Source organism: Mya arenaria, chromosome 14 (genome assembly GCF_026914265.1).
Source record: "Mya arenaria isolate MELC-2E11 chromosome 14, ASM2691426v1".
NCBI classification, from domain to species: Eukaryota; Metazoa; Mollusca; class Bivalvia; order Myida; family Myidae; genus Mya; species Mya arenaria.
This window is the reverse complement of record NC_069135.1, coordinates 8,966,125-9,087,933: the sequence shown is the minus strand read 5'-3', so window position 1 is coordinate 9,087,933 and position 121,809 is coordinate 8,966,125. Positions and strand designations below refer to the sequence as shown.

Here is a 121,809-nt window from a genome sequence, read left to right as displayed (position 1 = left end):
GTTAATACGCCATAGTATTAGAAAATCAAATTACGATCAATATGATATACAGGACATAATATTTTGTCAGGTAATATTGCTCCACAGGAATCGTTCTGATGGGATTTAAAATTGAAAAATGTACGTGATTTTAAAGTCACTATTTAATCAGTCAAGCGTTTTAATTTCAATGCCCGTAAAATTTTCATTCTGAGACATTCGTATGATAGCAAACAAAACGTGCATGTCGTCATTCAAATGAACCAATATATAACGCATTTTTTCTAAGTATATAATATTGGCATCGGAGTTAGTATCAATTGTATAAATTGAGTGCTAATTGCATGTGTATGCTGTTATTAATATGATAATGTTCTGTGAATACCCCGGAGATTTAAGTTCCAGGAGATGCTCTGGTTTTATTCATGGCCTTTTTTATGTCACAAAAATCTGCAATTTCTCATAACTCCACGAACCATAACTACAATCGTTGTGTACCTTTGTCGTGAGCGCAGGTACTGTATTTAAGAGTCAGTTGTGTATGACTAAGTTACTGAGTAACATTAAGCATTATCGAAAGCGGCATCATTGTAATTATGTATATCAGACATTGTATCGATAATATTCCATGACTGATAAATGTAAAATTGTTGCCAAAAGACACAAACAATTGATAATGAGATTTCTGCAGTGAATTAAAGAGAACGACTTGTTAATAATTTATTTGCGTAAGTCTTCCTTTATTCGTATTGTTGTATTTCTGGCGGACATATGTACGCCCACAGGGGCAGGTTGCGTTGTTTTGACACACCACGCCCCCGTCCGTTTTTTTATCATTTTTTTTATGAAATTTTAGTAAGAATAAGATGTGGTAACTGTAACTTGTGAAAATTGGCAAAAAAAAATTATTTTTTTTATTTTTATTTTTTATTTTATTATCTTTGTAAAGGGTGACGACTTGACCCTGAATTTCCATGTATTTGCCGACATGACCCTGTTTAAGAGGCCATAACTTTATCAAATCTTAACCAAACTCTACATTTTTGGATATTCCTTGTAGAGTTAGTGTCAATCTTTAAGAAAATGTACAGTTTTAACGAAAACAAATGCAATTTCAAACCCGAGTTTCCTAAAACATGTTACTCGACGAACCAACTACCCGCAAATTTCACCGAAATTTTCCAGACTAAAATGCATTATCCCGGTATTGCATCATAAATTTAACACGTGTGCTTAAGAGAAACAATATATCTATCACGATACAGGTGAAATGGAAGTCAAATATCGTCCCATAGAGCCGTGCATGCTAAAAAACAATGTTCATACTTTGTTTACAATAATTATACATGCCAGCTAGTATGTGTATACACGAACAAATTTACCCACGCAACGCAACTATATCGTAGATGCAAGCAGGGCACCAACGCATGCACCGTGAATAATTTCCGGTTGCGCAATGTCCATGTCAGCATATGCGTAAAGAAATAAACAAAGATTGTAAATCGTGTGCACGGCTCTGTTGGACGATATTTGACTTCCAAAAACGGACGGGGGCGTGGTGTGTCAAAACAACGCAACCTGCCCCTGTGTGTACGCCGAACGGAAGGTATTGGTGAAAATAAAGAGGTCGTTTATAAAATACTTGTAACGTGCGATTCAGGTTTTAGACAATGTATTTTACACCATGAAAGTATAGCACATTCTTTACCGGTCCCATTTCTATGGTTGCAGGACAGGGGAATAAGACAATTTGTTTTGAGCTGAAGTGAATTTTGTTATTGTTGTGTTCATGGCTCTTATCGTGGAGAGAAATAGGTAGAATCGGTTAACGTCTCCGATAGCTGTACTTCAAGTTGCTGCAATCGTGACTGTGTTGGATTAAGATGATTTGAGAAGTTGGCTCTCAAAGCAGCCTATCAGTTTTTCAGGGATATTGTACGCTTGATTATTTCTTTTCTGCAATTCGATATTTCTAATGGATTGTACAATACCTTTTTATTTTAACGGCTAATACATCATTGCTGAAACACATTCAGATAAATGACATCGAAACGGTGTGGACAATGTAACCTTAAACTGGAGTGGTTATTTTAATATGTAAGTCATAGAGTTGTTAACGGCCGGTGGAGGACGGATGTTAGGATGCAGGCTCTCTGTATGTGGACGGCCGTCGTGTGCGTGCTGATGGAGCTCATTGACTACTTCCGGTCGTGTTTCAGGCGGACAGAAGACACGATGCCATCAGGCGAAGAAGCAGACCGGAAAAGGCGGAGACATGACTGTAGCTACTTCAAGTAAGCGTTGTTTTCTATTTCTAATTTGCTATTAAAAGTGGAAACGTTTTGTTTTTTACTTCTTCGCAAAAGGTCTGACATTAAGTGAATTTGACAACGTCTGTATATCACGGTTTAAAATTTGGAAAAACAACCAAGCTCAAATGGTGTCATCCTTTGAAAACGTTAAACACGATGAAATATCTTATTTCCGTTTTCCAGGAATAATAAGTGTTAAACCCGTGTTTTGAAGGCAGATGTAGAACTTGCATTAGTAAAAGAGCATATAAGCGAGCGTTAATGCGTTGTCGTTCAACGATTTACATACTGGTTACCATTTGAAAACCGTTAAACTGTCTTTGCGCATATATGTTTAAGTGACACACTTATTCAAATTCACTCTTATAACAAATATGAATTTTGACTACTTACTAAATAATTGATTTAAATAATAAAATATTAATTACTGATAAAAGGATTGTAATCGTGCATTTAAAAGCAGAACGCTTGTCCGGTTAGCGCAGTGGTTAGCGCACTCGCTTATCACCTAGGCGACCCGGGTTCGATTCCCGGCTTGGGCGCATGTGAGTTTGGTTTGTGGTCACCAAGCCGGACAAGTGGGTTTTCTCCGGGTTCTCCGGTTTCCCCCACAACACAAGACCACACTCTCGCGTAAAATCGTGCCAACGAGAGTGATTAATATAATGTTGTAATAACTTGTTTCACAATCGTTGTAAAATAAATATGTTTAAACTTAAAAAGCAGAACGCGCAAATATATTGAATGATTGGTAAATGCTTAAAGATTCACTGTGGTATACTATGATCTCATAAGGTAGAAATACTGTGTTTTAGGCTCATTTGTTTCAAATTAAACTTGGTATCCTTCAGAACCATTGTTTTCTACATTTATTAATCCTTTTTGGAATATTAAAAGAGTATTATTTATTGTGGTAAATCTTATCTTTAAGAAACTTCCTCAATTAAAAGCCCAACTTTATTACGTTTCCAAATTTAGCTATCATTTAGTTGTTTGGTTTAATTTTTTTGGCAAATTTTGCAACATGCCAGGGTTCATCAAACACATGATTTTGCATTGTGACAAACAAAGGTGCTAATAGGTCCAAGGCTGGCTTAAATGCTAATAATTCCCCATGATTAACTGAGTCAAATAGACGAGCGTCATTAACTGTCGTAGATGCCCATGTTTTTAATCTGTTGTTGTTGAAACATTACAAACAACGACAAAAACCCTTTAGATATTGCTATGTTACCTCGTTTAAATTAAAAAAAACCTCAACGTTCATACCAAAACATGACTTGTACACAACAGTATCATTTGGTTATCAAAACAGACATAATTACTCTACAATTTAGCTTTCATTAGCGACATTGTGACTCATGTCTGGTAAAAACTAATAAACTGTGAACATGTTTCCATTGATAATTCCAGGATAATAAATGTATACTAGACTCCATAATTTATAATGATTTATAAATGCACTTCATACACTTCCTTATTAATTTTGGCGTCCGAAAGGAAAAATCGGTAAAAACGATAACCTTTTACGAGTATGTTATATAAATGAATATAAATAGAAGATAAAGTATGCTATACTATACGCCCGGCTTCAGCGTCGGCGTCTGCATCGGTGTCTGCATCGGCGTCCGGCTAAAAATGTAGGGCAGTTTGGCATTTGCACTTATAACTCCAATGCCCTTTATTCCATTCAATTCAGGATCATGACACCAGGAGGTTACATAACTCCGTTTTATCCTTAGTACAAATTATGGCACCAAATTAACTGATGGACTTAGGTTAAAGTTTTAGAGCAATTTGTGTCGAGTTAAAGTTTGAGGGCAAAAAGGGAATTTTCGTTGATAACTTATAAACCCTTCATTCAATTGACTTAATACTTCACACAATTGTTGACGACCATTTTTTCAATAAGGTTACATTAGGTTACATTACACCATTTCATTTTAAATACAAGTTATTGATTGACTTAGGAACTTAGGTTAAAGTAATAGAGCACATTGAGTCCGGTTATAATTTAGGACAAGGTAGGATTTTCACTTATTACTTCGATATCCGTCATTCAATGGACAATACTTCACACAGTTGTTTACAGCCAACACAGTTTTAGACCTCTATGGTCAAAGTCGAGGTCAATGTAACAAAAATAGAATGAATTCAAACAGTTGAAACTGAATCTCACAACGGATGCTGAAAATTATTTTGTCAATCATTAAAACCCTTTGATTCGTCGTATTGGTGCGTTTCATGTTTACTCCTTTTTTATTACTTTTCAAAGGAACGTAGTGCACCGTTATTGTTTTAATTTCTAAGACAAATTTGTGTATAATCGACAACTATGACAACTCTTGTCATGTTTACAAGTAACATAGTAAAAAGCCGTTCAGTTTATGAGAAATGTAAGTTTGTACTAACTTTGCTCTCAATATAAGCATGTTTGTTTACTATAAAAACAAAATTTGACAGACTCTATTCCCATGTGATTGACGCTTACTGTTACCATGTTTCCTTGCAGGAGCTACGCAGACGTTGGCGTGCACGAGAAAATGTTAAGCGACACAGTGCGGACAAACGCCTACAGGTATGTACGTGGGCGATCAGTCCTGAGTGCTTGGATTATTATAGGCAGATCCTTAATGTTATTATTATTATCATTATTAATCTATTATTATTATTATTATTATTATTATTATTATTATTATTATTATTATTATTATTATTATTATTATTATTATATCAATGTATGATACTGTCAAATCGAAAGTTAAACACAATAATTTACCAGGAGAAGGGTTTGACTGTATGTTAGGTGTACGGCAAGGCGAGAGTTTGTCACCCTTCCTATTTTCTATGTTTTTAAATGATTTAGAAGATGTGTTTATACACAAAGGCCTAGATGGCATAGATGTTGATATGTTTAAAATATTTCTTATTGTTTATGCTTCAACTAAGAATGAGATTTATACTTAGGTATTATAGACAACACCCTAGTATGTATAATTAATTGCGTTGATCAATACAGAAAATGAAACTATTTTAAAACAATCTGAGTATGTTTATATACAAGGCTTTCGAACTTAGAATGTATGAATATTCACACATGTTTTGTACTTGTCACTATTTTTGTATGATATTCGGTCTACGATCTTCTGGTAAATAAATGATCTGTTATTATGTATTTTCCTTGGATGATCTAGGGTGATTGCAAGACTGATCTTTTTGGTTTGTGGCAACTAGAATGCATGGGATTTCCTGCTTAAAAAATAGCTGCTGTAACGTCAGACGAGATTTATTCAATCTTATTCAAGAAAACACGGGTGTATATCAGTTTGTTTTATCATCGGTAATCCGTTAAAACTATCATTTAAGTTATCAAGGTCATATCAAGTTCCAAAGTCTGTACACCGTCAATATGATCATGGTTGGGATGTTGCTGGGCAATCTGTCCACCGTCAACAGAAGCATTGTTGAGATGTTGCTGGTCAGTCTGTCCGCCGCCCACATGATAATTGTTGAGATGTTGCTGGTCAGTCTGTCCGCCGTCACAATGATCATTGTTGTGATGTTGCTAGTGCGCCTTACTCTAATACGAACAAGGACATGTAATTCCATTGGGATATAACCACTCTCTGTTCGTCTTTTTAGAGTACAATATTTATATTATATAACCTTAAAGCAAACTGAGCATGAGATTCCATTCTGCATGATTATGTATTCACGCGGGATAAAGAATACCAATGCGATTATGTAGTGTTCATAAAAAATCAACCGTGCACTTCCCCTTTATCAGATGTCTGATTCTACAGTTTTCTTTTTCTTTGAATACCGTCGGTTTAAAACATGTGATTCAAATATGGAAATCAGCAGGTGTTCTGTATGTATAAACACGAAAAACACTCACTTGTCAGAATCCATTTACTGTTTTCTGATACAGTAGAAATAATTTTAAGTCATACATTACGAAGAAAACCCGATTGTTTCACATTAGATCGCAATAGCAACAAATTCACCCAAACCTCTCGTGGTATATTACTGTCGGTGCTCACTCAGTGAAATATACTGCGATCTTTTGCTGAAACAAACAATTATCCTCGCTTAATTGTCGTGCTTGTTGTTAATTTTAGTCGCTCCAATTACGAGGATCAAGTTTATGTAGTCAATACGTCTCGTGTATGTGAATGGTTTTATATCGAGGAGTAGGAGTCTATGCTGTTTCAGAGATTTGTTTTGTTTGGTACATAGTCCTTGTAATTGATTTTGATGTACGTACGTTTAAACTTCAAAATTTAAGTTTTTATATTCGTTTTTCATGTATTTATGTTAAAATGAGTTGATCTTTCTTAATGAGTTTTCAGTCTGTAAAATTTACGGAACAATTTGACGTTATTGTTAGTGAGTGGATGGTAGGTGACCCCTTGCAATTATATATCCATGCAGTTATGACAATCGTGCGGTTTATTCAATAAAAAACAGTGTCCGGTGATAATATTTTTTGTATAAGTTATAGTATCTGTACAAGTAAATGTACTCGTTCCACTTTGTGTTACATTATTTTCTTCCGTATTTCAGGGTTACTGCCTGTTCTATGAGTCTATGCTGCCGTCCGTCATCCACTGCAAAGACCGGTGGCTCAAACAGGTACATCAATACCCGTATCACTTTTTCTGACTGTAGTATGATTGGTGCAGCATACTGCAGAGCCACTCTCAATGTCGTCTTCATTATGGCTGTTACCAGATACCCGTAGACTATAATCTACCATTTTATCTAATGAAACGGCTCATTGGCCTATATCAAGTTCTACGCTTATTGGTTAACAATTTCAATTTTCAGTGTGCTTTTCAAAGTCCACCTTCTACATTTTAAAATGAACTTTGTATGTCCGTTATAGTTTCTGCTTTTCCTAACACATTTACTTATCGTTGTGTGTATCGCTCGTTATCATTCTTTAAGGAAATATTTATTTTAGCATTCATTTAAACCCTGGATATATCAAAATAGTCCATTGCTGACCAACAACTACTGGCCCTTATAGCACATAGGTGCTTTTTCTTCCAGGATGTTTTGAGGTTCCCGTCAACCGCTACACTGTACATTCCCCCATTCTACGTAGTCGAGTATGATAACAGGTACCTTTATATGGTCTGTCGGAATAAACTTTGATTATGTGATCGTCAATACCACACATCACGGTGACTGTTTGCTATGCACCTGAGTGGGCAAATATATAAATATTTACGTTTCTCTTGTGTATAAAAACTGCCGGTAATTTCAGGTGCCGTACATTATGATCGACACATGCAATGAAACAAAAGTCTACAATTGAGGACAACTCGTATTGCATTGTGTAATAGTAACCGTGATGTTATATTAACGAACATTCAAGTAGTTAAAATATTTGTATTCGTTGTTGATCATTAACGTATGGTTTTTGTCAGAGCAGGTGCACGTGAATACCATACCAACGAAAGCTATACGAGCGCATGCGCAGAAAATCTGTCACCTCGACCTGCTCACAGTACAGGCATCAGATCTTGAAAATGTCCAGGTGCGTTTTTGGTCATTACAGAAACAGAGAAGATCAATTAATTAATTAAATAATTCGAATTATTCAGTTTTCGTTTGCGTGCTGTGCATAATCTTAAATAGTTCTTGCATTATAAATTTCATCACGCAAATATCAGAAAACGAACACATGTAGAATCTTGAGCTGATATGATTAATTTTCACATGACTTCATTAATTACGAATTTCTGCGGAATCATGTGTGTTAACAGATTATACAATTATGAAATAACTACATGTCAGGGAGAATTCCGGTTCCAGTGTTTCGGGCAGACGCAAGTTCACGGGTTCTACACTCTGCACGTGGTTTGACGTCGGCTTTCCAGAAGGCGTCAGTTTGACAACATCGCCTTACGCAGAGTGTGTTATTCTGTGTACTTTATATTCTGCATCTAAGTCTCAAAATGATTTGTTTATGATTGCAATTCATTAAAAATCATGTGCTTAGAACATATAACTTTGGATGCCGTCTGCTTTCTCATTGAATATGTGTTTTAGTCATGGCTTAATCTCACACGGACTATTGTCTAGCAATTAAGGTATTGGTCTCGCTGTGTTATAACAACGAGAGTAATGCCCAACATATTTTGCATCAAACTTCCATTACCATTTAATTTCTTGTTAATCTTGCCAGGGAGACGCACTGGTCACAGACAGGCCTTTTACGTGGAGGAGCCTTTTCCGGTTGACCAGGAAACGTGTATTTCCGGTTCCATCGACATCCGGCCACACAGGGAAGCCGCAAGGTTAATTGCGAGCATGTTATAATCGTTTCGCAACGTGCTGTACATCAATGACTTTGTTTAAATAAAATTAGAGAAAACTAAAGAAAACGCCTACATTAGTTTACCAGTCTGTTTACGTCGTCCATTTTTCTGTACAACGTAATTTATTTATTTTTATTTTCCTTTAACCGAAATCTTTATTCAAGGTAAATGCATTCATTGTGTTTCTGCGACAATGCACATTTGCAGCACCTGTATCTTATTTTTAAGTTAGTGTTTCTTTTCATGAACGAACATTCAAATGTATTAAGTTGGAAATGTTTCATTTTCCTAAATCGAAATCTGCATTCAAAGCGGACAATGCATGAATTGGGTTTCTGTGACATTTGCAGCACCTGAAAATTGTTTTAAACGTAGACATGAACAAACTGCGGAATATGAAGGTGAAAATGCGCTATCTTAAATTTAACTTGTTTCAGGTTCCTAGATATCAGTATCACGCACCAAGTGAACAACGGACCAAAACACACGAGGACGCATCTCATGAACGACTGCTTTGTCTGATGACTACAAGACATTTGAGAAGAGCATTTTATATCTAATGAGGGACAGTAAAGCCTCCAAGACAGAAGCTGTTATATGCAAACACCTCAGCTCCTTTCAAGAAACTATGCATTAGCCTTCTATTTATTTTGCACACGGTTGCCCACGATTGAGCAAATATGACCTTTCATATCTAGATTGTTGTACGGGGACTTGTGAGCTCATTTATATTCTTTACCAAGAGCCGCGCTACAAGTGTTTGTAGAATAGAAGTGACGGTCTCTTATCAGTACACTATAGTTTCTCCATCAAGGTGTCCTAAGTGAATACCAATAGTCAAGTACTTCATAAAGTGGACAATATTCTAGGTCAAGACCTCTAGTCTCACTGACTTGATTTTGTGCCTTGAACATTGTGATATGATATGCACTAAAACGTCATATAAAAGCCATATGAAATATGTGTTTGTATGTACAGCATAGGGAAAGTACATGTACACTGTAGAGAGTATTGTTGATCATTTAGCGTGCAAATGTACTGGAACAAGTACTTTATTGGTCACGTGTCAACTAGTTCTTATATCATGTCATGACTTGCTTTGTTTGTAAGAATAATCATATACATGACAGGGATACGTTTTTGTTTTATTTACTGTCGAATAAGATGTGACAGGATCTAAATGTCTTTTGACAGCGATACTCCTTCCTTTCTGATGCAAACGTGCATTTACTTGTATGTCGTTATTTTATAAAATATCAAGTTAATATTTATATGCACACATAAAACTCGTTCTCTGTATTCTTTTCCGTAAATAATGGGTAAGAAATTAAAGCCAATTGAATTAATTGCAGTAAGAATAAATACATGTTCCTGGCCAGGCTGATATGTACTCGTATCTTAAGTTATCTGCTTCCAGGTAATCTCGCTCTGTCTTATAATTGTGTGGTTTAGTCCTAACTAAATATGATACCAAACAACACTCACTTTGGATAATGCAATTCCTCTGAATTAACGAGCACGATTTGTTTATAATAGTCTTCTTTCAATGTTTTAAAACGCACGGAATTGACGATGGCATTCAAATTTATTCAACAAAACGTACTTGTAATATAAACACATGACGCTGACATTATATAGAAGTTTATGGTTTGTTTCAGTGTAAGATCGTATTATATTTCGGCGATTGACCACCACCGACTGGTGCTCACGAGGTGATTTGGAATTGAGAGTGGTAAATATCGTGTGTTTTTTTTCACTGATAAATCACTAAAAAACATATTATAAAATTCAAAAAAATCATAGTATAAACATCTTTTTTCAGCAATTACTTTGTGGAAAAGGCTTTTTAAAGAAATAAATAAACAGAAAATGCATCTCTTCGGAAATTCATTAGGCTAAATAATTATATCGTAACAAACTCCAAACACCAAAGAAAAGAGAACCCAGCAACAAACTTAATACAACAACAATTTCTTCACTTGTCCCGTATGTTTTAATGTCATCATTGTTTATTACACATGGAAAAGTGAACATACTATATGAACAAATCGAACAACACTTTTAGAATCATTCCAATAAATAATTGTATATTAATAAGCCCGACTTTGCTAAAGTCTAATTTCTGTTCATATTGTTCGAATGTTTGAATACAGCATCATTTTAGGAAGGCAAATGTTCGTAAAAGAATTGCCAAGCATTAACTACTGCATCGCATATTTGATGAATGTTTGTAATAGCATACAACACGTGCACACCCGCTCGTCTTTAATAAATAAAGTAAGATTTGTAAATATTAAAAAAATGATAGCATTGTTTGACTGCGAACTAAATATTTATACATAAATACTGTATATTTAAGGAATGCCCGCAATTCATTACTTATATTTACACCAATAGTTCATTATTTCATTCAAGAATTGTTAAAAAAACTTAATTTCATTAAAAAAAAAAATTCTCAGTAACCCATTCCTACCCATTCTGTAAATAGACATTCGGAGCTCCTCGGCCATTTTTTCAAAAACAACCTCGGATGTATGCCGGTACATCTGTTGAAGTAGTCCGTATTTTTTTTAATAAAAGCATTAATTAAATGTAGTGTTTAAGAGTTGTATTCATTGCTCTCAGTTTAAATTGATTGCCAGTGAAGTGTATTATTGCAAACATAATTACGATTCCCAAGAGTTAAGTCATAAATTTTAACTACTAAATAAGATTACTACGCGATCTATTTGCAGCGGACTTGAACTTACTTTTTAAGTATGTAAACCGTCCATATACATCCGAGGTTGTTTTTGAAAAAATGGCCGAGGAGTTCCGAATGGTAAATAGAAAGACCCGACTCTAACCGGAAGCATTTTTTTCAAATGACGTCACAATATCGCTGGAAAAGATCAACCACTTGAAATCACTTTTAAACGTAAAATTCAAACAGTTATGGCAACTACACATTTAAAATTTAAAAAACTAACACCTTCTAAAATGTTGATTTATATTTTACGGGACCTTCTGACACAATACAAACAATAACAAGATAAATATTTTTCATGTATATTGTTATGCAATGAATTGCGATCCGAACATATCCGAAGATGTTGTGTTCATCGATTGATGGACGCAATTGCCGAAATGAGGTTCATTTAAGTAATGGAAGTTGAGGTGTAAATATGATAAAATATGCCATAAATTGAGGAGTTATTTCAGCCGCATTGATCTTTGCTTTTCTTTTACTGTTATCACATATCACATAATCTTAAATCTTGAATAATTTTACTCTTTTATCATATTGTCAGATTGTGTAGGACTTGTTTTGATAAAACCTTGCACGTCTTAGGTTGGCTATTGAATCCAGCGATCAGAATTATTTAGTTAATTATTGCTATTCAATATTTTAAACGCTTTGCAATACTTTTTCAATTACACCAGAGCAATTGATCATCGCTGAATCATATTTAAATTAGATACATGAAACTGACAATTAATTGGAAAATCAAAGAATTAATGTGGATATATTTGCCTTGGTGGTGTTTATGAAACGATATAATTGTTTTACTGGCAAATACAAACACTAACAAAACATTTGTTGTTGAAGATCTCACAATCATAACTTGTACGGCAGCATACATCTGTCAGTTAGTTTTTCAGGCCCGGTATGTATTTATTCTTGGAATTGGTATCAAGTGGGTGCTAATCGCATTTTTTGCGGTGAATTCAAAATAGAAAAATGAAATAAAATTTCTTCCGGAAGGAAGGTCTTGTTTTTATTAATGCTTAATTCTATGTCTAAAATTGCGATCTCTCATAACTCCACAAACCAGGATCACAATTAAAATTTCGTTAGGACAGGCACTGTATTTGGAAATTAGTTGTTGTCTACGACTGAGAAACTTACTGAAGGCAGCGTCATCGTTATAATGTATATCAGATATTGAATCAACTCCATTTAATGGGTTTTTAATTCTGCAATAAAGGTACAACTGTTGCCAAAGCCCACGCACACAAGATAATGAGATTCCTGTGAATTAACGAGCACTACCTGTTAATGATTTATTTTCGTAAGTCGTCATTTATTCGTATTGTTGCAAATGTTCATGTAATATGTCTTGTGTATATCGCGTTATTTAGCAGTTCCTCCAACCCTTGCTTTGTCTCATTTAGATTGTATTATAGTTGATGTCGAAAGATGACAATATTGGATAACTATGCGTCAAACGTAATGTATTGGATATAAGGATATCGTTCGTGAAATACTTTTGTTAACCGGGGGAGTTTCAGAGTTTCATGATAGGCGAATCGTCATATAAACTTTCTACTTTTGGCCAAAATACAAAAGTATAATGATAAAGCAATTGCGTCATTTCAAAAACATATATTTACAAAAGCAATATCCAACTAATAAATAAGAAAATATCACCCCTATTTTTACGTCCAATAGAAGCATCTATACTTCCGGCTTATCTGGTATCAATTTCATAGCACTATATACGTTTTTATCTAAGTTTGTGAAATAAATCACTCTTAACTGACATCAAATATTTAGATTTAGCCACATTTGGCCAATACTATTTAATACAATATTTATTTCTGTTCTGAACATTCGATTTCTGTTGTTAAATAACATGCAAGTACGGCACATACTAAACCGTTGCGATATCTATGGTTGCTTGACATGGGAATTTGTTTTGAGCTGAAATGAATTTTGTTATTGTTGTGTTAATGGCTTTTATCGTGAATTGAACGTCTCCGATAGTCAATGAGATGGATAAAGAGTATTTGATCAGGTTTTAGAGGATATTTCAGGCTTGGTTGATTTTTTTCTGCAATTCGATATTTCTAATGGATTTTACAATGCCTTTTTATTTCAATGGCGAATGGATCATTGATATAGTACATTCAAACCATAGATATGTGAATGACATTCAAACGTTCTTGACAATGAAACGTTACACTAGAGTGATTTTTGTTATCTAAAGATCGTAGAATTGCTAACGGCCGGATTTAAGGATGCACGCAATTTGACCCTGCATGAAAGGATGCTAGCTTAATTGAACATTAAAAAAGAAATTAGAGTTTTAGAATTATGTGTGTAATGTCCCTTAATTAACTGAGACAATTTGACGAGCACCATTAACGGCGTTATATGCTTTTGTTTTAAACTGTTGCTGTTGAAACATTACTTACGACTACAAAAAGCTTTTAAATATTGCTATATTACCTCTCGATACGTCAAAAATCTCATACCAAAACCTGGTGTGTAAACATCAATTCCATCGTTTGCTCGTAAAATGACAGACATAATAACGCAGCAAATTAGCTTTCATTAGCGACATTGTTACTCCTGTCTGGTAAAAACTAATAACGCGTGGAAAACATGGTTCCATTGATAACTGCAGGATAATGAACGGATACCAGACTCCATGGAATGATTTATACAGTTAACAAACTCTTCCTTACATTATTCACTTCGGCGTCCGAACGGAAAATACAGTAAAAACGATGATCGTCTTAGGAGTGTTTAAATGAAAATGGCCTAGCCCCAGCGTTTAATTCCATGTTTAAAGTTACACGCAAGTCACGAAGTTCTAAGTCGTTAATAGAAAAGTCAGCATCCGCAATATCAGTATGTACAAAGTTAGCTCTCCATATAAGCATGCTTGTTTCTTATAAGGAACAGTTATCTGACAGACTCCTTCTCCATGTGATGAAGGCTGACATATGCCATGGTTTCTTGCAGGAGCTACGCGGACATTACCGTGCACGAGGAAATTTTAAGCAACACGGTGCGGACAAACGCCTACATGTATGCTGTATGCATTTTGGACAGTTGTCCTGACTTCTTCTATTATTTCAGGCAGATCCGAGTTGCGCCACGAATAATTCTTAATTAAATATCATTTGCTATACATGTATTTCCTTGGATTATCTAGGGTAATTTCAACACCTATTTGTTTGCTATTTGTAAGGGTCCTTAGAATAATTGAGATTTCCTATTTAATTAATAACTGTTATAAAGTCAAACGAATTGAATCAATCTTATTCAAGAAAAAATACCGGGTATATGTCAGTTCGTATTATAGTCGTTAATTCGTAAAAATCTATATCATTTAAATAACACACTCCGTCGCTCTCAACATTAGTATCATTGTAGTATATCGGATTGAATTTACTTTATTTAGAACAATTATCGGTTTTTCTTTGGGGTACAACCATCATCTTTTCGGGTTTTCCAGGGTATGCTGTATCTATACATTATATTATCTTTAAGGAAACTGTGAATGAGATTCAATTCTACATAAAAATGTATTCACGCGCTATATGGTATAACAATAATTCAAAACAATATAAGACTGGAAATTTAATTACCAATACGCGTATGTAATTTTAATCCGATATATCAGCCTCTGCATTTCATCAGAGTGCTTTTAAATAGAGCCGACACCTTCTGAAAGCCAGATTTCAATCGCAATTTCAAAACCGACGGTATTTAAAGACTAAGCCTGAAAACTTTGTAGAATCAGAAAACCAATATATACTTGTCAGAACCCATTTGCTGTAATAACCTGCTTCTTATGAACTTTGCTAATTGAAACGAACAGCCAAGTATTGTTGCGGCTGGAATGGAACATCGAATAGACATCAATTATAAACTAATGTTTTTTTCTTATGTGTGTAGGGAACCAGTTAAAAGTGACGAGGAAGACGACCACATGTCTGTACGGTTCAAACGAATCGTATATAACACGTGTCTCAATTGTTGAATTAGTTTCGTTTCAGTTTAAGCAATTATTCAACGTTCACGTTACCCTATGGACGAACACTATCGTGTCCAATGCTCCTCGCTGTCAAGGTTTTGATCAGATGAAGTGTCAGCCGTCAAAATCCACCCTATAAATGACAGTGACAGTCATCTCAATTCCATAGAACATTGCATTGCCATCATCTAGAACTTCGGATACGTATTTCAAACATTTAAGTGTTTGGGTGTTCTAACACATTATCAGTTCTTAAATATGTATGGGCAGTATTTATTAACTTGCAGTAAAATTTGATGTCGCTCTGTATATGTTAAAACTGTTCATGCTCATTCTAACTCGTTGCAAGGAGTGGTGGGTACAGTTTCCAGAGCCTTTTACATTTCATATTTGTGCTGAAGTTTTATCTCTTGTTTCTACTTTAGCCTAGCATTTTTTTGTGACCGTTCGTGAAGTTTGTTTGCCGATTAAGCGTAATGGTTCATTTGTGGACAATTTGAATGAAATATGGATCTGTTATATTCACCATTGAAAATAAATTGCTTACGTAACTATGTTTTGCTGTACAATTTATACGTGTATTTCTTGAATTGCATTAACCGTTTTTACTGACCACATTCCTTTATGTATTTTACATGCTTAACTTTTACATTATTAACTTATTGCGTGTTGATATCATGTGCAATAGATGCGCTGTCAATAACAAGCCCGACTAAAGTATCCCGTCTGTCGCATGCCTGTGCATGTGTTCATGATGTATTATCATCCTTAATGAAATTTTTTATTTATGTTTGGCACTTAAAAAATGAAATAGAAAACATAAACAGCATTAACCAAATGATAAAATCTTCCCAAACAATAAGAATGTTTATGTTTTATAATGCATTCCTTAACTAAAAAATATTCTGAGCGGCTGTCTCTGGTAGGTTAGGCTTAGTATTTCTGGTTTATATTCGTAAGCTGCTATAAAATTATCTTTAAACATTGAAACCACCATGTGTCGATTCCGAATACGCTTTACTACGAATAGTTGCACTCACAATGGACTTACCTTGATTGTGTTTGTGCACCGGGAATAGATATCCACTATGTGTTTATAGTGGCTGTCAGCGAGAATGGAGCGCGTAGTTTTCCAGACTTCCAGAAACACCACTGCCTCCGCTAGCTATATCAATTTAAATCTTTAATAACATTACTTAGCATTCATAAAAATCCTACAGCCGTCTCAGATACGGCGTGGCAGCGGATTTTGGAGCTGGCATCGGTATCTTATTAGTCTTTTGTGTACAGGCCGGCGCCAAGAAAGTAATGCCACGGATATCACATCTTTCTTCTGCATACAGGAACCCAACATATTCATGTTTTTGGTTGACCCCCAAAATGGCCAAATTGTTCAATGTAATGACATGCGGATATGCGATAATGAATGAAGGACTTCCAATATATAATTTATTATAAGAAACCTTGAAACCTGATTCATGGAATAACTATTATCCTGATAAACTGTTTTATCTGTAAAGTACCGTTATCAACAACCAATTTGAATGAACCGTTCTTTTAAAGGTTTCTATGTGCACTTTCATCTTACCAAACTGTAAATACCACGACACGTTCCGCGACATTAAAAAAAAAACATGAAGGCATTTGAGAATCAAAAAAAGCAGTTTAATCTAATTGCTGTTGTTTTGTTCGACAAATATCGCACCTCTTTCAACTTGGCGAAACATCCGCAAATAATGATCGTATTTCCTGAAATGTTAGCAAAAACATTCATCGTGTTTTGTGGCATTCGCAGTCTCAGTTCTTCCATTCTACACATATTTTTCTTGATTACATCGGATGTTTTTACGTTGATTTCATTATGCTAAGAAGGGCTAGGGTCCACCCAACTAGGACATAAGTTAGTCAGAATCAATACTTAAATGACCATAGTAATTTCGCTGGAATATTTAATATGTTTTATTAAAACTTCACTACCTTGAGGTCAAAGTGACTTCCGTTCGAAGAACCGTTCCCGGAAACAGTCATTAAAACACACAATACGTTTTATTTATGGCAAACCTTATGTAATTTAATTTCATTACTATTTTCGGATCAAATCTTTAAAGATTAAAGTACGCCGATATTGCCTTTACGTCGACCATTTTTATTTTTGTTCAGATGTCGTCAGAGCGGTACTCGTTTTTGTCGGCTATTTTGAGAAAGTCCGTAATCGCCGTCACGAACCATGATGATATCCCATGTGCAAATTATAATCATTTATAGCGTGAACAAATTTCTACAGTAAATTATCACTCTAACATATGAATATTATCAAACTATTTGATAAGGCAATTTCATGAAGCTTTGTCATTTATTATACAAAACATGATAGGTTTACTGATTCAAAATGAATATTAGTTTGAATCTGTTCACTGTTATATTTTTATTTGATCTCATCTAAGGTTTGCACAATATTTGCGTTGGTTTTCTGAAGAAAGAAACAAAAATCACTTGAAGGCATATACATGCTATACGAGAAAAAATAGTTTGTTTCAGACGGCAATAAATTCACCCCAGCCTCTCGTGAAATATAACTTGTTTTGCTTTCTCGGTGAAACCACACACTGAAACAAGCAGCTGTGCTCGTGTACTATCATCGTGGTCGTCGATATCACAAGGAAGAGGTCGTTTATTCTAAATAAGAATACTCTCAGTCGTCTCTTTTTATGATTTATCAAAGAGCTTAGTCAACGTTTTCATTTTAAGTAGTCAATACGTTTGGTGTATGTGAACGATGCATGCTGTTTTTCTGGGATTTTTTTGTCAAAATCATATCATAGCTAAACGTTGTAATTGATTTTGAAGTACGTACGTTGATAGTCAGAATTAAAGTTAAGGAACACAACATGATATTTCTTAATGAAAATATAAGTTGATTTTTCTTAATTTGTTTTCAGTTCGTTGAAATTCCGGAAAAGCTTAACGTTATCGTCAATAAGTGGATGGTAAGTGTTCCCTATGCATTTTAAGTAGCGATATATATATAGTTATGATAATCGAGAGGTCTACGCAATGAAAGATAATGTCTAGTTGTAAATTTTGATTTAGGTTCAACATATGCACAATTAAATATAATCAGTCTACTTTCTGTAACACTATTGTTCTTTATATTTCTCGGTAACTGTCTGTTATACGAGTGTATACTGCAGTCCGCCATCCATTGCAAGGTCCGGTGGCTCAAACAAGTATGTCCAATACCACGCTAGGTATCGTCTTCATTATGGCTCGTGCCACAGACAAGTTATGTTCACTGTTGACCACACAACCGTAGAATATGACTCATATTTTCAAAAGGAAACGACTCATCGGCCTGTTTTAAGTACCACGCTGAATGGTCAGCGTTCAGTGGGCTTTTCATACTCCATCTACTCTGTGTAAGCGTTACCATAGTTAGGAATGTACTTTACATGTCCGTTAAAGTTCCTGCCCCTCAAAGCACATTTACTTATCGTATTGTGTATTGTTTTGCATGCATTGTTTCTAAATATATATATTTGTGCGTTCGTTTAAACCCTTGACATTAAGATACAAAACTGTTAACTACTGACCAATCATCCCTTGACCCAATTTCTCGAAACATCGCAATTGCGTTATACATGTAACATGAATAAGCTAAACACTTTATTTTTGTTTTGCGTTATTTGTGTAATATTTACGTTTTTAAGAGATATTGGACTATATAAAACAAATCATCTTGATGAGAATCGCTATAAACTCTTTTTATTTAGTAGAATCAAGATTAAGTAAGAAATGTGGCAGCATCCTTACATAACTATGCTTTCAGAGCTTTGATTTTTAAAAATATTGCTAACTCATGTTATCTTTAAAACCTTTTTTGGCTGACTCGGAGTGTTTTGGCATGTGACTTCATTTTCTTCGAATATTTTACATTTTCAAATCATTTGGAAGGAAAGATTCGCTTTTATTTTTATTAATGTTTTCTTGATTTGTTCCCAATTTTAGTACAAAGATGCTTTTTATTATGAAACTCTATGATAACACAGTTTTAAACGTTTTAATTTATAAGGCAGGCTGTGTGTTATGCTCATAGTTTCAAACAATGACTGCATCGTATCTTTGAAAAGTTTTTTTGAATTAGGTGCTCTGAATTGTATTCATCCGTCTACAGATAGAGTTGGGATCTCTTATCATAGAAGTACTTGGGGTTTACCTATTAGTTTTTTATTATTTGTTTTATTATTAAGTTTCCTCAAGTTAATGCATACTTAGATAAGATTTACATTTTGCGTTTTTTTCTTTATTTAGGATTGTTGGGATAAGAGTGAGGTTTGTGCACTTAAACTGGTTTTAACCCCCAGTAAATTTACATTTTACTGACCGTTCCAAGGTACCTAACAATCCATGATAAACATACCTAGTTTGTTTTTACATATAGTTTTTATGCAATGTGCTGTTTGTGGAGTTTTGTGCTGTTTTTCCATGTTTCTTGTTTGTGATTTTTTGTGTTTTTTTTTGTTCTATGTCTGTGGCGTTTACCAAGTGCCATTAAACCGGGTTTATATTTAATCTTTTTGCTACTGAGCTTGTTTCTGTAGTTTTTCGCATAAATATAAATGAAAAAGCCAATTGAGCTTGTCATGCAAAAATTCTTTAGTTTATTGGAGAAGTTGTGTATGATAAACTTCAGAAATACAAAGATTTACATTGCACAATTTCTGTTATTTGTTTCAATATGTGGTATTGGAAATATTCCTCATATCGTACACTCTTCGCAATGAAAACGACTTCCATTCCTGCTATATGTGACTTATTTCCTCCAGGATGGTCTGATGTTCCCGTCAAACGCTACTCCCTGTACCCTGCCCCCTTCTACGACGCCGAGTCTGATTACTGGTACATCTATATTTCTATGAACCATTCATTGCTAAGCATCTGAGTGGGCAAATGTTAACGTTGTGTAGAAAAACTGTCAATCATGCCTGGATATTAAAACATAACTGATTTAAAAGCTCGCGTCCAAACCTTACTACCACAAACACGTGAGAGTAAAACAAGAACATAGAACAATGATTTGTTTTTGTTTTGGAAGCTGGAGATATGGTCTGAGATTCGTTCCGCGTACAAGTTGTCGATGGTGATAATGAAATCCTACGCCAAAGCATTGCAAGAATGAATAGCGACATTTATGGCACCTACAATGTTGCCGAACATTTTGATGACCCATGCAATGAGACAATAGTTTTAGCTTTAATGTCGTTGAGGAAGACATGATCACTCTTTCACCTCATTCCTTTCTTCAACTGGAGTTATCTTGTGTTTACGATTTGTAATGGATTGAGGACACCTATACTATAATGTATACTATCAACTTTTGATGTAACATGATCACACATTAATTTTTTTAACGTATTGGTCTTCGTTGGTAATTATTAATGTAATGTGATTGTCAGAGAAAGTGCATGTACATGCATAGAACCGGAAGCTTTACAAGCGCATGCGCAGAAAGTATGTCACCTCGACCTGCTCAATACAGGCATCTGATTTGGAAAATGTCCATGTGTGGTATGGTCATTACAGAAATAGAGAAGATCCATTAATTAATAAATTAATTAAATGATTAATAAAATGATTTGAACTATCAAATTCCATGTGCGGTCTGCTTTTCATCCCAAGGGGTTGTCGTAATTTGAATTTCATCACGCAAATGTCAGAAAGCGTACACATGCAGAAAATAAAGTTAATTGTATTAATTAAATAATTTCCTTAATTATTAAATTCTGCCAAATGATGCGTCTAAATAGCTTGAAATATTATGAACAACCAACACGTCAGGAAAAGTGCCGGTTCCAGTGTTTATGGGTCATTACATTATTCTGTCATGCCTGAAGAATGCATCTACAACGTGCCACAGTATATGTGTTTGTATAAGACAGACGATGGTCTCACCAAGTATACATTAGTTTCTCCATCGGTGTTTCCTTAAGTATCTAAGAATTGTAAGTATGCCATAAAGTAAACGATATGCTTTGTCTCAACTCCTTGTGTCACCGACTTGACTTTGTGCCTTAAACATTGTGATATGATTTACCATTTCATTACATTTTCATATAACACACATTTTAAATCAATATTCAATTTGATTATATCAGCTGATGTTTCAAAATCAATAGAGAACCTTCACTTGGGTAGTGTTTGATATTAATTTATTCTCAAATGTTACCACAAATCAAAGTAAATATGCAGTTTACCTGTCTGGACGTTTTAATGCAACCGTTTATGAATTCTAAAATGCACGTAAAACATCATATAGACACCTGTACAAACAATGTTAGTTTTTAACTACAGCATAGGGTTGGTGCATGTACAACGTTGGGATGTTTGTAGATCATTTAGAGACCAATAGGGAGGAATCACGAATATCAATATCTTCCTTAACCTGTCTTTTTAAAATGTAACGTGCGTATATTTAATGTAACAGACAGTGCATATTGGCGCAGGCCTGAACGGTATTTCAGTACTTGATGGTTATGAATTCTTCATAGAACTGCTCTGAAATTCAGAACCTTTTCCTTTAGACACACTCGAACGCTTTTGTTTGATTTCCATATTTTATGATTAATCGAAAACACATCACTTATTCTTTCACATGCAAACCTCAGTGTAAATCTGCTAGACTTGTAACAATCGTGATGCGAGATATGACATTTAATTTGTCTAATGACAAATATACCCATTCGTTCCTCATGCAAACGTGCATTTACTTGTTTGTCGTTAGTTTATAAACTTTCAAATTAAAATATACGCACGCATGGAGGTCGTTCTCTGTATTCCATTCTGTAAGTAATGGGCTAATATTTTAAGCCAATTAAATTAATTGCAGTAAGAATAAATGGATGTTCCTGGTCGGGCTGATCTGCTGCCAGGTAATCTCGATTTGTTTTATAATTGTGTAGTTTTGTCTTGAACAAAATATGCTGACAAGCAACACTCACATGGGATAGTGTATTTTTTTCTGAATTAACGAGCACGATATGTTTATAAAGGTTTTATAACGCACGTAATTGACGATGAAGTTCTAAATAACTTAGTAAATACACACATCCCAGTTCGGAAAAAGCAGGGCGTGCTCAACAACATAAGCGATATTGAACATGACGCTGACAATGTAAAATTCATCATCGTGTCATTGTTTAAGCATCATTTTCAGAAATACCTTTGTGAAAAAAAGGTATACAAAGGAAAAAACACGGGTGCACGTTAATTAAATTACAGTACACTCAATTTTTAATGCAAATGTCTTCTTTAGAATGATATATATAACGTGTGATCCACTTAACACAAGTTTGCTGTAAGAACGTGGAGCACGAGTTAGCATGCATTATATGTTCATATGGCCACAAGGGTAACAGTAAATATATGTACAACACTGAGGAGGAGAAATTTTGTAAGTGTCAGTTGACCTTTACGTGAAGGAAAATATCGCAAGCGACTTTCAAGTCCTTAAGTAACATTAACTTAGTTATATATCGCGGCCTTTCTACTATCCTTCAGCAATACAGTATACATGAGTTAAAATATCTGGTGTTGCTTTGATCATGTCCGGCATTGCGCGATGTCATTATTTGGTTATTGCTATTGAGACATTGATGTGGACACAGTGTCCCCGGGTTCAACCCTTAACAAATGCTACCGTTTCTGTTGACAATTCAAATCATACAATGAAAGCTGCAGGAACAAGCCTAGTGAAATATTTAAATATAAACCCTGTTTTAGCGGCGATTGATAATGGTCCAAACGTGTCTTGACGACAATGAACAAAAGACACAAACCACAAACATGCATAAAAAATAACCTTTCCCAAATCATATCAAAACAAGGATAGTGGATTTAGCCTAATTCTGTCATCAGTGACTTAAGACGTTTCGAGAAATTGGGGTTGTACGCATATGGTCAATAAGATATTTCATTGAGATACTGTGTCACTTTGTTCTGACCTCATTGATTGCAACATGATTTAAAAGTGTCCGTTCCGACTATGTAGTATATAGCTATGTTTATTCGAAGCTCCAATCTACCCGTAACGTTAATTGGTTGTCCATTTCAATTAGCACAGTAATGAGAGACAGAGAAGCAATTACCATCCAGCAAATGGGTTCTGACAAAGTGAGTATTTGTGTGTTTATATATAAAGAACACCTGCTGAAATCCAGATTTCAATCGCAATTATTTTTTAAACCGACGGTAAAGAAAAGATAAAGAATGTATAGAACCAGACATCTAATAACGGGGAAATGCTCGGCTGATATGTTTGAGTAACACTATATACGCGCCTTGATAAGTGAAATTCCATATTTTTTTATGATTGTTTTTTATTCTATATCCCGCGTGAATACATTATTTGGCAAAATTGAATCTCATTAACTTTAATGTAATACAAAATAATTTACTCTGAAGAAAAACGAAAAAAGGGTCGTAATATCCCGAAGGATTAACCGGCTCTGCGTATTAAAGTAAGGCGAACTAGCAACATCAAAACGATGATCATGTTGACGGCGAAAAAAACTAACCAGCAACATCGCACCGTTGATTATGGTTGCGGCGGAAAACTGACCAGCACCATCTCAACGATGCCAATGCTGACGGCGGACAGACTCACCAGCAACATCGCAACGTTGATCATGTGGGCAGCGAACAGACTGATGTAGCAATTTTAAGACAAAAATGCTGATGGCGGCAGACAGACTGACCGGCAACATAACGACGATGACCATGTTCACAGTAGATAGAATGGCCAGCAACATCCCAAACATGATGCTGTTGACGATGTACATACTTTGGAACTTGATGTGAACTTGATGACTAAAATTAAATGTCTTAACGAATTACCGATTATATAGGAAACTGACATATACCTGTGTTTTCTTAAGAATAAGATTGATAAATTCGTCTGACGTAACAGCAGTTATTAATTAGACAGGAAATCTCAACCATTCTAGTGGCCACAGACCAGCCAAATTAGTTTAGTCAATCACCCTAGATCAGGAAAATACACAAATAGCAACTAATATTAACTGTAAGTATAAATAACTCAATATATCGTCGCCCAACTCGGATCTGCATATAATAATCCAAGCACTCAAGACTGACAAGCCACGTTTCTACCGGCATTTTTCCGCACTGTGTCGTTTAATCTCGTGCACGCCAATGTCCGCGTAGCTCCTGCAAGAAAACGTGGTAACAGTAAGCGTCCATCACACGGGAATAGAGCCTGTCAAATAATGTTTTTTTATGGTAAACAAATATGCCAATATGAACATCAAATTTCGTACATACTGACATTTTGGATGAACTATTGTCCACATCACCACCTATGAACGAGTTGAACATTTTTACTTGCGTGTAGCTGTATGTCCGAAATTATGTCCTTATTCTCATTTAAACATACTCGTTAAAATATGATGCTTTTTACTGTTTTTTTCTCTTTTGGACCCCAAAATTATTAATGTGCGGAAATGTATTTTACTGTATAAATCATCCCATGGTGTGTGGCATCCATGTATTGCTCTGAAGTTATCACTTTGTTTTAACCCGACATGAGTACCAATGTCGGTAATAAAAGCTAATTTGCTGCGTCATTATGTCTGTCAGTTTACGAGCAATCGATGGAATTGCTGTGTACAAGCCAGGTTTTAGTATGGACGTTGAGTTCTTTTGACGGTACACGAGGTAATATAGCAATATCTAAAAAAGTTTCGTTGTTGTTTCAAATGTTTCAACAACGACAGTTTAAAAACAAGAACATCTAAAGCGGTTGATGACGCCGGTCGTATTGTCTCAGTTAATTAAAGGACATTACACACATATTTTTAAAACTCGTATTTCTTTTTAATGTTCAATTAAGCTAGCATCCTTACATGCACGGTCAAATTGCTTGCATCCTAACATCCGGCCGTTAGCAATTTTACTAACACTACTCCAGTGTAACGTTACATTGTCTAGAACGTTAAAACGTCATTTATAAGTCTATGATTGGAATGCACTACACCAATGATACATTCGTCATTGAAATAAAAAGTATTGTAGAATCCATTAGAAATATCGAACTGCAGACAAAAAATCAAGCCTGAAATATCCCCTAAAAACTGCTCAAATAATCTTTATCCATCTCAGTAACTTAAAGAACAACTGTCGGAGACGTTCAATTCACCTCACGATAAGAGCCATTAACACAACAATAACAAAATCCACTTCAGCTCAAAACAAATTCTTATGTCCAGCAACCATAGATATCGCACCGGTTTAGAATGTGCCGTACTTGCATGTTATTTAACAACAGATATCGAATGTTCAGACTAGAAATAAATATTGTATTCAATATAACTGGCCAAATATGGCTAAATTTAAATATATTATGTCAGTAAAGAGGGATTTATTTTACGAACTTTGCTTAACATGTATATAGTGATATAAAATCGATACCTCATAAGCCGGAAGTACAGCTGCTTCTATCGGACGTAATACCAGTCGTTATATTTCTTACATTTTAATAGGATATTGCTTTTGTAAATATATGTTTTTGAAATTACGTAATTGGTAAATCGTTATACCGTTGTGTCTTGGCAATAAGTAAAAAGTTTGTATGACGATTCGCCAATCACGAAACTCTGGAAACCCTCTTGTAAAATACATTGTCTTAACCCTAAAAAACACATTTTTTATAAACGATATCTCTGTTTTTACCAATATATTACGTACGATTCATAGTTATCAAATATCGCTATATTTAAACATTAGCCGATTATATAATTTATATAAGAGAAAGCAATGCGGTGGAGGCCCATATCAACAACGCGATATATGCAAGGCAAATTTATGAACATTTGTCTTTCAGAAATGCACCAATACGAACAAATGAAGACTTACCAAATCAATTATAAATAAGTCGTGCTCCTTATTTCACAGGAACCTCATTATCTCGTGTGCGAGTTTTGGCAACAATTTTACACTTATCTCAGAATTGAGAAGCCATTAATGTGACACTCTTATTCTAAATTATTACATGCACATGTATAACAAACATATAGTTTGAGTAAAAAACCTTTAACTACCTACCAAAGAATACATTTATGTTGAATAATAATAACTGATAACAACATTGTAACCGTATGTTAAAAAGCTGAATACGCAAACATATCAAATGATTGGTGAGTGCTAAAACATTTACTGCGATCTACTATCGGCTCATAAGGTATTTAGACTCGGTATCCTTCTTAGAATCCATTGATTTCGACATTTATTCATCCTTTTGGTATATTAAAACAATTGAATTAATGGTGGTAAAACTTATTTGGGAGTAAGAGTGCATCTTTAAATTAGGTCGAAACATTATCTGATGTACAAAATAACGATGACGCTGCATTATAAGGCTTGTCATCACTCAGTTACTCAGACAATGACAACAACTTATTTTGAAAAGCAGCGCCTGCCCTCACGAAATAACAATTATAATCCTGGTATGTGAAGTTATGAGAAATTGCAGGCTTTTTTGACATAAAATAAGCATTAATAAAACAAAAGTGTCTTTCTGGAAGTAATTCTATGGCGTTTTTCTTTTGCAAATTCACAGCATAAACATGCGATTAGCACCCAATTGATACAAATTCCCAGAATGAAAACCTTCCGGGCCTAGATAAACTGTCTTATGTATGCTGCCTTACATGTTATGATTGTGAGATTTTTTTCAACTTCGGTATTCGTTACTGTATGCATTTGCCAGTATGATAACGCTATCGTTACGAAAACCCCATCAAAGCAAATATACCTACAATTTTCATATGAGCCTACGATTGAATGTAATTTTAATGTATATAAATTAATATGTTTCATCGATGATCCACTACTGAAATATAGAAAAAAATACTGTAAAACCTTGAAATATTGAATTGCAAAAACAACAACATTCTGATAAATAGCTTTACTGATCGCATGATTCAGTAGCTTGCAAGGTTTTATCAAAACAAGTCCTTCCCTATCCGGCTACCCGGCATAAGAGCGATATTCAATCACAGTAAAACAATAACAAACATCACTGCTACTGAACAATGTGTCTAACTACGTCACCCGTGATCATATACATGGAACAAGGCCAGAGTCTACGGTTCAGATTTTAAGGTTTAACAGTCCAAACCTGAGAAATTGCATTATCCAATTGAGTGTTGTTTGGTATTATATCTTGTTAGGACTAAACCACACAATTATAAGACACAGCCAGATTACCTGGACGCAGATAACTTAATATAAGAGTATATATCAACCTGGCCTGGAACATTTATTTAACGCTTATTCTTACTGCAATTACTGCAATTAATTCAATTGGCTTTAATTCTTTAGGGAAAGGAAAACAGAGAATTAATTTTATACGTGCATATATATTTCAATTTCATATTTTATGAAATAATGACATACAAGTAAATGCACTTTTGCATCAGAAAGGAAGGAGTATCGTTGTCAAAAGACAATTAGGTCCTATCACAGTTCACATCTTATTCGACAGTTAATAAAACAAAATGTGTCCCTGTCATGTTTATGCTTATTTTTACAAACAAAGCAAGTCATGACATAATATAAGAACTAGTTGACATGTGGCCAATAAAGTACTTGTACAGGTATATTTGCACGCCAAACAATGAAGTTGACGTCTTTTCAGCTTATTATAAAACATGGAAATAAAACAAAAACGTCCAGAAAATGTCAAATAAATGTCGAATAAAAACGATTTAGATCATTATTATTCTGAATTTCTTGAGAAAAAAGTCAAAGCCAACAAGTTCTCAAATGCTATACACATGTAATCAGATGCTGTCATATATAAGAACCTATACAAATATCAACTGTAACAAATGCCGTTTAAATATGAAAACTATTAGGTAAAGCAAATGTTGGTATTCGTGATTCCCTATACTTATTCGGCACTAAGTGATCTACAATGCTTATCATAATGTACATGTACTTTCCCTATGCTTTCGTTAAAGACAAACACATATTTTACATGGCTTTTTATATGACGTTTTATGGCATTTTACAACAAATACACGAGGTTTTTAACTGTTAAAACGTTCAGATATTTAAATTCCATATTTATCAGGATACGGGTTAATATCTGTGAATGAATTGATCCCCAAAATCTATCCAAATAAAGGTAAATGTCTTTTAAACATCAAAAGGACATCAACTATCAACAGTTCATGACATAATTTAACTCACTATTGATTAAATTTCCTTTAAGACGTAAATGTAATGGTAAGTCATATCACAATGTTCAAGGCACAAAATCAAGTCGGTGATACTAGATGTCGTGACCTAGAATATTGTCCACTTTATGAAACACTTGACCATTGGTATTCACTTAGGAAACCTTTATGGAGACAAAAGTGTCATTTCTATGCTAACACTTGTAGCGCGGCTCTTGGTAAAGAATTTAATTTTGCTCACCAGTACCCATACAACAATGTAGATATGAAAGGTCATATTTGCTCAATGGTGGGCAAACGTGTGCAAAATATGTAGCTTTTTAATGCATAGTTCCTTGAACGGAACTGAGGTGTTTGCATAGAACAGTCTTGAAGGCTTTACTGTCCTTCATCAGAGATATAATGCTCTTTTTAAATGTCTTGTAATCATCAGACAAAGCAGTCGTTCATGAGATGCTTCCTCGTGTGTTTTGGTCCGTTGTTCACTTGATGCGTGATACTGATATCTAGGAACCTGAAACAAGTTAAATTTAAGTTATCGCATTTTCAACTTGATACACTGCAGTTTGTTCAAGTATACGCTTAAAACAATGTTCAGGCAGAAACACAATTTATGCATTGTCTTCGTTGAATGCAGATTTCAACTTGGGACAATGAAACATTTCCAACTTAATACACTTGAATATTTGTCAGTCATGAAGAAAATGGTAAAAACATAAGATACATGTGCTGCAAATGAGAATAGTCGCAGAAACACAATAAATGCATTTAAGTTGAATAAAAAAATATTTAAAGAAAATGAAAAATATTCATAACATATCATTGAAAAATTGACGACGTAAACAGACTGGTATAATAATGAAAGCGTCTTTAGACTGTTTTATCATATAAAAGCCGTGGATATACAACACTTTGCGAAACGATTATGAATTGTTCTCAATTAACCTTGAGGCTTCCCTGTGTGGCCGGATGTGGATGGAACCGGAAATGCACACTTCCTGGTCAACCGGAAAAGGCTCATCAACGTAAAAGGCTGTCTGAGACCAGTGCGTCTCCCTGGGAAGATTAACCAGAAATATAATGTTAATGAAAGTTTGTTGCAGAATATGATGGACATTAACGGCTTTTTATCTCACCAGCAAACACATGACGTTGGATCAACGTCGGATACGATTGGATTTAGGTCACGACGTCGGCGACTTAAATACAACGTTGTATCAACGTCAAAACCACGATGTCCGACGTCGCAATTAGACATCGAACCGACGTTGTGATTTGGTTATTGTTTGTAATAAGTTGTATATTTTAAGTTAATACATGATATACACATGATATAACAAGAAATTGCTCGAAAAATCGTGATACTGCTGCAAATAAATACTAAAATTCGATCATGTTATTATTCAAGTTGCTTCCCTTGTCTGTGCCCTTGGTTTCTGTAATTGGATTTTCCGCATGGTGTCGCATGATTATAGACTTTTTTCTTTCTGTTTTTTGTTGTTGTTAAAATTCATCTTGTTAAACAAAAATTAGCAGAAATAATGATATCGATAGCTTCTTATCATGTCATTGAGATAATTCCAGAAAAAGGCATGTTTAATTCCTTATCTTAAAATAGACGCGCGCAATTTTGAACCCATTCCGATCCGCCATATTGCTCATGAGGTGTACGAATATTGACGAGAGTGAAAGAGTAAATTACTCCTCTAGAGACTCGACGGTTCATATTTTAAATAATACAACAAGGTAAGTTGATATAATGCATGTTTAACGGTTTATAGCAATAATTTTCTGGTGTTTTACAAGGTTGTTTCAATGAAATTTTAGCATACATGTAATTCAACCCGATTCGTCCTCAATTGACATCGCGCCGATTCTACTTTTTGTATGAGAAAACAATGTTATTTGTTATCTTGAATAATATCTGTAAATACATGTGCTAGTATTTTCTGTGTAATTTTGAACTTTGATCTGATCCGAAAGGCCCATGTTATTTACTATTGTTTTTGTAAAACATAATGTTATCCTGCCAACTTATATATATTGTTATCAAATTCATATTATTATGTACCCCTTTTTGACAGGTTTATGACGAATGATGTTATGCCTAGCTTTACCGTGAAGGGGAAAAGGAGAAAATGACTTTCCAAAAGCAGTTTTTCAAGGTGTTCAAGGTAATACTTGCCAAGTCAAATCTGCTTCTTGACAGTAATCATTTAATAATTTTATTATTAATGCGAGTACCAGGTATAGTCTTGTGCATTCACCTCTTATAAAAATAGCACTAGTGCCCGTTCAAGAAAACAAAGCAATTATTCACTGGAAATGATTTCATACGCGATAGCTTTGATCACAGATTCTAGTAACTGAAATAAGTATAACAATTAAAAGATAATGAAAAAATACAGAAAATATTGTGCCAAAACTGTAGAAATTTTGTTGTGTGGAATTTGATATCAAAACTTTATTTTCAGCAGTTTCAAGTCAATATAATTTAATTTGACAATATTTTTATGTATTTCAGCAAGTGTCACTGTGATTACTGCTACTGAACATGAAGTTGATGGGGCAATTGGATCCTGTCTGAAGTACGCTCCAGACAGACAAGGAGGTGGAGGACGACGACCAACTGTTTACACAAGTTAATTAACATACATCTCTAAACTTATGAATTTACCATGTATCATTTAATTTAATGTGCCTTAATCATTTAATACTTTTATTGTCTGTACAGATTTGTTGTGAAAATAAAACCTGTACATTGTCTAAGTTGTTTGTTAATGAATGTATGTGTATGCTACGGTATTTCCTAATTACCTGTTACCTGTGTGGTATGCATGTTTATACTATGGATTTTGGTTCCAACGTCGTAACTCCGACGTTGCTTCAACGTCGTGATTTCGACGTCTAAAAAATTTTCAACCAATATACAACGTTTATCCAACGTCAGTTTCTGACGTTGATACAACGTCTTTGCAACGTCAATTGTTTGCTGGGTCGTTGTTATAACACAGCGAGACCAATTACTTTAATTGCTAGATAATAGTCTGAGTAAGATAAAGCCATGACTTAAACACATATCCATGAGATAGTAGACTGCATTGAAAGTTAAATGTTTTAAGCACTTGCTCTTAAATGAACTGCACTCATAATTTTAAGATTTTTTATTTTAAGATTTAGATGCAGAATGAAATGTACTCAATCTAACCCACTCTGCGTAAGGCGATGTTGTCAAAGTGACACCTTCTGGAAAGCCGACGTCAAACCACGTGCAGAACCCGTGCACTTGCGTCCGCCCGAAACATTCGAACCGGAACTCTCCCTGGCATGAAGGTATTTCATTATTGTATAATCTGTTTACACACAATAATCAGCAGAAATTCGTCATTAATAAAATAATGTAATAAATGAAATAAACTCAACTTTCTACCTGTGATCGCTTTCTGATATTTGCGTGATAAAGTTCATATTGCGAGAATTATTAAAGATTTAACGCAGCACGCAATCGGAAATTGAAATTTGTATATGAAAAACTACAAAAACAAGCCCAGTAGCCGAAAGTTTAAACATAAACCCTATTTAATGGCACTGGGTAAACGCCAAATATATAGAGCACAAAAACAAATAATCACAAACCAGAAACCTGGAACAGGAGCACACAACTTCACAAACAACACAATTCATACGTACTGTATAAAAAAGACCTAGGTTTATTTATAAAAAGTTCAAATTATTCAAATAATTAATGACAATAGACACACCTTGACATTTTCCAGATCCGATGCCTGTACTTTGAGAAGGTCAAGATGACATACTTTCTGCGCATGCGCTTGTATAGCTTCCGGTGGTATGGTATTCACGTGCACCTGCTCTGACAAACACCATACGTTAATGATTACCAAGGAATACGAATACATTAAATACTTTAATGTCTGCTTATATAACATCAAGGTTAATATAACAAAATCCAACACGAGTTGTTTACAATTTACTATATTGCGTAAACACAATATTACTCAATGAAAAAATGAGGTGTCAGTTTAATCATGTAAACCAAACCGCAATAGTCTCAATTATGGACTTTTGTTTCATTGCATGGGTCTATCATAATGTACGGCAACTTTGTAAGCGCCGTTTATAGCGTTATTCTTACTTGCAATGCTTTGTTTGGCGTAGGATTTCATACTCTCCATCGACAACTTGTACACGGAACGAATCTCGGACCAAAACTCCAGCCTGCAAGCAAAATCATGTAATCTTGTTTAATTCTTACGTTCATATGGAAGTATTTATAAACGTTAAGACGTAAGCTTTTAAATCAGTAATGATGTTAACATTGGGGTTTTTCTTCAAAATGTACGGTAATTATACACAAGAGAACCGTAAATATAAATATATTTGCATTACAAACATTTGCTTTGATGCGTGGACTTTACAATCACGTAATGTTGTTGTTGTATTTCAAACAGACCATATAAAGGTACCTGTTGTCATACTCGGCGTCGTAGAAGGGGGCAATGTACAGTGTAGCGGTTGACGGGAACATCAAACCACCCTAGAAGAAATAAGTCACACAAAGCAGGAATAAGAAACGCTTTCATTGCGAAGAGCCTTAGATATGAGCCACAGTTTAAAACACGACATATTTCAACATGAGAAACATGGCAATGAAAATCTTTGTATTCCTTAATTTAATCACAAACAGTCTCAAATGAATGGAACTCGAAACCTGGCTCAAATTGCTAGAAGCATAACAAGTTGAAGCAGCTTTTTCATTCGGCCAATTTTCTAACTAAATCTTGATGCTTCTGAACACAACATAGTTTATCGCGATTTTCGTCAAGATAAAAACAATCTACATCTCTTATTGAACTAAATTCGAAACCTGGCCCAAATTTCAAGAAGCACCTATTGCATCATAGGTTGAAGAAGCTTTTTGTGTATCTAATTTTCTAACTTTATCTTGATTCTACTAAACAAAACATAGTTTACGTTGATTTTCATCAGAATAAAGAATCCTAAATCTCTGATGTATGGTAATATTCACAAATTAAGTCAACAAACAAAATTAGTGAGGTTAGCTTTATCCTGTTATAAGGGAATTTAGATACATCGAAAAATTGGGGCCAGTGATTGTTGGTAAACAAAGACCTATTTTGATATGAAGGGCTGAAATGAATGCTAAAATAAATATCTCTTGAAAGAATAAAAAACAAACGATATACAATACTATCAGTAAATGTGAAAAAAGGTCAAAAACAATAATGGAAATACAACGGCGGAATGTAGTTGACGGACTTTGAAAAGCCCACTGAACATTGAATTCCTTAACGATTAAGCGTAGCACTTAATACAGGCCGATAAGCCGTTTCATTAGCTGAAAATATAAATTATAGTCTAAGGGTATCTGGTACTACCCATAATGAAGATGACAACGAGATAATAATGTAAAAAAATTTGTAGAAAGAAACTATTCTGCAGCATTCATGATCCAGTCAGAAATACGGGTATGGATGTACCTGTTTGAGCCACCGGTCCCTGCAGTGGATGACGGACGGCAGCATAGACTCATAGAACAGGCAGTAACCCTAAAATACGGAATATAATAATGTAACAAAAATTGGATTCAGTACATTTACTTGTACAGATACTATATCTTAAACAGAAGAAATATTTCAAAATAACACAGAGGAAAAATGGAACACCGGGCACTGTTAGTCATTGAGTAGCACGCTCGATTGCTATAACTACATGGATATATAATTGCAAGGGGTAACCTACCATCCACTCACTGACAATAACGTCAAGCTGTTCCGGAAATTTCACAGACTGAAAAACATTAAGAAAGATCAACTTATAAATACATCAAAAACAAATATATTGTTTAGAATCAAACTTAATTTCCAAATTTTAAACCTACACTCTTCAGTTGCAAGGACTAGCTATGATATGGTTCTGAACAAAAGATTCCACAAAAAAAGCATGCCATTAGACTCCTACTCCTGAATATAGAACCGTTCACATGCACGAAACCTATTGACTTCTTAAAATTAAAAACGTTATGTTAGCTCTATGATAAAAACGACGACTTCAAACAGTAGTTATTTAAAACGACCCACATCCTCGTACATAGAACGACGTAATAAACATATAGCTAGCACGGAAATTAAAAGAGGATAATTGTTTGTTTCAGCAAAAGATTGCAGTATATTTCACCGAGTGAGCACCAACAGTTATATTTCACATGAGGTCTTGTTGAATTTATTGTTTCTCTTCCTAATATATGCCTAAAATTAATTTGTATTTATCAGAAAATTGTGCGAAAGATACCTGATTTCAAAAAGTACCTCGTTAATAGTTTTCCAATCATATACATTATCGTGACAGCAAACTTTTCAGAATCCCTGAATATGAAAACTTGATATAAAATCACAGATGCCTTGATGAAATAATGACGAAACGAGTTTTACTGCCTTGGATTCGACAATGACGTTATTTAGGCACAGGCTTTACCTCAACGGCGTTGTGAATGACGTCAATGCGCTCCGCCATCTTGTTCTCGTTCACAACCGCCTCCGTTTGTCCCGCTATATCGCTTGCCTCAATCGCATATACTGAAAACACAGATCAATAATATTTAAGGAAAAACGATCAATTTTTACGGCGAACATTTTTATTTTCCGAGATGAAAAATGTGCGATATTTATCAAATAAATTAACAGAGATGAACTTTATTTCAAGGCCCTAAAACACCAAGACGTTGTTATGTTGTAAATCGTGTATTAATCTCATATGGACGGGTTGTGGTAGATAACATTTGGTCGATTATGCAATGACTTCGAATTAATTTGGCAAACAACGGCCGATAAGCCAAAAACCATTTAATTCCACAACCAGAATTTCATGTCAACGTGCACGCATGGAACAAAGAATGAACTGTGTAATTAAACTGGTAGGCGCACCAAAACACATCGAACGTCGGACAAGAAACACTTTCATATGTGTGGATAGATGGCAAACCTTCAAAGGGATTGTTATGAAGTTCATGACGGTAAGATGAAAGTGCACCTAGAAACGTTTAAAAGAACGATTCATTCAAATCGGTATTCAATCACGGTACTTTACTGATAAAACAGTTTATTAGAACGACCAAATAAGGACAATCATTGGTTTGTTCCAAGACACAGGTTTCCAGGTTTCTCTTGAAAGACCTTCATTTATTATCACATATGTCTTTTTATGGAATACCATTTGCCATAAAACTGGTCAACCAAAAACATGAATATGTTATGTTCCAGGATGCAGAAAACAGATGTGGTACCGGTGTCATTACCTTTCTTGGCTCCGGCCTGTACGCAAAATACTGAGAGGATACCGGTGCCAGCTCCAACATCCGCAACCACGCTGCCCCTGAGTCGTTCGTAGTTCTTAAAAATCGCATATCTGTAAAGCAGATTTTCCCAGTCAAAGGCTATAGGAAAATTGTTATTATGAATACAAAATAATGTTGTTTAAGATTTGAATTAATCTAGCTTTTGGAGGCAGTGGTGTTTCTTGAGGTTTGGAAAACCTCGTGCTTCATTCTCGCTGACAGCCACTGTAAACACATAGCGGTTATCAATTACCTGGCCACAAACACAATCAAGGTACGTCCAAGGAATCGTTTTATATAGTAAAATTTAACACATGGTTGTTCATTGTTTAAACATATTTTTTAAAGAAGCTGATGTATGTAAACCATAACAGGCCAGAGGCAACTGCCCTATACCTTCTAACATTCAGATACTTTCCGTTTCTTCTAAATCCTTAGGCGATTTTAGAAACAGCTTCAAAGGAAATATTGTGATACACATCATTTACTAGAACGTTTAGACAACTCTCGATTTGCTACTTCATTAAGATACAAGTACAAGTTACAACTAATCATTACTTGATCGAACAGCCATTAATTACCCTGGAATAGCAGATGCTCGTTGGTTGACTTGTTATACACAAAAGAGAAGATGGCATAACTAACGCCTTAACAAACGGCACAGGGGACATGAACATTGGGCTCAAAACTGGAACTATCTAGCTAATAACGCGGTCATATTATATCTAAATTTAACATGTGATCCGCGTAACACAAGATTGTGTTGGAACGTGGAAAACGAGTTAGCATACAATATATGATCACATGGTCACTATGGATACTACAAGGATATGTAGAACATCGCAAACAAATTTCAAGTCCTTAAGTAACATCCACTTAATAATATATCGCAGACTCTCTACTATCCTTCAGCCATACGGTATACATGAGTTGAAATATCTTGTGTTGCTTTGATAATGTCCAGCATTGCGCGATGTCATCATTTGGTTATTGCCATTGAGACAGTGTCACCGGGCACTCACACCTCTGTTTCTTTTGACCATTCAAATATTACAATGGAAACAAAGACAGTAGTCTAATATTCAAATAATCAAACATCTTTAGTGGCATAAAGTGAGGGTCAGAACGAGTCTGGACGGCTGTAAACGAAAGGCACAAACGTAAGAACACCACGATCGAACCGCACACGCATTTAAATAACCTAACACAAATTATGCCATACAACAATAGTGGTCTAAGCTTAGTTCCTTTATAAGAGACTTAAGATGTTTCGATAAATTGGTCAATGAGAAGTTCCATTGCAATATTGTCGCATTTTATGCACACTCACTGATTGCCACATTATTTGAAAGTGTTTATGCGATGTACCTATCCAGCCGTTATGTTAATTGGCTGTCCCTTACATTTAGCACAGTTAATGAAGGATGGTGAAGCAGTATAAAACAGACAATGGATTCTGACAAGTGAGTATTTTTCGAGTTTATAATTAAAGAAAACCTGCTGAAATCCATATATAAATCGCATTTTTCAAAACCGACGGTATTCAAAAACAAATAAAACTCTGTAGAACCAGACATCTCATAAAGAGGAAATGCGTGGCTGTTTTTTATAAACACTTCATACGCGACTTGATATGTAAAAATCTAATCTTATTTTTCTTTCTGAGTGATTGTTTTGTATTCTATATCCGGCGTGAATACATTATCATGCAGAATTGAATCTCATTTTCAATTTGTTTTAAGGAAATACACTATAAAAATATATAGCTTACTCTGAAAAAAAAAGAACAGAGGGTGGTTATATCCCAATGGAATACATGGCCTTGTTTGTATAAGAGTAAGACGCACTAGCAACATCACAACGATGATCATGTGCGCGGCGGAAATACTGACCAGCAACATCTTAACGATGAGCATGTTGACGGCGGACAGACTGACCTGCATATTTTCAAAAAGGATAATGTGGGCGGCGGACAGACTGACCAGCAACATCTCAACGATGACCATGATGTGTTGACGGTGGACAAACTGACTAGCAAATTCCCAACCATAAAGATGTTGAGTTTGTACATACTTTGGAACCTGATATGAACTTGTAAACTTAACGAACTACCGATGATAATACAAACTGATATACACACGTATTTTCTTGAATAAGATTGATAACTTTCGTCTGACGTTACAGCAGTTATTAATTAAACAGGAAATGTCAAGCATTCTAGTGCCACCTATCACACAAAACTTGCAATCACCCTAGATCATCCAAGGAAAATACATGAATAGGAAATGATATCTACTTTAATTATAAATAAGTCAATGAATCGTCGCGCAATTCGGATCTGCCTATAATAATCCAAGCATTCAGGACTGATGGCCCACGTTCATACCTGTAGGCGTTTGTCCGCACCGTGTCGCTTAACATTTCCTCGTGCACGCCAATGTCCGCGTAGCTCCTGAAAGAAAACATAGCAACAGTAAGCATCTATCACACGGGAATAGAGTCTATTGAATAATGTTTTTTTGGAAACAAACATGCTTATATTGAGAGCCAATTTCGTACATAATGGCATTTCAGACTACCTGAACGACTTTGAACTTTGTTACTTGCGTGTAACAGTTAACATGACCAGAGTCCTACCTTGTCCTTAATTATAACCGAACATAATGTGCCCTAAACTTTTGACATTCTTAAGTCTATTAGGGGCCGTAATTTGTATTTAAAATGAAATGGTGTAATGTAACCTAATTTAAACATATTGGTAAAATGGTCGTCAACAATTGTGTTAAGTATTAATACTGATGTGCAAAAACTACAGACGCAAGCTTTAAGTCAATTGAAAAAAAAAGGTTTAGAAGATATAAGTAAAAATTTGACCACAAACTTTAACCTTACATAAATTGCCCTTATACTTTAACCTAAGTCCCTCAGGCAATACGGTGCAGTACTTTGTACTTTGGTGATACGGAGTAGTGCTACCTCCTTGTGTGATGATTTTGGACAACTGAGTGATATATTAAGTAAATTGAATGAAGGGTATTGGAGTTTTAAGTGAAATTAACAACTTGCCATAAAACCTCGACTGGACGCCGATGCAGACGCCGACGCAGATGCCGACGCCGAAGCCGGGGCGTATAGTATAGCCTACTTATTCTTCGATTTATTGTCATAAAAATATTATCGTTTCTACCGTATTTTCCTATCGGTCATCAAAAATAATAATTTAAGGAAGTGTATTTAACTGATTAAATCATCCTTCGGAGTCTAGTATATATTTATTATCAATGGAAACATTTTCACGGTTTATTAGTTGTTTTTACAAGACATGAGGCCCAATGTCACTAATGAAAGCTAGTTTGCAGCGTAATTATGTTTGTCTTTTTATAACCAAATGTTGTATACAACCCAAGTTTTGGTATGAACGTTCAGTTCTTTTGACGGGACATGCGTTAACAAAGCAATATCTAAGATGGGTTTGTTGCTGTTTGTAATGTTCCAACAACAACAGGTTAAAAACCAGGGAATCTAAAGCGGATGACGACGCTCGTCTATTTGACTCAGTTAATCAAGGGGCATTATTAGCAGTTAAGCCAGCCTTGGACCTAAATGTACTTTTGTTTATCACAATGCAAGAGATGGGTTTGATGCGTCCTAACATCTTTTAAAACTCTTATTTCTTCTTTAATGTTTGAATTTTCAATATTTAGCGAGTATAATTATACCTTTCATGGAAGGTCAGTTATTAAGAAAGATATTACATTTTCTTTCAACCAGAAATTGATTTTAAGTCACTATTATTTTAAACAAGACTCTTATTAATATCATCAAGAAGGCAGATGATAAAACTGTCTGAAACATTGGAACAATAACCATATGCATACTGTCAACATACTTTTCCGTTTGAATGCAAACAGATTTTCGACAAGTCTAAACGCATTGATATGATAAAGCATGTTGCAAAAAATTTGCACCAAACAACTACATGATAAATTAATTTTGAAACGTTTAAAATTTGGCTTTGTATTGATTAAGGTTCTTAACATATATGCTCCAAGTCTCTCAAAAACGGTTTTCAAATGATAACCAAAATGTAAATCGTTTCACGGCCACGCATTAACGCTCGCTTTCATGCATTATTACTTATACAAGTAATGCATCGACCTTCAAAACACGGTTTCAACACTTATTAATCCTTAAAATGGGATATAAGATATTTCATACGGTTAACTTTTTCATAGGAAGATGCCATTTAAGATTTTTTTTCAAATTTTATACCATGATATACAGGCGTTGTCAAATTCACTTTATGTCAAAACTTTTGCGAAGTAGTCAAATACTGGTCGCATCCAATTTGAATAACAATGTAAGAAATAGCAAAAAACGCTTACTTGAAGTAGCTGCAGTCATGTCTCTGCCTTTTCCGGTCAGCTTCTTCGCCTGGTGGCTTCTCGTCTTCTGTCCGCCTGAAACACGACCGGAAGTAGTGAATGAGCTCCATCAGCACACACACAACGGCCGTCCACACCCAGAGAGCCTGCATACTAACATCCGGCCTCCACCGGCTTTTAGATATTCTACGACAGATAACAATCACCACTCAAGTGTGACGTTACATTGTCCACACCATTTCGATGTCATTTATCTGTTTATGATTTTAATGTGTTTCATCAATGATCTAATCGCCGTTAAAATAAATAGGCATTGTACAATCCATTAGAAATATCGAATTGCAGAAAAAAAATCCAAGCTTACAAAATCCCCTGGAAAACTGATAGACTACTTTGATAGCCAACTATTCAAATAATCTAAATCCAACTCAGTCACGGATGTAGCAACTTGAGGCACAACTATCGGAGACGTTAACCGATTCTACCTATTTCGCTTCTCGATAAGAGCCATTAACACAACAATAACAAAATTCACTTCAGCTAAAAACAAATTGTCTTATTCCCATGTCATGCAACCATAGAATTGGAACCGGTAAAGAATGTTTATACTTTCATGTTGTAAAATACATTGTCTAAACCCTAAATCGCTCGTTACAAGTATTTTATGAACGATCTCATTATTTTCACCAATACCTTCCTTTCGGCGTACAGTTATCCAATACCGTCATCTTTTAACATCAACATAAAATAAACACAATGTATTTTCGACAAAGAAATGTGCTAGAGGCACTTATCTATTACGCGATATATGCAAGGCATGTTTAATGAAAAAATATCCTCCAGACATGCAACAATACGAATAAAAAGAGGATTCACGCAAATAAATTATTAACAAGTCGTTCTCGTTAATTCACTGCAGAGATCTCATTATCAATTGTATGTGTGTTTTGGCAACAATATTACATTAACCAATCATGGAATGTAGGCGATACAATGGTATACATAATTACAATGATGTCATTTTCGATAATGCTTAATGTAACTCAGTAACTCAGTTATAGACAACTGACTCCAAAATACAGTACCTGCGCTCACGACAAAGGCACACAACGATTGTTATTATGGTTTGTGGAGTCATGAGAAGTTGCAGATTTTCGTGACTTAAAAAGGGCATGAAGAAAACAAGAGCGGCCTCATGTAAGTAAAATTCCCGGAGTATTTACAGAACATTTTTATATTCAATATTCACAGCATACACCTGCAATAAGCACTAAATTGATTCAATTGATACTAACTGCGATGCCAATAATATATACTTAGAAAAATATGCGTTAAATATTGGTTCATTTTAATGACGAAATGCCCGTGTTGTTTGGTATCTTAAGAACGACTCAGAATGAATATGTTATGGGCCTTAAAATTAAAACACCAGACTAATTTTATAATGACTTTAAAATCACGTACATTGTTCAAGTTTAAAATCCCACCAGAACGATTCCTGTGAAGACATATAACCTGAAAAAAGATTATGTCCTACATATAGTATTGCTCCTTATTTGATTTTCTGACACTACGACGTATTTATGCTGCGCCATTTATCTATAAATACATTTATACAATTCGTATTCTGCTTATGATTTACAAATTTCAGTTAGTAAGTGACTTAAGTAGTAGCATGAATTTTGTCTAGTTTACCAGTTATAATACTACTTACTTAGTGGAATTAGCACTTCCCTTTGAAATCATTGATTGTCCCATAATTTCAAAGTGTCCATACTGACTATGTGAAGCTATGTTTATTCGACGTTCCAATACAGCCGTAACGTTAATTGGCTGTTCATTTCAATTTCAATCCACACAGTTAAAGAGAGATAGCAAAGCAGCATATATCTGCAAAAGGTTTCTGCTAAATGAGTATTTACTTTGAGAAGTTTTTTGCATTAGGTACTCTGAATTGTATTCCTCCGTCTACAGATAGAGTTGAGATCTCTAAGCATTGAAGTATTTGGGGTTAACCTATTAGCTTATTATTATTTGTTTTATTATTAAGTTTCCTCAAGTTAATGCATAATTTGATAAGATTTACCTTTTACGTTTTTTTTTTCTTTATTCAGGATTGTTGGGATAAGAGTGAGGTTTGTGCGCGTAAACTGGTTTAAACCCCAAGTAATTTTGCAATTTACAGAGCGTTCTAAGGCGGTACCTAACAATCCTTGATAAACATACCTAGTTTTTATATAGTATACATGTTTATTAACTGTGCTGTTTGTGGAGTTTTGTGCTGTTGTCCATGTTTATTGTTTGTGATTTTTGTTTTTTGTGTATGATGTCTTTGGCGTTTGTCCTGTGTCATTAAACAGGGTTTATGTTTAAACTTTTCGCTACTGAGCTTGTTTCTGTAGTTTTTCACATAAGTATTTGTGTCAAAATAAAGTACAACTGCAGAATTTCAGATTTCAATCTCAATTTTTAAAACCGACAGTATTCGGCGTTATAGAAAACTCCAAAGAATCGGACATTTGATCGAGGGCAAATGAAGCAACTGCCATATTTGATTAACATTACACACGCGTCTTGATATGTAAAATTCCAGTTGTTGTTTTTTGCGGAATAATTCTTTGTTTTCTATACCCCGCGTGTTTTTTCACCATTGAATCTCATTCTTAGTAACGTAGCTTTAGGGTTATACAACATAAAGATATAGCTTACTCCGGAAAAACCCGAATAAAGGGTTGTAATGTCAAAACGGAAAACCCGGCCTTAGTTCGCATTAAAGTAAGTCAAAGCAGCAACATCACGATGATGATGATGTTGACGGCGGTCAAGCTGTTGAACTAAAATGATATAATAACATAACATACTGACATATATTAAATAAGATTGATACAATGCGTCCCACTAAATAGCAGCTAAAATCTAGTATCTATTATCTGTTTCATGCATTCTAGTACCCAGACCCCACATACCAGTTTTGTCATCACCTTTATCATTTAAGGTAAGACTACAATTTAGATGTATTGCAAAATATATTTTAATTGAGCTATAAATAACTCAATGAATCGTCGAGCAACTCGAATCCGCCTAAGATAATACAAGCATTCATAAATTATGGCCCACGTGCATACATGTAGGTGTTTGTCCGAGCCATGTTGCCTAACATTTCTTCGAGTACGCCAATGTCCACATATCCCCTGCAAGGAAACATGACAACTGTCAGCGGTAATAGAGTCTGTCTAATAATGTTTCTTTATAGAAACCAAACATGCCAATGCGGAGATCCAATTTTGTACATACTGACATTTCGGATGAACTATTGTCCACATCACGTTTTATGAACGACTTTGTTACTTGCGGGTAAGTATCAGCCCGAGTTCATGCAATTGTCATTTTACATACTCGTTAAAATATGATCCTATTTTCCAAAATTCATAATAAAAGGTAATGCTTTTTACTGTATGAATCATCCTATGGAGGCTGGTATCTGTTTATCTTCCTGCAATTATCAATGGAACCATGTTTACCACTGTTTATTAGTTTTAACCGGATCTGAGTAACAATGTGGGTAATGAAAGTTTATTTGTGGCGTAATTATGTATGTTTATTTCACAAGCAATTGATGGAATTGTTGTGTACAGCCAAGGTTTTGGTATAAACGTTGAGCTCTTTAGACGGTACACTAGGCCACATAGCAACGCATTAAAGGTTTTGGTTGTTGTGTGTTATGTTTTTAGCAACATTAGTTATAAAAAAGGACCTAAAGCGGTTGATCTAGCTCGCCCAACTTTATCAGTAACAAGGGGCATAATAAGCATTCGACCAAGCCTGGGTCAGACTTTCGAAACTGTGAACATTGTTTGTTTGTTTAATCGCTACACAAAAGTGAAAACAAAGGAATAATAAAAATAGAAATATTTTGAATTATTGGCTTTAACCGCGAGCTTTTTATTGATAAAGGTCCTAGCATAACAATGCATTTAAGGTCGCTGACCGGAACCATTATAAACGCAAGTAATTCATTAACTTCAAAAACACGTGTTTAACATAACTTATTTCATTAAATGGGACATAAGCTATTTATGTCTGCTTCTTCCCATGGTGGTATCTCGTCGTCTGTCCACCCACCTGTAACACGACCGAATGAGTGGACGAGCTCCATCAGCACGCACACGACGGCCGTCCACACCCAAAGAGCCTGCATCCAAAAAAACCCGGTCTCCATTGGCCAAAAGCAAATATACGATCTACAGTCAACAATAAAAAACATCATAGTGTAATATTATATTATCAAGAACGAGAGCTACTCCGTTTGAATGTCATTTACCTGCTAAATATTTCAATATGTTTAAACAATGATCCGTTCGCCGTAAAAATAAATATTTTGTAAAATATAAATATCATTTTGTAGAAGAAAATCAACCAAGCTTACGAGATCCCCTTTAAAGTGACTTTTAATGGCCAAAGTCAAAAATCTTTGTTTTCACCAATATATACCATTCGACGCATAGTTACCAATACATCTTTCGACATCAACCAAAAATACAATTTATATCAAACAATGTAATGTGAAAGAGTAACTTAACCATTACGCGATGAATGCAAAGCATATTTTATAAATATTTGCCTTCCAGAAATGCAACTATATGAATAATCGAGAACTTAAGCAAATCAATTATTAACAAGTCGTGCTCGTTCATTTACAAGAACCCCATTTTCTCTTGTGTACATGTGTTTTGGCAACAGCAGAATTGGGGAAGTAATGGAATGTTGTCGATACAATATCTGATATACAAACTAACAATGATGCCGTCTTCGATAATACTTTATACAACTCAGATACTCAGTCATGATATTGAATTGATAATTCACAACATAAAAATGCAATTAGCACCCAATTGATATCAATTCTCAGAATTGATAAATGCCCGGCCTAAAACAATACTGACTGAATTACACTGCCATTTATATAATGATTGATGGGTTTTTCTACACTTTTGTGCATTACTATTGTTAGAATATGCTATAAATGTCTAAAAACAATATCTTACAATAAATATTTGCATGACTACCTCAGGCAAATATATCCACCTATTGTCCATTGAGCTACCTTATTACCTTACCAGTGTCACGTTACGTTGTCTACGACGAGAGCGCATCACATTGAAGGCCATTTACCTGTATATATGATTTACATTTGTTTCATCGATGCTCCATTGCACTGAATAAATCAATAAAGGGTATTTCAAAACGTTAGCAATATTTTATTGCAAAACAATCAAACCATTCTGACAATTAGTTATGCTGATGCCAACGTTTGGGTTGCAGCGACAAAGATCACAAGCTACCGGAGACTTGTAAGATTTTATCAAAACAAAACATGTTTTCCCTATCTCGCTACACGGCATTTGGGCAATATTTGAGATAAAAGTCAAACGATAACAAAGATTACTGTAGCTGAAACAATTCGTCTAATTACGTCACTCTTGATCACATTCATGGAATAAGGCCAGAGTAAACGGGTTAGATTTTAAGGTTAAACAGTACTTACCCTTAAAATCTCTGTCAATTTACAGTTTTAACCGTAGCACCCTCAGCCATTTCTTTATATAATTTAGGTCGTAGTCAAAAAATGCCATCATATTTTAATATTTACAATATAGTTTTTATTCATTGTGAACAAGCTAGAGTGCACGTGTTGGCATGCTGTAAGGATCATTCAATATGCGATACGATAGTAAATGCTTTGCAATTCCAGCTAGAAACATTTGCTGTTTTCAAGAATTCAAACAATATATGTTGTTCGATTTAATCAGTGCTCATCTAATGTGTTCAATAGTCCTCGAAGATTAACTGATGTGGAAATTATTTCAGGTAGTTCAATTTTCAAATACTTATATTAAAATAATTTTTGTTGACTGGTATTTAAGTTTGTTGTTATTTAAAGATTGTTGTTGGCTTTTCTTTCCTTCTAGCGTTTGTAGATCGTTACAAGTGAGTTTGAATGCATTTTCGACGAGGGGCACTCTGTTTGTATAGCCTTTTTCGCAAAGTAAATGCTGAAAATGCTGTTTGAACTATCAATATATGTATTTTATAATATGCTTTCCGGTGATTGAAATAGACTTATCAGTGAAGTAAAAATGATATTTAACTGTAAAACATTTTGATATTTGTCACTGTTTTTAGCCCACTCTCAATTCCAAATCAAACGCAAGCGCACACAGGGCTTGGTCACAATTTCAACGATGTCATTTCCGAAAAGACATTACGTTTGCATACAATTTGGCGCGCTTTTCTGAAAAAAAAAAACCAGCAATTAAATGTCATTTTATATCCTTAACGCCATATAATATTAAGGCTGTTTTGTTTCAATATAAGATCGCAATATGTTTTAACCAAAGGTATAAAGTTCGCGAGTGGCTACTATCCGATGCCGCTCACTCGGCAAAATATATCACGATCCTATACTTTAACAATTATCCTCCATAAATTGTCAGCTTTATGTTTATATCACAATTGTCGATGAGCAAGCTTTTCTAAGTAAATATTAATTTCATCGTCAATTACATGCGTTATACATTGCGTTATAAAACCTTAAAAGAGGACATACGCAAAACATTAAAAACAAGTCGTGCTCGATAGACCGAATGAATCACTTTATCCCATGTTGGTGTGGTTTGGCAGAATATTTGGTTCAGGACAAAACCACACCATAATAGCACAGAGAAAGATTACCTGGAGGCAGTAAACCTAATATCCGGTATCAGCCTGGTCAAGAAGAACCGTTATTTTTTACTACAATTAATTCAATTGTTTGTAATTCATTGGCCCATTCCTGATTGGGAGGAATACAGAGAATTACTTTCATGCGTGCATATATTTTAATTTGACATTTTGTTAAGTTACGACATAAAAGTTAATGCACGTTTTCATAAGAAAGGGGGAATATCGCTGTCGAAGGACAATAAGATCCTATAACTCGTCTTATTCATAGTTAAAACTTTACGTTTTCTGTCATGTATGCGCTTCTTCTTAAAAATAGCACAAATATTGACATGATATATGAACTAGTTGACCTCAAGTCTTACCAATAAAGAACTTGTATAAGTACATTTGCACGCCAAGCAATGTAGTGGACGTATTTTCAGTTCATATTTAAACATGAAAATATTGATAAAAAAGCGTCTGAAAAGTGTCGATGAAAAAAGATTTTATATTGTCAGAATAATTCGGATTTTCTGAGCGGCTCTAAAATAAGTCATACCTACCAGGTACTGACAAACTGTTCAGGTCCAATTTACGAACCTGTACCAATATCCACTGTCTGTTATATTAAACAAATGCCGGCTACATTGCAAGAAAATTAGGTAAAGGAAGATTATGTGATTCGCGTTTCCTTATAATTAATCGGCTCTAAATGATCTACAATCCCCCCTGCACTGTATATTTACTTACCATATTATGTCGTTACAGACCAACACATTTTGTGCATGGTTTTTATATGACGTTTAAGAATAATTTACAATTCATACACGGTTGACTTAAACATTTAGATATGTTAGCTGCATATTTACCAGAATTTGTGTTAACATCTATGAATGAATCAAAAATGATCACAGTGAAGGTCGATTTTCATTCTTAGTTTTGATATCAAATATCCACTATTCATGACATAAGTGAACTAAATATTGTATAACATTGCGCTTAATACGTAAATGTAATGTAATGGCAAGTCATATCACAATGTTCAAGGTCAAAAGTCAAGTCGTTGAAACTAGACGTCCTGATCAAGAATAGTGTCCACTTAATGGAATACTTTACCATTCGTATTCACTCAGGAAACCATGATGGAGATACTAAGACGTACTGATAAACTGACCGACATTTCTATTTTACAAACACTTGTGGCGCGGCTCTTGGTGAGGAATGTCAATGGGCACGTCAGTCTCCGACCAACAATGTAGATATGAAGGTTAACTTGCTCAATCGTGAGCAAAATCTAAAACAAGTCATACTAAAGTTAACATCTTTCCACCTTGATATACTGTAGTTTGTTGATGTCTACGCTTCAAACGAAATTGAAGGTGATGCAAACAACAGTCGCATTGTCTTTGCTGACTGCAGATGTGGATTTTAGGACAATGAAACAACTTTTACTGAGCTTAGTTAACGTTTAAACATTTTCAACCTAATACATTTGGAAATTTCGTTCATGTAAGTAAGTTGCTGCGAATGTGCATAAACGAAGAAACGCAATGAATGCATTCTCCTAGAATAAAGAATTTGATTTAAGGAAAGTGAAAACAACAAAATAATGTTTTACTGAAAAACGGACGACATGAAAGGACTGATACAATAATGTAAACGTATGCTTTAGACTGATTTTATATTATCAAATCCGTTGATATACAACGCTTTGAAACGATTACAAAATTATCTTATTTAACATTGATGCTTCCCTGTGTGGCCGGATGTTGATGGAACAGGAAATACACGTGTCCTGGTCATCCGAAAAAGGCTGCTCTACGTAAAAGGCAGTCTGTGACCACTGCGTCTCCCTGGCAAAGGTCAGAAGAACTACAGTGTCAATAGCGTTTGTTGCAAAATATGATGGACATTAACGATGATTAATCGCTTCTTATAACACAGCGATACTAACAGCGTGAATTGTTAAACACTCGTCTGTGCGAGAGAAAGCCATGACCGAAACACATATTCAATGAGATAGCCGACTGCAGTCAAAGTAATTTGTTTCTAGTTGTTTGTCTTTAATGAATGGCAATCATCACGGAAATGCAGTCAAGCATAAGAAGTTTATTTTTTTCTTAGTATTGCCAGACAAGGCTTTTACGTTATTTAAACAATAACAGATAAAATGGCTGCCGAATAGGTAATATGGACGTGATCAATCCTTTTTAAGGGATTTGAAATAAATATTGAACCGAATAATCAAGGAAATTAAGGGGAATTAGTTTTACCGTTGGTGAAAGTATTTTTTTTAAAGTGGGATACAGAACTCTTAAACTCTACTGAAGGTAATGAAGTTTTGAAAATATATTATTTTAGAAAAACAATAAGAGAATAGATTCTTATGAAACTATGAATAGGCATGATCGACCCTTTGATTTCTTAAATAGTAAAATCAACATCAAAATTATCCGATATTATCAAGAGTTATATTTGTAGAAAGGAAGAATTTGTACGTCTGAATGCCAAACACACGATGAGAGGTATGTTGTTGTTGTTAATTTCCTATTACTCGTTATCTTAATTAAATGCTTATAGCATTTCCAATAAATTTAATGTTGCACAAGTTTTTACTTTTCAGATTCCCTGCTTGAAGCAATTCCGTAGACGTCACGAAAGAGAAAACTTGATATAAAATCACAGATGCCTTGATAAAATAGTGAGAAAACGAGTTTTACTTTCATCGATTCGACAATGACGTTATTGAATTACCTCCACAGCGTTGTGAATGACGTCAATGCGCTCCGCCATCTTGTTCTCGTTCACAACAGCCTCCGTTTGTCCCGTCATATCGCTTGCCTCAATCGCATATACTGGAAACACAGATCAATAATACTTCAGGAAATACCATCATGTTTTTCCAAGATGCCAAACGTGCGATATTTGTCAAACAAAATTACAGCGATTAAATGAATTTCAAGGCCCCTAAATCATCATAACGTTTATATGTTGTATGTCATGTATTAAACTCATATGAACGGGTTGTGGCAGATACCATTTGGTCACTTATGCAATGACTTCAAATGAAATTCGCAACCAGGGGTCCAAAGGCCAGACACCATTTAATTGCAAGACAGCAATTTGATGTGAACGTGCACGCACGGAACAGTGAGAAAACTGTGATTAAAATGGTAACACCACCATAAAACATCGGATATAGAACATGAACAACTTTTATTGTGGGTATATGGCAAGGTTTTAATGGGATTGTAATCTTTTTAATGACTGTTAAATAAAAGCGCCCCTAGAAACGTTTTAAAGAACGCTTTATTCAAATCGGTATTCAATCACGGTTCTTTACTGATAAAACAGTTTATTAGAACGACCAAATAAGGATTATCATTGGTTTGTTCCATTAATCACGTTTCCAGGTTTCTTTTCATGAATGATACATTGGAATTGCTTCATTCATTATCACATATCCGCACGTCATTACATGGAACATTTTTGACCATGTTTGCGGTCAACCAAAAACATGAATATATAGTGCTCCTGTATGCAGAAGATCGAGTGATATCCGTGTCATTACCTAATCTTGGCTCTGGCATGAACGCAAAATACTAATAGGATACCGGTACCAGCTCCAACATCCGCTTCTACGCTGCCCCTGAATGTAAAGTAACGTTGTTTAAGATTTGAAATCATCTAGCTATCGGAGGCAGTGGTGTTTCTTGAAGTCTGGAAAACCTCGTGCACCATTCTCGCTGACAGCCACTTTAAACAAATAGTGGATATTGCTTCCCTGTGCACAAACACAATCAAGGTACGTCCCCAATGAGTGTAGCGGTTCGTAAAAAAGCGCAGTCGGAATCATTTTCATAAAATAATCAACACATGGTTGCTTCAATGTTTAAAAATATATTTATATAGAAGCTGATGTATGTAAACCCGAATCATAAAGCCTAACAGACCAGAGGCACAAGTTGTACCAGTTGTTTAAAGTAATTTAAATATCTGAACAAAAATATGTCCAATGGTTTACAGTTTTATATTCTTTTAATGTCTACATAACGTCAATTGGCATGAAACGTTGAACGCTGATTTAATCCAAATCTAAGACAGCATGATTTCTGAAAGGCAAATGTTCATCATATAATTGCCAAGCACTTACTTCTATCGAGTATCTGTTGTTAGTTCTAAAAAACATAGCAACACGGGTACACCCACTTATTTCTAATGAATGCAATTTATTTAATATTTACTGCATCTTATGACAGCGAACTAACTATTTATATAAAAATCGGAAAAGGGTGTTCCGGTTGAAACTGCAAAACGCACAGAGATTTTAAGGGTAAGGACAGTTTAACCTTAAAATCTGAACCGTAGACTATGTTCTTATTCCATGTATATGGTCAAGAGTGACGTAATTAGACGCATTGTTTCAGTAGCAGTGATCTTTGTTAGTGTTGCACTGTTTTCGAATATCGCTTTTATGCCTTGTAGCCAGATGGGGTAGGACTTGTTTTGATAAAACCTAGTATGTCCCGCTAGCTAGTGATCTATGTCGCTGTAAATGACAATCAATCGGAGGCGCTTGTCCTTGACGATGAAACGTGACGTGTAACTTTGTAACTTTGGTGTAAAAACACTCACAGTCATCACTTGAAAGACACCATAATATTAGTTAGATATTTTATTTAGGCTAATACGAATTTATTCTGAGAATTTGTATCAATTGGGTTTTACTTGCATTAAGCTGTGAATACTCAAAGGCATAGGAAAATACCCCAGATGGCATTCTTGTTTTTATTAATGCCTATTGTTATGTCACAGTGGGTCTGCAACTTCTCAAAACTCCACAAACCAGTATTACAGTTACTTTTTCGTAAGAACAGGTTGGCTTTTAGTAACTGAATATTTTAAGCATTATCGAACACGGCTCCATAGTTGTTATTTACATCAGACATGATATCAACTCTATTCCATGACTTTCAAGTTCGCGGTTAATGTACCAGTTGGTGCCAATGCCTACGCAAACGAGATAATGGGAATCCTGTGGAATTTACGAGCACGACTTGTTAATTTATTTGCGTAAGTCCTTGTTTATTCGTATTGTTAATTCCTGCACATATCGCTTAAAACTGCGTCTACCACATTTATATGTCTAATCTATATTGAATATATTTTCGGTTGTTCTTGAAAGATGACGGTATTGGATAGCTAGGTCTTGCTGAAAATAAAGATTTTATAAAATGCTTTTAACGAGACATCGAGCGATGTAGGGTTAAGATAATGTACTTGACAACATGTAAGTGCACTGTTTGAACTTGCATTAATAAAAGCGGTGTAAAGGTTAAGCCTCGGTCTGTTGACTTCATTTTGCGATTGCTGAGACCGTTCCAATCATAGATGATGTAAAAATTCGCTGCTTAAATCTATGTTAATACTTGTAACAAACGGATACTGTTTAATATGCTAAAGCAGGTCTTTCTAGAGACGGTGAAATACTGTGACCGGGACAGGCTTATAAACCATTTTGCAACTGATCGGTAACCATTCCCCGATGAAGCTTATCACTGATCAATTACAGAGGTAACCAAAAGGTTGCAAAAGAAACAACGCTTTTGACTTGATGAACCTATTGCTGCATATTGGTAACAAATCTTAATAGTCAACCACTTGGATACCTTTAGGAGATCATTTGAACCCCTAGCGACAAAATCGATCGCGGTCAGTCTTTTGGACGTGTTGGAAGGACTGATTGCAACCGATTGCACTTCAAAAGTGTTCATCTATCGGTTACGTCCATTCTCCATTTCAAGTTTGAGGACCATACGCCAACCATTGTCTAGTCAAGACCCGGACAAACTTTTCGCATTCAAGTCTTTGTGACCTTTGACCTGATTATCTCAAAACCATTCGGGATCATCAACTGTACACTCCCGGCCCAATAGTCAAGTTTGAGGACCATAGGTCCAGGCATTGTCGAATTATCACTTGAGACAAGCTTTGGCCCTTCAAACCCACTTTTTAAAACACAGCTTATACTTTGTCGAAGTCTCAACCAGGCTGGCTTAAATGTATGTATTTTGTTTAATCGACATACTTTGACGAACGATATTAACAACTCTAGTTGCTCGTGACGTTTAAATATCGCTTTTGAATCATTGAATCAAAGCGCGAAGCGCTGAAAGACTATCTGCGGGCAAATATGTGAGAGTTGCAAATTTTATTTGAACTATGGGAATGGGTGAAGGGCACATATATAAAAGTGAAAATGTGCCGAGGGCCAAGAGCACTTGTGCCCACACTAGGCGAGGAAACAAACATATCTGTATGTACAATATGGCGTCTTGTGTCATTTTGTTTATGTAAATGTCACTTCAATCGTCGTAATACCCCTTCCGCATGTATTTAATGTTACAATGCACGCCCTTTCAATCGTTTCTCAAGGTTTTTCGTTGCTTTGATTAAATATCATACGATTGGAAAATACAATAAATCGTATATATCATTTCTTTTTCATACATGTTTTGTTTAAGGAAAATTATTTTTTTACAAACAACTTCAGCAATAATTCCATTCAAAATGAACATCGTATCACTTCAGTCGACGTATCCCCATGTATTTAAAGTTACAATGCATGCCCCTTTCAATCGCTTCTAAAGGGTTTTAGGTGCTTTGTTTAGATATCATACGTAAGGCAAGTTTTATGAACATACACGTTTTAATTGTTTAAGGAAAATATTTTTATTATTACGAGCAACGAGAAACAATTCCTATCAAAATGCAGAGCTTACCGGATGGGTCGTTTTCCCGCGGTGAGGACAAACATGTGGTCAGATAATGTATGTAGAAACTATTTTTAGAAAATCTGTCAGTTTATGATGTTGAAACTATTTATATATCGGAAATTGTCTGATTTAAGAATGGGAATATGATTGTGCTTTTTCAAGTTTTATTGATAAATAAATGTTATTTATGTGTTACGTAAATATCTGTGTAGAAATAATACTAGTGCTGTTATGAAGGCTTCGCACACTTAAGATGTTTTACAGGTTAAATCCGAACTACTTTACTTCATCAAACGTATGAATGACTCAATGTCGTATCAGGGCATGTGTGTTAGAATAAATTGAAAGCCTTATGTCCAAAACAATAGCAAGAATACACCGGAACGAAGCTACAACGCAAAAAAATGACAACATCTTAATAGAAAAGTTTACGCCTAAACATCATAGAATGAATAGTATTTTGTAATTGTATAGCAGGCAAATCATAGTATTTGAAGCATTAGCAACGCGAAACCTGAGATACAACTATTTTGACTTTCAGACAAACAGTTTTGTTTCTTATCTCATGAAACGGTAATATCAAAAATACACCATTACAAATAAGCGTGCTTCAGGGTCACACCAGGTTATAATAACAAACCATGCAGGCGATGGGACACTTGCGGTCGGTAATAGATCTTGGGCTAAACTCAGAGTGGATATCAGTATGTTAACTGCCTACCAGAGCCTCCATTATTTTGACCCATTTATCTTGTAAAAATAACGATCTAAAAATAGTTATTTTCTGCTAAAAATAAAACGCCGGGATACAGAAATACAGCGCGGAAATAGCCGAACAAGCAAAAACTCATACTCGGAACGCAATACAACTAATCTATTTTTATGATTTTGTCGTCATTCTGCTAAACATAGAGCGCATTGAGACAAAAAAATGGGTTAAAACGATATGAATAGAAGTAGTTCTTTGGAATTTGCGGTCTTAAGACTACCTGCGCGCATGCGCAGATAGTCTAAAAACCTTATGGCAAGTATTGCAATGATACCTGGCGTATGGGCAAAAGGGCTTAACGGGTATACCAAAACCAGGATTATAAATAACAATTCCATCAATTGCTTGATTTTAACAAACATGTCTGACATGATTAAGCCGTAGGCTTTCATTAGCGACAATTTTACTCTTGTCTTTAGTTATAAGTAATAAACCGTGAAAAGCATGGTTTCAGAGATAACTTCAGGGTAGTATATATGCATTCTTCCTTTATCAGGTTTCTGATTCGACAGAATGTCTTTTCCTTAACATACCGTCGGTTTTGAAAATTGCGATCGAAACTAGGATTTCAACAGGTGTGCTCTGTTTATAAACACAAAAATACCCACTTTGTCAGAACCCATTTGCTTGAAGATAATTGGTTTGCTGTTTTTATCACTGTGCTACTTGTAAGCCAAAGACAATTCTGTATTTAATTGCAACAACATCGACAAAACAAAACTACATAGTCGGTACGGACACATTCAAATCCGTAGTACTAAAATTAATGAAGTTAAGATAAATAAATAATAACACAACGAAAATAATAATACAAATTGCTAAGATTACTGGAGTCTTCACGAAACTGTTCGACACCTCCCTAATTTAAATTAATTGTAGTCAATAAATGTTCTAGTTACTCCGGCTTTGGTTAGCCGTGTTACTCATGTTCCAATGAACGCGTGTTTTATTGTTCGTTCATAGGTGGTTATCCAATCATTTATTCATTAGCTATTTTAATGCCCGTGTGGTCTGTATGTGGTGTATATACATTTTTGTCCCTCAATCAGTATCGTTAGCTTGTGCATCTGAATGGGCTTGTCCTTGTAGTTTTGATTGGTTTATTTCAATAGTTAACTAAAAAAGGGGAATTCCCTAACAAACTATTAATCAAAGGTCAATGTCCCCCAAACAAGAACTAATATGGAGAGGATCCAAGCAACACATTGTCCAAACTTGTGTGACTAACGTTTCATGAGTATAATTATATGTGTCCTTTTAACCGGCTGGACGGTTTTATTTTTTGGACCCGAGTTTTTAAGTCACGCCTGATTGTTATTGCTACTTAAACGGCTCAACAACAAAGCCATGTGCATTTTTGTGTCAACCAGTTTAACCAATGAGCGTGTGGTATTTAAAGTAGCACACCAATATTTGTCTACACATACATGTAAAACAGTGTAATGCAATATCTTTATTGAAGCTGCTTCTTAACTCCTAGCGATTTATATGTGTCATTTGTAAATTGCTTGACTCGGAATCTCAATTATAGACATATATTGGGTGACCGCTTCTTAACCCGTTTGTTTGAAGATTATGTTTTACGAACATCACAAGTTTTTAATAAGGTTATTTTAAACACTAAAACAATATCTGTTACAATTGATTTTAGATGAATCCAACTGCGTTATTATATGCACAGATGCACTCATAAGGAATTAACCTTAAGTGTGTCTTTGTGCAGGGGCGGTGAAATCCGCTCTGTGTTTTAGCAAAGTGGATGTCAGCGAGAATGGAGCTCAAGATTTTCCAGATTTCCAAGAATTCCCTTTCCCCCGAAAGCTAGATCACTCATGTGGAATGAATAAGTGACAACAACATAATTTTGCGTCAATAAAAGTAACATTTTTATGTTACCATAACTAGCTGAAATGACTGAAGCAATCTACTCTACAGATATACGACTTTACAGAACTACGAACGACTCAGGAGCAGCGTGGTAACGGATATTTGAGCTGGCACCGGTATGCTATCAGTATTTTTACGTACATGCCGGCGCCAGGAAAGGTAATGACACCGAAAACGCATCTGCCTTCTGTATACTGGATCTTAATGTGTTCTAATGGTGTGTGATCATGAATAAGGTGTGATTTAAAGCGTTTCATGTTTCAGTTTCATCTAACTGTTGTTGATCCTCACTGTCATATAGCATATTACAATGCCCACAAAACACGCGTCCCATTGAAGGATTGACATATATCCATAATGAATGTGTTTTATGACAAATAGATGTTTTATTGTGCGCTCTGTTCCCTGCATGTTCACATCATATTGTTGTCTTGGAATTAAATGGTGTCTGGTTCATGGATGTAATTTGAAGTCATTGCATAAGCTACCGAATGGTATCTACCACGACCTGTTCATTGATTTTATGATATACAAAAATAACTACTATGGTGAATCTAACTCAATTTTAATGATCTAGAGGTACAGTTTCTAGGATGGCAAACATCGCGCGTTTCCATCTCGGAGACGCAAAGATATATCGTATTCAATGAAGTGTTATTCATTTGTCCCTCCTATCAGTTTTATGTGTTCTAAATGTATTGAGTATGTGATTGAGGCAAGAGTTATGGCAGGACAGACGGTGTACAATAGTTCGCTTTGTTTTATAGGCTGGAGTTCTGGTCTGAGGTTCTTTCTGTGTACAAGTTGTCGTTTGACGAGAGGCTGGAATTCTGGTCTATTGTTCGTTCTGTGTACAAATTGTCGTTTGTATGAGAGGCTGGAATTCTGGCCTATTGTTCTTTCCGTGTAGAAGTTGTCGTTTGTATGAAAGGCTAGAATTCTGGCCTATTGTTCTTTCCGTGTAGAAGTTGTCGTTTGTACGAGAGGCTAGAATTCTGGCCTATTGTTCTTTCCGTGTAGAAGTTGTCGTTTGTATGAGAGGCTGGAATTCTGGTCTATTGTTCTTTCCGTGTAGAAGTTGTCGTTTGTATGAAAGGCTAGAATTCTGGCCTATTGTTCTTTCCGTGTAGAAGTTGTCGTTTGTACGAGAGGCTGGAATTCTGGTCTATTGTTCGTTCTGTGTACAAATTGTCGTTTGTATGAGAGGCTGGAATTCTGGCCTATTGTTCTTTCCGTGTAGAAGTTGTCGTTTGTATGAAAGGCTAGAATTCTGGCCTATTGTTCTTTCCGTGTAGAAGTTGTCGTTTGTACGAGAGGCTGGAATTCTGGCCTATTGTTATTTCCGTGTAGAAGTTGTCGTTTGTATGAGAGGCTGGAATTCTGGCCTATTGTTCTTTCCGTGTAGAAGTTGTCGTTTGTACGAGAGGCTGGAATTCTGGCCTATTGTTCGTTCCGTGTACAAGTTGTCGATTTGTTTTACAGACTGGAGTTATGTTATGAGATTCGTTCCGTGTACTAGATTTCGATTTGTTTCACAGTCTGGAGTACTGCTTTGAGGTTCTTTCCGTTTGAAAATTGTAGATAAGTTTTGGTCTGAAATTTGTTCCGTGTACAAGCTGTCGAGTAGTGTAATATACAAGCTTGAGTACTGTTGTAAGGTTCTCTTCTTGTTTTACATACAAGCTAGAGTTTTGGTCTAAGGTTCATTCCGTGCAAAATTGTCGATTTGTTTTACATAAAAGCTGGAGTTCTGGTCTGTGATTAATTCCATGTCGATTGGTTTAACAGGCCGGAGTTCTGGTTTGAGCTTCTTTTCGTGTACTAGTTGCCGATTTGTTTAATATACAAGCTGGAGTTCTGGTCTAAGGTTCTTTTTGTGTACAAGTTGTCGATTCGTTTAATAGGCTGAAGTTTTGGTCTGAAATTCATTCCGTGTAAAAATAGTTTTTCAGGCTGGAGTTCCTCTCTGAGATTTGTTCCATGTACAAGTTGTTGTATAAACAGTTTTCATTATTTCCATATCGCCAGTATGCAGCTGGTAGCACGGTAGACCCGCTTCCTTAACCTCTGATTTCCATCAATGTGTTGAGCCCCGTACCTGCTTTCTCAGACCACTCATGATGTCTGCGGCAAAGATGCCGCTGTCCTCTCTTGTGTGATTGTGTTCACCAGCGATTTTGGTACAATTTGTATTGGGACTTTTTAATTTGAAATACCCGTAGACACGGCCCTTGTTTCATTTGATTTTATTAAAGGATATCTTTTATATTGAGATAATACCGGAGTTGCTTTGGTATGACCTTGAAAGTCTCCGGATTCTCCTTGTCGCTGCAACCCTGGCGTTGGCTATCCAAATCCAAGATCTGTATGTGAAGGCGATGCTATTATCAGTGTCGGTCGATTTATTTTGCAATTTGATATTTTAAATGGTCTTTACAACATAGTTGCTTAATTGATCATCAGAGAGTCATATTTGAAACATGCATTGAATCGGAGGCGCTCTGTTTATGGACAACGTAACTATATTCGAATGGTTTATGAGTAGGACGAAAAAACAACAACATTGTTATTGTTTTTTCATGCAATGATGTAGTCATGCAAAGGCTTTGTGTTAGGCAATGGCATACAATATTGCGCATATTTTAACAAAAACAATGCACATATTGATGGATATATGAAAAACTGAATCAGTTTGCTAAGCATGCATTTTTTTTTTTGCAAGACTGAGCTGTTCGGCCTATTCACAAGAATACATGATATTTCCTTTTAAAAAAGGTGATGTTACCTTTGATGAATTGTATAAAAAAATTGTTGAATAAATCGGATCCTTGTTAGTCTGCCTGTTTACTTCTCGTCATCGATAATAAGTAAAGAACCGAATTCCACAAACTGTCCCCAGTGATGATGATGATGATGATGATGATGATGATGATGATGATGATGATGATGATGATGATGAAAATCGTCATGTTTCTGGTATGCCTTACGCTAATACGAATCGTAACCAGGGATTGTTATTCCTTTAGGATATTACCACTCAGAGTCTAAAGGCGTATACTGCAGTATAAAAGTGTATCAACAGTCAACGTAATCCCATTCTGACAACAAAACGTTAACACACGGGTAAAGGATTCGGAACTATTATTCATGAAAATGAATATACAGGAATTAAACTCATCGCCATTAATATGTAATGTGAATGAGATACAGCCGTAGCAGTTTTCCTTATATTGTCTGATTCTACAGAGTTTCTCTTTAAATAACGTCGGTTTTGAATATTGCGATTGAAATCTGGATTTCAACAGGTGTGCTTTTTTTATAAACACACAAATACTCACTTTGTCAGAACCCATTTGCTGGAAAGTAATTGCCTCTCCATCTCTCATTTACTGTGCTAATTGAAATGGACAGCCAATTATGTTAGGGCTAGATAGGAGCTTCGAACAAACATACTGGTACATAGACAGTAAAAACAATTCAACATTAATCAATGAGCCCCACGATATCGCAAAGGACTATCTCATTGATTATTTGAGTACTTGAACGCCAAATTTACATAAATAAAATGTTTTAAGAGCTCTTCAAATATTTAGAGACCTCTTTTATTTAACGAAAGAGAGCTACAATCAAATTAATGATACAATCAATTAAATAAAAATCATTTGGAAATCTCTTCATTTCAATTGAACATATCTCCAATCCCAAATTAATTAGGGACCTCTCTATTTCCCCTGTATATCTACAATTCAATTGGAGGTATATCAAAATTAAAATTATATATTTTGTTGTTTCATAATAAGCCGAATTAATATTAATGACAATGCGTTTCTATATGAACCGATGAACTCCGGGCTAGGGGGCCTTTATTGTGTTTGTGCCCAGGGAAGTAATTTTCCCTGTGCATAAGGTGGCTGTGAGCGAGAATCAGGAGCAAGAGGTCTTTTTCAGACTACAAGAATTACACCTGGTCCCGAAAGCTAGATCACTGATGTGGAATAAATTTGTCTTACATAAGATTACATTGCGTTCTTTAAATTTACATCTTTATGTAACAATACCTAGCTGACACGACTAAAGCAATCTCCATTTCAAATATGCGATTTTAAAGAACTGCGGACGACGAAGAGGCCCCGTGTAAGCGGGCGTTGGCGATAGCAACGGTATCATATCAGTCGTCAGCGTCAGTCGCTTTTAGTGGCCGTGAGCGCTCTTTATCTAGACGCAAGAGTCCGCAAACCCATTTCCGGGCGCTCGCGATTCAATTCGATAGATACTTTGGAAGTTGCAAAACCCTGCCTCTTAAGTTATTCGCGATGTCGCTATATGACACGGAAACAAAACAGGCCGGCACCAAATAAGGTAAAGACACCGGTATCCCTGTGTATGAGACGGCGAAAAGAAATGTTTGGCATTGTGCCAAGAAAAGTACCTATGTATATGTCCATGTGTGATAGCAAGGAAATCTTCAAAATCTAAAGTAAAAGGGTTCCCTGTGTTTTCTTTGGTTTTCCGGAGCCAAGAAAGGTAAGGTTGCCGGAAACCTATAAAAAAACAGTATACATACCGGCGCCATGAATGGGGCAACACAACCATCACTGCAATAATGTGTGTTAAAGTTTCATGTATTTGTTATCCCACGGCAATTGATTTGGCATTGCAAAACTGGCGATCATTCTTTTTAATGACAAATATGATAATTTATACTTCATTAAGAGAAACATGGAAACCTGGCTGTTCAATAAATTTATAGTTACCGGTATGGTTGCTGGTTTAATAATTTAGGTACCCTGATCGACCACCGATGTGAAAGCGTGTTATTGTTTTATGACGCAGATACCTCTTGACGTTGTTCATTTTCACCGTCATAAAACAGATAACAATGAATATAAAGCACGTGTCCCATTGAAGGCTTGCCATATATCCACAATGAGAGTGTTTCATGTCCATTAACCATATGTTCCGTGAGTGCATGTTCAAATCAAATCGCTGCCTTGGAATAAAATAATGCCTAGCTCATTGCACCCCTGTTTACCGATGTAATATAGGGCGTGTCCGGCTCATGCAACCCTGTTAACCGGTGTAATATAGGGCGTGTCCGGCTTATGCAACCCTGTTTACCGATGTAATATAGGGCGTGTCCGGCTAATGCAACCCTGTTTACCGATGTAATATAGGGCGTGTCCGGCTAATGCAACCCTGTTAACCGATGTAATATAGGGCGTGTCCGACTCATGCAACCCTGTTAACCGATGTTATATTACCGATGTAATATAGGGCGTGTCCGACTCATGCAACCCTATTACCGATGTAATATAGGGCGTGTCCGGCTCATGCAACCCTGTTAACCGGTGTAATATAGGGCGTGTCCGACTCATGCAACCCTGTTAACCGGTGTAATATAGGGCGGGTCTGGCTCATACAACCCTGTTAACCGGTGTAATATAGGGCGTGTCCGACTCATGCAACCCTGTTAACCGGTGTAATATAGGGCGTGTCCGGCTCATGCAACCCTGTTAACCGGTGTAATATAGGGCGTGTTCGACTCATGCAACCCTGTTAACCGGTGTAATATAGGGCGTGTCCGACTCATGCAACCCTGTTAACCGGTGTAATATAGGGCGTGTCCGGCTCATGCAACCCTGTTAACCGGTGTAATATAGGGCGTGTCCGACTCATGCAACCCTGTTAACCGGTGTAATATAGGGCGTGTCCGACTCATGCAACCCTGTTAACCGGTGTAATATAGGGCGGGTCTGGCTCATACAACCCTGTTAACCGGTGTAATATAGGGCGTGTCCGGCTCATAAAAACCCTGTTAACCGGTGTAATATAGGGCGTGTCCGGCTCATGCAACCCTGTTAACCGGTGTAATATAGGGCGTGTCCGGCTCATGCAACCCTGTTAACCGGTGTAATATAGGGCGTGTCCGACTAATGCAACCCTGTTTACCGATGTTACATAGGGCGTGCTAGGGCGGGTCCGGCTCTTGCACCCCTATTAACCGATGTTATATAGGACGAGTCCGGCTCATGCACCCCTTTTTACCGGTGTAATATAGGGCGTAATAGGGTGGGTCCGGCTCATGCACCCCTGTTAACCGATGTTTTATTGGGCGAGTCCGGCTCATGCACCCCTTTTTACCGATATAATATAGGACGGGTTCTACTCATGCATCCCTGTTTACCGATGTTAAATAGGGCGAGTCCGGTTCATGAATTCCTGTTTACCTATGTTAAGTAGGGCGGGTTCTACTCATGCATCCCTGTTTACCGATGTTAAATAGGGCGAGTCCGGCTCATGCACTCCTTTTTACCGATATAATATAGGACGGGTTCTACTCATGCATCCCTGTTTACCGATGTTAAATAGGGCGAGTCCGGTTCATGAATTCCTGTTTACCTATGTTAAGTAGGGCGAGTTCTACTCATGCATCCCTGTTAACCGATGTTAAATAGGGCGAGTCCGGCTCATGAATTCCTGTTTACCTATGTTAAGTAGGGCGGGTTCTACTCATGCATCCCTGTTAACCGGTGTAATATAGGGCGTGTCCGACTCATGCAACCCTGTTAACCGGTGTAATATAGGGCGTGTCCGACTCATGCAACCCTGTTAACCGGTGTAATATAGGGCGGGTCTGGCTCATACAACCCTGTTAACCGGTGTAATATAGGGCGTGTCCGGCTCATAAAAACCCTGTTAACCGGTGTAATATAGGGCGTGTCCGGCTCATGCAACCCTGTTAACCGGTGTAATATAGGGCGTGTCCGGCTCATGCAACCCTGTTAACCGGTGTAATATAGGGCGTGTCCGACTAATGCAACCCTGTTTACCGATGTTACATAGGGCGTGCTAGGGCGGGTCCGGCTCTTGCACCCCTATTAACCGATGTTATATAGGACGAGTCCGGCTCATGCACCCCTTTTTACCGGTGTAATATAGGGCGTAATAGGGTGGGTCCGGCTCATGCACCCCTGTTAACCGATGTTTTATTGGGCGAGTCCGGCTCATGCACCCCTTTTTACCGATATAATATAGGACGGGTTCTACTCATGCATCCCTGTTTACCGATGTTAAATAGGGCGAGTCCGGCTCATGAATTCCTGTTTACCTATGTTAAGTAGGGCGGGTTCTACTCATGCATCCCTGTTTACCGATGTTAAATAGGGCGAGTCCGGTTCATGAATTCCTGTTTACCTTTGTTAAGTAGGGCGGGTTCAACTCATGCATCCCTGTTAACCGATGTTAAATAGGGCGAGTCCGGTTCATGAATTCCTGTTTACCTTTGTTAAGTAGGGCGGGTTCAACTCATGCATCCCTGTTTACCGATGTTAAATAGGGCGAGTCCGGTTCATGAATTCCTGTTTACCTTTGTTAAGTAGGGCGGGTTCTACTCATCCATCCCTGTTTACCGATGTTAAATAGGGCGAGTCCGGTTCATGAATTCCTGTTTACCTTTGTTAAGTAGGGCGGGTTCTACTCATGCATCCCTGTTTACCGATGTTAAATAGGGCGAGCCCGGTTCATGAATTCCTGTTTACCTATGTTAAGTAGGGCGAGTTCTACTCATGCATCCCTGTTTACCGATGTTAAATAGGGCGAGTCCGGTTCATGAATTCCTGTTTACCTTTGTTAAGTAGGGCGAGTTCTACTCATGCATCCCTGTTTACCGATGTTAAATAGGGCGAGTCCGGTTCATGCACTCCTTTTTACCGGTCTTATATAGGTCGAGTCCGGCTGTTTATCGATGTTCTATATGTAATATCACGGCCTCTGTGGGTCAATATAAAGTTTTCTTATTGGGGTCTAGTAGGGTAGAGAGGCGGCGCGCTCGCAATTAAGAAACGGCCACCAAACCAATGAAGGAGCACAAACAACAACAACAGCAACAGCTATTTACTAACATTAGTCCAGAAATTAAAATTTCTATAATAAGGAATAATCTAAAGGTCCAAGGTCAAAATATCACACACGATCCTCATTGATCCTGAAATTTTAACCTCAACATAATTAAATCCACAAGTTTGAAGACATTATGTGAGCACTAATGAAGTCAAACAACACATTAAGAGTAATTACCAAAAAATATTTAAGTTTTATCCTCACAGAATAATTTTGATAAAATCCAAGATATTACATTTTTTCTACCGCTGGTAGAAACTTTAATTCAACCGAAAAACCTATGGTCATATATACGAAATAAGAATGTTCAATAACAGACTAAAAAAAATTGCTCTCAAATTCCGTGAAAATATACATGTGTTTATTTATTCTGATCCTTCCATACATGGAATTAAGGGAAAACTTTAGAACATCCTAAAATAATCCTGACTATATACATGCTTAACTATGGAAATAGGTTATTATTATATATTATTATATGTGCGGTGGCTGATTCACGCCATTTTGTATTTTCGCTACGACAAAACGAAAATACATCAAGAGGCGGGGCGAAACTACGACAACACAAAAACACACCAAATAACGTGGGGAGAGTACGAAATACGAAATAACTTTATGTGGCGAGGCGTGTTTTATCAAAGGCATGTATATATGTTTTATTGAACTTTGTTTGTCTTGTAAAGGGACATGAATGCAAATGCCTGAAAATGCGGCGGTATGATTTGTCTTGATGAAGTTTTACGAATTTCTATCAAATGGCGAAACCACAACAATTAACGAATTGGAGTGGCACAAATACAACAATACGCCATGTGGCATGGCGAAAATATGACGAACTCAGAACTGACCCATCCTGTTACACTCCGTTCATTGTCGGACACTCAGAACTGACCCATCCTGTTACACTCCGTTCATTTTCGGACACTCAGGACTGACCGATCCCGTTACACTCCGTTCATTGTCGGATACTCAGGACTGACCCATCCCGTTACACTCCGTTCATTGTCGGACACTCAGAACTGACCCATCCTGTTACACTCCGTTCATTGTCGGACACTCAGGACTGACCCATCCCGTTACACTCCGTTCATTGTCGGACACTCAGGACTGACCCATCCTGTTACACTCCGTTCATTGTCGGACACTCAGAACTAACCCATCCTGTTACACTCCGTTCATTGTCGGACACTCAGAACTGAACCATCCCGTTACACTCCGTTCATTGTCGGACACTCAGGACTGACCCATCCCATTACACTCCGTTCATTGTCGGATACTCAGGACTGACCCATCCTGTTATACTCCGTTCATTGTCGGAAACTCAGAACTGACCCATCCCGTTACACTCCGTTCATTTTCCGATACTCAGAACTGACCCATCCTGTTACACTCCGTTCATTGTCGGACACTCAGAACTACCCATCCTGTTACACTCCGTTCATTGTCGGATACTCATGACTGACCCATAATGTTACAACCCGTTCATTGTCCAACACCAAGAACTGACAAATCCCGTTACACGCCTCTGTTATCTGGCAGGAAGTCACCATACGTGTTTATGTTTTGTAGGTCCGTCTGAAAAAAGGCGCCATCCTCCGCTTCTAGCCTGGCCTCCTCCAAGAATTGAGAGGAGCGTCCGTCCGCCTTGTCATCGTTCGCCCTCGCCATGCACAACCAATAGATCATGCTCCGTCGTGACTCAATACCTGAAGGATAAAGGGTGCAGTTAAATGCTGTAATGGGATCAACCCGGAAAGAAACGTTTTCGATGATAAGATAATTGTCTCGTTGAATATCGTGAAGGTCTGAAAGAGGGTGCTGAAGGGCCTATTGCGAACGATTGTTTAATCGACGGATAGAGGTGAGTTGTGTCATAGGGTGCATCAGGCAAATGGGGTTCAGGTCAATGTTGCTGGCCAGAGAGCGGGATGGTCACGATGAGAAAAGTCAATGCGATAATTGGCAAATGTTACCGTCTGGATTGGTTCTGGTTAAAATGAGAGTTGAATGTCCAAATCATAAAGGTAATGGTCGCGAATATGAACTAAGACAGTTGAACTATTTTAATTGTACACATTTGATAGTTTTAAAAAGTACAAATCATACCTTCGAAAAGTTTGCGTTGGACGTGCTGAAGATATCTTTTAGCTGTTTTTCTATATTTTGGTTCTAACGGGACGCTTCTTTCAACTCGGAGGTCGAAGCCAATCCCCAGCGTACTTTGAACAATGTTCATCATCAGTGACCGCAGCACGTGTATTTTCAAGATTTCGTCATCTATGCCGTCTTTTGCGCAATTCATTCCAGACAAACAATGACATATGACGTGCGACAAAAGATGGTCGTCGTTCACGTTAAATGTTAAGCTGCGCCTGTATACGAACTGTGTGATGTTTGCCGTAAAAGCCTTGATAAATCCGCTTGAACATCTTTCTGCTGTTGAAGCTATTTGTGATAATTCTGGGCTTGTGTGATCACCAGACAATGCAAGACAACCGAAATAAACTATGCCCACAAGTGTTCGGTCAACCGAGCCGTCAGACGGAATGCTCCTGTCCATCTCGTCGAGAATAGCCCTCCTTTCTCCACGATCTCGCATGGGTTGAAGTCTCAAGAAGACAATGCAAGCCAGCCGGTCACATGCCCACTGCAAATCACCATGGTTGGATGTCTGGCCGGGTGCCAGTATTTGCTGTATTTGAGATCGAAACCCTTGGTACATATTTTGGAACGACTCCATCCCCATAACACCACTATCTAGGTAGCTTTTCATTGAGAAGTAGTATTTAGGCAGTCTGTGAGCGTTAGGTATATCTGATTGCCCAACTGAGTACATTCCTTCCAGCCCAAACGTCTTTGACAACAACATACGGACGTATGTTTCTTTGCCGGCTAAAATCAGTAAAATAATGACGTCAATCATGGGTATTGTCCTTACCAGGTACATGACAACCCCTGTACTACGAAACGTGTGTGCCGAATCCGCCCTGCTGAACTGTTCGCGCAAGTTTTGCGCTTCCGCCGTTGGCAGAATGTTCAACTGATGACCAACAATAGACATCGTCTGTATATCCAGACATAACGGTGTTCCATTTTCTTTTAGTTCAATTACATCTGTGAATCTTTTTGGTACTCTCCGACTTCTTGACAGCAGCAGCGAAAAGTCCATGGTTTTAATACAAGTTTACTGTTAATATTTGATTTCAAACATTAATAAGTAAATTACTTCCAATACTGTTTGTTTTCTTCAAATCGATCTAAAAATAGGAACAGAACATGTTGCTGTTTTTTATGTCTATTTACGGCACGAGTAACGCCGCTAAAAATACTGCGCAGTTCTTTAAGTGCTGCCTTTGAACGTTCGGGTAACAAATAAACAAATTAAGGGCCTTCAACAGGGCAAAAGTCCTTTTGATGGACCGAAACTTAAAGTGTTCAAAATATTCATTTTTTTATTCAGGTTTGAGGTTCAATATTTAAGTATCCAATAAAAAAACATTTACATTTATCCGGAAATGTCTTTTTCAGAAATATGTTTTTATTTCAAGATTGTCAGTACTACCCAATCATCAATGTCTGTAGGCTCTGTTGTGATTGCAGATTATCTAAGAAAGATATTTGCATGTTTGTGACCAGGAAATGAACTTAATTCACTATTCATTATTTCCTTGAACATCTTTCTTATTTAAAAAGATATCTTCGAAACACGTAAGACATTGTTGATAAGGTAGTTGACTGGTTGATTTGATTGATTGATTGATTGGTTTGTTGGTTGATTGATTGATTGATTGATTTGATTGATTGATTGATTGATTGATTGATTGATTGATTGATTGATTGATTGATTGATTGATTGATTGATTGATTGATGAAAGATCCATTGGCATGAAGAATCTGTGAACTTTCTTTTCAATAACTAGAAATAAATATAAATACTTTTAATATGTATAAACACACAATAAATACATGAGGCAAGCCGACGCTATGGGAACCTTTGTACTTGGTGTGGCCGACACCTCAGATCAATAACGTCATACTTTATCATGTATTTTTAAGACAGTGAAGCAGGAAGAAATATGAATAATAAAGCGAGATTTTCCGAAAACAGTAATGAAATTCTGCTGTATCAAGTTTCATTTTGGCTTTATATAATCCTTAATACTTCAAATGTACTATACAAGATAGTTTGTGACGCAACATTTTCCTACATGTAAATCACTGTACTTAAATGTCTCTTCATTTCTTCAAAAGAAAGCTTTGTGAATACGAGTCATGCATGACATACATTGCATAAAATACATTCCAATGATTTAACCTTCTGTACGAACAATTTATTTTAGCAAATATTGATAGTTTCCCTATACATTTCTATATCTATGTTAATCCCCTTGTGAGTGGTCAATTTTGACCCTAGGGGCATTCTAAGAACACTCTTGATGGAGGATCACTAGACAATGTTGCACACCAGATATCTGAGCTCTAGGCCTTACAGATTTTTAAAAACTTGTTTTCTTGTTTATCCTTTCCGTTGCCATGACAACAAGATGGATATCACCTGAGGAAAATCCCTGTGATTTTTTTATAAATCTATCTTACTAAACGGTCTAGGAGATGTCATCTAATTAATATACATGTAAAAAGCAAATGTTGACGGTTTCATGATATCTCTGTGTAAAACAGGTCGCCCCCAATGTATGGTCAATTTGAACAAACTTGAGGACCACCAGACCATGTGTGCTAAACTAAAATTGTTTCCGCTTCCGGTTGAATAAAAACGCACTTTAAATCACCGATCAGTTTTTGGAATTTAATAGTGTTTAACTAGTTATAACTTGAGTGAAAAAAGGATATTAGGACTATTGTGAGTAGACAAACATATAACTCAAGTTACGTGAAGAATTTTGAAGGCTAAATTGATTTCTTGACATCAAACTATATACGCTTTGTCTTCAAAATATGAATAAAGAAGCTATGTTTTAGAGGTCAAAGTTGTCACGGAGAGAGTGAGCGACGCTCACAAACCCCTGAAGATCGGATCGTCACGCATGACTGGTTTGATTTACTGTTAATGGAAATGCCCAATTAACTAACCACTCGCTTGATCTCTCAAACTATATATATATATATACGAACGTTCCCTAAGGGGATTACGCATAAACAGTTATGGAGTCGGCTAGCGATCCTGATGAAACTGACCCGAAGCGCTTAATAAATGCAAGCATACTCCGTATCAAAAAAGAAATGAACGAAAGTAAAATGAACTCGAGCCTCGACGACGACGACTACGATGAAGTATGCAACAACGAAGTCGAATCATCACAGCCCTCTATTCTGCCACAACGCTTCTACCAGGAACTAGATAATAACTTGTTTAATCTACCAAAAGAATCATATGTAGATGAATTAATGAAATTTTGCAAACAAAACTTTATCAAAATAAATGCCTATCGCGAGAGTCTCGCTGAGAGGGCCCGTGGAACTCTATGGTGTCCCGAAACAAGACTTGTTAACAGGAGAAATTCGTCCGCTGCAAGCAAGGAAAAAAAATGTGCTAACGATTGTTACGTTATTCAATCATTCATTGATGGCGAACGGTCACGCGAAATAAATGACGTTTTTACATGTCCATCGACAGTGACTCAGGAGGCCGAAGTAATCGAATGTGACACTGAAAATGACTTTATTAAACCAGATATCTATGCAGTTTTGTTCAGTATTCAGTCGAGTGTTGAAGACATAACGCGCAAACAAACTGAAGATTCCGTCATAATTCAGCAGACGCACACAGACGTCTGCAACATGGCGATAGCATTCCGCCGGTTTCAAGGAACGTTAAACAGTATTCTTGCCTCTCTGCCTTCGGCCGGAAGTGCAATTGTAACTAAACTCCAAAGTGACATGGACAAGCTTGAGTCAGCAGTCACAACTATAAACAAGCGATTCGTAGACTCACAAATCAAGGTAACGCATACAAACGTCAGTATACCGAAAAAGGACTATCAGCCAATGATGTACAGCGAGGTCGTTAGTTCTCCATCTCCCGTGCGAATTTCAAACGACTCAAATGCTAAAGCTCAAAACCATATGCAAACGCACATTATAGCTCCCAGCATGGAAACGATTTCTACCGAACAAATAAAAACGAATGCCGATAGCAATGCAAACCCAAACCATATCGCTCCAAAAGAGCATACCACCTTGCAATCTACTTCTTACGCTTCAACGGGAAATAACAGAAACACTGCCAATTCTTGCTCAAAGCAAAGCCTAAGGTCTGAAAATCGAAGCGAGGAATGTAGAACAAACTTTACAAAACATCCTACGCCGGAACCAAGCGATACAACTCCCCACCCGAACAATCGATTCATCGCCGTGAAACACCGCCAGACTACATCATACTTTTTGGGGAATATTGACCCAGACCTCGTCGAACAGGATATCCATGATTACATGACAGATATGAAAGTTCGAGCGAAACGTCTTACACTATTTCGTGGACGTCATGGTTCATCCGCACGACTAAACATATATCCGGAAGACGAAGAAACAGTTGAAGATAACTCATTTTGGCCCGAAAATGTAACTTGGCGTCGGTGGGTCAGCAAACAAGAGTGGGAGCGCGAACGGGGGGAGTCCCGTCAGCGACGTCGTGACAACCTAAGGCACCAGCCATACCGGCATTACCACCGATACGATGACTCCTACAACAAACGACAACACAGAGTCGAAGACACCAGCTCACGTGACAATGACAGGAACAGCCCATGGTACTCTGATAGAGACGACTACCACGATATTGATGAGTGGGACCCATCGAGGGACTAACAATTATATTTAGTGACAAAAAACTGATAAGATCCAGTCTTACAAGCATCATTTTATAATGTCATACTCCTTTTGGACTCATTTTGTTATTGTTTTCATCGTACCTATGTCACTTAATATTTTAGTATGGAATGTTAGAGGGATCATGTCATCAGCATACTCTCTCTCTAAGTTACTCGATGACGATACGATTGATATCGCCCTTCTTACTGAGCATAAGTTGTTACCTCACTCAGCCCATTTTTTGGATAGCGTTCATCCGAATTATACCTCATATTACACTATCGATGAATCGCTAGGCCACTTTAACGTCTTAAAATGTGGTAAGGGAGGGACAGCAATTATGATTAAGAACACTATTGGTTGTAAAATAAGTAAAATCACAGCCATAGATAATGATAGAATATCAGCGGTCGAGATTATTTCTCACAAAAAGGTTCCGACGTATCTTTTCTCCATATACATGCCGTCTTGTAGCGACATTGAACTATTTAAGGAAACCCTGAAAGACGTCTGTGCTCTCTTTAACTTCTACTCCCGGATCGGAAATGTAATATTGGCCGGAGATTTCAATGCGCAAATAAACTCTCAATTCGGCACACAGTCATCCACCCCAAAATCCCGTATTTTTACAGAGTGTGTAGCTAAACACCAACTTACGTCGCTGAAGAGCACATAGGAAATACAAACGAATATACTTTCCACCCGACGAAGTCGACAATAGATCATGTCTTAGTCCATAACTCATCATTAGATATGTTTCACTCATTCTCGGTTATACCTGAAAGAGACATACTTACCTCAGATCATGCGCCAATATTAGTTTCTATAAACCTCGCCCTAGGGAGAAATGCACAACCCACAGTGCATAGAACATGTATAGCATGGAATAAATGCACACAGGGGCACATATCGAACTACCAAAGCCAACTAAGTAGCGAACTAAATAGCATCACGAACGAAAACACCGATGGATGCTCCCCTGATTTTATTAACTCATGGCTTTGCAATGCTTTAAAACAGGCCGTCTCCCAACTTCCTGTAAGTAAGTTTAACCGAAAAGCCAAACCGTATTGGACGGAAGAGGTCAAAGCGGCGTATGCGCAGGCCCGATGCGCTCGGCATATATGGTTAATTCAAGGCAGACCCCGCAGTACAATGTCAGACTCATTCATAAACTATAAACAAGCCAAACGCACTTTCAGGAGAATACGGCGGAATTGTCGCGAGTCCCATGAAAACCAAATATATGACGAACTTAATAGAACAGCTGAAGTAGACTATCGAATGTTTTGGAAGTTGTTAAAACGAAACAGCAAACGATCTTTTGAGACTTGCTCTGAGTTGAAAATAGACGACACGAGTTATAAAGATGACAGAGTGACTGACGGATTTAAAAACCACTATTCAAAAGTTTTTAGTCACCCAAACGAGCATGACATCCTACCAGAAGATGATTTGTTCGAACTTCAGTGTTATCTTACATGTAAAACCACTAACAACACCGTCACCCCAATTAGCTTAGATGAGGTTAACAGAATAATCAACTCCCTCGCGAAGAGAAGAAGCCCTGGTCATGATGGAATAATGAATGAACATGTCATATTTGGCGGACTTGCTGTCACAAAAGCGCTTACACTACTATTCAATTTAGTCCTGATGCATGAGAAAATACCAATAGATTGGAAAACCAGCGTTATCATCCCTGTATATAAAGGTAAAGGAAAAGACAAACGTGACCCTTCAAGCTACAGACCTATATCATTACTCCCTTGTTTTTGCAAAATTTTCGAAAAGGTTATGGCCGAACGGATCAACTCTCATGTGTCGTCAGCAAGTAACACCTTCCCAATCCCACAACAAAACGGATTCCAAAAGGGTCTCAGTTGTGTGACCACATCCTTTAATCTCCAAGAAACAATTTTCTATGCTATAGACAAAGGTAGCAATGCATATGTTGCATGTCTTGATCAGAAAGCCGCCTTTGACACAGTGAGGCACTCTGCATTACTCCTCAAATTAGGTCGACTTGGCCTTAATGGTAAACTACTAAGGGTCATCAAGTCCTCCTATGAATCCCTCAAATGCACCGTACGTGTTTGTCAAGACCTAATGTCGGATGCCTTCGACGTAGTCCGCGGCGTGCGTCAAGGGGGAGTCTTGTCCAGTTTTTACTATCTCGTTTATCTCGATAGCCTATTACAAAACTTAGAGATAAGTAAGCATGGCTCTCGGCTTATGTCTGTTAATTGCGGCAGCCCAACATTTGCCAACGACATCTCTCTCATCTCGTTATCTCCGTATAAGCTGCAATGCATGGTGGATATTGTGTATAGTTACTGTAAACGTTGGCACGTTGATATCAATGTCGATAAATCTAACGTAGTCGTATTTACTCAAGCCCGCCGAGTCCCACAAGTATGCATCATCTATGGGGACCAAGAAATAAAACAGGTTACATCAATAACGCACCTAGGCATTTCCCAAGAGGGCAGCCTTAAAATACGTACACGCATTTCAGAACGCTTACAGAAAGCTAGAAATGCGTTTTTTTTTCAATGGTAGGTCAGGGTGTCCACCCTCTCGGTGTGAACCCCTTAGTATCCACAAGTCTTTACAAAAAAATTGTAATTCCAATTGCTCTCTACGGCTCCGAACTCTGGAACTCAATGACTAACGTTGACACCTTAGCCATCAACCGTCTCCAACACTTCGTAGCCAAAAAGATACAAGGACTGCCTATCTCTACCAGATCGGATATGTCGGAATCTATTCTAGGATTCAATAAGTTAGATACCTACGTCGAAAAAAGAAAACTGATGTTCTTACACAAGTTGTTAATGCTTCCAAACAAATGTATAAGCAAACAAATTTTTGTGAGAAAATATATTTCTTACGTTCTTGATAACAACTCAATTAAACGAGGATTTATACCAGATATATGTAAGCTGCTGACCAAATACAACATGCAATTTGTGCTAAATAGCTACTTCTTCGTAGAAAGAGCCACCCCAGATAAACAAACTTGGAAACGCATGGTTAACAATGCTGTTATACTTAAATGCAAGTTATGCTGGGATATCCGTACTTCCAATGATTGCGATTTTATGTTATTTCGTATTCTTCATCCATGTTTACAACCTGCTATTATGTATACTATTTCAAGAAAAAGTAGTTTTCGTCACACAGCAAGGAGTATAGCAAAATTGTGGTGCAGACCTTCGATTTTACGAAACAGACATTGTGCTAAGTGTAACTTAACCTTTCAGGAAGAGCTTGTACATATATTAAGCGAGTGTTACCACACATTAGCAATTAGAGAAGACTTTACTACCCAAATGAATACTATTTTGAATGAACATGAGTGTGAAAGCTTAAATAACTTAGAACAAATACAATGGACTCTGCGACTTCTCGGAGCACCTTTAGAACCTTTTATAGACACGGACAACAACGCTCTACTTCTGCAATGTTCATACAATTATACATTACGGTGTATAAGTGCATACTTTGACTAGAGTTTGCTGAAGCGACATTTAATAGCGCTTATCATAATAACCGAGCTTAGTTGCTAATCAACTACCGATTATAACCATAATCATAATCACTTTTTCCTCAACCTATCTACGTGCACAGCTAAACCGAACAGTATAGAAACATGTTCCGTAAAAGCCTCTTGTTCTGTTTCGTTAGTGTGATTACACAGCAATACTTGTATACAATGCATGCATCGTTTTCTTATACATACCTGTTATTATACTCATCACAGCTATGTTTATAATCACTAATTAAATCGCTAGCTCAAATAACAATGTGGACCCGTTATAGGATGAAAAAAATAGAATACAAAAACATTTTCCTAACGGACAGACGAACACTGACGAGAAGAACTTACCCTGACCGCTATATGCTCATGTGGGCTAAAAAAGAATAACATTAATTAACATTAATCTTTTATTATTTAAGACCTTTTTACGTAGATAATCAACATTAAACAAAATGTAAGACTTATCTCAACTCTCACTCAAATAATCTTTTTTTTTCATGAATTAAAAATATGTATCGACTTTGTATGAATTTTACATTTATATAAATGTATCGACTAAGCTATGAAAAAAAACCCATAATTCCCAGAAAGGTTAACAATGAACAAGCAGGAAAAATTATCACAGACAATTGTTTTCACGGTAATGCCAACAAATAATGTTCAGTTCTTCACAGTTACTCTTCAGGGTCATAATTATAACGACTATTGTTTTTTGATCACTCATTGTATTTCAAGTGAGCTTGAGATAAGTTTTTTTTGGTCAGAGTCCTGCTAATCAACATCTATCAACTCCCCAACTTTTCCATCCTTAGTAATACTCCAGCATGCACTTTCACACTTCTGAAGACAATTTCTCAATCTACATTTACCCTCAGATTTTCATAGTATTATGCCAAGAAAGGCAGGCCACTGGCACATTTACTGAAGCAAAAGAACTAAATTCAACTACAGGCATTCGACTACTGGTATGTGTCTTATATGTGAAATTAAATCATATTAGGGCTAAATTATGAGCCAAAAAATAAGAGGCGGCGTATAATGTATGGTGGCTGAATCACATCATGTCGTATTACATCAATTGACGGGCCGAACATACGCCAATACAAAAATACTCAAAATACGCCAAACGGCGTGCCGAAAAAACAAATACACGACACGTGGCGGGCTGATATGTTTGACCCGCACTTGTCTCATTTTTATAGAATCGCCCGCCCGGTGTATATTTGTATTTTCGTCTTCCTGTAGCATGTGCAAACGATTGAGCATCCATTATCATACTCAAAATGGAGGAAAAGTCAATGCAAGGAATTTATACACACGCACGCACACACACACACAAACAAACACACACACAATGTCGACTATTTCTAATAACACTATTTTCATTTTGTCATGGCGTTTCTTTTTTTTAAGGAAGTCATGATACGCGTTGATATTTTGTATGTCCGTCAGAAAGAAAGCACCATCCTCCCCCGCATACCTGGCCTCCACCAAATACCGGAAAAAGCGTCCGTCCGCCTCGTCATCATACGCCCGCGCCATACACAGGTTGTAGATCATTCTCCGTCGTTGTTCTATACCTGAACGATAAAGGTTGCAGTAAAAGATGCTGATGGGATCATCCCGGATAGAAATTAAAATGTACACTATTCCGAAGATGAAATCTTTTTCAAAGGGAACATCGTTGGGGTCTAAAAGAAGATGATGAAGGTCGTTATGCCAACGATGAATGCCTCGACGGATAGAAGTGAATGCCAGAGTTGTATAAGAGGGTGTCCATGATGAATGCATGAAGGTCATATATGAAGGGCGATCACCATGAGCATAATGAAGATATGTTAACGATATGTTATACTTTGTACAGGCAAATGGGGGATCAAGTCAAAATGTTAGAGCCGAAAGATGGTGAAGGCCAGAAAGAGGATGACCATCGGCGAAAGTCACAGACTGAATTGGTCATAGTTTAGATGAATTGATGATTAAAGTTAATGTTAACAGTCAAAGAAATGAAGATCCTAATAAGGTGATAGTCTAATTAATGATGGTGAAGGTCGCAAATGTGAACAATGAAAGTGGACATAGTGTTAATGTACGCATTTGACAGTTAATAAAAGTACAAGTCAAACCTTCGAAAAGGTTTTCGTGGACCTGCTGAAGTCGTCGTTTAGCTGCTTCTCTATATGTTGGTTCTAGTGGGACGCTTGTGTCAACTCGGAGGTCAAAGCCGATCCTCAGCATACTTTGAACAATGTTCATCACCAGTGACCGCAACACGTGTATTTTCAGGTTTTTGACACCTATGCCGTCTTTTGCACAATTCATTCCAAACAAGCAATGGAATATGACGTGTGACAAAAGATCGCCGTCGTGCACGTTAAAAGTAAAGCTGCGCCTGTATACGAACTGTGTGATATTTGCCGTGAACGCCTTAATAAATCCGTTTAAACATCTTTTTGCTATTGAAGCTATTTGTAATAATTATGGGCTTGTGTGATCACCAGACAATGCCAGACAACCGAAGTAAACGATGTCCACAAAGGTTCTGTCTACCGAGCCGTCAGACGGAATGCTCCAGACCTGTTCATCTCGTCGAGAATAGCCCTCCTTTCTTCACGATCTCGCATGGGTTGAAGTCTCAAGAAGACAATGCAAGCCAGTCGGTCACACGCCCACTGCAATTCGCCATGGTTGGATGTCAGGCCGGGTGCCAGTATTTGCTGTATTTGAGATCAAAACCCCTGACACATATTTTGGAACGAACCCGCCCCCATTACACCACTATCTAGGTAGCTTTACATTGAACAGTAGTATTTAGACAGTCTGTGACCGTTAGGTATATCTGATTGTCCAACTGAGTGCATTCTTTCGAGTCTTAACGTCTTTGACAACAACATACGGACGTATGTTTCTTTGCCGGTTGAATCCAGTACAAGAATGACGTCAATCATGGGTATTGTCCTGACCAGGTACATGACAACATCGTGTGCCGAGTTCTCTCCTCGAGATAGTCCGCGCAAGATGTGTGCTTCCGCCGCCGTCAAAATGTTAAATTCAGCACAGAAAAAAGAAATTGTCAGTACATCCAGGCACAACGGCATTCCAGCAACCATGAGTTCAATTATGGGGTTAAATTTTTTCAGTGTCCTCCCTCTCCCTCTCAGCGAAACTTCCATGGTTTAAACGATATAACAGCTCTTTAAACATTATTCAATCCAAAAGATTTTATAGCAGGCAACCGTTGGTACCTGAAATCAAATCGAAAATAGGAAGATGCAGGTGATTTCACAAGTCTATTTAAGGCACGTTTTAAAGAGGCTGTACTCCGTATGATGAAATAGCGAAAAAAAGAAAAGAATTGTCAAAAACTGACATAAACGTGGTATCGATGTGTACAGTGCATTAAAACTTACTAACTGATGTATCACATAGTATACAATTAATTTATTTTTCGCATTTTTCCTTTAAAAAAGATTACTAGGTATGTCTACCTAGTAGAATTCGTTCCTTATGCGTAATTGGGTAGTCGTTGTTATCACGTGAAATTACCAAGTTACGTTTATAGCTTAAATATTCCAACCGGTTAGAGTAAGCCTTCGTAGCACAGTGGATACAACACTGGATTGCAATTCTGGCGACTCCGGTTCGAACCCGGTTCTCGATTATTATTTTTTACATTTTGGTGTGGGGTTTTTTCAACTATAATATCAAAGAGTAAAACATTTTATTAAATAATTGTCCTGAGATTAGTTACAGAAAAAAATAATTGGTGCCAATCTGGTGTACAGTCCCTTTAAATGCATAATATTGCGCGGTTGAAAATATACAAAGGTGAAAATGTGTGTGATTACGTTCCAGTTACTGTGCTTTCCTGTTGGTAGGTTCTGTCGACAAGGTCTTCGTAAAGAAAACTACCTACATACAAATTAAAGTATGTTTAAAATAATGTTCATCTTTATCGAAAACGCGATTGAATTTTGTTATTCTCTTTATTTTAGCCAAAATTTAAAAGTTCATTGGACATTTAAATCGCTTTCTATTTATTCATTTTCAGAACATACATAGACAATCCCAATACCAACTAAATACTTCCTAAAACAACAAAGGTCTCGTTGATATTGCATTCCATATCAATGCTACCCTTCGTTTATTCACTAACTAAGGACCAAAATCATGCAGTTCAATTTCATGCAATAGTTTGTCAATCAATGTTTGAAATAACTTAAGACGGACGGAAAAATGTCACAAAATGGTCTTACTCTTCATTCAGATACTATACTGGCAAAGTCTATAAAACAAAGATGGTAAAAACATTTACCTGTCTTATATCATTCAAAGTATCCAAGATGCTTTCCCAGAAAATAATGGTATTTTTAAAGTTTTTTTTTAAGAAATGGATATCGCTATTATAATGCATGACACTCCGATGAATAAATGGCAGTCATACCGGAGTTATTGACTACTGATGACACAAGATGTTAGAGTGCATTGCATTACATGCTGCGTTATCTATCATTATGTGAACAATAACAACTGAAATACTATACAATGACTCAATGAAATGCATGCAAAGCAATCCCAATATGACAGTATAGCAGGAAGTTTATAATAACGCAGATTATTTAGAAAACAACGAAAATTAAACTCTATGAAATCTACTTTCGCTTTTAGTCAAAATAATTGAAATTCTTCCTCCATTTTATTTAAAGTACAGCAGACATATTATAATTAATTGTGTCCCCTTTGATTTGGCTGTTTCACGGTTGTAATATGGACCATGACCTAATATAAAACCCCCACAATATATTCAACTAGAAATGCTTTCGGGACTAATTTCTCCCCTTAAAAAGGAGCTTAGTTGAGAGAGCGTGTAGGAAGTGTAAGAAGGGTAAGTGCATGGACAAAGTTTGCATTATAAAAATAAACAACAGAAGATGACTTAGCCAGATGTGCACCAGCGTTATAAATCTTGCAAGGTGCAAAAATACCTAGTTATGCTCCAAATTTTAAATAGATGCAATTCAATTTTATACCCTCTTTATTAATGAATTACTACATAAGATTGACGCCTGTAACAGCAGTGTTAAGATACATAATTCATGTCACTCTAATCCAAATATGAAATTTAAGTCTTCGCCAACAGACTTATATTGTTTATGTCACAGCCTATAAAAGCTCAGAGACTTTTCCCGGATATATATAGTATTCTAGGTAAATACGAACTCAATACTTAACAGAATTTTCTAAGTCTTCCATGTTTTCGTTGAAAAGAAGTGTATACGATGACGAAAATCTCATACTCTTCTACCTTTTCCACTCCAGTTATGAATTTTGTCTGATATGGCTATTTCTGAAAAGCTTCTCAGTTTATAAAAAGCAATGTTTCTCAATGTTCGGTTTATTATGCAAATTATTTGCAAGGAAGAACAACATTGCATTATTGTGATGGCGGTTATGGTCCAAACTTATGAACTTCTTGGGTGAAGAACACTTTTAAAATAGACGCTTGATTTTAATAAATCTGAAGCATCAACTTGTTGAGATGTTAGGAGGATTCACCGATCTCGACATTACTGATGAATGTCGAATCCCGCGCTTCACATTGCCATCTAGATATGTACAAAGTTCCAAACTATTCCTTTAAGCAGTTTTTGAGTTTTGCTCCGGAAGAAATCGGTTGAATAAAAATAATAAGAATCGGAAGAACTAGATGTTGTTTTCGAAGCGCCGCCTTTAAACACATACGTATCCCCTTAAACGGGCTGATGGTTGAAGAGAGATACTGAAGGAGCGTTGGTCAAATAAGAGGAAGAATGACACACACGGTATGTCTCCGTTTACGTCGAAGGGGAGACATAATCATAAGAAGAATGCATGTAATGATAAATACATAAATTATTCATTACCGTGACCATTCGCTTGTACTCGTTCATTGGTAGATTACCAATGTTCACTATTTATGCCTCGAAATGAGTAAAAAAATGGTGCAAAGTATTACAAATGCCTGATAAAAGATTCCCCAGAAATTCATATATTATGATAAAAACTGGACACTTTAGGTAGTCGTACTTGGGCAACTTATATAAAAGAAATATTGTTTACATATGGCTTTGGGTATGCTTGGATTGCCCAGGATGTTGGAGATATAAATATATTTATGTATCATTTTAAAACAAGAATTGCTGATGTAGACAAACATTGCTTGGTGATGTAAATAATTCACGACGTTGTGATAGTTATAAATGCTTTAAGTCTTTATTGAATGTTGAAAGATACCTTAATATCAGTTTACCGTTTCCTGTACGAAAATCATTGGCTGGATTTAGAGCCTCTAGTCAAAAACTCCATATTGAAATTGGTCGATTTTTTAGTATTGATAGAAATGATCGCTTCTGTATTTATTGTTTATTGGATAAAGACATACTTGTTATTGAAGATGAATATCATGTATTTTTAAGCGTTCAAGATTTAATGATATCCGGGAAAATTATTTGTTTTCTTGGTATCGTTGAAATACTGATATTGTTCATTTCTATAATATGATGGCATCGGAAAATGTTCCCCATATTAAATACCTTGCTCTTTACGTTCATAAACTCATTTTAGCTATAGAAAACACTTAACTTTGTTAACCAAGAGACAAAACTCTAGTTACATATATGCATTTTGTTATATTTGATTTGCATTGTAACATGTATTATGGGCTGGAGGCATTTTATTGAATAAACTTTCGTACGTATGTTCATTACTGTGTATTCGTGAGTGAAATAAATAAATATCCGTCTGAACTTTCTTTTATTGTTATATTCGGAGATTTATTGGTATTCTCGAGATATATTTTTCAAAATACCCTCTCTTTTTTTGGGGGGGGGGGGGCTCTTTGTTACCCGGCCACTCGTGGGACGCCCCTTACCTGCAAATGCACCTATGTTCCTAATAATAAAATATAATGCACGAATTATGTTTTAACTTGAACAGGGCATGAATACATTGACAAGATAACACTGGTCGCCATTCACTGAATGAATATTTTAATTTTCAAGTGCAAAAATATGTGGATTAACATTGGATTAAACCAGTTTTCCAAGTTTATTCCATGATACATGGATATTAAATCAGTCTTATTCGGTTGTAGACGCGTCTTTCCTTACGCTTTGTTGCTGGCATGACCGTGTGGTAGGATATTTCAGTTTATCAACATATCAGTGTATGAATTTTACGATGAATTTTACGGGAAATTCGTATAGCCAAGTCAGAAAGCTTGAAAAGATATTTAATCAATCACGTGGCATCGAATTTATGTTCGAATGTAGAAATACCCCCAGCTCTTCACGCTATTACACATATGGCCATACTTGGCAGCTGTCCAGTTGTGGCAGTTTACAACATAAGCTTCATACGTTGAATATCTTCACACTATTAAACCAATGCCATATTTCTAAATTTCTATAAAGTTTGAAACAGGTTTTCAACTCAAAGGCAAATTCTTCAAAGCAGTATACCACTGTGACATAGCTAATATTGTCTTGGGACATGGCTGATGTGGTTAGATATCCAGCTCTGTTGGTGGCAGTTCACAGCCTACATACGCCCCAAGGTCAACACAGTAGTCAAGTAGGGCTCTCCAGTATTTGTCCTGAAGAAGATAACTTAAGAGTCATTATGCATACTATTTAATAATGTCTTTAACAACAATGATTAAATCGGCAACAGTGGGCAAAATATTTAAATGACCATAGAGTATTTGTTTAAGGAAAAAGATGGTTGAAGTTTTTGAGCCACAGTATGCAATATGTTCTAAATATTAAGGACAAATATAAACACAAATGTGAATGAAACAAGATATTTACTTTGTCAAGGGCAATAACTCTGTTATTACTAAGCAACCGACAAACAAAGACAAGAGCTGTAATATCTTTTGTGCTTCCTTTCATTATTCTAATAACCCCTACCTGTGTAAGAACATGTGGGTTGCCTATGACAATGAGAAGTGCCTGGGCCCGGGTAATGGCCACATTGAACCGCTTTGGGTTACTAAGGAAACCCAGAGTGTGCCGCTCATCAAAACCAACAAGGTCCTCATTAGAGCGAACCTGAGTAGAGGAAGGTTTGATAGTGTGTAACAGTAGACAGAATAAAAGACAGGCCTATAACATCTACAACTCAAACATCTTTTTTGCTTGTCAAAGGGAAAATATTAGAACTATTTTGACTGGAAGAAACATGAGACACTTGTAAGCTATTAACAGTATCTTTATTAAGGTAATTTTATTTAATGTTGTCATCAAAAAGTTAACAGATAATAATGCTATTATAACATTAGAGCTATTCCAGTAAAACATAAAACACCGGGGGAAGGCATTTATCTAAAAAGTATAAAGGTGGGTGTCTTTTTTCGCTAATTAAGACCCCACAAGGGTAAATTTGTTTCTGTAGGGGGGTGGTATAATTTAAAGTGCCTTTCCCCCGGGGGTATTTGTTTAAATGGAATTGCCCTTAACACTAATTAACTGGATCTTGCAGATATAACATTACATACTGTAGAGATGATAATGACAGGTCGCTCCTGTCCCTGAAACTCCTCTACAGACCCGACCTTGACCCTGGCAAGACCAAGCTTGTCTATCATCAGTCGGATCTTCTCAACCTGCGGGACAGGAAATGTAACATTATAGATATAATTTAAGTCAGGGCTTTAATACAGTAATCTTTTAAGTCAAGACACAAATTAAGTCTGAAAAGGTTATCTCGTCTGACCCAAATTGGCATATATGCTGACTTTGGAGAATGTGTAAAGTCCACTTATATACATACCTGTTTCCTGTATGGAGTGATAATACCAACATCATCACAGGTAAAAGCTGAACCTTCATTCAGCACCTCTCTGTTTGCATAACTGTCCCCGCTTTCCCCCACCCCCACACTCCCATCGGCCTGGCCAGGACTTGCTCTAACCTTGGAGTGACCCAGCACAGCCTGCAGGTACCGCACCACCTGGACAATCTCTGCCGGGTTAAACCAGGACGGGCTGTTACCCTCCCTGAGGTCCTCTCCCTGTCAGAAAAAAACAAAACTAGCATAAATACTTTTCAATTCCCTGCTTCAATCTATTTCAAGACACAGGCAGATGTGAGTTTGGTTAGTGGTCACCAAGCAGGGCAAGTGGGTTTGGTTAGTGGTCACCAAGCAGGGCAAGTGGGTTTGGTTAGTTGTCACCAAGCAGGGCAAGTGGGTTTGGTTAGTGGTCACCAAGCAGGGCAAGTGGGTTTGGTTAGTGGTCACCAAGCAGGGCAAGTGGGTTTGGTTAGTGGTCACCAAGCAGGGCAAGTGGGTTTGGTTAGTGGTCACCAAGCAGGGCAAGTCGGTTTTCTCCGGACTCTCCGGTTTCATTCACAACACAAGACCACACTCTCGTGCAACATCTTGCCAACAAGATTGATAAAGTATAAGTTAATGTTACTTTGTGCACAATTGTTGTAAAAAATAAATAAAGTTTAAACTAATTAATTTCAACCTTACTCTAAACCAACCAATATGCTTTATTTTCATACTGGAACTTTCTCAGTATTTGTTTAATGCACTTGCATATTGTTCATATTTCTCTTCAATTTACATTTATATTCTTTTAAAATATATTTATTAATTTGTGTCAATATTTCATATCTAGGAAAAATGATCACGATATTTTGATTTTGGCTTCGTATAACTTGAACATACGTCCTTGAATGAATAAATAAATTTTCCATGATATTTTTTTAATAAAATGTTAATCTTTTAAATGTACAGAAGATCCACAAACTCTTACCCTAACACCATGGAAGATGACTGGAGTTCCCAGTGTGGGGAGTGAGGTCCACTGACAGAATGAATCTGTCACTTTTGGGTCAGCCCTCACTTCTAGTTCACCATGGTAAAACAGCTGGGAGGGAAGGTCAAGGATGGCTTGGTGATTACGGTAGTTCTCAACCAGCTTGGTTACCTACAGAGCAAGGCAACATCAAATAATGGGTTGGTACCATTTGGGTCAGCCCTCAACAAAAGGTAGTTGCCATTTCCTTTATAAGATTTAGTTAGCTCTCCAGCCTGATCATCTAGTTTGAGTTTGAGGGATATATTCAATAATGAGTCTCTTGGAATAACCAAACAAGAATTACTTCTTTGATTATGCTGTTTTCTGATTGTATATACGACTTCTCTTGTTCTTTTCTACAAGTGAAAAAATAAAAAGAGCAGTCACAGACAGTTGCAATTCTACCTTTTAAAGATACATGTAAGCTAACCTACATTGTAAGCTAAACCAGGGACAAAGTATGAAAGCTACCAACCAGAAGAGGGTCATAAGCCCCATGGTCAGAGAACCTGAGCTCGTCTCTCTCATACAGGGGTGTGTGTATAAGCCGTTCCAACAGCGATATCCCCAGGCCGTACTCAAGGGAGAAACGAGACCTCAACACTGGGCCCAGCTGCTGTGGGTCTCCAGCTAACACAACCTGTGGTAACCATATAAACTATAGAAACACCTGGGATAGGGACCATGGACAAGCACCTATCTGTATTTTGACCAGGTGAATGGAATGAACACTTGTGGCGAACAAAACTCAGGCAATTACTATGTGACACAGACCAATTCTTAAGCTTTGCATTAAACATAATTTATTTTTCAAACAGGTTACTGCCACTAATTGAGAACACAAAAACATTCACTTTTATGCACAATTTTTACACTGTTCATAGAAGTTTAATTTTTACAATGAAGACAAAGTTCTCTATATACATGTACCTGTCCGTCTGTCTGGGAGACCAGACATGCTGATATAAGGGCCTCTGGCTCTGTGGCTTGTCCTGCCTGTAACAACATGATTATTTTTTACATGAGTGCCATTTTTAAAGTAATGTGTTCTCTAATTTAACTTGATATTACTACAAGAGAAAAAAACAAAGGGCCTTTAAGTTCTATAATTCTATTCAGCAAGTGTGCAGAACAAAATCCTTTGTTTACAATCATCTGCACAGAATGACTTGTCAGCTATGATCCTCCAAAAGGTTTATGAGGAGTTCAACACACAATAACTTTTCACAATATTCTATACAGAAAGAGCTAAATAACTAGCCTTAATTAAGAATAAAAATGGACACAGCACAAAATCCTTCCTTTTGGTCATCTGCACGTGATATCTGTGAAAGGCGTTCCTCCAAATGGTGTGAGAGGAGTCCGACAAACAAGAATAGTTTACTCAAGTTTTATATAGAAATAAAGGGGCCAATTCATCTGCACATGAAGCCCGATCGCCTGTGAAAGTCTTAATATTGTCATTGTTTTCTTTATAGAATGCAAAATATAAAGCGTTTTTTCTTACAAAACCCTTTGGCTGATACATCTTACATACCTCATCAATAAAGACATGTGTGAAGTGGCCTGCCTTGATGCCGAGGGAGTACATGACCCCAGCACTGACGCACGTGCTCACGAGCACACGATATCGGGATGCAAGGTCTATGTCATCCCCTACTGTACAGTAGGGTCGGATACAGTCTGGGATTGACTGAAATACACAAATGGCACTCACCATGGTGGCAGAAGAAAGTGTTCATAGGTTAAAAGAAAATTTATAAACATATTCACTTGCAATATGTAAAACAATTTTTTTTCAATAAACATGAGCAACTTGCAGGGACTTTATAAAAAGTCTTTTAGCTAGCTAGGGTTTTCAAAGAAATTCAAGTCACGTGAGAGATAAAAAAACTACCATTTGCCTGGACACAGAAATGGTTATTTATTCTTTTGGCCATAACTATTTGTCAAACATTAGTGAATTGTAACAAAAGTGGAACTTGACCTCTTTTTTTTGCCATTAACATGTGTACCAAATATTAATTAAATTCATGGATCCTTTCACGAGTAATTGTCTTGGAAAAATATCTGACTGCCACTCCCATTTACCACCACAACACACCCAAATTTGTTTGTTGGGGTAAAATAATAAATAATTTGTATTATGTCTTGCATGTATGAAATAAAACAAATAATTAAGAAACCAGAATGAAGGGTTAGAAAATAAACCAGCTTGTTGCAACTTTACAATCAAATTCAGTGTTGTTAAATGACAGTATACCTCATCAGACCTTTGCATTGCATTGAGTCTGACCATGTCTCCAGTCTTCAGTAGACCACTCTCATGTAACCTCTGAGCCTGAAACCAACATGTCTATGAGTACAGAACTGGTGTTGTTTAAACAGTTTAAAAATATACATAAATGATATTTCCAACATTTATAAATTTTAGGCATCTAATTTCCTTTCATTTCCATTTAATAGCTATTTGTTAGTAAAGTCAACCATTAAAACCATGTTACAATGTACAAATGATTAAATCCAACGATTCATGTAGGCTCTAAATAATGTCTGTGAAGAATGTACATATGTATACATGTGTTTCTCAACTTCGAAACGATAAAAGTCCAATGAGAGAATGCTCACATACAATGAGATCAGCAGCACTGTTGGAGGGTGTACAGGCTATGATGCGACTGTACGGCATCTGGGAGAACACCTGAAGTATGGCTTCCACCACTGTCACCGTCTTACCTGTACCTAGAATGAAGCCCAATCATTGAATATCATATGGATAAAAAAATTAATATGTTATAAATATGCAGAATCAGAAAGCAGGTAATGTATTGCCATGTATAACATAATTTTCTACGAATAAGAGGTGGTGTTTTATTAGCAGGAGTGATTTGTGCACATATGAATGTAAAGGTATTCAGCTTCGGGGAACATCATTTTGATTGATTGTTAAAATTTACAAGTATATGTTAATGGTGAAAGTTTGCTCTATTATGTAATTTCATCATATGGATGATCAACTTGTTTACACTTGTCTACAAAGAACACCTATAGTGATATAATATACACATGTACAACTTGATATTGTATGTATACATGAATCATGTAAACGATGTTCTCTATCATTGCTAAGGAGCTAATTGGTGATGAGGCCTGACATCTAGTGGCATAAGACAAATCCTGTAAATCTGGATGAGCTTTCTAGTTATCCCCAAAAAGAAGGTTTAATCTCAGTTTTTCTTCAGCCAGTCGACCATGTCTGTAAGCTCCCATTTTCAGTCAAGCATGTTGTTACCTAAACATACTTTGCTCATGTTGCAAGTTCATGCTGTTTAAGTTGTTCCACCATGTACTGTTAACTTTCACATGTAGCCAGATTTATCTATGTTCAATAGGTGTAACTGCAGAAATTTAAGTCCCCCACCCTCAACCCCATAAGAAAGAATTTGACAACAGTCAATAAGAGTTAGCTCATGAACCTGGTGGTCCAAACAGTATATAGGGGAGTGGTCTCCCCTGTCCCTGGAGAATCCGGGTAACTGCAGCCCGCTGTCGGGCGTTAAGCTGCTGGTTGAACCACTTTACTTTCTGGGACAACCATTGGGCTGGCCGAGCTTGGAGATGGGCTGGGAACAGTGCTGTTATATAGTAAAAGGAAAATTCAATTCATTTTTAAGCTGAAACCATTTGTACTCATTTCTGTTCACTTTTAATAGTATATATATATATAACAAAATCAGTTCAGTTGCATATTGCATTAGACGTTTAAAAGGCTTAACTGTTCAGAATAGCACATCAAAATTAAATCTATATAATTCAATTAAATCAAGTGAAATATATATATGACTCAAATCCTATTTTTAAAATTCCCACAGGTCAATGATTGAAACACTTTCTTTTAACTTAAAATAAATCCTCACTTTTTTCTCCTAATCCTTTGGCCATTTCTGTAGCTCTGTGACACTTCCTCAAAGACCCTCTTTAAAATAAAAGTAACATTAAATTTTATCAATGTTTTTTTTTCGGTATAATAAAGACTAAACAGCTTTGATTTTAATAACATGCTTTATGGTTGTATTTCAAAATATAAAAAGTTAAAAAGAATAACAATAGCGCCCACTGTCACAAAATACGGCAGTCTTCATTCAGGACACCAAGTTAGGTGATAATTGGTTATATGTTAACCCAAATTTAGAGAGCAGACACGGTAAATACAGCTTTTGCCAATTAAAAGGTCATAACTCTGGAGTGGCAGACCAAGATACTCTGCCCATACACAATCTGATTTGGTGATGATTGGAAAAGGCTTTTAAAGTTATTGATCGAAAAAGACTCATTTGAGGTAATTTCTATAATTAAAGGGTGATAACTCTTGAGTGACTAGAGCAATATGGCTGGGTATTTAAAAAAATTCTGAGATGTTATGCCAACACACATTCTGATGAAATTTGGTGATATTTGAAAGGTTTTAAAAGTTATTGATTGGAAAAAATGATTCGAGGTAATTTATGTAATTGAAGGGCGATAACTCTCATGTGACGAGAGCGATATGGGTGGTTATCAAACTTGTCGGAAACATTATGCCAGTACACATTATGACCAATCTTAGTGGTGATATATAAATGGGCGTATAAGAATGGCTAATTATTAAATTTTCAACATTTTTCAACATCAAAAGAATGCATTTTGATATCATGTATAGGGAGGGACATAACTAAGTTTGAGAGGCTCACACCTGTTGAATGTGAACACCACATTGTAATCTTTCCCTGTGTATGACCTTTGGAAATTTGGGTTGAACTTCAGCAACACTTCATCCTTAAATGTCTGAAAACATTCATATAATAAAGTGTATTAACAAAGGAGGTTATATTAAACAGTAATCTTATAAATACTTCAAGTAAAAAATGAAGCATTCAAATAAAATTCAATGTACATGTGAACAAAAGCATGCAATGTATAGATGAAATTTTATTCAGTCTTAAATCAAGGGTACAGTAGAGGAAACAGATATCTACTTCTTAAACAAACCTAAAATGATGAGTTAGTGCAGTGGTCTGCCTTTCTGCCTCTCTTGAGCACGTCAAAGAGCATTTTCTCTTAACGATTAAAAATGAAAACCATACTTGTTTGATTTTGTCTATTACATGAGCGCCAACTGCCACAAAATATGCCTGTCCTAATTTTAGCACAAGTTTGGTGATAAGTGGTTGTACATTTCGCCATATTTAGAAAGCGTACACTATAAAGACAGTTCATGCTAATTCAAGGGAGATTACTCTTAAGTGACAGATCTAACATGGCTAATTAAGTAATTATCAAACTTGTTGGAGATATTATGCCCATACACATTCTGACAAAATTTGGTGATGATTGGACATAGAAACTACAGCAATATGACTGGTTATTGAACTTGTCTAAGATAATATGCACATACACATGGAGAAACAATTTGAGGATAATTGGACAAAGGCTTCTAAAGTTAGCGAGCAGACAAGACCAATTTTAGGTAATTTCTATAATTAAAGAGTGATAACTATCAAGTGACTTAAGCAAAGTGGCTGGTTATCAAATTTGTGCAAGATATTATGCCCATACACATTCTGACCAAGTTCGGTGATGATTGGACAAAGGCTTCCAAAGTAATTGTGCAGAAAACATACACGACACCTCCTGTATGCTACAGGTATTAAAAGCTAGAATATGTTGCGTTGTTTTGAAAGAGCCGTATAAAAAGGACTCTAGTGTCTTCATGTCAGTGATACATTCAAAATTGAGCTAGTGTACACCCTACCTCATGAACAAAGCCCTCAAAGCAGGGCCCATCTGGGTCAGCTGGATCAGTGAGGTAAACACTGTCCCCTATCAACACAGACGGCCGCCCCTCTGCTAGGCCAGGAACCTGAAGCCCCAGGTACTCCCCAACACGGCGCATGCACACCTGACATCAGAGACAAGCACAACATGTATGTATGGTGAAGTGGATGCTGAAACAGGTAGTAATCCCAGAGGTCTGTCTGAAAATTTCTGTACGCAACAAATTTGATAATATTTCTACATACTAGCAAAGATAAATATCCTGTCTGTGTATTTCTTTAGACCTTGCGGTCAAGGATAACCCGTGAAAGTGCAAGCACTTATTTCCAACGGGCTCCTTTGTTTTTGCTGAAGGGACAGCACGCCGAAGAGACAGTGGTGAGATACAAGGAAGTCCGAGTGCGATACCCTAGCTATTTTTCTAAGAGACCCCTTGGTTCTTTTACGTGCTCGGTGTAAAGCACCGATACACAGGGTACAACTTTCCTGGGTTAAACCAGTACTGAGTACACCACTTTTCCAAGCACTACCCTTTAAATGCCAAGCGCCAGGCAAGGGAGCTTCTTGTACCAACTTTTAACATCTTTCGGTATGACGCTGCCAGGGATCGAACCCATGACCTCCAGCTCTGTAGGCGGAAGCCTTAACCACTGGGCCATGGAGATGGTTTATAATAAGGTTCCATATTAAGTAAAGGATATTTAGCTTTACTAGTATATGGAAAAAAATTGTTGTGGAATCATGATATGTAGTTATATAATGTCCCATTACGTGATAAACAGCCCAAAAATGTTGCCTTGAATCATACTATCTGATGTCACACAGTGGAATGACAGGTTTAGATGTCTATGATATTTAGTTTGTACACGATGATTTGACAGTATTTCGAAGACTAAAATTCAAATTTGCCTGGACAGTTTTAGCAAATGATTGATTATTCTTACTTCACTTAGTCTGGTCTCCATGAAACAGGGATTATTTAACACGACATATCGTTTTGTACAAGCCTTGTTCAGTGGTCTTTGTCCTTCAATATTGTCTTTGTTTTATAGCTTTAAATATTCATATATATAAAATATATACAAAATATATAAACTGTTTTTTTTCTATTTTTTCATTTGTTTTCATCCCATGCATATCATATGCCAAAGATGTCATTAAAATTTGAAACTTAGTTATTTATTTTGTACGTTTCAAATGCTTTGGGTGAAAATTTATATTAAAGCATTCTAGTGCTGTGTATTTATTATATCGTGTGTTAAATACTTTTTTGATTTTAGGGTTCTAGATGCATGTGTTTCCATGAGTTTTTTCATCATATAATACTTATGTATTAAATATTTAAGCAATGAATCGACATGATGATGATTTTATAATACGCTTTTTATTTTTATCTTGTATGTAAATTAGAGCAAAAAAGATTGTAAACATTAATTCTGTATTTATTCGAATATATCAATATTGTGCTTAACATTGCTGCATAAAAATCCCCTGGTGTAATATTAAATCCTCTGGAATTCAGACCTAAATCACCTGGGTAGCCTCTCAGAAATCTGGCATATACGTAATTTGGACAATACTTTTTAAAAAATTATGTTGGTGACCTTGACCTTTTACCTAAATACACTGAAAAAAATGGAATTGATATGCTGGTTCAGGGCAACCTAGACTAGTAATGATGTGTCATGGTCCTAGATCACAATAACATCCAATAAAACTGAATAAGCAGACTACTTTACTGAGAATGTATATGAGTACCCTGTGCAGGTCGAACTCGCGGATGTCGATGTCCATTTGGATTTCCTCCAGGTGTAACAGCGTGCCCAGCCTCTCTCGATAGTTTCCCATACACAGTTCCTGAAACAAGGCAATCATTTAGATTAATCTAATTTATTCACCTTGATTGGAACGAAAGCTTACAACTTATAGAAGCATAGCTGTGTCTATTGCTAAACTGACCTGGTCCAGTACAGGCACAAGCTGGGTTATCCTGTCTGGATCCAATGTGGCCTCTTGGAGATTTGATGGTACAGAATACTGGGGCAGGTGGTTTGGGTACTGCACAGTTCTCTTATTGGCCCTGTAGTTTAAATTTGCAAAGTCAAACAAGCACATTGAAAAGGTGTTGTGATAGGTTGTATAATCAACTATTAGCTCTGTCTTCTTTGAACTATTATTAAGATTTGAATTATTATTTAAATATTATAACAACATTTAAATCTTGCAAAAATGAATATTGGTAGTGCTCAGAAAATAAATATCATCATCTCTAGGAAAAGATCTTGGCAACCGGCATAACATTGATTTTAAGACATCAAGGAATCTTAACTCTCCAACCTAGATGGCCTCTGTCCGGGGAGGGTCCAAGGTGTTGCCTGGGACTCCACTGTGGCCTTATATCTCTGGTACCCCTCCCTGGTTCCCTCCTGCTTAAATGCTGCGCCCATCTCTACAAGCCCGACCAAGGGATCAGTGACGCTGGCAGTCACATAACGGCCAATCTTGAACTCCTCAAATGTGAACACCATCAGCGGCTTCTCTTGACCTTGGGACCTAAAATAATTGGTCTGTTTTGTGTATATTTAGTTCTATAACCAAAGGCTTATATCAAGCATTGAATATCTAAAATATATACAAATATCCCAGAAATTTCTGTTAAGACTAATCCAAAAATTTTGCTAATTTTTTTATGTCAACCTAAAAATGTCTTAAATAGTTTATATGAAGCTTTTAAATGAATCAAGAAAATGTCAGCAGGTAACCTACCTGGCCTCAATGTGCAGGCTGACGTACAGGGACATGGCTGGATACAGTGTTACCTCCCCTGTCACAAGGTCGTCCATAGTCCTCCCTCCGACTTCCTGGAATACAGGGAATTACATCTAACTGTTTATAGAACATGGGGATCATTTGTGTCATGAAAAACTCTCATGATTTGAAGCATTCAAACATGTCATTGCCACCAATACTGAAACCCTTGTAGTAAACATCATTTAAATGATATGATACTACTAAACAATCTTAAAAATAGAGATTTTGACTACAATTAAATTGTATGTGGTATATAATTTATCTTTTAAAATTAAAATGAAAAGGTACTTTTCACAGAACATACTTGTTGTACAACATAACACTGCTTATGAAGAAGAGATGAACATATATTACAACAAGACAGTCCAAAGTGCGGCTATATTCCCCACCGTTTATTTTTAGTATACTTTTACGTTTGTTTTTTTGCATTCCTATAATCCCCTCCCCACTCTGTGGCGGGGGATTAATTAACATGGTGAAATAACGTAAAAATTGAATCCTTACCTTTAGCAACCGGATATCTTTAATGGACATCTGTGAGCTGGCAGCTGTCAGGTGACAACGGACAAACTTCTGTGGTTTGTCTCCATTGTTCTTCACCCAGACTACCAGCTTCCTGCTGGTTCCCACGGCAACAGAACCAAAATCTGTCTTCTCTGTGACACTGATCCCCTCCTTGTTAGCCAGGAGCTCTTTAGTGAAGGAGCGCTGAAGTGGGCCTTGTAACACCTTGATACTATGAAAGCAAAACATAACAAGAAAAGTTTGTCAAATATTATCCCCTATCAGCGCCATATGGTCAGGAACATTTGGACAATTGAATGAAATATGGACGGACCAAAATGCAGGCTGATTTATCACTTTGTAATTAAGGCAGCTTTAAGATAGTGATCATATTCATTTAAGGTTTAAGGATAGAAGGTATAGTTTTTTATCACTATGAAGAAGATGAAAGATATATGCAGGTAGACATGTATCCACCTGGCAGCAGGGAATAAGTACATGTGACAAAAATTTGAATGAGCAATAACAGTTAAAAAAGTTTATTAGTAATATGACAATAGTCAACTTCTTGCAACATTTTAGAAATATATGTTGCTTAATAAACACTACATCTTTAAAACACACTTGTCTTCAAGAATGACCAAGACCGAAAACATAATTCAATACCTTTATGCAATTGCATACATACCGTAAATAGATGCAGATATTGAGTTCTTGCATAAAGGTAACGAATCATGTACATTTGACATTGACTAGAAATCTTTCCTTACTTTGCAATGTGGGGTTTGTCTGATGGTTGTACTGATACAGCTCTCCATGAACACCGTCCCTGCTGACTCTCCACAGCAACGTAGTGCACTGGTTCCCACTTGCGGGGCCGGTACCCATCCTGCAGGGAGTCACGTGCATAAAACACCTCACCATCAATGTACCCATGGTCACCAAGCTCCCCAGATATCACTCCTTCTGTCTCTGTACATAATGTGTATATAAGCTTAATGAGTGAGAAAAAGTTAATTGAAAAGAAAAATGGTGGTATGGTATGCCAACAAAATCTGTACAAAACTAGTGAACTACCGGTATATATAAAGTGAAATATAAATAAACTTTCAGCCAAAAGAAGTAGAGAATTACATTTACACTTACACTGAGAAAGCTGCAAACAAAAAGTAAAGTCACTGCAGAGAAATCAACTAACATTATAATCATGTAAACTATATCAACATTATTGATCAAAGAAAATCTTATCAAAAACAAAGAGCAAGACAAAAGTGTACCTTTCACCCTCAGATGTTGAATATTGGTAACAACCACATCATTCACATTATCCCCTTCATATTTCACAGTGACCTTGACCCAGTCACCTTTACCCGGCCTGAACGCCCCACATTTACACTCGGCTAGATCGTAGAAAATGTGGTTGTTGATGTTACCAGTCTGGCCACTCGAGTATGTGACGGTCCCAACTACCTCGGATGGTCTACTGTTGTCTGTCTCCGCTATGTCATCATCACCTTCCTCCCAATCCGTTACCACTGTTAACTGCAGATTTCAAGTAGTTATCTATAAAAACTGTATTTATAGTTATATACATGTAGTAATGTTAGTTATGAATTTAACTATGAATTACTCATATGGGAAGATATTATGCAGCTATCTCAAATAAAGGAAAATTTACATTCATACATTCAAAAATATTTTTATTAAAAATATTTAAAAGAATATAAAAAGATCATCATGTATGTATATGTACTTTAAAGTAAAAAAACTAGAGATTACTTTTTTGAAAAAGCGCTTGTCTCCCCTATTGTGTGGTCGTATCTGAGAAAAAAAAAGATGGACATGAAATTTGTAATTATGGACAGGAGACAAACCAACAGTGAAGTTTGGTTTATTCACCTGTATTAAATAGTGAATATATCTACTGCGACCTTGACCTTTGACCTATTGATCTCAAAATCAATAGGGGTCATCTACTAGTCATGACCAACTAGCATACCAAGTATAAAGTTCCTGAGTGCAAGCGTTCTTTAGTTATTGAGCAGAAACGAAGTGTGACGGATGTACTGACGGACAGGGCAAAAACAATATGTCTCCCCATTAATTGGGGAGACATAATAAATTCAGTTGAAGCTTTAAGGAGACTTTTTTTTATAAACACAGAATCCTGTCCATGGCTATACTATGACATCTTATCAGTTCTTCCAATCAATCAAACTGGTATAAAATGTAACTAGATCAAAGCATTCTCCTGATATTGCACGGAAATATTTTTTTACATTAGAGGTCACAGCGACGTTGACCTTTGACCTTGTGACCCCCCAAAATATAGGAGTTTTCTAAACCTCATGATCAACCTCCCTACCAAGTTTGGTGAACCTAGGTCAAACCATTCTCAAGATATTGAGCGGAAATGTTTTTTACATTGGGGGTCGCCGCGACCTTGACCTTTGACCTAGTGACCCCAAAAACAATAGGGATCTTCTACACCTCATGACCAACCTCCCTACCAAGTTTGGTGAACCTAGGTCAAACCGTTCTCAAGATTTTGAGCAGAAATGTTTTTTATATTGGGGGTCGCCGCGACCTTGACCTTTGACCTAGTGACCCCCAAAACAATAGGGATCCTCTACACCTCATGACCAACCTCCCTACCAAGTTTGGTGAACCTAGGTCAAACCATTCTCAAGATATTGAGCGGAAATGTTTTTTACATTGGGGGTCGCCGCGACCTTGACCTTTGACCTAGTGACCCCAAAAACAATAGGGATTTTCTACACCTCATGACCAACCTCCCTACCAAGTTTGGTGAACCTAGGTCAAACCGTTCTCAAGATTTTGAGCAGAAATGTTTTTTATATTGGGGGTCGCCGCGACCTTGACCTTTGACCTAGTGACCCCAAAAACAATAGGGATCCTCTACACCTCACGACCAACCTCTCTACCAAGTTTGGTGATCCTAGGTCATGCGGTTTTCCAGTTATCGATCGGAAACGAAGTGTGACGTACGGACGGACTGACGGACTACCGGACAGGGCAAAAACAATATGTCTCCCCCAGAGAGGGGGAGACATAATAAAATCATAAATCACTGTACCATAAACCAAACATTATGAATGGAATTGAATACATATTGTTCTATTACCTGTTCTGCATGCCAGCCCCCGCCATGGTGCTGCTGCACGGCAACAACATGCACTTTGTGCCCAACCCCAGGTCGAGCCCCGCCAAGAACGTCATCAAACGAGAAGTAGACCTCGCTATCCACCAACCCGTGGCCACTAAACACGTGGCTTACCTTGCCCTCAAAGTCACGACGGTTTACTGCTACATCTGGCTCATGTGGGTTTTCATAATCTGGGACACTTTCTGGATTTTTTAGGAAGTATTTACTTGTTACAAGAACTATTAAAATATTTAAAACAAAAACACTTGTTTTAAGTAGCTATGACTCTGGTTGACGTGGTTGAATTTACTTTTAATTATTTAGGGTAAGTACTAAAAACAAAAAACATGTAAATGTTTTTTTTGTGTATAAAATCAATTGTGGGCTAATGAAGACTAAATAGTGTCGTCAATCAAAATAGTTCTGAAACTGCATGTTAAGTTTATGAAAAGGCAGACAACTCAGTAATATTTAAACCTTAAGCAAAATACACAATAAATGCTATCCATTACATCAATCAGAAATATAGACGAAGAGGGTCAACAGACTTGTTACATAAAAGTGCTATAAGACTTACACATGAACAGGATGTACATGTACCTGGTTTTACAGCGTCATCAGAGCCTCCAAACAAGTAGGAGACCATCTTCCCTGCAGCACTGAACATCTTCACAATGGATCGACACAGAGCTGCTGGAATATAGATTTATATAATAAAATTCATTTATCAGTCTCTAATGGCGTACACATAAAGCATGAGCTAGCAACTTCAGACATAAGTGCATTCAGTGGGAAAAACCAAAAATATTTGTTTAAGCAAGTGTATACAATCAACTGTTAGACAAATGGTTTCCATGTCACTGGTCCATATACTTGAGCCAGTCTCTATAATTTTTAAAAAGAATGCATGACAACTTTGCTAAAAAAAAATCAGTCAAATAATGAATATTGATAACTACGCAACTGTAACATGGTCTACTTCCTATGTCAATAAAGACCTTAATCATAAATTGAAATAATCTTCATGTAGTCTTTTGATATTTTGCTATATGTTTGTGTTGAATGAACTTAAGGCAAGATTTAAGTTGAACATCATGACATGTATCTTTCGCAGTTTTTGCGTATTTTTCCAATTCAAAATTTACTGAGTGTTAACCGTGTGAATCCCAGTAAATTTAAAAATAGCATCGGTATATATACCTGTAATATTATGTGTTGACCTCCACATGCTAAACAAACACACTTTAATCTTGGAAAACCTTATGTGCTTTTTTTAAATGGGAAAAGTTAAACACAGCTGCAACAGCCAACAAATATTCATTTGATCATGTAAATCATGTATTATTGGCCTCATACTCATTTGTATTGATAATTCTATGCTTGTTTTGAGGATAAACCGTATTTGCCAATTGAGGGACCATCTGATGTCTAGTCCCTTTCAAGCTTTATACAGAACATTACATTACCACTATTCTCCAATGATGACTTATACAGAACATTACATTACCACTATTCTCCAATGATGACTTATACAGAACATTACATTACCACTATTCTCCAATGATGACAACTATGTTCTTACATAAAGCCTAATAAAAAATAAAAAAAGTCTCCCTACCCTACCTGTTTTTGAAAAGGATATAACCCTAACCAAACCAACTTTTTTTGCCTACACAAAAGTCATCGTTGTAAGAGCCCAGTATACTGGATAACTTCTAGTGGATGTAATGTTGTTAGATAGGACCATGGATCTGGGTCAAGGGTTTGAACCGCACTTTCTCTCTATCTCATACATGTAAGTGCTGATAAGGAATGCCTAAATTACACATTATCTATGTTACATATTTCCAGTGTCAGGATCAGAACAGTGGTGTAACTTCAGCTAGGCCGAAAGCCCAAGGCCTATGCATTTTCCTTTTCTCCAATAGAGAAAATCCAAAAACTACCCAAAAATCAGACATTTTTGTACTAAAATTTTATGTCAACTTTGTCTCTCTATATTCATCCAAATGCAGAAATAGCAGTCTACATTTTCAAACATTTATCAGAGAGCATACCCCCTTTAATAGTGAGGTGCATGCACATTAAAATTTTATACTGTTAATGTACGTTATATAACCTTAAGATTATTGTACTGTCTAACTTTTCCCCTAATTTCTTAAGCCTAAGTCACACATTCAGGATTTTTACTGCCGTCCTTGATAGGACCATTTCCGATTAAAATGTGTCAAAAGTCTGATCAAGATCCTGTGATTCGTGGCTGGAAATTCAAACTTTTTTATTAAAATATTTATTTAATCACGACAACAATCAGAAACTGTTCAGGAGGCGTCCCGATCCAGCCGTTTCCAGCAGAATTTGTCCCGATTATCCCGTTTTCAATCCGATTCTGATCCGATTTGTATCTTTGTCATGGTAAAAAATGACCAAATCTGTCCCGACAGCGTCCCGATTCTCCCGAATGCGCTCCGACAAAGATCAGACAGTGACCAGACAATGAACCGACGCTGACGGCAAGATCTGGACGCAATCTGGACTCAATCAGCAAGAAACGGCAATGCAAAATTTCTCCAGATCATGCCCGTTCCACAGGACACTGACCAGACAACACAGGACATTGTTACGATTTTGATCCGATACAGCAGAATCTGTCACGACATAGTCACGATTGTAATCCGACTAGACAAAATCGGCTGAGTTTCCCGAATGTTACAGGACGCACCTAACTGTCGGGAGTGCTTGGCCGACCTCTCTGGACCATTCCCGATCCGTAGGACTCTGTTACGAACATATACGACTGCGTTCAGACAATGATAGGACATTCCAGATTATTGAGGATAGTAATCCGACTTTTTCGCTTTTCGTGTCGTAGCGCGGTCTGATCTCAAACGGGAGCCATAATCGGCACTGTGTGAACGCCGCATTATAAACATGTACAAATGAACATTCCCAATTTAATAGATCTATACTGGTTGATGGTACAAATCCGAACAGGATACAATTCCCAAACACCTGTTAAAACTGGGTCGCACTAAAATGCGAAAATTTGTTACATAATATATTGAGATTTGTTCTTAACTTCTGGTTCGGTACCTGTTTAATTCTATCTACTGGTATGTTGACCTACACTTAAGAATTTTTTTAATAGAAATCACGCTTTACATTTGAAAATTGCGTGTTGAAAAACAGCAGAAACAAAAAATAAATTGTCAACTAAGTTTTATATTAAATTAAGCACACTGAGGGTATTTAATGTCCATAACATGAATAATTTTCGATGTACAATTTAAATAATAAGAATGGAACCTGTACTTTGACAGATCAACCAAAGATGTTTCATACAAAATTTTAACTTATATATTACAACAAATACTCTTCAAGATAATTGTAAAAAAAAATCCAAAAGTGTTTGGATTGGTGACCTTAGTCAGTTACTAAGGGGTCATCGTCCCAAAATTTAGCAAGTTAACTTCAAAAGGATACAATAAAGCACTTTTAACTTTTGGACCTTATCTGTTATATAGTCTGACTTATGAAGATATCAAAAGACTGATGATGGCTTTTTTGTATCTTGGAGTCAAATAAAAATCAAACTCCTAGTTTGAACTACAAAAGGCTGTTGGAGACTTCATACCACTTCAATATCATACCATTCTTGGAGACATCGTACCACATATGCACTATATAAGGGTTATCAAAGGCAATAAGTAGCTGCTAACGTGGTCGTTAAAGGAGACAATTTGGATACTTGAGGTGAAGTATGGTGTGAAAAACAGTTCTCAGCCACAACAAGCGTTATACGAACTGTTGAAATGTAAAACACGTAATTTACACTCAAATCAAAATGGTTTGCAGCAATTGGTAAATAATGAATATGGTTCACATTGTTCATCTATTATTTGAAGTAACATATAAAATATTATTTCATGTAATTCCAAGTTTATTTTGTTTTACACTTAATAAAACATTAAAACATTTACCAATAAACAAACATTGTTCAGAACCCCAGGAACTTGACACAACTTGAACTTTTCCTGTGTTCAGAACCAGCATCTTTAATTTTGTATTTATATCTAGTACTGTTGTAAGGTTTAAAACATTTGCTTACACATTCATCTTATTTTATGTTCACTTAATCGCCTATACATTTCTAAACACAACACTTACCAAAAACATATATAACTATACAATATATATATATTATATATATATATATATATATATATATATATGGTACAATCTCTCCAGCCAAATGGTACGAAGTCTCCTGGTACGATATTGAAGTGGTATAAAGTCTCCAGATTTCAAAAAAACAACAATCAAGCTCACAAAATTTCAAAGTCAGATGGAGTTAGCATAGAATCCACATTCACTTCGACTGCAAACATATATGCAGAAAACCATAATGTAATAACAAAATATGTATGAAAGTACATTAAGGGAATGAAAGTGAAAGTGAAAATGAAATTATATTTTTTTGAAAACAATGTCATTGTCAATATCTAGGCTGTCAATATCCTGCTCCCACTCTCAGATCTATGTTTTCAAAAAATACATAACATGATTCCTTAAATAAATGCAGAAATTTAGAATGCGCTTTTAACCAAGATATTTCAAACATTTAACTTTTGAATCAGATATTGAAAAAAATGATTTACAATATATATGGCATACTTTGAAGCAATAGAAATTCATCAGTCAAATGTGCTTTCCTTTTCGCCCATTGTCTCCTTTTTGAAGAAGATTTCAGGGCCGACAATCAAAATGGCTGCGCCCAGGAGAGAAGCATTTCGTGGAGCAATTGATCGGGTTTTAAATAGTTGGACCGTTCTCAAGGTGTTTATTTTGATTGTTTCTGCTTATTTTATTTTATAAATTTACGTCATGCAGTTAGTTGGTTTGGTTTAATCATTTGTTTAATGAATTATTTGATTTTCTATAAAAAAAAATATATTAAAATAAATATCCACTCCAGTCTGACTGAATTTGTAATAGGGTTGATCTATCTGACCAACAGTTTCCACTTCCTGAGGTGTAAAAATATTGAAGACCTTATCTTTATCAATTATCAAACACCACTTAAAAGCAAGAAAAAATATTTTGTTTAAAAGACAGTCACTTTTTATCTATGATATTGTCAAATGACTATTTGTTTTTGTTTACAAATCCAATGTTGTATCCGGGAGTGTAGAGGTTGGATTGCGCAAACCATACCAAGTCAAACACCATGCAGCCTTACCAAATAATGTATTTAATGATTTTATTAATCTGTGTATATCTCGCGATTTTTTCCAATGCTTAAATGATAAACTTTTGTCATGAACAATGGAATGTTTTAAAGGATATTTCCAAATGATCCAAACAAAAATCTTATCCTTTTGGAACATGTTAACAGTGTTCGACACTAACGGGGTTCGGGATCCCGAGGACACCAATTTTTCAGGAGGGACACCTGAACTTCAAAGTCCGGTATTCCGTCGGGACACTTAAATTTTTGACTGATAAACGCTAAATATCAATAAATAAGTAGCATTTAATTAATTTATTACCTAAATTCGGGCTCCCCTAAATTTCTTGACAGCACATGTCAAAACGATATTATTAATTATCATTATCGGACTCATCAAAGCGAAAGTATAGCTGACTATTTGACTATAGTTACGTCATGAATCTATAAATAAACAGGTCATTTCACAAGGCGCATGCAGGTTAACGCTTCCGTTTTGTTGTTTACATTTTAAACAAGGTCAGAGCTGACAGAGATTTATTATTGGTAAAATACTTATGTGGAATTGTTTTGCTTATGTGTCAGAACCGCCCAAAAAGATGCCAACTCTAGTGATACCTTTTATATAATATGACAGGGTTTCCGCCAGCCCTTTATGGCCCGACGTGCCTTCCGCTGGCAAGGCCAATTACTGACACGAGTTAATTATGCCGACATGCTTTAATCCGCGTAGCGACAATCCTTATCAAAACAATAAGAAGAGAAGGAAGAGAAACCATTAAACCATTTCACAAATAATTTTAATGTTAATCGGACTTTAGTTGGTAATTCTAAATCATGGGAACATAACTGTAAACTTGTTTAAAATGCAGGAAATTGCACCATTTTGGATACGAAAATATAAAAAAAATCGACGTAGGGAGGGGACATCCCTCCAAAACCCTCCCCTTCCGACATGCCTTATGAAAATTCCTGGCGGAAACCCTGTATGATACGACCTTTGAGTATTTACAGTAACATTTACGACACAAAAGAACAGCATCCTACATTCAGCATTCTTTGTTAATTGGCATTCAACTTATCAATATTCTTTGTTAATTTTAAAGACATATATTTTATGCTTTGATAAAAAAAAAATAGAAATAAAATTTGCAGGGTTTTATTCATTAATTCAATCAATTTATAAAATTTTATGACTTTTTGGCGTGAAAATTAACATGTATACACAATTTTTGGTCGTCTGCTCTTCCAGTATGCACTACGACTGTTGGGCAGTCTGATTGATTTATCAACAGCTCTACTAAATATTGATTGGAGTTTTCACAAGCCAGATGTAATAATTTCCTACAGTTTCTTAATGAAAAGCACCGACATTTGACAAGACCCTGAACCATGATGTATTTTATGCGTATTTTCCAAAAATCTGAAAATAGTAACAACATCAAGTTTTTGTTTACATTGTATCCATCTCTGTTTTTGACTGAAAACAAAAGGAACTTAGACATTCTCCCGCATTTGAACCCAATCTACCAACTTAGCGACCAAAATATACCTCACTGCCATTCAGTGCTACTAACCTGTCATTACATGCTGCTGAAAACATGTATAATATGGTGGTGTATACTTGCATTACAAATTGAAAAGTAAAAGGATGTTGAATTTAATATTAAAACAGGCTCAACAATGAAAAAAGTGGAAGGGACTCCTAATTTCAGGAAGGGACACCTGATTTCAAATGTTGGTGTCCCTTCGGGATCCCTTGGAAAAATGGTTAGTGTCGACCCCTGATGTTAATCAATTCCAATATTGGTACAGTCTACAAAATACACATTGCTAACAAATCAACCAATCAAAATTGGCATTACAATTTAGTGCAAGTGTGATATTACAATTCACTTTCAGTGCAAGTGTAAATAAATGGTGTCGTTAAAAATTTAATTTCGCACACATGTGTGCCACTTTGGAAATAAGATGTGTGTATTGTTTGTAAACAATGTTTTTTCGTCCCTTTTTTCCGCTCCTGAAAAAGTATATATTTTTCCTCTACTGGGGTAAAAAAAATCCCCTTAATTTTTTCTTAGGAGCATTGACCTCTTTAAATTTAAGCAAATGTAGCAATTAAAATGCCATTCATGAATATGTTGATAGGTTTGTTAAATAAAAGGTTGGAACAAGCTAAATCATGTTAGTATTTTTCCACTATTTGCCAAAACAACACTTTTTCAATGGAGTGATGTTTCGATGATCGATTATAATTGAAAATTGATTGGTTGGGCGACAATATTCAAGAAAAAACATTTTAAATTCATTTTCAACTATGTTAATGAAACTGGTATATATTTCCAATGGGAACAAATGTAAAAGATGTCAAACAATATGGAATTTATGATGGCCAGTTCCAAATAAATTTCTGAAGTCAAGTAGTTTTAAGCCAATGGCAATAATATTGGCAATCTAAATAATGTAATACTGTTACATGTGTTTTGAATAAATTTGCTACATCTGTCCCAGTTGGAGAGTGCACGATGTATGTATTATAAAGATGCTGCTGTGTAAGTTCTGCATCATATACGCTGTGAACTGTACACTGTAGTATTCATCTGAAAAAATAAAAGTGATCAGTTTGCTTGATGACAAAGTTGTGTTAATTGACATTGTTGTGTTTTCAAGCGATAAAGATGACTTGGCACCGACCAGGTGGAACACAACTACTCCTAATTAGGTTCAGTAATTTAGAAAAAAAACTGGATCAAGATCAAAATGATGTTATTGCTAGAATGTACTGGTTTAACATGGACAGTTTATGGGTTTAATAGCTATCGTGGTTAATAGCGCAGTGGTTAGTGCACTTCAGTCTCACACTAAGGAGTCCCGAGTTCTTTTCCCCAGCCTAGGCGTATGTGAGTTTGGTTGGTGGCCACCAAGCCGGACAAATTGGGTCGTTTTCTGGGTACTCTGCAGTTTCCCCCTTTAAGACAAGACCACAGTCCCATGAAACTTTGAGAGTGGCTTAACATAATTTAATATGCCTTTCATCACAAGCCTCGTAAAGTAAACAGTTAAAACAAACAGGTTATCTATTTCCAGCTAGCAGTTAGTCATGGCTTTGGTGGTGCAGATAGTCAAGCAAAAGCTGACTGGATGGTTTATGCAATTGATCAGTGGTTTTTAGAGAACTGTAAGTATACAATTATGTATCAGTGGTTCTCAGGGTTCTGTAAGTACACAATTATGCAACATTTCTATTTCAGTTTCTATTGTTGGCCCCAGAAAAACAAGGGATTGAAGGCATCTGACATACACATATGTGAATTTTAGATGCCTTGTGACCCCATTTTATTTTGGTGTCACTGGAAAAGGTATTGTGTGCAGTTTTACTGTTTATCTGCTAATGGCTGCCCTGAAGAAAGGCAAATTGACAGGAACAAGTTGATAAAAAATATAAAGCCCAAAATAGGCTTCATCAAAATTAGTTCTAGTGAGTAAATATCTTAAGAATGATGCCATGATTGTATTGGGCCTCCAGGCATCAACATATAACAGTAAGGTTAATTACCCGGTACACTATCAGCTCACTTGCTTATTGGTGGCTCAGATTCCTTAAGTACATGAACACTATGGGGGAACGGACACCGGATATAGCTCAAAAAGTGATAAATCGATAAGCGTTTGATTTTGACACATGAAAGGTTTTCTATCAATTTTTATACGCCCATCTTACGATGGCCGTATTATGGGAACACCCATGGCGGGCGGGCGGCGGGCGGGCGGCTCCACTGTTGTCCGCTCTCTAACTTGAACATTTCTCATCCAATTTCCACCAAACTTCATGAAAGTGTTTGTTGGTGAAATATCTAGGTCAAGTTCGATAACCAGCCTAATCGCTTTAGGCACTCCAGAGTTATGGCCCCCTGAATTTATCAAAATTGGCCATTTTAGCTTTGTCTACTCTCAAACTTGAACAGTTTTTATCCGAATTTCACCAAACTTGCTACTATAAATGTTTGTTGGTATATATTCTTGGCAAAGTTCTATAACCAGCCAGGCTCTTCAGGATTATGGCCCTTGAATTGGTCAAAATTTGCCATTTTTGCTTTGTCCACTGTCTAATTTGAACAGTTATCATCTGATCTTCACCAAACTTGCTGAAAATATTTGTTGGTAAAATAAATCGGTCAAGTATGATAATCAGCCAAATGCCCCGAAGCTCTTCAGGATTACTGCCCTTGCCATTTAAGCTTTGTCTACTCTCTAACTTGAACAATTCTCATCTGACCTTCACCAAACTTGCTGAAAATGTTTGTAGCTATAAAATCTTTACCAAGAATGTTTGCCGGTATAAATGCTTTGCCAAGTACACACTGATTGTCTCTTGGGTACGATTAAGGATGAATCATCTCTTGGAGACGATTTTTACATGAATGTTGTTTTTCAAATCCCGAACACGTTGATCGTCTTTGGGAAATCATTTGCTTCTTGAAAAGCTTGCTTCTCAAAGGGCCAATGTGACAGTAAGTTGTCTTAGAATCCAAGAAATTATTGATGGGCGTATTTTTGTATTTTATGGTGATATATTTATCAAAATCAAAGAGTTTTGAATAAATTGATACTGTGCTATATACGACTATGATGAAAATGTGTCTCCTCTTTTGTATAATAGCCCAATTCTCACCGAAAATTGCATGATCGCTCACAAATGCTCATTTATGTGGTACGATTTCAAACATAAATCAACAAATTGAAAATAAGAATAAAAACTGAATCGAGCGAATTCATTGTAATTACATTATCTAGTAATGTGTAAGATATCAATATGATATATTTTGTTGTTACGGAGATATTCATACCTTTTGATGCCCTGGCGGTGTACTGGGGATAGATGAAGCAAATAGATAACTGCACAGGGGATAGCTATTAAGTGGACTGAGAATAGTAACGATGTATTTAGAATAACGAGACTGTGATAATGATTACGGCCATTTACCTATACGCAAGCTCGAAGGAAATTATTTGATGTTGTCCATATCGAGGGATGAGAGCAAAAAACATGTTGTTGTTTATTGCATCTGTATGCACTTAAAACTGTTTCATTCATACAGATTAGTTAACCATGATGTGTTTTTCACAAGCATCAACGTTCGAGTCGCAAATATCTAAATATTTGAAATACGCAGGTAATCTTATTTATTGAAGAACACAAAACATATGGCCGTAGAATTAATGTGGTGTTTGCTATTCATATATATAGTATTGCTTTGTAAATCAAGTAGGTACGTTTTTGCACACAGAAAGTCATCAGTAGGAAATGAGATATTGTGATCAAATTTGGAACACGTGAAGCTTTTTTCTAAGAATAATGGTCTCTGCTCATTCACTTCAGTGAGGAAGTATGTATTTTGACCAACCCTGATATTTAAGCAGCTTGCATATATACGTTGATTTAGGAGAGCATGGATCAAACTCATTGTTAACTAAAGTTTGCTCAATAATTTCTTATCAAATTGTACTCTCACTTTTTGCAGATTATTTGAAAGTTCAAAATAGACATGTGTATATTGTATATTAACAGTGTTACCATCAATTTTTGTCCCATTTTACATGTTATCACCAGGACACATTTCTCAACTTTGAAACTATCCCCAGTACATAATACGGCTATCCCTAATACAGTACTGTGAACATTTCTAAGGGCATATCTTTAACAGTTTAAAAGTTACATTGCCATTTCTTAAATGAAAATAGTTGAGCTTATGCTTGTGAAATCCTTCGATTCAGATTTTTTATTTATTCAATATATTTCCTAAAAATAACAATACTTGTCTAAATTCTGTAAGTTTTGAGGTGATCATCTCAGATTAATTTGAAGAAATATTTTTCGAGGTCTGCCTAATCGTAACCACTTTAAAGTATACCATAGGCCAAATTTAGCATTTAGCTATTAGTTCAGACACTTGCTTCATTTGTGGATACGGTAGATATGCGTTAACACAGCAAGATCTTACATCTGGTAAAGAAAAACAACTGCATAATTGTCTGTTTACTTATCACTTTTTGAGTTATATCCGGTGTCCGTTCCCACACAGTGATGAATAAAGACTGTGCAATATCAAAAGTTTACCACAGTATAATTTCAATTGTCATAAAAGGGCTGAAAATACAAAATAAGTGATATTAAAAGTTTCTGTAGTTCTACAGGATTTTTTGTTGGAATGGATATTGCTCACAATTTTTCTGCTTTATTTTCAGCCAACATAGAGACGTTTGAGCTGGAAGACTTTCTTGAAGATGTTTTAAACACAGAGTTTGACACCATAGCTGATGATGGCAGCCTCTCTCAGGTACAGTTAAGTTTGGCCTACTTTCTATGACATGAGATACTTTTACTACAGACCAGGGACAGCATCTCAAAGTTATTTGTCATTTATTACCTCATATTTATACAATTTGGTGATATCCTGCTTTTGCAAGACAATGTAATACCGCTCTGGTAGGAACCACTGACAGTATTGTGTGTATCATATGGCTTATTATAGGGCTATAGCACATTTTATAAGATCAGACAATGTTGAAAATGTATTTCATGTATGTAAAGAACAAACTGCTAGGAACAATATAAATGTTACTGTAAGTTCATAATCAGAAGTTCACATAGTAATTATTTTGTTCTGAAATATTAGGAATATGACATGGAAGTACATTATTGGCCATGGATCATTTTAGTTTTGTAATTGTAAATACCTTTTCTAAAAAGTATCTGCTGTATGGTGTTTTTTTCATAAAGACAAATACAATAAGACAATTGTAACACATGTTGCCAACATAAAATCTTTAAGAGAGTCACTTTAAGATAAAGAATCCATCACTTCACAATTTTATGCACTTGTTGGGCTATTGTCATAGCATTGGTGTTATCGTCAGCGATAGTTTGCAAAATAAATAACACTAGCCATAGATCATAAACAAAACACAGATGCACACATGTAGCAAGACCTATAACTCTGGCCATGCTCAAATACAAAACACAGCTACACATGTGTAGCTAGATCTATCAGTCTGGCCATAGCTCAAATACAAAACACATCTGCACATGTGTAGCAAGACCTTTCAGTCTGGCCATAGCTCAAATACAAAACACAGCTGCACATTTGTAGCAAGACCTACCAATCTGGCCATAGCTCAAATACAAAACACAGCTGCACATTTGTAGCAAGACCTATAACTTTGGCTTTATTAAAATTTAATTTAATGTCAAGTTATGCACGTTGACAGTTTGAAAATGGCATTCAAAAACTTTAACTTAGCAAAAACCTAATAACCATTCAAAATAACTGCATAAAAGTGAGTAAACCCTTAAAGATTTAATGTATGAAACTGCACACATATTACCACTGACAATGTGTACATGTAAAAAAGAGCCAATACTCTGACTTTAATAATTGTCAATTGGTGTTGTTGTTGTATTTTGAATGAAAAACAATTACTGTATTTAAATGTTTCCCGGCTTGATTAATTGATACTATAGACAATATGTCCACCTTATAATTCCAGTTGCACACAGTTTGGTAAACCTGTTTTTCATTTATGCACTTAATTTTGTCCCCAGATATCGAGGCTGATCTGTGGGTTTTACCGACTGTGTCAGTCGGGAGATGAGGGCAAAATGGCTGAGGAGCTCTCTAAACTGCCACCATGTAATGTCCAGCAATGCCAGAATGTGCAGCCTGCTAACGGCACGGAGGTAAAAGGCTGGAGTGTTTAAATACCTTTATAAAGTGTATAGTGTACGGTATATTATATGTCAAAAATGGCATCATGTAATTGCCAGACCTGTCTGCATGTTCATCCTGCAATTGGAACTGGAGTAGAGGCTTCTTTGTCTGTACTTATTGTGTTAATTTCATAATTATTATTATTATATTATACACATATTCATGTAAATTGTGTTAATATCAAAAGAGGAGTTGTCATAACCCCTGCCATTTTACAATCAGCACTGGCAGGTGTCTTGGCAGAGTCGAGAAAGGTGTTACAAAGTCAGTTGTAGTAATCAGTTGATAATATAGGCATGTGATAGAGCTCTAACTCACGATTTTGGGCCTTTAGACATTATGCTTACAATTGAAAAGTCGGTCTTTTTAAATGAAAAGGTATTGGAGTCTCATTTTTTGAAGAAGATATAACAATAATCTGAGCTATGTGTCCATAGTAATCAAGTGTAAGTCTTAACTTATTAGGTCAGAATGTGTATTGTCCTTTTCAAACGTCCTAATTGTTTAAAAATATTTAAATGAGTCCTCAAACCTCTATATCATCTACAGGGTGGAGACAGTAACGAGGAAGTATCAGACCAGGACACCCCCCCGCCCCTCCCTGACCCTCCCTGCATGTCACAAAAAGAGGAAACAGGTTAGAAGTCATGTCAAGTTCGGAAAATGATAAAAATGTTTGACATACAATCATGCATGGTTATAATGAGAGCTTACCTTTGTTGAGAAACTGTTTTTAACATTCAATATTTACATATACATATATATATACATGTATATAAACACATAAATAAATGAAATTTACATTTGACAGATTTTGGACATGCAATTAACATTAGTACTGTCCATTATAAACCAAACTTAACAATTGCTTGCATGTTTTATATTTGTCCATAGAGAGTATGGAGACCGAGGCAGTGGAGGACGATGGCTGGACAACAGTCAGCAAGAAGGGGAAACGCAGATGACCTTGACATTCAATGTCTAACACCATTTTATCTATTAAATGATATTATATAAGCAAATATAGTTGTGTTCTGCTTCTATACATATTCCTTACACCCAACACAGTTTTCTTCAGTGTAACCAAGTCATACATAAAAGAGTTATTTTGTTTTTAACTGCACTTATTCTATAACTTTACATGAGTTTTTAGCTCAACTATTCGAAGAATAAGGAGGGCCTTACTACTCGCCCCAGCATTGGCGTCGGCGTCTGGTTTTAGGGCAACTTATAACTCCAATAGCCTTCATTCAATTCACTTAATTCTTCACACAGTTGTTCAGGGCCATCACACAATGAGGTTAGATAACTCCATATTATCTTTTATAGCCCCTGATTGACTATGGAACTGAGGTTGAAGTTTTAGGGCAGGTTGGAATATTTATTAATAACTTCTTTATCCTTCATTCAATTGACTTAATACTTAATAACACCATATTATCCTTAATACAAGTTATGGCCCCTGATTGACTAAGAAACTAAGGTTAAAGTTTAAGGGCAGGTTAAAGTTAAGGGTAAGTTGGGATTTCAATAAAAAAAGACACTTCTATACCCTTCATTCAATCGACTTAATACTTTAGTCTTACAACAAGGTTACATTACTCCATTATAACCCTAAATACAAATTACGGCCCTTGATTGACTTTTCATGTTTTCTTTTTTTTACTTTTGACAGGCACATTTTTAGCTCGACTATTCGAAGAATAAGGAGAGCTATACTACTCACCCTGGCGTCGGCGTCGGCATTGGCATCACACCTTGGTTAAGGTTTTGCATGTGAGCACCTTTAAGTCATTATCTCAGTAAATACATCAGTTATTGAATTGAAACTTTGGATATGTCTTCCTTACTATCTTACATACTAAATTAATGAAGTTAGATAACAATTATTTGAATATAATGCAAACAATAGGCCTTTATTATTCGACTTAGAAATTCTGGTTAAGGTTTTGTGTGTAAGCACACATAGGTTAATATCTCAGCAACTACTTGAGGAATTGCATTGAGACTTGATACAATGGTACTCAACCATCCAACCTACTAAATTAACCAAGTTAGATAACTCTACTTTGCATTTAATGCAAATAATTGTCCTTTATTTATGACTTAGAAATTCTGGTTAAGGTTTTGCGTGTAAGCACACATAGGTTAATATCTCAGCAACTACTTGAGGTATTGCATTGAGACTTTATGCAACGGTAGTCAACCATCCAACCTACTTAATTAACCAAGTTAGATAACTCCAGTTTGCATGTAATGCAAAAAAATTGCCCTTTATTATTCGACTTAGAAATTCTTGTTAAGGTTTTGCATGTAACCACATTTAAGTCAATATCTCAGCAAATATATCATGTATTGCATTGAAACATTAGATATGTATTCCCAGATAACACTTTTTTGAATATAATGCAAATTATGGGCCTTTATTATTTGACTTAGAAATTCTGGTTAAGGTTTTGCATCAAAGCACACATAGGTTAATATCTCAGCAACTACTTGATGTATTGCATTGAGCCTTGATACAATGGTACTCAACCATCCAATCCACTGAAATAACCAAGTAAGATAACTCCAGTTTGCATTAAATTAAAATAATGGCCCCTTCCCTCTTTTATTCGACATAGAAGTTACCTTAGCGAATACATCTTGTATTTCATTGAAACTTTACACACAGGCTCCCATCTATTTAACCTTCTTATTTAATCAAGTAAGATAACTCTATCTCTCATAATATATAAAAAAAATCCCCTTTATTACGCGACTTAGAAATTCTGGTTAAGGTCTTGCATGTTAGCACACATAGGATAATATCTCAGCAACTATTTGATGTATTGCATTGAGACTTTATACAATGGTATTCAACCACCCAACTTAATTGAATAACCAAGTGGGATAACTGTTTTTTGCATATAATGGCCCTTTATTATAAGACTTAGAAATTCTCATTAAAATTTTGCATGGAACCACATTTATGTTAATATCTCAGCACATCATGTATTGCGTTGAAATCTAATCTAACAGTGATCCATGCATGTTTCACCAAAACTTTTCAATCCTTACACTGAAAAGCGGCGGAATAGTCGAGTGCGCTGTCTCTGTGACAGCTCTTGTTATATTCTCAACCAGGTTTTCACAAAGGGAAAACTATTTATTAGAATGACCTGTGTTTTTGTTCGGGCAGGGTGAATGGGCAGCGACAAAGTCACCTTATGTATCAAATAATTTTAGCTAGGTTTGACATATAGTGACCAGACTTGGTATATTGGAAGAGTTTATGGAGATCTTTCATGGGATTGCTTTTGAGGCCTCTAGGATCAAGGTCAAAGTTACTATTTATAGAAAAATGGTTAGTATTGAATAACTTAAGTAAGGGTCGACATATTGCGACCAAACTTAGTGTATATGAAGATTTTTCCAGAGACCTTTTATGAGATTATGTTTTTGGCCCAAAGAGTTATGGTCAAAGTCACTGTTGCTAAAAATGGAAAAATGGATAGTATTCAATACCTTATGTAGTGGTTGACATTGTGTGACCAAACTTGGTATATAAGACAAGTTTATGGAGACCTTTCTTTGGATTGCCTTTTGGCCCCCTAGGGTCAAGGTCACTGTAACTAGAAATTGATCACCAGTTGGTACTAAATAACTTTAGTTATGGTTGACGTACTGTGACGAAATTTCAAGGTCAAGGTCTCTGTTACAAAAATAGAAGAAATCAGTTGAAACTGAATCTCTTGTCAATCATTAAAAACCCCGGTTTCGTCACATCGGGGTTCATGGGCGGGGGAAGGGGGGGGGGTGAACGCCTTTATTTGCCGCGACATGCACGCCTATAACGCCCAACTCTGGTACGGCCCCTGGACAATATGCATATATACGAATAGCAATTCTGCTAACTTTAGCTTTGTTCAGACCTAAGTAAAATGAACCTTTACGAAAAATGCTCATAGATTCAAACACACTGTTTTAGCAAGAGATGAAAATTTAAGTATACACACTCTGTGGCTGATATTTTTAAACAAAGCCTTAATATATTTAGAAAATTGAATTTTGTATGACATTTGTATCAAAGAAGTTTATGAGATTTATCGCAAGGCTTGAATGAATTTTGAAAATAAGGTTTAATGTTTTAACATTCTTCATGAAAAATGAAAGATTGCAAAATTGATATTTCTTTTTTATTTGATCCAAAAACAGCTTAAGCTCAGATGAGACTTCATGTGATATTGTATCATTGACTAGTCAAGTAAAACAACTTAAACAAGACATTTTCACAAACATAATTTTCACTGAAGATATTTGAATGTGGTGTTTAAACTGTGATCTTAATGTTTTACATCGTAAATTGTTATCGCCACTTTTTTATCTGCGCTGTGCTCAACGATCTGAACCAGTGACTAGGTGTTGCTTGGATACCCTTGGACATGGTCTATGATTTCTCAAAGGGACTGTAAGACTTTGTGAGTAGCAATTCTAAAAGTATGCTAAAATAGTAAAATATATTAATCACTAAGTAGATAAATATATTAACAAAGAAAACATATTTATTTGTTTTTATTTATTTATTAAGCACTCGAATGTTCATAGTTATGTCACCTAGTGTTCCATAAAACAATCATTTCATGAATACTGTGACACGTGCATTCGACCACTGTTTGTTTTTCATAGAAAACCCGAATTGTTATTGTCTTTTGTGTCGTTTTCGGCGTTGCCGTACGAAAGAAATACTATTTACCATAGCTTAAACCGTTCAGGATATTCAAATGTAATTACATATCGATGGCGTCACTTCAAAATGCCGAAGCTGCATTTCGTTCTGTTTCGGATTTTTTTAGATAACTAAAATCATAAAGGCGAGCCGCATCTAAATGCAAAATGCCGAGTAAATAGTCCAATGAGAAAATGATGTTGCATCATGTGTTCAAAATGTCGAGTAATGATTTGACATTTCACAGAGAAGCAAAAGTGCCGAGAAATTGTTACTACAAAAATGTAAATTCGGCATTTTTTTTTTATTAAAAATGTGTTACCAAAGATTAAATACTAAAAGCCTACTGAAAACATGTGATTTTGTAGCTTCGATATGTGGAAGTGAGGCCATCGATATTCATGTTGCGAGAGATACTGCTCGCATGTATCGAGCCTATCTAACCTTTGGTTTTAATGTCAAGTTTTTCCCCTCTTTTAGACTAAAACAACAACAACAACAGACCAACGTTGGAGTTCCCTTCGCAATGCTCTTGTTAAGAGCTTAGGATGTAAACATCTTAAGCATGTTTTGCATGAATACTACCCCTTTAATTTTCTTTAATCCCGAAATTGCGCAATTTTAAAATGACTCAATAACCCTGAATATTTTCTGTAAAAAGATGTATTACTGCTTACCAACATAACTCTATCAATAATAAAACGATATGTTACATAAGGTTCTGAAGTTTTGATGAAATGTTAAGGGTGATGCTCATTGCGCATTTAGTTATTAGTGAACTCCATGGACCAATATGTGCTGAGAAGTGTTTACAGCTGAAGGATTTGGATGTAAGTTGTTTTTCTTTGAAACGTGTATTTATTTAAACACTAAAACATTAGAATATTATTATATTTTGATTTTTAATATAACAACTTTTTCTAGTATTTATCGAAACTCAGATAAATACAACACTTGGATTTTTTTCTTAACATGCACATTTTTCATTTATCAATGCCAAATGTATAATTTCTTTCTCTATGAAACTTTATGGTAATGTTTGTCTTCACGGATGGGTTGCGCTTCTTTTGAAGTAAGTCACATCATATATTGACAAGTGACCTCATGTAATTGGTCAAACGTAGTTCACTAGGTAAAATTATTTATCAAAATTTATTTTCAAACCTGGCCAGAATGTTTATATTTATAAGATATATATCACGACTGTAAATGGATAAAGTTTGGCAAAACTGGGTCACTACGTCAAATGTTAGAGAAATCTTAAGGCTATACTTTTTTGCAAATATAAATAGAACTTTTTTTTAAGTTTTAACCTAGGTCGTGTCGGATGTAGAAAAATATATCTTGAGTTCGCTGTATGATATGAACAATAAAACAATGAGTCGAAATACGAGGATTTAAAAGCTTATGTCACACTGTTTTAAGCATGTGCAGCTTGCTCCCTGGTCACTGATGGCAGAAGATGAAAGTTCATCAACCACAATCAGCGTCCAGTACCAGGGCATCATGTGGCAGGTTGACCACTGGACATTGGCTGTAAACCTCTCCTGGACTGGGCTGGCTCCTGGTATGGATCACCAAATTGTCAGTGCAGTTTACCTAGACAATTATTAAAGGACAAGTAAAGCATTGGCGTTAAATGTTTATGCGCTCACTCACTTTTCTAGTTAATTCGTAAACAAATGATCAGTTTTACTGATTTGGTGTTCGATTTTGACTTTTTAGGTAAGTTTGGGTAAAGTGCTATTGATAAGCGTTTGTGATTTCCTGCTGTCCACAGTGCATCGTCGATATTTTATTATATATATATATATATATATATATATATATATATATATAGCAGCAATATCATGAAAAGTGGTACGAATTTATTTTGGCATTTTAGGTATAAAACTAGGTAAGGGTGTCAAATATAAGAAGAAGAAGAAGAAAAATACTAGTTTGAGTATTCTAGATACATGTCATATTTTATAGTCTGTTTTTCCAGTCAAGTTCAAATATGAATGCTGTTAAATAATGCATGGGTCACAAGACCGATGTCGCTATCAATCTAGAAGGCACATTTTATTCTATGTTTATGAAACGGTATGATCTAAGAACTTAAGAAAAAATTAGACTATTGGCTTAAATATTCAACAAAACACGTACACGTACAAACACGCACGCGCGCGCGGGCGCGCGCACGCACGCACGCACGCACACATACACGTACACACACACACACGCACGCACACACGTACACACAAATACACAGAATCAGGACATGCTGGCGCTTTAAATGCTCTATTAAGTTCATGTTCAAATTATCTACAATAATGGTAGGAATTTAGGAAAATATGACAAATGAATGAAATGGATAAACTACTTTCAACATGGACAATAAGGTGTCCAGATAAAATATAAAAAATACCAATTGTAAGTAGTTTTCACATTTTCCTCGTGGTGGACGGCACTAAAATGTTGGTTATATTTGTTCACTGGGTCAACTATCAAAAATACGTTGTTTAAGGTCTGGATGGCACATACACCCTTTATCTTCGTCAGAATATCTGCCTTCATTGTTAACACTCGTATTTGTGTGTTCTTTTCCGAAGTAACGAACTCCAAGTATTGTGATTTGCGCTTCGGCGTACAAAAGCTTAAATACTGGTTATTTAAAATAATTCAAAATATTCACAGATGTTGCCAGCTTCAATAAGCACAGTGCTGAAAAGCCCGTAACACTGCCATTCATTATAGTTTAATAATGCCTTTTTCGACGAACAAAAAGACGAGCCTTGCTTTCCGCTTGTATCTAGTTCATGCTGTTTTGTAGGATAACTTTCACATTTAAACGACATAACCGTGTCTTATAATATTCAGAATCCAGGGGAAGGAAGTACCTGACTGGATTTACCTACACAATTGATGGGCCGACGGCCAATAATGAGCAGATAACTGATGGACAGACCACTGATGGGCAGATCGCGTTTGTAGTTCTTCCTTTGATGTCAGAGGTAAATACAAAACAAATCTTATTTGATGGTATCATATGAGTAATTTTCAAAAAGAAATTTGTTTCAATCATTCTTTTTTTTTAAATAAATCAACAATTCACTGTATGGTTCTTATATCTTCAATTACAAGAAAAATGCTATGGTTTTGTTCGAAATTCTTTAAATACCATTTCGCTTAAAAGATTGAATAGCATAACGTCACACTGTTTCTGTTTACAGAATGATCCTGCCAAGAACAACTGTATCATTCTACCTCACAACCACCCTGACTTAAACATGGCCTTATGGAGAGTAGATTTAGGGTCATGTGACTGCAATTTCCAGCCAATCAGCTGTGTCAAGTCTTGTACAGTCCACAGGCTATCACATAGGAACGTTGGGCTTGGTATGATGTGCTTTGCTTATTTTCGAGAAATAATTAATTTACCAATATGATACAAGAACAAGGTTTGTTTCCGGTTTCCCGACGTACACATGCACCCTTATTTGTAATATCTATCCGACATCAGAGTTTGGTTCTGACATTTTTTAATCTTTTTTAGTACATATTTTCGGTAGTTTCCTAAGCCAATGTATTGTTTATATATAGCGTTTTTGTTTTAATTCCACTTCGGTCATCTCCGCCATACGACGAGCCTCGGATCCATTCCGGTGCATTAGTAAAAGTAGTTCGTAAAATTAATAAAACATTATAATAATAATAATAATAATAAATTGTAGCGTTTCTACGTTCAAATTGAGTCCAAGCTAAGTGGATTTTTTTTTTCCATAAATAATCAAGATTCCTAACGCTTCAGTAACAGCTAAATTAAAATCTTCTTGCACCGTACTTAATGCGAAGAATTCTGACATTATAAACCGTTTTTAAATCCGTTTTCGGTGATAAATTTCCGAAGTGCTCTGATTCGTTTTAAGTTTGCCGATGATAATTGTAACTAAAATAATAACCCTGACGGTTACCTATCTTCTTTGACAGTTAAATAGGAGAAATGTTCTTTTTTCTTAACGAAAATGTACTGAATATTTAGCTGCAGTAACAGTATTTAGCAGGGCAGGAGGCGTTGTCACCCATATCCCCCTCTTATCAATTACCAAAAAGGTAAACACATTCCTAGGCTTACAAATGATGATTATAGAATACTAGTACTAAATATATTTAATGTGATAAAGTGCTAGTTACAGTTATTATAAGTCGGGGAATATGTTCGCCTTTTTGGTAATTGATAAGGGGTGGGGGTTACTGGGGTGTCACATAACAACGCACCCTGTCCCTGTGGTAGTAACATGCGGGTATTAATACCTTTGAATTATAAAATAGTTAACGTAGTATCTGTTATTATTTTGTTTTCCATCCGTTACAATAAAAACATATTCTGTTCAGCTAAATGTGTTTGACAGATGCATGCCATGTTTGGCTCAGACAAAACAAGCAAAGGGTCCGCATGTATTTCCGTGCACTTTTGATCTCAAGGGAAGTTGTAGAATTTCACATTCGTGCCCAGAATATCAACCCCTACTCCCATGTCAGTGTTGCCGTGTTTGACGATGCCATGGTTGCCAGTGTTAAACCCCTCGTGGAGCATTCAGTTGACCGGGTTGTCAATGGAGAATTCAGCGTCCTTACAAGGTTGAATAGTGTCAGGGGTACTGACTTCTATGCGAAGGTAAGAATCAGATTATTTAGTATTTTTTCATTACTTTAAGATCATTTCTTGAACTGTAAAGCAAGGTTATAAGGATATTCTTATGAGGGCAATAATATTGGCTTATATTGACAGTAGAGAAAAAGTTTTTTGTACGTCATATGGCAATTTTTTCTAAGTAATGTAATTTAGTAACGCCATAATTACGTTAATTATATATGTTATATATATATATAAAAAAGTAATTGGAATATGCATGTTCGTCCGTCAGACAGTGATTTCGTTTATCCTGTTCACGATTGTTCCCGTCAGGTGACCATGCGGTGTGGACAGGATCATTTCCTCGACTATGAGACCGACCTCACGCACCGGATACACACAACTGACTATCATGACCCAGGTATTCTAATGCATTATTATGTTTAACACATTTGACTCTAATGTTGAAAAAAAATATGATGTGTGTACAGGTTAAACGTTATCAGCGACAATTTCGCGCAGTTTCTAGCTGGGGAAATTGATGCCACGTAGCTATCGTATGTGGGTAAACATTGAAACTTGATTATATGCGTATTGTTTTTTATATGCGTAATGCGTATTGTACTTTATATGCGTATTGTACTTTATATGCGTATTGTACTTTTAATAAGTGTTGTTTCACAGCAGGACTTTCCTAACATACCCCAAATTATTTGTATGTGTATGTTTGTGTTTACCTCGAGAGGACCACTATTTTCATTGGTCCGAACTAAATTCTGACCCGAGATGACTTATTTTCATACTGGTCCTAAATTTCATGCTGAGCTCAGTTTCAATAATTTTAGCTAGGTTTGACATATAGTGACCAGACTTGGTATATTGGAAGAGTTTATGGAGATCTTTCATGGGATTGCTTTTGAGGCCTCTAGGATCAAGGTCAAAGTTACTATTTATAGAAAAATGGTTAGTATTGAATAACTTAAGTAAGGGTCGACATATTGCGACCAAACTTAGTGTATATGAAGATTTTTCCAGAGACCTTTTATGAGATTATGTTTTTGGCCCAAAGAGTTATGGTCAAAGTCACTGTTGCTAAAAATGGAAAAATGGATAGTATTCAATACCTTATGTAGTGGTTGACATTGTGTGACCAAACTTGGTATATAAGACAAGTTTATGGAGACCTTTCTTTGGATTGCCTTTTGGCCCCCTAGGGTCAAGGTCACTGTAACTAGAAATTGATCACCAGTTGGTACTAAATAACTTTAGTTATGGTTGACGTACTGTGACGAAATTTCAAGGTCAAGGTCTCTGTTACAAAAATAGAAGAAATCAGTTGAAACTGAATCTCTTGTCAATCATTAAAAACCCCGGTTTCGTCACATCGGGGTTCATGGGCGGGGGAAGGGGGGGGGGGGGGTGAACGCCTTTATTTGCCGCGACATGCACGCCTATAACGCCCAACTCTGGTACGGCCCCTGGACAATATGCATATATACGAATAGCAATTCTGCTAACTTTAGCTTTGTTCAGACCTAAGTAAAATGAACCTTTACGAAAAATGCTCATAGATTCAAACACACTGTTTTAGCAAGAGATGAAAATTTAAGTATACACACTCTGTGGCTGATATTTTTAAACAAAGCCTTAATATATTTAGAAAATTGAATTTTGTATGACATTTGTATCAAAGAAGTTTATGAGATTTATCGCAAGGCTTGAATGAATTTTGAAAATAAGGTTTAATGTTTTAACATTCTTCATGAAAAATGAAAGATTGCAAAATTGATATTTCTTTTTTATTTGATCCAAAAACAGCTTAAGCTCAGATGAGACTTCATGTGATATTGTATCATTGACTAGTCAAGTAAAACAACTTAAACAAGACATTTTCACAAACATAATTTTCACTGAAGATATTTGAATGTGGTGTTTAAACTGTGATCTTAATGTTTTACATCGTAAATTGTTATCGCCACTTTTTTATCTGCGCTGTGCTCAACGATCTGAACCAGTGACTAGGTGTTGCTTGGATACCCTTGGACATGGTCTATGATTTCTCAAAGGGACTGTAAGACTTTGTGAGTAGCAATTCTAAAAGTATGCTAAAATAGTAAAATATATTAATCACTAAGTAGATAAATATATTAACAAAGAAAACATATTTATTTGTTTTTATTTATTTATTAAGCACTCGAATGTTCATAGTTATGTCACCTAGTGTTCCATAAAACAATCATTTCATGAATACTGTGACACGTGCATTCGACCACTGTTTGTTTTTCATAGAAAACCCGAATTGTTATTGTCTTTTGTGTCGTTTTCGGCGTTGCCGTACGAAAGAAATACTATTTACCATAGCTTAAACCGTTCAGGATATTCAAATGTAATTACATATCGATGGCGTCACTTCAAAATGCCGAAGCTGCATTTCGTTCTGTTTCGGATTTTTTTAGATAACTAAAATCATAAAGGCGAGCCGCATCTAAATGCAAAATGCCGAGTAAATAGTCCAATGAGAAAATGATGTTGCATCATGTGTTCAAAATGTCGAGTAATGA

At 36.2% G+C, this 121,809-nt stretch overlaps 5 protein-coding genes and 1 pseudogene across 15 annotated transcripts; 3 read left to right on the top strand and 3 right to left on the bottom strand.

Annotated features, from left to right (window-relative positions):
- Positions 1-2,121: 2,121 nt before the first annotated feature.
- On the top strand, positions 2,122-9,672 carry LOC128217517 (protein arginine N-methyltransferase 6-like; annotated as a pseudogene).
- An 18,137-nt stretch (positions 9,673-27,809) lies between these two features.
- LOC128217520 (protein arginine N-methyltransferase 6-like) lies at positions 27,810-79,278 on the bottom strand. 9 transcript variants are annotated; one of them, XM_052924696.1, is made up of 19 exons: positions 79,100-79,278; positions 76,911-78,029; positions 76,265-76,364; positions 75,133-75,157; positions 50,653-50,730; positions 49,836-49,936; positions 44,502-48,934; positions 40,380-40,454; positions 38,381-38,446; positions 35,956-36,065; positions 35,136-35,236; positions 34,404-34,451; positions 34,142-34,210; positions 33,107-33,177; positions 32,776-32,858; positions 32,384-32,493; positions 31,835-31,944; positions 29,568-29,678; positions 27,810-29,136 (listed from the first exon to the last, which is right to left on the bottom strand). In XM_052924696.1, exons 9-19 carry the CDS (start codon positions 38,413-38,415, stop codon positions 29,052-29,054), a joined length of 933 nt encoding a protein of 310 aa, XP_052780656.1. In that variant the 5' UTR covers positions 38,416-38,446; positions 40,380-40,454; positions 44,502-48,934; positions 49,836-49,936; positions 50,653-50,730; positions 75,133-75,157; positions 76,265-76,364; positions 76,911-78,029; positions 79,100-79,278; the 3' UTR covers positions 27,810-29,051. The 9 variants fall into 9 exon arrangements, 8 of the variants coding, with proteins under 8 accessions (XP_052780656.1, XP_052780657.1, XP_052780655.1 ...); XM_052924697.1 differs by lacking the exon at positions 50,653-50,730; XM_052924695.1 differs by lacking the exons at positions 49,836-49,936; positions 50,653-50,730; positions 75,133-75,157; ... (1 more) ...; positions 76,911-78,029; positions 79,100-79,278 and adding an exon at positions 41,844-41,894 and having other exon boundaries at positions 44,502-44,522.
- On the bottom strand, positions 64,398-67,722 carry LOC128217519 (uncharacterized). The gene is made up of 2 exons (XM_052924688.1): positions 66,519-67,722; positions 64,398-66,118 (listed from the first exon to the last, which is right to left on the bottom strand). Exons 1-2 carry the CDS (start codon positions 67,579-67,581, stop codon positions 65,928-65,930), a joined length of 1,254 nt encoding a protein of 417 aa, XP_052780648.1. The 5' UTR covers positions 67,582-67,722; the 3' UTR covers positions 64,398-65,927.
- Positions 79,279-81,789: 2,511 nt separating the features above from the next.
- Positions 81,790-101,657, bottom strand: LOC128217818 (RNA helicase Mov10l1-like). Of its 3 annotated transcripts, none has more exons than XM_052925217.1 (25): positions 101,601-101,657; positions 97,527-97,619; positions 96,906-97,129; positions 95,540-95,581; positions 95,038-95,302; positions 94,531-94,732; positions 93,761-93,992; positions 93,212-93,306; positions 92,783-92,998; positions 92,405-92,525; positions 92,204-92,302; positions 90,423-90,569; positions 89,364-89,455; positions 88,549-88,607; positions 88,108-88,266; positions 87,264-87,373; positions 86,895-86,972; positions 86,169-86,324; positions 85,562-85,627; positions 85,107-85,271; positions 84,587-84,760; positions 83,596-83,835; positions 83,321-83,428; positions 82,734-82,874; positions 81,790-82,417 (listed from the first exon to the last, which is right to left on the bottom strand). In XM_052925217.1, exons 2-25 carry the CDS (start codon positions 97,591-97,593, stop codon positions 82,328-82,330), a joined length of 3,348 nt encoding a protein of 1,115 aa, XP_052781177.1. In that variant the 5' UTR covers positions 97,594-97,619; positions 101,601-101,657; the 3' UTR covers positions 81,790-82,327. The 3 variants fall into 3 exon arrangements, with proteins under 3 accessions (XP_052781177.1, XP_052781178.1, XP_052781179.1); XM_052925218.1 differs by having other exon boundaries at positions 97,527-97,616; positions 101,601-101,651; XM_052925219.1 differs by lacking the exon at positions 95,540-95,581.
- On the top strand, positions 101,656-110,944 carry LOC128217819 (pre-rRNA-processing protein TSR2 homolog). Its single transcript, XM_052925221.1, has 6 exons — positions 101,656-101,762; positions 105,241-105,331; positions 108,400-108,491; positions 109,757-109,891; positions 110,472-110,559; positions 110,817-110,944. The coding sequence occupies exons 1-6, from the start codon at positions 101,691-101,693 to the stop codon at positions 110,885-110,887; spliced, it is 549 nt and encodes a 182-aa protein (XP_052781181.1). The 5' UTR covers positions 101,656-101,690; the 3' UTR covers positions 110,888-110,944.
- A 4,282-nt stretch (positions 110,945-115,226) lies between these two features.
- Positions 115,227-119,946, top strand: LOC128217516 (uncharacterized). The gene is made up of 7 exons (XM_052924686.1): positions 115,227-115,460; positions 116,056-116,197; positions 117,493-117,626; positions 117,846-118,011; positions 119,025-119,290; positions 119,582-119,669; positions 119,936-119,946. Exons 1-7 carry the CDS (start codon positions 115,368-115,370, stop codon positions 119,944-119,946), a joined length of 900 nt encoding a protein of 299 aa, XP_052780646.1. The 5' UTR covers positions 115,227-115,367.
- Positions 119,947-121,809: the final 1,863 nt, after the last annotated feature.

What these genes read in the sequence shown, in the direction of transcription:
- LOC128217520 (XM_052924690.1), bottom strand. Translation starts at nt 40,531, where the DNA reads ATGCAGGCTCTCTGGGTGTGGACGGCCGTTGTGTGTGTGCTGATGGAG. An exon ending in GACGCCGAGTATGACAACAG is followed by an intron (nt 32,859 to 33,106) that starts GTACCTTTATAT and finishes TTTTGCTTGCAG; the next exon opens with GCTGGAGTTTTGGTCCGAGA. An exon ending in CGGATCTGGAAAATGTCAAG is followed by an intron (nt 31,945 to 32,383) that starts GTGTGTCTATTG and finishes CCTTCATGCCAG; the next exon opens with GGAGAGTTCCGGTTCGAATG.
- LOC128217818 (XM_052925217.1), bottom strand. Translation starts at nt 97,593, where the DNA reads ATGTTCAGTGCTGCAGGGAAGATGGTCTCCTACTTGTTTGGAGGCTCT. An exon ending in TGATGACGCTGTAAAACCAG is followed by an intron (nt 97,130 to 97,526) that starts GTACATGTACAT and finishes TAAAAAATCCAG; the next exon opens with AAAGTGTCCCAGATTATGAA. An exon ending in TCAACATCTGAGGGTGAAAG is followed by an intron (nt 94,733 to 95,037) that starts GTACACTTTTGT and finishes CATTATGTACAG; the next exon opens with AGACAGAAGGAGTGATATCT.
- LOC128217819 (XM_052925221.1), top strand. Translation starts at nt 101,691, where the DNA reads ATGGCTGCGCCCAGGAGAGAAGCATTTCGTGGAGCAATTGATCGGGTT. An exon ending in ATGATGGCAGCCTCTCTCAG is followed by an intron (nt 108,492 to 109,756) that starts GTACAGTTAAGT and finishes TTTTGTCCCCAG; the next exon opens with ATATCGAGGCTGATCTGTGG. An exon ending in GTCACAAAAAGAGGAAACAG is followed by an intron (nt 110,560 to 110,816) that starts GTTAGAAGTCAT and finishes ATTTGTCCATAG; the next exon opens with AGAGTATGGAGACCGAGGCA.
- LOC128217519 (XM_052924688.1), bottom strand. Translation starts at nt 67,581, where the DNA reads ATGGACTTTTCGCTGCTGCTGTCAAGAAGTCGGAGAGTACCAAAAAGA. An exon ending in CCAACGCAAACTTTTCGAAG is followed by an intron (nt 66,119 to 66,518) that starts GTATGATTTGTA and finishes TTTATCCTTCAG; the next exon opens with GTATTGAGTCACGACGGAGC.
- LOC128217516 (XM_052924686.1), top strand. Translation starts at nt 115,368, where the DNA reads ATGTTAAGGGTGATGCTCATTGCGCATTTAGTTATTAGTGAACTCCAT. An exon ending in TACAGCTGAAGGATTTGGAT is followed by an intron (nt 115,461 to 116,055) that starts GTAAGTTGTTTT and finishes CACTGTTTTAAG; the next exon opens with CATGTGCAGCTTGCTCCCTG. An exon ending in CTGGACTGGGCTGGCTCCTG is followed by an intron (nt 116,198 to 117,492) that starts GTATGGATCACC and finishes TATAATATTCAG; the next exon opens with AATCCAGGGGAAGGAAGTAC.